Source organism: Brachycentrus maculatus, unplaced genomic scaffold (assembly GCF_059751285.1).
Source record: "Brachycentrus maculatus isolate JH-2025_06_01 unplaced genomic scaffold, ASM5975128v1 h1tg000711l, whole genome shotgun sequence".
Lineage (NCBI taxonomy): Eukaryota > Metazoa > Arthropoda > Insecta > Trichoptera > Brachycentridae > Brachycentrus > Brachycentrus maculatus.
In genome coordinates this window covers 577,730-699,616 of record NW_028281442.1, presented here as the reverse complement: position 1 = coordinate 699,616, position 121,887 = coordinate 577,730, and the positions used below count along the sequence as shown (strand labels likewise).

General features: G+C 33.0%; 1 protein-coding gene across 1 annotated transcript; it reads left to right on the top strand.

Moving 5' to 3' along the window:
• Window positions 1-37,165: 37,165 nt before the first annotated feature.
• On the top strand, window positions 37,166-117,052 carry LOC148300476 (palmitoleoyl-protein carboxylesterase NOTUM-like). Its single transcript, XM_088274730.1, has 10 exons — window positions 37,166-37,294; window positions 88,593-89,191; window positions 105,820-105,971; window positions 107,025-107,185; window positions 108,510-108,706; window positions 110,561-110,703; window positions 111,950-112,223; window positions 112,566-112,744; window positions 114,370-114,802; window positions 116,059-117,052. The coding sequence occupies exons 1-10, from the start codon at window positions 37,232-37,234 to the stop codon at window positions 116,294-116,296; spliced, it is 2,439 nt and encodes an 812-aa protein (XP_088130856.1). The 5' UTR covers window positions 37,166-37,231; the 3' UTR covers window positions 116,297-117,052.
• Window positions 117,053-121,887: the final 4,835 nt, after the last annotated feature.

Below are 121,887 nucleotides of genomic sequence, written 5' to 3'. Positions count from 1 at the left end.
TCGATGAAATTCCCTTAAGGTTAAACTTAAGAGTTTAATATTTTTACCTGTGACTGGTAAAAACACGTTTTTTTTATAAATCATGTCACCTTCAACGCGTTCATAGATGGCGGTAGAAATTTTTACTTGTTTAATTGCATAAGTTGGTATATTTAACGTGTCTTTCAATATTACAATGAAAATATAAAAAGTGGCAAAATATTATAAGTTGAAGTATATTAATAACTGCTTGTAATTTCGCCCACCCCGTAGCAATGTGATTTGGTTAGAATCCCGAAGGTTTCTGGTTCAATTCCTGAGAGAATTTAACTAAATATGCGTGATTTTTCTCTCTAACAATTATTAAATATTACCCAGGACCGGTACCTGAAGCGCAGGGCTGATCACTTTGCCTTCGTGTAATTAACAATCAATATAACACTGCGTCGATGCAATGCAGTACCCAATGCACCATTTTAGTGTGGATTATGATAAGAAGAAAATGATGATTTAATACGTTTTTGCCGTATGAGTTCGTACATACAGCCCTTAAAATTTCGCACCCCGTGTTTGAAAATCATAACACGATTTCATCCATTCAAACTTCAAGAAAACATCACAAAGTTAATAATAAACTGGGAATTTAATTAACAGTATAATAGAACGCGTTAACGTTTATTAGGGTCATGTTTTGTATCAATTTTTAGATTTACACATGTGTTACATATGTCTGACATTATCAGGGTGTGTTGAGAACAATGTAATCAACACGCGTTAGCATCTTAATTATTTCAACATAACATTTATGTATGTTTACTAATTAGAATCGTTTTTGTAAACTTTTTTTTATTTTTTTTTATTAATTTTTAAAGCATTAACTTTGTAGATCATTGTAATATATTTTGGAGATATAAAATGACATAGTTTTTTGATCCACTCACATTTTTATTAAAAACCAATTAGTTTCGGCAACAACCTATTGCCCTCTTCAGGGTTTGTTTTATGACTTAACATACATACATGATATATTAAAAAAAGTGAAGAAATTAATATTTTTAAATTTATTTAAAATAATAATATTATTTGATACAATTTAATACAATTTCTATACGTTTCTACTTAATACAATCTTGTAGTTTTAGTTGTGCTGAGCCTCTCCAAAAAAGAGGTTGAGCTCTTGTGCTTGGAGAGGGACATTTAAAAAAAATGTTTGTTTATTATATATTTGTTAATTGTTATTATAAAGTCACCTTTTTGATAATTTAAATACCTTTTCAGTAATTCTTGCAGTCATTTTGTGGTAATATTTATACCACATTTAATTTATTTTCACTTGATAAATACCACTTTTTCATAAAATCTAGTGTGACACATATTTCGACGCATTCTACATACATCAAACACCGTATTTACGAAATATGCGGAAAACGATGTATGATAGATGTTTGAATGGTGATATAAGAAAATAATGCAAGGATGAGAAAAGCATTATGGATAAAATTAAGAAAGGTGTATTAAGATGGTTTGGATGTGTAGAACGAATGAGGGAGAAAAGAAGACTTAAACAAATTTATGAAGATAATATAGTTTGAAAAAAGGAGCAGAGGAAGACCGTGGAGAACTTGGCATAATCAAGTATTAAAAATAATTGGCGGATATGTATGCGGAGATACATGAATGTGGAAGAGTAAAAGAGTCTTCATCTATGGCAATGTAACTGAATTTTTGTTGATTTTTTTTCAAATAATATTTTCTTCGTTTTTTTATGTTTCAATAATGAACAGGTTTATGTGTTTATAAATCATATTTAAACACTATCATTATTTTATATATTGAAATGAATGATAAATATTTCGTATTTAAAAGCACTGTTAGCTTCGTGGTATGGTAATATAACACTCTCCTTATCATTCATCGTTAACTTTGTGCAACGTTTATTATTATTTTTTTTGTTATGTCGTTTTTATTATTAAATTAGCTGTAAATTGTAAAGAACCCTAGAGGAGATTTCTCACGAAAACAGCTGTATGTAAATTGCCCGATAAATAAAGTCAGTGTGGTGTGGCATTCTACTATCTCTGACTACCCTTATGGGTAAGCAACGAAATGATTAGTTAGTTAGTTAGTATTTTCCAGAAGGTCAACACTATTTTAGTTTCTTGAATGATTTTTGCAAGTACTTTCTGGCATATTTTATAAGCATTATAAAATAAAACAACTTGGTTTTTAACCACGTTTTTATTGGTACATTTTTTCTCCAACCGGTTTCGACAAGAGCCTTTTCATCATCAGGTTTTAACATGTAATATTTTGGTAATTTTAGTACAGAGTATATGTGTTTGTACATATATGCTGGGTATTTCATAATCCGTTTGTTAATCTGAAAGGTTTTAAGGGGAACCTATTAAAATCTGTACATGATTCATACGAAATGTGGAGCTCAGACCCTTTTCCTTTTTAAGGGTCGATACGAATTATATGTAATTCTCGTACATAATATATTTATGATCCCTAGCCTTAATTTAAAATCTGGTACGGAACAAAATTTCGATGAATATTTTTGAAGCGAAAATTCTTAGGCGGTGATTTGATAATAATCGATAAATGTATAAATAAATGAACGAGAATTCAGGTAAAAAATCGAACATTCTTCGGTTATTCCATATTCATATATCTCTTACAACGATTAAAGAAAACACTTGTTTTTTACCACTTGAGTTCACATATATCTCTTCATATATACCCGCCGATTACTCCTACTCCCGATCTGACTACATTTAAGCTTTTGAAATACTTGATAATGCCAAGTTTAACTCTGTCTTTCTCTGCTTCTATTGCCAAATACATTCATTTCATAATTTTGTTTCGCTGTTCTTTCGTCACTCATTCGATTCACATGCCCAAACCATCGCAAAACACCTTTCTTAATTGTATCGATAATGCTTATCTCGGCCTTGTATTTTTCCTTATATCACCACTCGAACATCAATTATACATCGTTTTGCTGCACATCCTTCTGAGACATCACATTTCGAACATATTCAGTCTACTTTCATACTAATTTTGCCAACTCCATGCTTGACTTTTATCCATAAAAAATATAATAATTTCATTAATTGATTCGGCAGTCCATTTTTAATTTGATTATTACTTGGTATAATCAATTAAAATGCAACATTTTTTTCACAAAACAAACCAACTACGTTTATTTATATTAATCGATTCGACAGTCACTTTATTTACCCTATACGGTATTTATAAATGGTGCAAAATGCATCGAAACACGCGTCACAATATATTTTAAGAAATAGTGGTATTTACCTAGTAAAATGTACTTAAAAAGATAAATAAATCTTATTTTTCTTATTTATCTATGTTTACTTCCTAGGTGGAGCATATGGCCAACACGAGACGTCCCCAAGTCACTCTGTCACAGCGCCATCTCCTTGACTTCTTCCCAGGTCAGTCCGGCATCTCGAAAATCCGCTGAGTATAGTCGGTGAATGGTCGTCAGCGGCCTTCCGGGGCGCCGGAATCCTCGGGGTTGGAAGAAGAGACATGAGGGGTTGATGCTCTCGGGTGGCATTCTAAGGACATCTTAGATCAGTGTTCCGCACACTGGTGTATCGTGGTAATTAGTTTGTGTGCCGCAGAAAAAAGTCACTTACTGATAAACGAGCAAGAAGAATTCATCGCTAAAAACTGATATTAAAACTGAAATTTTCGGAAACACAGCTAGCACATTTTTGGCTGCATATAAAAAATGAATATCCACTGCTTTCAAAGCGTGCTATTGCAATTCTTTTACTATTTGCCACGACTTACTTGTGCGAATTGGGATTTTCGACTCTAACTGCTATTTAAACAAAAAAAAAAGAGAACGCCAGTGGACGATCAACGAAGAGATGAGAGCAGCCTTATAAACAATTGCTCCAAAATTTTATCGCCTGTGCTCTGTTAAGCAGGCTCAGATTTTGTGTAATTTATGTTTCCGCATTTTATTAATTTTAATAAGAAATCAATATTCAATAAACTTTGTTTTTACCTTTAGAGTACCTTTATAATTTCTCTAGTGAAGTTCTAGTGATTCAAGAACAATATTTCAAAATTGGTTCATATATAAAGAGCTTCCAAGAATTTGAGTAGTGTGGTTGTCAATAATGAGTAGACTTGATGAATGTTGCACGTGTGTTAAGTGATCACTTAAACCAGCCTATGACGGTCGTCAGCCCCGTAAATGCCTAGACTTCCATATTCTTCTTCATCTTTGATGAAATGTCAAAAAATAATATGAAAATAAATAATCTTTCATTATTGAGAGGAGAAAACAGAATGGGTAATACGGTTTGCTTAAAATTTGGAAATTAATAGAATACTACTAAACTAATGAATTTGGTAGAAAGAAATTGTTTGTACATCCCTTGTGTGCCTATAAGAGCGCGTCAGCCCTTAGCTATTCCCAGTTGCAGTTAAATCTGATCGCTGACAGAGGAAAGCCTTTAACTTTCAGTTATAATTACTGCCATGTGCAGTCTTGTCCTCGAATTAATATCAGCCCGGGAAAGTCTGCACAAGTGTCAAGTGTGGGGAGCAAAGCATTGCAAGAGTGGTTGGAACTCACCAAGTTTATCTCTAGCTTTCAACCACCGTGGTGGCCAAAATTGTAGACACTTTAAAAAATTGTCAAAAAAAACAATTTTGATACTTTTTTGTACCTTTACTTGATATATTTTTTTATTTATTTCAAAACATATTACATACATAAGTCATATATACATACAATATTCCTGATGAGTAATTTCTATTCCTCATTTTGGGACATGGGATTAAGGTTGACAAGACTGGAACACAAATAATAAAGTTACAAATAAGATTTTTTTAAATAACCAAAACTAATACTTATACATGGCAAAATATAAAAACAATAAACAGGTTTCATAAATAGGCATATGAAGCATATTTGAAAGAAATAAATGAGATAAACATAAGGTAAAAACAAAATAATAAAATATGACTAATCACTACATATATATCTTTCCATAAAGTACCTTCATCATTTATTTTGGATCCCCGAATGGGTTTTATTTAATATATGTCAGGCAGCTGGTTAATTTGGGTATCGGCAATATATTTTAAGGACCTTACTCCAAATTTAGTAGTATTTATTTATTATAATTATGATATTTATCAGGAGTCAAAATAATCGTCGGGTATGTATGAGGAGATACATGCGGAAGAGGTGAAGAATGATTGTAAAGACAGGGTTGTATGGTATTCTACTCTCTCTGACTACCCCTGCGGGGTAGCGGCGTGATGGTTAATTAGTTAGTTAGTTAAGAACGGTAATCTGCTTAGTTGTAAAGTGCTCAAAATGCCGCTTAGTTATTTTTCGTTTTCCACCGTAAAACATGTGAATCATAGAGTAGAACAATGCCAGTACCTACCCTTGAGCTTATTTGTCTTTAAACCACAATGGTAATTGTTATTTTTGAAGTTGCCGATAGGTTGTTAAACGTCAACAGTATTTCAAAAGCTCCAAGGTTAAAAAGCTTTCAGACCAATTGAAGAAACCTTGAGACTTCACACAATCCCTCCTGAAGAAACCAATTATTTATTTACAACATTTTGAGTGTGTCCAAATACTTGTTCACAAATCTGGATTATCTCCACTTAAGAGTTAAATTTTACATTTTGGACAACTCAACATAGATTATTAAGAATGTGGAAATCTGAGTATTTGCAGGCCTTATGATCTGTCATAGGCTGATTAGGTGATCACTTTACAGACGTGCATAAAAGGGGTGGCAGAAATAAGAATAATTACATAGTGAGATAAATAATAGCTGTGCATTATTTATATAACGACATTTTCGCAAAATATTGCCTTAGGGGCGTTTAATATAATAATTATGTAAGTTAACGAATTGACATTTTTTCTCAAAAAAAAACAAAGAAACAACTTGCGCATCGCGCCATTATCAGTATTAAGGGATGAAGGGAAAATATGGAGTGGGTTTCAGAAATTCTCATTTTTAGCGAAAACCCCATAAAGCTCCACCCTCGTGAACTTGTGATGACCTAAATCTTTACGCTAAACCAGATCTATGGCAAAACTTTCTTATAAAATCAATAAAGGCTCGTTCGACACATGCGGGAAATTTCTGATTTACTGTGTCATCAAATCCGTCTTCTCCGGGAAACGCGAGAGAAAATGGCGGACTCAAATCGAAACCTGACGAATAAATCCGATGTTATAGGTGTTTAAATTAAAGATGAAACATCTTTTCACAATATTTTGAGTGCGTCCAAATACTTGTTTACAAATCTGGGTTTCTCCGCTTAGGACTTATTTTTACATTTTGACATTGTTAGATGGATAAATAAGAATATGGAAGTCTGGGTATTTGCAGGGCCTATCATCATGACTTATTGTAGGCTAACCCAGACTTCCATATTCTTCTTCATCAATGTTGAGATTTACTTTACATTACGTTACTTTTTGTATTTTTTATTTATGCAATGGTCTTGTATTTCATTCACATGTAGGTAGTTAATCAATAGATTTTTTAATTAAGACTTGTGGCGCCAACAGTTTAGAAATATGTGAAATATCGATTGCACTGCATTATATTACTTATGAAAAATGAATATATATTTATATGTATATATATATATATATATATATATATATATATATATATATATATATATATATATATATATATATATATATATATATATATATTTATATATATATGTATATATATATATATATATATATATATATATATATATATATATATATAAATATATATATATTTATATATATATATATATATATATATATATATATATATATATATATATATATATATATATATATATATATATATATATATATATGTATATATATATATATAAATATATATATAAATATATATATATATCATACAAACAAAATGGTGCATAGAGCACTGCATCATATAATTGCAGTATTATCTTGACCATCAACACATGAAGGACTTATTGTAGGCTAACCCAGACTTCCATATTCTTCTTCATCAATGTTGAGATTTACTTTACATTACGTTACTTTTTGTATTTTTTATTTATGCAATGGTCTTGTATTTCATTCACATGTAGGTAGTTAATCAATAGATTTTTTAATTAAGACTTGTGGCGCCAACAGTTTAGAAATATGTGAAATATCGATTGCACTGCATTATATTACTTATGAAAAATGAATATATATTTATATGTATATATATATATATATATATATATATATATATATATATATATATATATATATATATATATATATATATATATATATATATATATATATATATATATATATATATATATATATATATATATATATATATATATATATATATATATATATATATATATATATAAATATATATATATTTATATATATATATATATATATATATATATATATATATATATATATATATATATATATGTATATATATATATATATAAATATATATATAAATATATATATATCATACAAACAAAATGGTGCATAGAGCACTGCATCATATAATTGCAGTATTATCTTGACCATCAACACATGAAGGAAAGTACCAGTCCAGAGTAATATTGAAGAAATAAGAGTGAAAAAATCACTTATATTTATTTAGCCCTCATGGAATCGAACCTGGGACATCCAGCACGGTTAGCCGAGCATGCTGATCATTACACTATGGATACGGATAATATATGTATATGCATATTATTGGCTATCCTGGGTCCTTCTAACGTACGATCAAGTGGTTTAACTGAGCTTAACAATTTACTGTATTAACCATCAAATTAATAAATTCTGTCAAAATAATTAGAACTTCGAATATTCTCATATGAATTCTATAAAATTTTGCGGGAATATTGAATATTTTTTAGGTATTTTCCGAAACGACATGCCCATTATGAAAATAATTATATTAAATTTTCCGCATAACGAAAAATTGGAAATTATATATTCGGGACGTATTCGCAGAAAAAATATCAATCTAACGAGTATTAAAATTCTTCAACCCTGTGATAATGGAAAATATGTTCGCATTGACATAAAGGGCGAACATCAGGGGCGGGGTGGAGATTATCGGTGAAATAGTTTCTTTTTTTTATAAAATATTTTAATTTTCATTCAAAATAAAACCAACAAACTGACTACCATCACGCTGCTTCCCCGCAGGGGTGGACGATGATAAAATAAACGCCATACCACTCTGTCTTTGGAAACATTCTTCACTTCATACAAATCTCTTCATACAAACCTCCCGATTATTTTGACTCCTGACTCCTTATTTAGTATAAAATTTTATAAATTGTTCATAAATTTGTAGGCTCATCTTTTCCCTGCTCGAGACTCGACGGTCTGAGACCGATTGACGACGTTTTAATCCATTTATTTTTTATATCATTATCACCATCATCCTATAATTAATATTATTATTTTCCATGTCTTTATTCCCTTGTCTCTTGAGGTAGTATTTTAAGAAAATGGCCCTATAAAAATTATCCAAATTATTATTATTATTAATAGTGTAGCAGTTATCGCATTTAGCAACCACGCTAGATGTCCCGGGTTCAAATACTTGTAGAGTCTAATTAAATATGTATTTTTTCACTCTAATCTTCAAAAATATTTTTTTCGTTTTCACCCTTCTGTCCTCCACTGCTGGATATTAGTCTCTTCAATGTGCTTCGTTTTTTATATATTTTTTTAGTAATTTGTCAGAAACCCAGTGAGAGGATATTTTTTCCAGTGTCAAATCACATTTTTATTTACAAACAAAACAATAGTAACAATTTATGAAATTTTCAAATTTAAATGCGTTTAGCTTTATTTTTTTAGAAATTTTGACCGCAATACTAGAATTAGGTTCAGAAAGAAGGGTGGATACTTGGGTGGGCAGTTGGATTCCTGCCCGTGTTAAGCTATTTAGAAAGTTATCCTTCTTTGAGTGAACACTGAAAAAATGTATGGTTTGCATCCCCTATACCTTGTCCACATTTGAAATATGATGATGTAACGCACTTATCTTGCAATGAGCAAATGCTGAGAAGTTCTTGTTTGGCCCACACTAAATTATCCCTCCTGTTCCCAACACAGATTCAAATAAAAACATATTTAATTAGCTAGAAGAAACAAAAATTCACTAAATGATCTTCAAACCTTGAACATAATAAGCAAAGTAAATAATAAATGTAATTCCCATCTAAAAAAAAAGAAACGCACTTCATCTTATAGAGATGTACAGGCATTGCTTTTGGTTGGTTGGTGCTCGCAGAAAATATTCACCTCCCACAGCGGCTATGTAGTCAGACCATCTTTCTTTAGGTCTTCCGACGCCTCTTTTATTCTCCCAATGTCTTCATCTTAAAATTTCAGGGGTCCACCAAAAATATATACTGTGGAATACATTGCAAAGATTGATTATTCGTGATTAAACAACGTCACGCAAAGCACAGTGTCATCAGTTTGCTTGCGAGGCACGCCCCTGGTGACAAGACACGTGGTATCGGGCGTGTGTCACGTGCCACTATTTCAATAAACCGCCTTCAACACGCGTGGAAATATTTCAGGCAGCTTCAGAAAGCTGGATAAGGGCAGCAGGTGGTAAGAATGTTTTCCGATTGCAACTCTGTATTATGGACCCGTATTTTCCCCAAATTGACCCCATTTTTCGCACGTTTATATGAATGAGGAGAATACTTACGATATATCACTGCCACATACGTCGCAAAGGAATGACTCCCGTTACACGTACGTTTTTCAGATTTTTTATCTCCGCTTACATACTGGCATTATCGTTTTTGACTTGACTTCGTGAGGAATGAGGAAATACGGCGTTTGACGCAGTGACCCACGGTCACAACTGTCGTTGAAAATAAGCGATTCAGTTGGCTAGGTCATGAATTGAGCATGGTTGGCGAGAACCACTATCAAGCTTATTCATTTTACAAGATCCACTGCTGGCGATTTGTTGGCAGTTCACAGTAACTGTTTCACACTAAAAAGTTCAAAAGCGGCTTGATATTTATTTTTAATACATTTTATTATATTTTTAAACTTTAAAAACGATCTCCTGAAAAATCAAGTTTTTTTTATATATGACCTTGTTGAAAGGAGTGAGTGATATGTTTTGCATACTTTGCTGTGTAATAAGAGAAAAAGGGTATTTTTATTATGTTTTTTAATAATATAAATGTAGATAAATTGTAAACATTTATTCATTACTTCGATTTTTCACTTCAATATCACAATCGTTTTGGTATTTTTTGCAATTTATTATTCTGATCAATCACACGGAGTGGATTTTCCGCTCTTGTCCCGAAATTTCAGGAAAGAATATCAATGAAACGTTTTCCAAATAAATTTCCCGTTAATGAGTCAATCACTCAAGAAAACATATTGAAAAAGTTCCGATAATTCTTTCCTGATAAATGAACCAAAAAACTTCAGAATGGGAAATTGGAAAGAAATTTATATTGGAGCTGATTGATTAATTTTTATGAAAAAATTTGTTTGGTTATTGAAATTTTTTAAACCACGAAAACCATAGTAGACAAAATGACTTGCCAGATTTCTGCTACACCAAAATATTTCTGTATTTTTATTAATTAGTTCATTACGGTAGTTTCAAATCGTATAAATATTTTAGAATATTAAAGTATTTAAAAGGCTTACGTCCTGTAAAGGGCTAGTTTAAGTGATCACTTTATGCACTTGTAACTTTCACAATTCTACCCATGATTGACAACCACAGTACTCAAATTTCACACTAATCAAATATTGGGTTGATGCAAAAGTAATGACCGTTTTTTATGATCCCAGGTAAAAAAAAATTTTTTCATAAATTATGAATAGTATCTTCTTTTTTTATGATTCCATTGTATAAAGGATGCTTTCCCTCTACTTTCTATTCAGTTTTGGCCTGGCCAGAGTACAGTAATAACCCCTTGTATTTTTTCAAAATGTCGTTCGATAAAGTGCATTTACGTATTGTTTACTTTATGAATTCCGTAAAGACAATACCGCGAGTGTGGCAACCAAAAACATTTGTGAAGTGTATGGAGCAGATGTCATCAAAGTTCGACAGGTACGAAGATGGTTTGCAAAATTTCGATCTGGAGATTTTTCACTCATTGATAAACCACGTACCGGGCGGCCATTGAAGTCTGATGACGACTAATTAAAAGTCATAATTGACACCAATCCACGTGTAACCATCAGGGACATTGTGTCAATGATGGGAGTCAACCAAACAATCGCATTAAGACATTTGAAGCGTATGGAAATGGTTTCGCGGTACGACGTTTGGATACTTCATCAATTGTCGGCTGCCAATTTATTGGATCGTGTTTCAACGCGCGTTGCTTTGAGTGCGAGACAAAAACATGAACCTTTTTTGCATCGTTTGGTGACGAGAGATGAGAAATGGGTCGTGTACAACAACGTGACAAGAAAAAGACATTGGACTATACCTGGACAAGCCCCATTAACAACTTCGAAGGCCGAAATCCAAAAAAAAAATTATACTTTGTGTTTGGTGGAATAATAAGGGTATTGTGTATTTTGAACTCTTGGAACACGATAAGACAAGTACAGCAGAACGATATTGTCAGCAATTATCCAAATTGAACATGGTCCTTCAAAAGGATAGACCAGAATTGGTAAACAAAAAAGGGGCAGTGTTTCATCACGACAACGCGCGACCACATGTGGCTATGATGACCCAACACAAGCTAAATGAGTTAAATTGGGATGTTATCAAGCATCCACTGTATTTTCCAGATCTTGTTCTTTCTGATTTTTATTTATTCCGATCACTGCAAAAAAAATTTAATGATGAAAAAAATTATTCAATAGAGCAGGTAAAAACATCCCTTACTTCATTTTTCGCATTAAAATCCGCGGAATTTTATACTACTGGTATTAATAAGTTGATAGAAAGATGGAAGAAGGTTTTAAGAACTGATGGAAATTATATAATTTATTAAATAAATAATACACAAGAAAAAAATAAAAAATCAAAATATATGTAAAAAACGGTCAAAACTTTTGCATCAACCCAATACAAATACCTAAATTTGACAAGTGTGGTTAGAATGACGAATGCTACCCGTGTTTAAAGTAATCGCTTAAACCAGCTTTTGACCAGTCGTAAGCCTAGTAAATATTCATATTTAGTAAGTACTTGTATTTTTATTTCTGACAAAAATTGCCTTTGAACCTTTGAAAAGTATTGAACCAAGTAGAATAAGTATTTTTTCCAGTTAGAATAAAATTTATTAAACATCTTCTTGGTATAAGATCTACTACTGCGATGTTCATTCCTAGCTGTTAATCCATCTTTTTGGTGGTCTACCCGGGAGTCGTCTACCTTGGGGTTGGCTGTGCACTGCAATGTAAGGAAGTCTGGATGGATTCCATTATTTTCACGGACCATATCTTTATACCATTATCTTCTTTGTTGCATTCCCCACCTAACGACATCTTCGATCTTTTTTTTGTGACTACGGTGTCCACTCTGTATTCGATCCCATATATCATGATTGGTTGTACACAAGGTTCATGTATGTATTTCCTGCCGATCTTCATGTCAGGGTTTTTCCATATAGAAAAAATAAATTACTATATTAAGTTTTTTTTTTTACAATACTTCTTTATTGTTTCGGCATTCACTTTTTGGTAAGACACGATGAAATTGTGAATGAAAAACACTTGCTTTTTACCACTTGAGATCAGTTTGTATTTAGACCTGAAGATGGAAGCATAGTTTTCGAAACTAGTCATTATAATCAAATAAACTCAAGTATTAATAAATAAGTAAAATGTACGTTTAACCTCGGCTCGTAACGCATGTCTGTATTGAAAACTATAGTGCATGTTGGTCTTCGGGTCGACCAAAAATCGCATGTGTTAGACATTTTGTGTAGTTTTGAGTGTGTAAATGGTGCTATGGTGGTGAAGGGTAGTATTGTTTGCATGCTGTGTTAGTGATTGTCCTGACGAAGAGACGGGTACGTCTCGAAACCGGTAGACGTAAAAATCTCGGTGAGTGGTTATATACTAGTTTTATTAACATTTTTGTAAAAAAATAAATAAGTAATAAATAAGTGTTTTTCTTCAACATTCTGAAATTTATTTTGTTTTCTGAAAACTTTTTATACTATGAAAACTTTCACATCAATTAATTCTTCGATAAAGTCGAGTAAAATATAATTAAATTTCTCTCTACGATAACCGTGATTTATAGTGTCGAAATAGAGAATTCCGGAAAGAGTACAAGAACAGTAGAAGCATTGGTAAAACCGTAACTGCCAGGCCACAAGAAAAGGATTTATTGCAGTAGGTGCTTTGAGATTTCCCCCATAGCGGTAGCGGTACGATCGAGACTCGTGTAACATGCGCTTTCTGAAAGAATACAAGAAGAAATGAAACGCGTTTAAGGAATATAAACCGCCCAAGCGAGAAATGTCAAGAAAAATGTGTTACCATATCGCTCACTCCTTTCAATAACGTCAAAAATTAAAAATCGACAATTTTCAGTTCTGCATGTTTTCGGAATGCCCAAAAAATGTACTATATCCTAGCAAAAGAGGCATATTTTTAATTTAACATTTACCCGCTACAGGGCAGAAAGTGTTATTTTTGCATTTTTAAGAAAAGGTATTGTATAATTATTTTTTTAAATTTACTTTATATTTTTCAAATGGAGAAAAACCTTCAGATTTTACCTAAAAAGATCTGTTACACAGTAAAAAGTTCAAAAAGTGGCTTGATATTTATTTTTAATAAATTGTATTATATTTTTAAACATTAAAAACGTTTTCCTGAAAAATCAAGTATTTTTATTTATGACGTTCTTGAAAGGAGTGAGCGATATCTGAGACAATTTCTGTAAAATTGTTAAAGAAAAAACCTTTTCACCACTTCAGTTTATTTTATTAAAACGACTAGTTTCGGAAGATATGCTACCATCTTCAGGTATAAATATTATTTATTGATTCGGCATTAACTTTGATTAACATTAAACTAGCCGTATATAATAAAAAGAAAACTCAGTAAGTGGTTTATTACAAGTGCTTAATTTTTTAAAAATAATTCAGGTCTAAATATAAACATATTTTATTTATTGTTTCGGCATTCACATTGTGGTAGGATATGATGAAATCGTAAAAGAAAAACGCTTGTTTTTTACCACTTGAGTTTATTTTATTATTTGTAGAACAGATACTAATTATTATCCCTCAGACAAATGTGGGGAAAAATGATGTTTGGTGAAATAAGGAAAGAATGTAACGCTGAGATAAGCATTATCGATAAAATTGAGAAAGATGTGTTGAGATGGTTTGGACATGTGGAACGTATGAGTGAGGAAAGAACGGTTAAACAAATATATGACGCGAATGTATTTGAAAAAAGAAGCAGAGGAAAACTTGTCACAATCAGGTATGTCAAATACTTGAAAGCGGCCGGGTCAGGAGTCGTAATGTACGAGGAGATGCATGAATGTAGGAGAAGCGAAGAATGTTTGCAAAGACAGAGTTGTGTGGCGTTCGATTATCTCTGCCTACCCCTGCGGGGAAGCGGCGTGATGGTTAGTTGGTCAGTTAGTTATAATTATTTGTGTTTTAGTTTATATTTAGACCTGAAGATGGAAGCATCGCTTCTGAAACTAGTCGTTATAATAAAATAAACTCAAGTGGTAAAAAATCAAGTGTTTTTTCTTTTACAATTTCTTTTGCAATTGATATTTTCCATTTTGATGTTTGATGCATTTGATCGTGTGTTAGATAAATCCAATGTTGAGGGGACGCAAAAAGTGGTAGTTTGGTCGGTGCATTCTTCTTCTATCTTCTCTCCTCTCTCACTGTTTTACCCTCAAATTACCTTCATCCATTTCCACATTATCCCCCTTCACCTAACTATTAGTAGTCAGGGAGCTGAAACTTTTAATGGGAAAATAATATCACCACTTCCGCGAGAATATTAATTAAATACTTTCCGCTATCCAATTTAAAAAGGGTATCAATTTTAATATAATAGTTCTCCAGAGTCCTCCTCGTAGTGAGGTTAGATCTAAAATCTTTCTATTGGGTTGACGCAAAAGTTTTGACCGTTTTTTACATAAATTTTGTTTTTTTAATTTTATTATGTATATTATTTAATTAATAAATTACATAATTTCCATCAGTTCTTATAACCTTCTCCCATCTTTCTATCAACTCATTAATACCAGTAGTATAAAATTCCGTGGATTTTGATGCGAAAAATGAAGTAAGGGATGTTTTTCTACATCTGACATCTGCTCCATACACTCTACATTTTTTTTGGTTGCCACACTCGCGGTATTGTCTTTACGGAATTCATAAAGTAAACGAGCACCCTCTTAACTCTTAAAGAGACTTTAAGACACCAAACCTCTAAAAGAGTTAATTAAAAAACTTTTTTTTTTTTTTTTTTCTTTTCTTTTTTTTTTGGTACGACTTTTTTTTATTCATTGTCAAGCCTTTTAAGTATGTTAAAAAATAAATCACAACTAAGTCTGTTAAATTTATATGTAAATATTTTGGGTAGGCACCCAGGTATGCATATATTTTTTTATTCGGTGCAACGTCTATAAAGTATGTTAAAAAATCAACCTGAACTAAGCATGTTTATCGAAAATATCCCTTAAATTATTAAAATCGTGGCTTATGCATTACCACTTAGTATTTGTTAAAATAAAAATCAGTAATATTTCTAATTGAATTATAAGTAATTTTACGTAAGTACCTAAGAATATAAAAAAAATCATTGTCAAGTCTGTTAATTATGTTGAAAATAAATCAGAATTAAGTTTGTTCAAAAGTAAGTACCCAGGTATGTATGATATATATATATTTTTTATTAGGTTTAACGTCTACTAAGTATGTTAAAAAAATCAGAAGTCAGCATGTTTTCCGAAAATCGCTCGATAATTATTCAAATCGCGGCTTGTGTATCTCCACATAGTACTTTAAAAAACATAGAACAAAATTTCAATTCCCCTATATTTACTAAAATAATATATCATTGTCCGCCGATAGGCACTGATATAAAATAAAAATCAAAATCGATTCGCTATCTAAATCTATATAAGTTCAATTAAATATGCAAATCGGTACTTGTACTGCCATCTATCGGAAATGTTCTGAACTTGCATTTTTAAAAATCGTTTATGTGTATGTATATTTATCAATCACTAAAATGTATTGGTTCTCATAAGTTCATCCATTGGGTTGTCTACCGTTTAAATAATATTGGAATTAGTTTTACTCTTATCCGAGAAGGTACCTTCTGCAGGTACTCTGTGTTGAACAGAATATCGAAAACGCGAAGAAAATCTATTACATATTTAATTTTGATTAACTATTGAATAAAATGTGTATTGAGATGGTTTAATACGTGCAATGCATGGGTGAGGAAAGAACGGTAAAACGAATTTATGAGGCTAATGTTGTTGGAAAAAGAACCAGAGGAAGACGGAAGAAAACTTGGCACGATTGGGTATTCTATTGTATTCTCTCTGCCCACCCCTGTGGAGCAGCGTCATGATGTAAAGTCAGCTAAACATCCAAAATAACCTAGTTTAATGAATGATTTCGGTAAAAATCTACCAGGAGTTCATGAAGGCCGAGGAGGTATTTAATTTTTCTAATTTATATATAATGCAGTAGTACGTCTAAATTCGCACACGTAAAATATAACGCAAATGAAAATTGAATTAAATTTGCAAATCGGTACGCCTGCTGATATCTATCGAAAAAAAATGGAATTAATAATTATATTCTCATCTGAGTAGGTACTCGGGAATTGTTCCAGTTTAATATTATAATAGAATATCGAAATTGCGAAGATAATCTATTGAGTATGACATCTGGTAGAATGCGGAAACAACGGTAAAACAAATTTATTAGGCGAAGAGGCAGAAAAAGACCGGGGAGAACTTGGTAGGATCAGGTATCTCAAATACTTAAAAGCGGCCGGGTTAGAATTCGAAATAATCGGCCGGTTTGTATAGATATTTATGAATGTGGAAGAGGCGGATAATGTTTGCAAAAATATAGCAGTGTGGCGTTCTATTCTCTCTGTTCACCCCTGCGGAGAAGTGTCATGACGATAAGCTAGCTACAACATCCAAATCAACCTAGTTCATTGAATGGTATCGATATAATTCTACCAGGATTGTAGAAAAATACAGAAGGTAATTTGGATCCAAAAAATGAATAAATACTCTAAATCTATCCGAGCCTAGATTTTCATTGATTTCTTAATTTTTTTAATTTTAAATAAGTACCCACCTTTGTATAAAAATAATTAATTCAATATCTGAAAAATGAATCAGAACTGAACCTATATATATGTATTAAATTTAGGTACTCGGGTACTTGGAAATAATAAGTTCCTTTTATCAGGCTGGCAGCACATTATTTTTTTAGTCTGTCATCACTATTGAATTTGGATTCTATGACTAATCAATAATAACGGTTTCTCTGGAATGTCAAAATTTCATTTTTGGTTATTATCTGGAAATCCGAACATTATACACAATTGTTAATTATTTTGTACAACGATAAACGTGATTATATTAGAAGATTATATTAGACGATTGTATTTACTATCGTTCGTGATGAGAAGACGATATATTCGCACATATAAAACTGGACATTCTAACCTTATTGTAATACTTGTCAAAGCATGTTATATGTGTTGATACGTTAGTAATTAAATGTATTTTGTGGTTGTAAAATAAAAATATATTGCTGTAATATATCTATTGTTTCATTTTATTACTTAATTCATGAGTTCATGTTAAACGTTTTCAAATAATTTCATGCATTTATACACTTTGAAAACGAATTCAACACGCTCTATGCTGAATAAGGGTTCTATTGACCAGCTGCCTGACACAAAATAATACTAAAAAGATACTTGTGCAAGCAATTGGTTTCTTTTTTTCATTTAAATGTGCTTCTTACGCCTTTTCATTTTATCCGTTTATTGATTTATATTTTGACTCGTGTTGGTTTTGTTTGATATTTTTTTATGAAATTACCTACTGGACTTTTAACATAAGTGAATGAATTTAAAATTATATTTGATTAATCAAAACCATTGAAATGAATATTAGTTTTGTTTCAATAATAATAGGTACACTCGGGAGTACTTGAAAATATTAAAGGTTTTATTAGACTGGCCACACATTATTTTTTTAGTCTGTAATCACTGATCAATTAGCCTCGGATTAGCCATCTCCCTCTCGCTCACTGGTGATATGGAAGGCCGATCGGATTTACTCCTCTGACGTCGCAAAATTTTCACCGCCAAGGAAAAATGTATGGAGAAATGAAAATTGCAAATTTGTGCACTAAAACTGCTCAAAACTGAATAATTTTACATGAATCGACGGCGGCCATGAATTTGAACATATTAAAAATAAAATCTCGTGGCGGGCAGAGAAAAAAACCGGTCAATTTTGTCTATCAAAAACGGACAATTTTTAGTATGGAGATTTTTCATCTCGCAAATACTAAACCAAAAAACTATTTTCGACCTAAAATTTCACCGCCTAAAGTTGAGCATCCTCGTAAAGATGAAGTTTATGTAAAAACATGTAGGCGAAAGGCGTTTTTAGCTTGGAAATGTTAAAAAATGATTACTATGAAAAACCGTATTCGGCGACTTTGAACGCGCGCTGTAAATTGAAAACTGAATGAAACCTTGTCAAAATTGAATAGAATATGCAAAAATCAATTTAGAATCGTTTGTACACCTCACTTTTTCGATTTTCGTCGCGATATTTTAGCATTTAGCTAATGTTCGAGTCGCTGGCGAAAAATTGAAACTAAAGTCAATTTGACATTTAAAATGGCCGCCCCGATCACGTGGTCGTGTACAACCACGCATGTATGGAGATGAAATTAAAAATGAAAAAGATGAATGAAAAAGTAAATTAAACGGAAAAATAAGTATAGAATGTGAAAGAGGAGAGGATTCCGCTCGATACAGACCTCTCGCTGCGCTCGAGGCACCGACCATGTTGGAGAATTTTCATATTGAAATTTTTTTTGGCGCGAATTTTTTTTTTCGCGCAAAAAACGTTAGCTAAATAATAAGGATGGATAGACAATGACGTAAATGCACTTTATCGAACGACATTTTGAAAAAATACAAGGGGTCATTACTGTACTCTGGCCAGGCCAAAACTGAATAGAAAGTAGAGGGAAAGCATCCTTTATACAATGGAATCATAAAAAAGAAGATACTATTCATAATTTATGAAAAAAAAATATTTACCTGGGATCCTAAAAAACGGTCATAACTTTTGCATCAACCTAGTATATAAATACCTAGATTTACATGTTCTTCTTCGTCTATTTTTATGTGACAATATACAATAAAAATAATAAAATGAAGCCAATTGGAGAAACCAAATCGTGAACAAGAATTAGGATACACTCATAATTGACTGAATAAAATAACCTCTTTTTATTTACAAAATTTTGAGTCTGGTTATTTACAGGGCTTATGCCCTGTCATTCTGGTTTCAGTGATCGCTTTATACATTTATAAAAAAAATTGGAAGTCATCATATCTCATAAATCTCACATCATTTCGTGTTCATGGCAGAATCTACGGTTGGTTTGAGAAAGCTTTTATTTTTTAATATTGTTTGCGTCCAGCAAAAATTATTTTTTAACTTTGTTTTTAAAGTTTTTAAAAATCATTGACTTCCATATTCTTCTTTATCCTTGTTCAGTTGTCGAAATGTAAAAATAACTCCTAAGTGGAGAAACCAAGATTTGTGAACAAGGATTTGGACACACTCAATCAAATAACTGGTCAAATTAAAAGCTTCATAAAATTAAAAAAAACATGGTTTCAGGCGTATTCTAGTATGTGAAATAATGCGGGTAGAATACTGGATATATTTAAAATAAGGGTTTCTGCTAAATTAAAAGCTTACTCGGCTCAATCATAGATGCTGCCCAAAACTCACATATGAAGGAAAGTGTCAATTATACGATTCATGTACCTATATGAGTTCCAAAATTTGAGTTGTGTGGTTGCCAGTCATGGGTAGAATGGTGAACGTTATACTTGTGTAAAGTGTTCACTGAAACGGGCCGTAAACTATCATATCGCTTCACCGTAGAGGTAGATAGAGAGAATAGAACGCGACACTATTCTGTATTTGCACACAATCTTCACCTCTTCCACATTTTTCCAACTCCTGACCTGACTTTCACTTCAAGTCTTTGAAATATTTGACCATGCCAAGATTTCCTAGGTCTTTCTCCTTGCATGTTCTTCTTCATCTATGTTGAGATGACGATATAAATAATACTTAAAATGAAAGGAAGAACGTTAAAACTTCTTTATTGTAACTGCAGACAGTTGGTAGAATTCCATATTGAATTGTTGGGTAATATATGCAAAATTAAACAAGGTTTATTGATTATTTTTTTTTGACATCTCATCAAAGATGAAGAAGAATATGGAAGTCTGGGCATTTATGGGGCTGACGACCGTCATCGGCTGGTTTAAGTGATCACTTTACACACGTGTAACATTCACCAATTCTACCCATTATTGACAACCACACTACTCAAATTCTTGGAAGTTCTATATATATCAATCAATTTAGAAACCTTGTTCTTGAATCACTAGAACTTCACTAGAGACATCTATTGGTGAGATGTAAAGAAAAAAGATGCTTAGTAAAAAGCTTCTTTACATCTCACCAATAGATGTCTCTAGTGAAGTTCTAGTGATTCAAGAACAAGGTTTCTAAATTGATTGATATATATAGAACTTCCAAGAATTTGAGTAGTGTGGTTGTCAATAATGGGTAGAATTGGTGAATGTTACACGTGTGTAAAGTGATCACTTAAACCCGCTGATGACGGTCGTCAGCCCCGTAAATGCCCAGACTTCCATATTCTTCTTCATCTTTGATGAGATGTCAAAAAATAATATGAAAATAACTCCTGTAATTGGAGATAATCCAGATTTTGTGAACAAGTATTTGGACACACTCAAAATGTTGTAAGGTTTATTGAATTGACATATATATAAATGAATGTAGAATTCAATCCAATAAACCTTGTTTAATTTTGGATATATTACCCAACAGTTAAAACTTCTACTGCCTATAACGCTAACCGAAGCCATTTTTGCGATGATTCTTCGAAATACAGTTTTTATGTTTGTTTTTTTTTTCATTACTCCTTTTTCGGGCATTTCCGGATCTGACACATATCCTGTAGAACTAATGAATGTGTCTGTTTCAACGAAATGTGTGGGTCAAAGGCTTTGTTTCATTAACGGAGAATCAAAGGACACATAAAAAATAATATCAACGCTGGATTGCGATAACGAATCCTTACACGCACTGGGAAATTGCTGAATATGTAAACCAATGTTTACTTTGAACTTTGGGCCAATAATTTCATTAAGTTCGGTGTAACAAATCATGTCCTTGAACTGATATTATTTTAAAATACTGAATTTTCAGCATTCAAAATTTCAGCTTAATGTCTTTCCTTTTTTATATCACACACTAGATTGTTTACCCAATTTATGAATATTGTAGACGATTCAACCAGATGCTAAGCATTTATCGTTTTTATTCGAAAGAAGATGAAAATCTGTGCATCTCAGGGATTACGACCTGGCATTCGGCACGTCGCTCACTCCTTTCAAGAACGTCATAAATCAAAAATCGTCAATTTTCAGTTGTGCATGTTTTCGGAATGCCCAGAGAATGAAATATATCCCAGCAAAAAAGGCATATTTTCAATATAATATTTACCCGCTACAGGGCAGAAAGTGTTGTTTTTGCATTTTGAAGAAAAGGTATTGTTTAATTATTTTTTTAAACCGACTAAATATTTTTCAAATGGAGAAAAAACCTCCAGGTTTTGTACCTAAAAAGATATTTTGCAAACTAAATAGTTCAATAAGTGGCTTAATATTTATTTTTAAAACATTTTTTATATTTTTAAACTTTAAAAACGTTCTCCTGTAAAATCTTTTTTTTTTAAGTTTCATTTTATTTATGACGTTCTTGAAAGGAGTGAGCGATGTGGCACAAATCTATATACATACTTTTCAAATTTAAATTGAAAAACGCACAATCGCACTATTGAAAATCGCACTATTGAAAATCGCACTACAAAAATTGTCATGAACATTTAGCTAGAAAAAAGGATAAAATTTTGAGTGTGTCCAAATACTTGTTCACAAAATCTAGATTACCTCCAATTATAGGAGTTATTTTCATAAAATTTTTTGACATCTCATCAAAGATGATAATGACCTCACATACTAATATAAGAGTTTCTGCTTAGTAAAAAGGTTCTTTACATCTCACCAATAGATGTCTCTAGTGAAGTTCTAGTGATTCGAGAACAAGGTTTCTAAATTGGTTCATAATAATGGGTAGAATTGGTGAATGTTACACGTGTGTAAAGTGATCACTTAAACCAGCCTATGACAATCGTCAGCCCCGTAAATGCCCAGACTTCCATATTCTTCTTCATCTTTGATGAGATGTCAAAAAAAAAAAAAAGTTTATATACAATATATATAAAATAGTTTATATTATGTAATACAATATAAGCTAACTTAAGAAATAATAAAAATAAAAAATAAAAATAAAACTTTTAATCCGAAAAATGTTATTTATCAATATACGACGAGAACACACACAACGGGAACCAAACACGAACATAACCTGAAACACGAAAATGAAAAAGAAAACAAAATACGCAAATTCGGAAATGTGCAGTACGGAGGATATAGTAAAACAGGGAAGACAGCGAAGATGATTCTGGAATGATCATGTCAATAGAATGCAAGAAAATAGACTGGCCCGGATTGCTCTTCAAGAAAACCCAGACGAAGAAAACCATCTGGAAGACCTCCAAAGCGATGGCGTGACAGCTGGCAGTCCACAAGAGTCACAAGAGACGGATAACGAAATAGACAGATCCGAGGATATATTAGAAGGTAAAAGAAGAAAAGAGTTTTGATTCAACAGAAATAATTTGTTTTGGTGTCTCGAAAATAAACAAACAACTTTGTTTTGTCTACTTTGAAGTTTGGTGGAAAATGATACTTGAATCTGCAGCCAACTTAGAAACAAAGCAATAACCGTTTCCGCCGGCAGCAGGAAAACACCTTTATGTGTGCAAAACAGGAAACTAAATATATTTTAAATGCGCATTGTTATACTTTGATAAATTAAATTTGACCAAATTCTCTTCAGCTATTTCCCAAAGCTTTAAAGTCACAAATTAGCGAAAAAATTTACAAAATTTATATTTGAAGCACTTACTTTATGATTATTACACTATCTTAACATCTTGTCCACCTCCGTAGGGTAATGGTCAGCATGCTCGCTTACCGTTCTGGAGGTCCCGGGTTCGATTCCCAGGGGAGTTTAATAAATATAAGTGTTTTTTTCACTCTAATATTTATTCAATATTACACTGGACTGGTACCGGAAGTGGAGGGCTGATCACCTTTCCTTCATGTGTAATCGATCGAGATAACACTGCGTTTATATGAAGCAGTGCCCTATGCACCATTGGGGTGCGGTAAGGGATTAAAATATATATATATATATATATATATATATATATATATATATATATATATATATATATATACATATATATATATACATATATTAAATCTGGCCCGACCGCTGAAAATGTTGGCCACTCATGGTCTACACACTTTACTTAAAGGTTTTTTTATATGGGTGATCCTGTCTCAATCGGCTTACCATGGCAGAACCATCCATCCAAATTGAATTTCAAACACAATTTTTGGTAAATATCCTACTTATTTTATTTAAAAAAATGTATTTTAAACCACTAGACTTTTTTTCAAGTAGGATTTAAGGTGCAAGGGATAATATAAATTTTAGGAAAAGGAAACCCTTCAAGTGTATTATAAGTTATAACCTTCTTTTTTATTTTACTCTTGTGGGTACTTTGAGTAATAACGAACCCCTTATAAATGTACGCTCGATTAAAATTTTCCCTTCTGTGATCTGAATAAAAAGAGAGATTTTTTTATATAGAGAAATATTTCTCATCGTATGTTTATACCCGAAATTAAAATACCCACTTTTTTAATTAATACTTTGATAAAAATTATGAAGGATCTGGAAGTTATTTTATTAAATAATTATTGGACAATTTACTATCCAAAATAACATACTTCTTAGATTTGTGATAATTTGACTAATTGAAAATTAGAAGACAACTTGCTGACTTAATGTATCTGTTTAATATAATCCATGGTAACATTGATTCCGCATTTTGTGTTGAGAAGATAACAATGAATGATCCCGTTCGGCGATTAAGGACGCGCTACATATTCTCTCTCCAAGTATATAACAATAATATGGCACATTTAAACTCCATTTCTAGAATGTTAAGATAGTATACTAATTTAGAAAATACTGATAATGTCATCATCGACATTTTTAATGATGGCATTAATAAATACAACAGGTCTATTACCAGATTGGTGAAACCAATTTGAAATAGTCTTGAATTTTGTACCCTATATAGCTTAGTTTAATTTAGAGTAAATCCACTCACGAGTAGGCATAGGCTTTAAAACATAAAAATTTGAAGCCTAAGTAGGATCATGATAAGCGGTGCTGCATAAGCCGTAGATTTCAGAGTCACTTGGACGTAAGGTAATTAAAAAATGAGCACTGAGAATGATGTTGATGTTAAAAATACGTATCTTCATATACTCTACATTTTAATAATACAGGAAGTAAATTAAGATCACACAGACACAAAGGCCCCTAAAAGGACCTCCGTCTACCTTACAAGAGTGGCCCCACTAATAATTATTAATAAAATAAATAAGTACTTGGATGACACCAGTATTTCAATTAGCATTGATTAGGAGGTTAATGCTAAAAATAGGTATCTTCACACTCATTTTAATAATACAGGAAGTAAATTAAGATCACTCAGACACAAAGGCCCCTTAAAGGACCTCCATCTACCTTACAAGAGTGGCCCCACTAATAATTATTAATTAAATAAATAAGTACTTGGATGACATCAGTATTTCAATTAGCATTGATTAGGAGGTTAATGCTAAAAATAGGTATCTTCAAACTCATTTTAATAATACAGGAAGTAAATTAAGATCACAAAGACACAAAGGCCCCTAAAAGGACCTCCGTCTACCTTACAAGAGTGGCCCCACTAATAATTATTATTTTAATAAATAAGTACTTGGATGACATCAGTATTTAAATTAGCATCGATTAGGAGATTAATGCCAAAAATAGGTATCTTCATACACATTTTAATAATACAGGAAGTAAATTAAGATCACAAAGACACAAAGGCCCCTAAAAGGACCTCCGTCTACCTTACAAGAGTGGCCCCACTAATAATTATTATTTTAATAAATAAGTACTTGGATGACATCAGTATTTAAATTAGCATCGATTAGGAGATTAATGCCAAAAATAGGTATCTTCATACACATTTTAATAATACAGGAAGTAAATTAAGATCACAAAGACACAAAGGCCCCTAAAAGGACCTCCGTCTACCTTACAAGAGTGGCCCGCCAATAATTATAATGCGCCCCCGATACTACGTTTTTCATTATTTCGCAATACTCATTATCTCGAATATAAATTAGGACCTCAAAGGAAGTGCCGCCTGCGCAGAAAGGGCGGCTTTCGTCAAAGGCCCGAGTAGACAAATGCCCGGTGAATGGATTGATTTTGATAATACGCGCAACGCACCACGTGTTGGCTCTCGATCAGATTTCCAGCCTCCCGACAATGGACCTTATACGGAATACGGACCCTCGCTAATTTAAGCATTCAGGGCACTTCAATAGGCTCAAGACGTGGATTCGTTATGCGTATTTAGAAACAGATTTACGATACGGAACCAACCCACAAAATGCCGAAACGTGGAATTATAATAAATTATGTTGAATGTACCCAAATCGGTGTTGTTCTTCATCTTTATTGAGAATTGAGATGTTCATCTAAATAACTTTTCTTCTAAGCTTATGCACCTAAGGTGCAAAAGGCACTGCATTGTATAGAAGCAGTGTTATCTTGATCGTAAAATACACGAAAGAAAGGTAATCAATCATCCTTGCGTTTCAGGTACTAGTCCAGAGTTATATTAAATTAATATAAGACTTAAAATCACAAATATTTATTTTTACTCTCTTAGAAATCGAACCCGGAATCTTCGGCATGGTAGCCTAGTGCTCTAACCACTACACTATAGAGGCGGACAACTTACTCAATAATAACTCTTACGATAAATTTGAAAAACAACTTTTAAGAGGAAAAACCTAAATCTGTTAACAAAGACATCCTCAAAATATTATATAAGTGAATGAAATAACTAGACTTATTAGTAACTAAATCTAGCAAACCATCACACTGCTTCTCCGAAAGAGTAGGCAGAGATAAAAGAATGCCACCTCAATCTGTTTTAGAAAAAAATCTTTGCTTCATTTCTTGAATGTTATATATATTGCGGCTTCATACTGTTTTTGAACGATTCTATTTGTAGCTCACAAGTTGTCGTCCGGAGTGAACGTATTCGCTGCGCAATGCTCAATTGAAAGCAAAATTAAGGAGTTTTTTTCCGTTTTTTTAAATCACATTTTCATATGGTCAACGGAGTGCGTGGATGTTTTTGGTGTCATAAAGGAAGGGTAATTAATTATAACCTAACTATGAGTATTTCAATGTTTTTGAATTAGTACATAACCCTGAGGATGACAAGGTTCTTGTCGAAACCGGTTGGAAAAAGTGTACCAGTAAAAAGTGATTAAAACAAAGTTGTTTTATTTTAAAAATCTTTACGTCTTTCATATTCATGCATCTCTTCATATATATATGTACATCCCGATTATTTTGACTCCTGACTCAGCCTCTTTCAAGTATTTGACATACCTGATCATGCCAAGTTTAACTCGGTATTTCTTTGCCTCTTTTCCTAACTACATTCACCTCATAAATTTGTTTCACCTTACTTTCCTCACTTATTCGTTCTACATGTCCAAACCATCACAACACACCTTTCATAATGTTATCGATAATGCTTATCTCAGCCTTACATTCTTTCTTTATTTCACAATTGATCAACAATCATTGATGTTACTTTAGTATTCCCAATTACTTTTCAATATTTGATATTTTTAATGTTTCATAAATTTTAAATATAAATGATTTTTTCACAATAATATTTATTAAATATTACCCTGGACCGGTACCTGAAGCGGATGGCTGATCACCTTCCCTTCGTGTGTTAACGATCAAGATACCACTGGGTTTATATGATGTGGTACCCTATGCACCATTGTGGTGCGGATAAGGGTTCGAATGTTTCATACCATATTTTCAATATTTAACTAATTTTTTTCATTATTTTACTTATTTTTCTACCGAATCTACTGTTTCATTTATATTTCTTTTACTGTTTTTATTAATTTACCATCCTATTTTCTACTCGTCGTTATTTATAAAATACAGTTTGGTTCACTCTTGTTTAACGCATTTCAGTCACTATTATATAAGCATTTTTACAAGAAGTTCTTTTATCTTGTGAAATAATTATTTAATTTAACTCAAGGTTGTCAAATATACGATTATAAAAATTACTTCATTTAAAAATCGTATTTCGTGTTTTAGGAAATTATGTATTAGGAAAAGTAAACAGAAGAGTTTCATTATAATTTTTATAACACTGTATTTTCAGAAGGTTTGGCAGAGAAGCTGGAATTTCTGGAAACTTTTCCACATCTCTATACAGGGTGGGGCAAAATTAATCAACATTTAGGAAAATGTTATAATATAACTAACTAACTAACTAATTAACCATCACGCCGCTTTCCCACAGGGGTAGGCAGAGAGAATCGAACGCCACACCACTCTGTTTGCCTTTGCAAACATTCTTTGCCTCTTCTACATTCATGCATCTCCTCATACATATCCGACGATTATAACGACTCCTGACCCGGCCGCTTTCAAGTATTTGACATACCTGATTGTGAAAAGTTTTCCTCGGTCGTCCTCTTCTTCCAATTACATTCGCCTCATAAATTTTATAATGTTATAATATAATAATATCATAATGTTATAATATATATATATATATATATATATATATATATATATATATATATATATATATATATATATATATATATATATATGTATATATACATATATATATATATATACACATATATATATGTATATATATATATATATATATATATATATATATATATATATATATATATATATATATATATATATATATAGCTGCAATAAACAAAGAAATTGATAAAATGGCCACAAATCATGTGTATCAACACTGGTGACAGTCATTTCATGAATATCATCTTTTCCAATTAACAAAAAAATTGTAAAGGTTGAAATAAAGATTTCAATAAAAAAAAATGTTTAGCAAAAAAGTTATTAAAAAAAAAATATCATAGATTTTGAGCCACTCAATTTTTTTATATATCGCTCACTCCTTTCAAGAACGTCATAAATCAAAAATCGTCAATTTTCAGTTGTGCATGTTTTCGAAATGCCCAGAAAATGTACTATATCCCAGCAAAAGAGGCATATTTTTAACTTAATATTTACCCGCTACAGGGCAGAAAATGTTGTTTTTGCATTTTGAAGAAAATGTATTGTTTAATTATTTTTATAAATAAATAAAATATTTTTCAAATGTAGAAAAAACCTTCAGGTTTTACCTAAAAAGATTTGTTGCACAGTAAAAAGTTCAATGAGTGGCTTGATATTTATTTTTAATACATAGTGTTATATTTTTAAACTTTAAAATCGTTCTCCTGAAAAATCAAGTATTTTGATTTATGACGTTCTTGAAAGGAGTGAGCGATGTATATAATGCGGCTGTCTTGTTAACAAATTTTTAATATGATTGATGTACGACGCCATTCGCAAAAATTTTGACTTCCATCAATTGGGTGATTAATTTTGCATCACCCTGTATTATGCAAAGAACAACTTGACATCACCAAAACCACACCCTTATTTTTGGTCATCTTAAGAGCGTACTTAAGCGCCCTTGAGGTAGTATTTTACGAAAAGGGCTCTATGTAAACTGTTCAAAATTACTATTTAATATTGTCTGGAAAGCACAGTGGATTCCTCTCTACCTACCCCTATGAAGAAACGTGATATGTGAACAAGTATTTGGACACACTCAAAACAATAAATAAATAATTTAAATTACTGGTCAAATTACAAGCTAAATACAAAAAATTATAACATTAAATAATAATAATAAATTAAGACTTGTAGAGATGGTTTGAGCATATGAATCGAAGGAGTGGAGAAAGAACGGTTAAGAACTAATTTACGACGCAAATCTGGATGGTAATAGAAGCAAAGGAAGAACGAGGAAAACTTGGTATGATCAAATATATATTTCAAATACACACTTAAAGGAAGTCAAGTCAAGAGTTGGAATAGTCGTAGGGATATACGAAGGAATGTTGAAGAGGAAATGAATGTTTGCAAAGACAGAGAAGTGGCGTGGCGTTCTATTCTCCCTGCCAACGCCAGCAAGAAGTGGCGTGATGGTTAGTTACTTAAAAATTATGTCCAATTTAAAAAATACATGTATTTAATTTTTTATATTTTTATATATTTAATATAGTTTAATACATTTTTAAGTACAATATAATACATTTTCTAAACATTTATACATATGGCAAACTTTTAGTTGTAGATTCGCTGTGCCTCTCCAAAAAAGAGACTGAGCTCTTGTGCTTGGAGAGGGACTTACACTCATGGTTTAATGTTTTATATAATTAATGGTATAATAGTATTTTTTTAATGTTTTATAAAATTAATGGTATAATAGTCTCGGCGGGTATGTATGAGGAGATGCATGAACTTGGAAGAGGCGAAAAATGTTTGCAAAGACAAAGTGCTGTGGCGTTCTATTCTCTCTGACTACCCCTGCGGTGAAGCGGCGTGATGGTTAGTTTTATATTTTTTTTAGTTTTTTTTTAGTTTTTTTTTATATAAAATTTACTAATCCGTTTTGCGCAATAATACAAAACACGTCAACTCAAATCAGAAAAAAAAAAACATAAAAAAAAAAACATTATACCTTTGTGCAGCCCGCCTCGGGCGTGAAGGTGTTAAGGTGGGCCGCCCTTTGTCGGCTCCTTTGAACGGCTATTTCGGGCAGAGCCTCAACGGGTATAGTAGCTGGAGACAATTTGGTATCGCCGACCCTCTCGCACCCGAAGACTTTTGGGGTGAGGAGGCGAGACGGAAATGCACCTGATTTAAAGCCGTTTAGCTGTGCGTGAAGATTTCAAACAAATTTCAAAGAAGGGACCAATAAATTTCTCGCAATTGGGATGCGTGAAATGAGCGTCAGGGACATTTTGAAAATGATTTAAATGTCACTAAATAATTTTTGACAGCTGTCTTGACTAGCCGGGGGTGTTTGAACGACCAAAATCTGAAACCAAGGCTGAGATAAGCATTATCGATAAAATTAAGAAAGGTGTGTTGAGACGGTTTGGACAAGTGGAACGTATGAGTGAGGAAAGAACGGTATATAAATTTATGAGGTGAATGTAGTTGGAAATAGAAGCAGAGGAAGACCGAGGAAAACTAGGCACAATCAAGTATGTCAAATGCTTGAAAGCGGCCTTGTCAGGAGTCGTAATAATCGTCGGGTATGTATGAGGAGATGCATGAATGTGGAAGAGGCGAAAAATGTTTGCAAAGACAGAGTGGTGTAACGTTTGATTCTCTCTGTCAACCCCTGCGGGGAAGCGGGGTGATGGTTAGATAGTTAGTTAGTTAAGAACGGTAGTAATCTGCTTAGTTGTAAAGTGCTCAAAATGCCGCTTAGTTCTCTTTCGTTTTACACCGTAAAACATGTGAATCATAGAGTAGAACAATGCCAGTACCTACCCTTGAGCTTATTTGTCTTTAAACCACAATGGTAATTGTTATTTTTGAAGTTGCCGATAGGTTGGTAAACGTCAACAGTATTTCAAAAGCTCTAAGGGTAAAAAGCTTTCAGACTAATTGAAGAAACCTTGAGACTTCGCACAATCCCTTCTGGAGAAACCAATTATGCTAATAATTACAAATCGTAAAACCTTTTCTTTAGCTGTTCTAAAAATTACCGACTATTCTATAATAGCCGTAATAATGTCACCTTCTGGCGGTGATTTAACACATTCATGCCTCGAACAATATTTCAGGAAAAAAATAATTAAAAAGGCAACTTTTTTAAAAGGAATAACCCGCAAAGCCTCTACTAAAGGCTTGTCTGCATGTAGTATTGTAAGGATAGGGAAGGTAAATGTGAAAAATACATCACAAACATCCAGACCAATTGAAAATAAATCTTTCTTGAATTTATTTTGCAATTGGCGGGAATCGAACTCGCGACGCCAGTTTCGCTGTCGAGCGTCTACCCACTACGCCACGGCATTAGATGAATGTATGGCAAAACGATGTACGATAGATGTTCAAATGGTGAAATAAGGAAGAATGCAAGGCTAAGATGAGCATTATCGATAAAATTAAAACATCAGCACGTTTAGCTATTGGAGGTCCCGCGTTCGATTTCCAGGGAGGGTCAAATAAATATAAAAGTGATTTTTCACTCTAATACTTATTAATAATACCCTGGACTGGTGCCTGAAGCGGAGGGCTGATCATCTTTCCTTCATGTATTAATGATCAAGACAACACTGCGTTTATAAGATGCAGTGCACTATGGCACCATCGAGTGCGGATGAGGGTTTGAACAAGTTTCGTGAACAACAGATATTCTCATAAAAAAATAAAAATAAATACTGAAAAATTCTCATGAACAGTTTAGATTTTCTATTATTTGTAATTCTTAAAACTAGTCGTGTTTACAAAACTAAACTAAAAAAAATTAAGAGTAAAAAAATGTTTACAACATTTTAAGTGTATCCAAGTACTTGTATGTGTTGAAAAGGATATTCTAGCGTTTTTTGAGTGCATGAATATAATCCAGGATTCGGACCTCACATATAAATAAAAGAGTTTCTACTCAATAAAAAGCTTATTTTATCTCACCATAGGTATCTCTAGTGAAATTATAGTGAATTCAATCACTATGTTTCGAACTTGAACAAAATATAAAGAAGTTCCAAGAATTTGAGTAGTGTGGTTGTCAATCATGGGTAAAATTAGTGAATTTTACACGTTTGTAAAGTGATCACTTAAACTAGCCTATGACCGGACTTCCATATTCTTCTCAAAATTGTAGGAGACAAGTGTTTTATTTTTATATTTGAGAAAATCGTTTTATTTATTTAAACACCCGCTCGAAGGGGTTGAAAACAAAACTTCCTTCAAAATCAGTCCCTTCCCTTAATTGTGTAAGGAATTATGACATCTGAGTTCTGTTTACTTTGGAGCTCAAATTCCTTCACACGTTTTGTTCGGAAAGGACCCTTTCGGGTGCCTTCAAGGAGTCCATACTCGGAATCAGGCGAAACCGGCGTCGGGTGACCACACACTTGGACTATTCAACCAACTTAATAATGGTTTTATTACTTTATGACACTTGCGGGGATCGAGGAGCACCCTATTATGCAGGTTTACCTTATATTAAAGCAGAGTCTCGACATAGCGGTTTAGGAAGTATACATAAGTAGTTACCACTTTATTGCTTGGCTATTTGCTTCACAAAGGGCCCAACAGATGGCAGCTATAACTGAGATACAGCTGCGATTGTCGTAATACTGCATATATAGAACTTGAGGGATTTTTGATGCTCAATAATGAGCAAATTGGTGAATGTTGAATTACATAAGCTAAGCTGTGAATACCAAAACATCATCTCTGTTGAGACACCATTCACTCAGTCGAATGACATTGATGTGACAGAGCAGTGGTTTCAACAAGATGGCGCTACATGCCACACGGCGAGTGCCACCATAATTTATTTGCGGGAAATTTGAATTTATGTACCCCTATAAAAAACAAAACCTATTTATGTTGTGTCGTGTACAAAGCGTAATTAATGCGTAGAAATAATGACATGTTCCTTTTTACTTAGGGTTGTTATCTGGTTGTTATCTTAGCGGAATAGGGTCCGTAGAAGTCGTATGGTGAATTGGCACCAGAATAATGGCATTGTCTACCTTAGTGCGCTCTCTCACTCATCACAGAAACCGACAAATCAGCAGCGCTTCCTGATCAGGGAGTGTCAACTCTCAACATGCAATACTATAAAAGTTTTTAAAAATATATAATTTTTGTAGCGCCACTTTCGTCAAATTCTACCTCAAAGGCGCTTCGCAGTGATCAAAAACTAATTAACCAACCATCATGCCGCTTCTCCGCAGGGGTTGGCAGAGAGAATAGAACGCCACACCATTCTGTCTTTGCAAACATTCTTCGCTTCTTCCACGTTCATGCATCTCCTCATACATACCCCCCGATTGTTTCGACTCCTAACCTGACCGCTTTCAAGTATTTGTCATACTTGATCGTGCCAAGTTTTTCTCGGTCTTCCTCTGCTCCTTTATTCAATTACATTTGCCTCATAAATTTGTTTTAGGATACTTTCCTCGCTCATTCGTACATGTCCAAACCATCTCAACAAACCTTTCTTAATTTTATGGATAATGCATTTTATCGATGCATGCGATAATTTTATCGATCGCAGTGATTACATTGGAAAAAATAGAGCAGTCTCTCTGTATCAACAATATCCAGGGCTTTTTTACACAAAAATGATCCCGGAACTTACTTTGAGTCAAACTTTTTTTTTTAAAAAACATATATTCAAATATCATTTAAATATTCATTACATACCATATTTTATTATTTTGACGAACTACCTAAATAAGGATTGTAATTACACAAGCGCAAACGTTGTTTCGTCTTTTTGATTTTTTAAATTTAAAAAAATTATGTAACTCACTCCTTTCAACAACGTCATATATCAAAAATCGTCAATATTTAGTTTTGCATGTTATCGTAATGCCCAGAAAATGTACTATATCCCAGCAAAAGCGGCATATTTTAAACTTAATATTTACCTGCTACAGGGCAGAAAGTGTTGTTTTTGCATGCCTATAAAATTTTCGGAATGCCTAGAAAAGGTACTATATCCCAGCAAAAGCGTCATATTTTTAACTTAATATTCACTCGCTACAGGACAGAAAATGTTTTTGCATTTTGAAGAAAAGGTATTGTTTAATTTTTTTTTTTAAATATACTAAATATTTTTCAAATGGAGAAAAAACCTACAGGTTTTATATAAAAAGATCACTTGCATAGAAAAAAGTTCAATAAGTGGCTTGATATTTTTTTTGATACATTTGATTATATTTTTAAACTTTAAAAACGATCTCCTGAAAATTTTTTTTTTTTATTTATGACGTTGTTGAAAGGAGTAAGCGATATATGAAACTTATTCCACCATTCGTACATCTATCATACATCGTTTTGCCACAGATTCTTGAGAGATCGCATTTCGGTTGCATTCAGTCAACTCTCAGCCTTCTTTTGCAATTCCATGCCTCACATCCATACTTAAGTATTAGTACCAGGACTCCGTTGCGTACTGCTAGTTTTACTTTCGCCTCCGCTTTAAAAAATGTATTTTCTTCTGCTTCATGTTTAATTCACTGCTTAGACCTTGATTAATATATTATTCAAGTATTTATGAAAAATTTATATTTTTTTTACGAAAACTTGACCACCCCTGCGTGAACATAACACCAAGCCTCCCTTGACACCAGTGTGAAAATCCTTTTAATATTTAGAACTTAATCTTTAGAATTTTGTCACACTTTGCCGCGCTCATAAAATGTACTATTAGAACTTTGTTGTTATGCTTAATGCGCAATATATGCGGCATCTTAGCCCTCAAATGAGCGCTAAGAAATATATTTAGTCCAGATTTGGTTTTCACTAACGGCACTTCATATTAAAAATATATTTTTACATAAATCAGAACTAGGGAAGCTTTTCACAAAATAGAAACAACGACACCAACCTCCAAAATTTATAATATTTTTTTAAATATGCAATTACTTTATTGAAAAAATAAATATATCCATCGTAGGCATCTCAACTTTAAACGAAGTATGCTATCATCGTTTTTATACAAACGAAGGAAGCTTGAGCATCCCAGGGCTTACGACCTGGCCTTTGCCTACCTTAAGTGATCACTTTATACATTTGAGTAACGTTCACCAATCTCCGATTACTCAATATACATATTGCATTAATATTGATGTAATTAATAATTATAAATATGTAAAAAAAATAAAATACATTACAAATACTTTTTTATCTTTATATTCCCAGGCAAATCAAATTTTTACAATGTTTATATAATTACTCATGAGGGTAGAATAGCGTAGAATGTTACGCCTGTAAAGTGGTCACTTAGCCAGCCAATGACAGGCCATAAGCCCTTCCACGTTCTTCTTCTGTTTTGAGAGAAATGTAAAATTATCATTTCCTAGTCAAAATTTCATAATGTTCTTATATGTAATTACCATCATAAATTCTTTTCAATTTGTGTATGTCGACGTTTGTCGGCTGCCCTGTGAGGCTCTCTTAGCGTCCCAAAAAGGCGACAGTAACGCTGTTTGCTCTGCTTATCCCTTCGGAGATGCGTGCGCCGATTCGGGGTCCTTTGAAGACCCGGGCGACCGCTATCGCAGCCCAATCGCAGCCAGTAAATACGCTTTATACATTTTGGATGTGGCGGCTTTCGGCCCTCAACCCTGCGCTGGCACGCGGCGGAAATTACAAAACGATAAAGAGGGGGGTCCGAAAAATTCGGCACTTAATCATGCCCGTTTTGATATTTTTACGCGCATCAATCTTTTTTGAGGATATTGAATGGAAGCGAAGAAGGGCTAAGAGGCACTTAAAGCAAAAAAAAAAATATATTAAAAAATATTGATCGTAGATCCGAGAAATTTCCCATATCACGTGTGGTTTTCAGTATGTAACTAACTAACTAACTAACTAACCATCACGCCGCTTCCCCGCAGGGGTAGGCAGAGAGAATAGAACGCCACACCACCCTGTCTTTACAAACATTCTTCGCCTCTTCCACGTTCATGCATATCCTCATACATGTTACTCCTAACCTGACCACATTCAAGTATTTGGCATACCTGATCGTGCCATGTTTTTCTCGGTCTTCATCTGCTCCTTTTTTCAGTTACATTCGCTTCATAAATTTGTTTTTCCGTTCTTTCCGCACTCATTCGTTCTACATGTCCAAACCATCTCAACACACGTTTCTTAATTTTATCTATAATGCTTATCTCCCTCCTTATTTCACTATTCGCACATCTATCATATTTGCTTTGCTATCATGAATGCTTTGCATTCCTTCCTTATTTCACTATTCGCACATCTATCATACATCGTTTTGGCACACATTCTTCTGAGTGAATCTAATTCTAAATTTTAGAGTTGGGTCTTTGGGACATTGAAGGTTGAAGAGAGGGTAGGAGCTGTTTCTTATTTTTATTTATTCATTATTTTTGGGTATTTATTAAGTAAATCTTATATTTGAATTGGATACATTTTACCACAAAGTAACTTAATTGATTGTCGTTATAAAAATGGACATAGCCTCCTTGTATTTTCAGGCGTTATTCTTATATACTGCAGTGAGAATAGCCCAAATGATTTAATAATTCGACACTTACTTTGAAACACCATCTACCGGCGATTATCGGAACTAAGAGCCTTCCGATTCGGCCGCCAGGGCACCGCCACACTCTGTATACTGTATGCCCCATCGCCCAAAGGTTTCACAGCTTGCTGTTGAATGCCGACTGCCTTCCACTAAGTCTTTTACTGCATTTAGTGCTGTTTGGCATGCTTCGAGGGAGAGACGGACCACGGCGGCTCCTGCTCCAACGGAATCGAATGTCATACTTCGAGATCCAAAACAAAAAGTCGACCGATAATCGATTTTCGAATCCGCACGGCTGTCAAAAACGGGCGGGAAAGTTTCGCGCGTTTTTGAAGTATTTTTCAACGAACCTACCGACTCATGTTCTGTGCTTTAGTTTATTTTTAAGCTGTTTTTTATATGTTTTTCATTTAAAGTTATCAAAATGTTCTGTGATAACTCAAAGTTATATTTTGCTCCTGGCAAGGATTGTATAAGAATTCTCGACGTAAGTACCTACCTATTTATTACTCTAAATATTTTCTCTCTACTATAACACTGTTCTAACTCAAAAAAGACAACTTATTGTTTTTTTAATATTACACTTATTTTTCGTCGTATTTCTACCTTTTAAATAAATGGCAAAAACAATACAATTTGAAGTTGTAACAATCCAAAAGTAAATGTGGAAAAATAAGATATTTCTTTAATAAAAAATTAGATAAAAAAAAATTTATTTTCAACAAAATTTACTTCAATGCAAGGTGCATCTGTTTTTAAGGCTGGTTCATATTGGTGCATAGGACACTGCTTGTATTTGATGCAATTTCAATCATGTACTAGATGCAGAACGTGTTATCAATCTTAGGTTCTTTATATGCATACTCGTAACCAATCTAGGAAAATATAGTTACTACCGCGTACTTTTATTTCGCCTCAGCTGAAAATCGAATCCTAGACTTTGTATATGATAGACAAGCATGCTTACAACAACAGTTATAATAATACAATTTCATAAAACAAGACAAAACAAAGTTATAGTTATTTCATATAACCTTTATTTTAACACTCTCTTTATCATTCATCTTCCACTTTGTGTAATACCACTTAATAACTTTACTTCACAACCGCTGGTTTCGGAAAAATCGTTCCCTCATCAGGTCACCTATAGACAGATGTTTATGACAATATGACCTGATGATGGAATGGTGATTTCGAAACCGATAGTCGTGAAGTTTTTAAGTGGTATTACACAAGTGGAAGAATGATTAGGAGAGTATTAAATTATCATACCACAAAGTTAATAATGCTTTTACAAACCAAAATATAGCCTCTGTTTTGCTTAATTATGAGATTTTTTACGGTCTAAGGACATAGTTGACCTCATATTTTATCACAAAAATGTATTAATGGATTCAGTAATATGTATTATCCATATTTAAAGTTAAATTACTAATTGCGATCGAATAAAAAATAACGACGTCTTTTAAATAATTTTTTACTGAATTCGGTTTATGGATTCGATTATTTACAGCTAATCACACTATTTAGTGCACAAATTTGATTGCAAATTACGTCAATCTAGCGCATGATATATCGCTCACTCCTCTCAACAACGTCATATATAAAAAATCGTCAAATTTCAGTTGTGCATGTTTTCTGAATGCCCAGAAAATGTACTATATCCCAGCAAAAGCGGCATATTTTTAACTTAATATTTTCCCGCTACAGGGCAGAAAGTGTTGTTTTGCATTTTGAAGGAAAGGTTTTTTATTTTTTTTAAATAAACTAAATATTTTTCGTATGGAGAAAAAACATTCAGGTTTTTCCTAAAAGGATCTGTTGCACAGTAAAAGGTGCAATAAATGGCTTGATATTTATTTTTTAATACATCTTATAGTATTTTCAAACTTTAAAAACGATCTCCTAAAAAATCAAGTTTTTTTATTTATGACGTTGTTGAAAGGATTGAGCGATATTTGACTTCCATAACATAAGCTTGAAACAAAAATAAATCGAGAATAAATAACGAATCTTATTTTAATATAATAACCTAATAATTACCAGTTAGTAATGAGGCACAAATTTACAAATACTGGATTTTACTACTCTTCAAGCCATTATATCAAAAACAACAAGTTGTAGAAATCTCAACAAAGATGAAGAAGTTTGTTGAGATGCTTATATGCAAGCCTAGACAGGCCTTATGACCTGTTATTGGCTGGTTTAAGGGATTACCTTACACACTTTGAAGCATTCATCATTCTACCGATGATTGACAAATATGCTACTTTTATTTTGTACTCGTATGTTTCAAGTGACAGAAACATATAGATTTTTTTTTATATTGTGAATTATATATAACATATGTGTATTTTGATTAATTAAAAGGTTTAACTTATATTGAGCTAAATTATTTTACAATATAGTCATAATACAAAATAGATGCTAACAAATGTCAGCATCTATGTTTTAAAAATGTTACCTTAAGCACTGACCTTCACATATGCATGTGAGGTTATTTTTTAAACCATCCAGTGACAGGCCATAATCCCAGTAAATGGTTAGATTTCTAAACATCTTCTTTTATGTTGAGATAACAATTAAAACATAGGTAGAATGGTGAATGTTGCACGTGTATAACGTGATCACTTAACCAACCTATGACAGGTCATAAACCCTGTAAATATCCAGGGATCTATATTTTTTTTATCTTTGTAGAGATGCCAATAAAATGATGAATATAGGTTTAATATGAATTTAATTAAGTTGATTTGCTAAAATCGCTAAAAATAATAAAATTTAGAATTTTTTTAAAGTGACTCTGAAATTTAGCTACGGCTTATGCAACACCGCTTACCATGGCCCTACTCCGGCTTCACCTTTATTAGTTTTATAGCCTATGCCTACTCGTACGAAGAATAATTGAAAAGATTAGGTAGAGTTCTTAACGGTGGTAAGGACAAGTGGAGCGAATGGATAACGAGAGAATGACTGAGAAAATATATGTGGCGAATGTGAGGGAAAACAGAACGAGGATGACTGAAAAAGACTTGGCACGATCAGATCACTCAGAACCTTAAATCTGGCGCTGTCAAAAGTCTGCGTAATCGGAGGGCATGTATGACTAGATGTATGTATGTGAAGGAGGCGAGGAGTGTATGTCAGGACAGAAGATTGTGGCGTTCCATCCTCTCTGCCTACCCCTGCGGGGAAACGGCGTCTTGGTAGTAGTAGTAGTAATAGTAGTATATATGGCTCTGTCGGCAAAACAGTAGCATCAAAAGACATAATAATTATTACGTTCAATCAACCTGGTTTTGATGTCCGTCAACGTGCGCAGATGCGTCAATCCAAAGATTAGTTAAAACGGAGAAATCTGCCTTGAATAATTATCGGAGGCGGTATTTAAATCTGAGGAATAAAAATTATAGGTCTATTCAAATAAAATAATTATTCAATCGGGTGGATTTAAATATTTGAATTTTAATTCTTACAAGCGCCATCCGTATGAAAATTTCTTAATTGTTACTCTTGTATAATTTGGGATTCGGCGGCGTTCTGAATCACATCAAAGGAGGTTAAAAATAAACAAGAAAATGTTTCAGATTTTTGTTAATTAAAGTGGCATTTTTGCACGAATACAGGAAAATATTTCAAATGCCTTAGATTTATAACGAACTATTGATACTTATGTTACAATCGATGTCAGTGGTATCTAAATTATATTAGAAGTTACAAATAAACAAGAAAATGTTTCAGATTTTTGTTAATTTTTGTGGCATTTTGCACGAAAACAGGAAATAATTAAAATGCCATATTTTCAAAACAAACTATTTATACTCACATAACAGTCGATGTCAGTGGTATCTAAATTATATCAGAAGTTACAAATAAACAAGAAAATGTTTCAGATTTTTGTTAATTTTTGTGGCATTTTGCACGAAAACAGGAAATAATTAAAATGCCATATTTTCAAAACAAACTATTTATACTCACATAACAGTCGATGTCAGTGGTATCTAAATTATATTAGAAGTTACAAATAAACAAGAAAATGTTTCAGATTTTTGTTAATTCATGTGGCATTTTGCACGAAAACAGGAAATAATTAAAATGCCATATTTTCAAAACAAACTATTTATACTCACATAACAATCGATGTCAGTGGTATCTAAATTATATCAGAAGTTACAAATAAACAAGAAAATGTTTCAGATTTTTGTTAATTAAAGTGGCATTTTTGCACGAATACAGGAAAATATTTCAAATGCCTTAGATTTATAACGAACTATTGATACTTACGTTACAATCGATGTCAGTGGTACCTAAATTATATCAGAAATTACAAATAAACAAGAAAATGTTTCAGATTTTTGTTAATTAATGTGGCATTTTGCACGAAAACAGTAAAATAATTAAAATGCCATAGATTTTTTAACAAACTATTGATACTTATATTACAATCGATATCAGTGGTATCTAAATTATATCAGAAGTTACAAATAAACAAGAAAATGTTTCAGATTTTTGTTAATTAATGTGGCATTTTGCACGAAAACAGTAAAATAATTAAAATGCCGTAGATTTTTTAACAAACTATTGATACATATATTATAATCGATGTCAGTGGTATCTAAATTATAACAGAAGTTACAAATAAACATGAAAATGTTTCAGATTTTTATATAATTTTTTGACATCTCATCAAAGATGAAGAAGAATATGGATGTCTGGGCATTTACGGGGCTGACGACCGTCATAGGCTGGTTTAATTTAATCACTTTACACACGTGTAACATTCACCAATTCTACCTATTATTGACAACCACTCTACTCAAATTCTTGGAAGTTCTATATATATTAACCAATGTTATAGAAACCTTGTTCTTGAATCTATTGGTGAGATGTAAAGAAGCTTTTTATTAAGCAGAAACTCTTGTATGTGAGGTCCGAATTCTGGATTACAATCACACACATGAGAAACGCCAGAAAATACCATTTTAATTTTTATTATTTAAACTTATAATTATACCAGATAATTTGAAGTAAAAGACACGTGATAGAAGTAAAAGAACTTCTTAAAAAAATACACAACGCATGGTACCTCAATGTTTATGTATAGCATCCAACGCGTACATCTACGACGCGCGCATATGCGACAATTTGTAATTCTATCGCTTTGTATCGGTAAACATCGTGATTTTGTCCACCTTTATATGTAGTGGTCAGCGCGTTTGGCCACCATGCTGGAGGTCCCGGGTTCGATTCCTGGGGGGGTCAAAATAGATACGGGTGAATTTCACTCTCATATTTATTTCATATCACCCTGGACTGGTACAAGAAGCGTAGGGTTGGTCACCTTGATTCATGAAATTAACGATCAAGTTAACAAACACTGCGTCACTACGATACAGTGCCCTATGCACCATTGGGTGCGGATAAGGGTTAAAAAAACATCTTGATGGTTAGTAAGTTTTTTTCATGATAATCGCAATACTATTTTTTGTATGCAAAGAAAAACATATGGGATTTAATTCAAGGTCTAAAAGGGGTAATTACACCCTGACAAAGTATATTTTGTATTTTAAAAGCATTGTTAACTTTGTGGTTAAGTAATATAACACTCTCCTTATCATTCGTCGTTAAAAAAGTGGTATTAAACAAAGTGAACGATGAATGATAAGGAGAGTCTTAATATAGTACTCTGTTATTGGTTTTCGGCCGGTAGTGTATACGTATCTTACGATACTCAAATACTACGTACTATCAACACACTCCACGGTATAATTTTATATACTCGTAGAGTGTATAAGCAAAGAATCATTTGAGAATGTTAATCTTACTACTAAATAATGTTTACTTGCTGCCAAATACCGTAAGGCGCCAGAAAAGAGACCTGCGAACAAGAAATTTGCGCACACGAACAAAAAGGATGATTCATCCACTAGGGTTGTTATACTACAAGATTGATGCAATTTGGCAATTTTACTTGTTGCCATCGCTTTCTCTGGATTCAGGGATTGTCTGGTCGGGTCTGTAAAAGTGAATAAGTGCGCAGGCGCAGAACGGCATGATCAAAGGGCGCGAAAATGAAACAAAAAGGAAGTTAGACCAGAATTACGAAATAACACTCTTCTCCGTAGGGATAGTTTTATAATGTGTCTCAATCTGTATGGCACAGTTTTTCAAAGCGACACATTTGTACCCTTTTTTAACCCGTAAGCTGCGGATCGCATGCATAGTCGTTTTTCAACTTTACGTACTTATATCAACACCTATGGATAATTTTTTGCACTTAAATTTGGTTCGAGGCATGGATAAATTAGTTCTCTTTGATTTATTGTCATAAAATATCAAAATTATTTTAATTTAGTGTCAACTTTATCGTGAATACTTCCGGTGGGGTCGTGCTCCGCAGATACGACAGCCGCGTCTTCTATACAGTCGCCATACTTTAGGCCGCGAGTCCGTAAATGTTAATTTTTTTGTGTAAATACATCATAAAAACATAAAAAGTAAAGTGCATTGTGTACTGTGAACATCTATGATGGATATCCGAAAGTTTCACTACAAAAAATAGGCAAAAATATGCTTTTTTGTCAAAAATATTGTAATGTAAAATAATCCAGCACGGGACGGAAATTTTGACACTCGAAATCGAGCAGATTAGAGGTTAAGATGGGAATTGCATTCATTAATAATAATAATAAATTTGGATAACTTATATAGCGCCATTTTCGTAAAATAATACCTCAAGGGCGCTTCACTGTGAATGAATTGGGGAAAACATTACAAATGTGTTTTTAGTATTTTTCTAAAGATCATCTCACACTCACTATTTCTAACCATTGGTGGAAGAGCATTCCACGCCGTCGGTCCTGCAACAGCAAAGGCATGCTCGCCAAATTTAGTGCGTTGGTTGCGAGCTGGTAAGATCACTTTGCCCATTGCAGATGTTGTAGCCGATCGTGCGTGAGACGTCTATCAACCAATTCATCTGGAATACACAGCTCCTTAAGATACTTTGGAGCCATATTACTTACCTTGGTTATTATGTACAAGGTTTATAGATCATTAAGTGGATTTTTGTTTCTTCTAGCTAAATAAAGATGTTTTATTTCAATCTGTGTTAGGAACAGGAGGGATAATCTCTAGTTTGGGGTTCTCAGCATTTGCTCATTGCTGGGAGGAAACCACGTAACCTATCAGCGGAAGCTAAACTGGCAGTACACACAAACAGAGTCCTGGTTCCAACTCTAATGTATGGAAGTGAAACATTGAGTTAGCAAAAGAAGGATGAAAGTAGACTGAATGCAGTCGAAATGCGATCTCTCAGAAGAATGTGCGACAAAACGATGTATGATAGATGTTCGAATAGTGAAATAAGGAAGGAATGCAAAGCTGAGACAAGCATTATCGATAAAATTAAGAAAGGTGTGTTGAGATGGTTTGGACATGTAGAACGAATGAGTGAGGAAAGAACGGTAAAACAAATTTATGAGGCGAATGTTATTGGAAAAAGGAGCAGAGGACGACCTAGGAAAACATGGCACAATCAGGTATGTCAAATACTTGAAAGCGGCCGGGTCAGGAGTCGTTATAATCGTCGGGTATGTATGAAGAGATGCGTGAATGTAGAAGAGGCAAAGAATATTTGCAAAGACAGAGTGACGTGGCGTTCTATTCTCTCTGCCTACCCCTGCGGAGAAGCGCCATAATGGTTAGGTTAATAAGTTAGAAACCACATTAAACTCCTTATGAAATGGCGGACTGTTGACTGTCATCAGCAGACCTTCCGTTCCACTAGAAGTGGGTTCAGCATTTTGTGTCCTAGCTTGGTTTGTGGTACCAATGTCCCTCACTATTTTTATCATGTGTGATACTAACATTTGTCCCCTTATATAACATCCACTCTTAATTCTTTTTTATAACCCGTAATCTCTATTTTAGAGGATTGTCTCCGAGTAAGATGGTAGGGAAAGGAAAGGTACATGTAGAAAATAAATTAAAAACACCCAGACCAATTGAAAATGAATACATATTTCTTTTCTTTTTTTATTAAGTATATGTAATTTTTTGGTACTGTTTTGTATTGCATTTGGGGATTTTAAAATTATTTTCAATCTATCATATTACTTACAGCATCTAAAATATCACACATAGAAATTATGAAGATGAGTTTTTTTTATTTGATTTATATCAATGTTAATACAAGCGCCAAGCGCCTTTGAGGCAGTATTTTACGAAAATAGCGATATATAAATTATCGTAAGTTATTATTATTTCATTAATTGATTCGGCAGTCACTTTGTGGTCAAATTTATCCATTTTTTATTTAAGTTTTACTTAGTAAATACCACCATGTTTAATAAGTAAAACTTAAATGATCGTTTACACATGTAGGAAAGGTTATCAGCCCTCCGCTTCAGGTACCAGTCCAGGGTTATATTGAATAAATATTTGAGTGAAAAAATCAAGATATAAAAGAAGATAACACTGCGTTTACATGATGCAGTGCCCTATGCACCATTAGGGTGCGGGTAAGGGTTTAAAAAAAATATATTTTATTTTGATTGAAATAAAAATAAAGCTAAGGATTGTCCACCCCTGGGCGCAATGTGTCGGGCAGGTGGGGCGGCGTCGGTAGCTTTGATCTCCGGCCCGGGTCACGTGGTTGCTGCGTGCCGCGCGCTACACGCTTCCTCAAACTGTACCACAGCATCTCGCGAACCGCTGGTCGACAACCGTCGGCGTCGGCACCTCGACCGGAAATAAAATATAGCTGCATATTTAACTAACTAACCATCACGCCGCTTCCCCGCAGGGGTAGGCAGAGATAATCGAACGCCACACCACTCTGTCTTTGCAAACATTCTTTGCCTCTTCTACATTCATGCATCTCCTCATACATACCCGACGATTATTACGACTCCTGACCCGGCCGCTTTCAAGTATTCGACATACCTGATTGTGCCAAGTTTTCCTAGGTCGTCCTCTGCTTCTTTTTCCAACTACATTCGCCTCATAAATTTGTTTAACCGTTTTTTTTTCACTCATACGTTCCACATGTCCAAACCATCTCAACACACCTTTCTTAATTTTATCGATAATGCTTATCTCAGCCTTACATTCTTTCCTTATTTCATCATTCGAACATCTATCAAACATCAATATATTATACAATATTTTATCCATGTACATAATACGCAAGGAAAATTTTCTCAGGCAACTAATAAATTTAAAAATAAAAATAATATATAAGTATATCTTCATGTTTATTTTGATTTTAAGTACGCGGGATACTCGGCTGTCCAAACTTAAAACACAGTAAGGGACATTTTTTGTAGTAGGTTTTTTTTGCATTTTTGGACGTAGAATCTACTTAGTCCGGAAATGTAAAAAAAACGTACTACAAAAAAAATGTCCCTTACTGTGTTTTGAGTTTGGACAGCCGTACTGTACGTTCATAAATCATGGTGAACAAAAAAATATTGTTTTAATTGGACTAGTATAGAAAATAATAAGAGAGTAATCTGTCAAATTATCACTTTTTCTTGTGGAATTTTTGTTGTAAGATCAAATGCAAACTAGATTTATGAATTTTTTGGGTTATCCTTTAAAAATAAAGGTTGATAATAGTAACAGTAATAATAATAATTAACTAAAATCGTTATAATAACCCTGTACTCATAAACAATATTCTATTTTCTTTTGTTTGTTAAAAAAATATTTGTAAATTATCTGAATAATCTCGTCACTAAAGCGCAGGACTGATAACCTTGACTTAATGTAATAACGGTCAACTTAATATTGCTCTATCGATTAATTGCAGTGCCTTGTGCATCATTTGTTGCGGAAAAGGCTAAGAAGACGTGGTGTAAGTAACACCAAAAATATAAGACCACTTTTGAGCCAATTTTTTGTTTGCATTTACAACTATTGGTGAGAACATGTGTAGTTCTCAAAACCAGTCGTGTTCACATTAATAAACTCAAAACTGGTCCAATACAATTGTTTTACAGGGATTAATTATGTGTCATAAATTCATATTTTTACGTTTTTTTTCAAATCTAAATTAAATTATATAAGTTTTTGCACTCCTTAACAATTTATAAGTAATTAAATTTGAATAAACGTTAAAAAATATATTTAAAAATTTGAGTTTTCAGTCTGCCTGGAACGCATTATCGTATTTTACATTAATTTGTATGGGAAAAAAATGTTTCGCTTAACGAGTAAGATGCTGGAACGAATTAAAATCGTTATGAGAGGTTTCACTGTATTTCTATATTTAAACTTGGTGAGGCGTATTCTTTTCACCGTGATCCGGGCTTGAACGTGTAACCTTTGAAGTGAGCCGACTGAAAAGTTTAAACCAATTTCTCTGTCGATGCAAATGACACTGTACACTGTACACTATTCACCGTATAACTGTAGGCAATTACACGTAGCTTCACGTTGGCTTATAACACCTTGAAGAACGAAATACAATTTAAAATGTATTTTTTTAACTAACTAACTAACCATCACGCCGCTTCCCCGTAGGGGTAGGCAGAGAGAATAGAACGCCACACCACTCTATCTTTGCAAACATTTTTAGCCTCTTCCACGTTCATGCATCTCTTCATACATACCTGCCGATTGTAACGACTCCTAACCTGACCACTTCAAGTATTTGGCATACCTGATCGTGCCATGTTTTTCTCGGTCTTCTTCTTCGCTTAATTTTATGTATTTTTATTTAATATATTATATTTTTATTTATTATATATATTGTATTATGTATTTTAATTATCATGTTTTTTTTTGCTTTTAAATTTCTTTTAATTGCTTTTTCTATTACAACTTTTTTTTCAAAGGACTTTTAAATTTTTATACAAAGGATATATGGAAGTCTGGATATTCACTGGACATATAACCTGTCATTGGCTGTGATTCTGATTCAATGTTGATATTGGTAGTCGAATTTTTACTTTGATATTCGAATTTTAACATTATGTATTTGAATTTTTATTTCGATATTCGAATTATAGCATTAATTATTTGAATTTTCGCCTTTATATTCGAATTTCAAATTTTAGTATTCGAATTTTTAATTTGATATTCGAATTTCAAGATTGATATTCGATTGTTTTTTATTTTAGTACCACTGCGTCACGCCCAATAAAACGGCCCATTGATAAAATGTGTAACGTTAAATTTGTGGTGCGCGTTGTATTGGAGTATGTTATCAAATATATCAGTTTAATTTATTTCACCAACTACGAGTTAGATCAAAGAATAGTTCCGCTATTGAGATGAATTCCATCTCCCAGGTGACTCATGGACTTGTTATGTGTTTACGGTAAGGTGAAGTTACCCATTACCGCAACCTCCAATACGTTTTGACTCCCATTATCGACCCATTTTATTTTGATACTTATTTTCGACATTTCCAATCCCATATTATATGATAGCAGTCAACTTATTTTGACTGTTATGTTTCAAAGTATTTTCATTTTTTCAAATTATTGTGTAATTGTATCGAATATCTAATAACGATTCGAAATTCAAATTATAATTTTTGGTTAGTGTCGCAGACTCTTGAGTCAGAATTTCTGGGTTCGAACCCACTCTATGACAAAATGATACATTTTTTTCTTCATACTACTCAAATTCCGTAATATGTTTCGATTGATACCTTCTTTCACATGCTAGTCCTCAGTACCTACCATATATTGTTGAACTGAGCATTTTTTTAATTAGCAAATAATTTTATGAAATGTAGGTATATAAGACTCTTCCAGAATTATTGTATGTACCAGACAACGCTTAGAAACACCATTTCCATTTTTAAAACTTATATTTTCATGAAATCGTATAACAGGTCGTAAGCCCTGTAAATACCCAGACTTCCATAGTCATTTTAAATAACTCCTAACAGAACAAACCCGCATACGTAAACAATTTTTTGGACACACTTGAAATATTGCATTAATATACAATTAAAAACTAAAATTAAAAAAATAATATTACATAATGCCTTTGTATAAAATATTGTCAAATAACGAATCGACTAAAAATATTATCAAATTCTACTCGTTTTTTTATTATTTAAAATAAAGGAGCATGGCATTACTTAAATTTAAAAAAATCTTATTTATTTAAACCTTTACCCTCACGCAATGGTACATAGGGAACTGCATCAAAATAACGCAAATTGATCGTTTATTATATGAAGGTAGGATGATCAGGTACCGGTCCAGGATGAAAAAAACTCATATTTATTGGAAACCTCCCCCCCTGGGGATCGAACCCGGTACCTCTAGTATGGGTACCAAAAGTGCTAACCAATACTCTACGAAGGTGGTCGAACGTCTACTTTAGATACAGAATACTAAATGTTCTCATAAAAAATTAAAAACCATAAAAAAATCCAGTAGTGATTGTGTCTTTTAGATCAGTGTCCGTCGATGGTTGCTTCTCGTTAGTAGGGACAAGGTAGAAAGTGAATTAATTAGAGTCCGGTGTAATTATTTTATTGTAAAACCTTTATACTGAAAATCGTTATTGTATCTATTGTATGTAATGTATAAAATCTAATAATATAAAAAAATAAACAAATAATAATAAAAATTAAAATTGTATTAACATGTAAGTATTTCGGCTCAACACAGGCCATGCCTAAAGAACCGTAATACATAAAGTTAAAAAATAAATGTATGTATCTATGAAATAAATAAATGAATAATGCTTCGATAATAGGACTGGTTACCTTACTCCAATTCGTATAGGATTATTGTTTCTGCTGGGTTCCGCTGGCGCTGACGTAGCGCTGTAAACAGCTTCTACGGACCTATTCCAGACACAGAATCTACTTCCATACTCTAACACAATAACACCTTCAAGCCTCGACTCTTCATGTTAACCGGGAAACTGGATTTTCACTTTAAATCGGACCCCTTACACATCAAATATGACGTTTTATTGTATTTTATAAAATAATAAAAATATATATATATATATATATACATATTAAAATTACATATTACGACATATTATTATCCGCCTCCGTAGTGTAATGGTTAGCGTGTTTAGCTACCGTGCTGTATGTCCCGGGTTCGATTCCCAGAGGGAGGTGAAAATAAGTATTAATGATTTTACATTTTTTGTCCGCCTCCGTAGTGTAATGGTCAGCATGCTCGCCTACCGTTCTGGAGGTCCCGGGTTTGATTCCCAGGGGGGTTTTATAAATATAAGTGATTTTTTCACTCTAATATTTATTCAATATTACACTGGACTGGTACCTGAAGTGGAGGGCTGATCACCTTTCCTTCATGTGTAATCGATCGAGATAACACTGCGTTTATATGAAGCAGTGCCCTATGCACCATTGGGGTGCGGTAAGGGATTTATTATTTATTATATGATTTTACATTATTATATTTAATTAATATTTCCCTGAAGCGCAGGAGTAATCACCTTACCTTCATTCAAGTAACGATCAAGATAACACTGCTTAAATACGATGCAATGCCTTATGCACCATTGGGTGGGAGTATAGATAACAAAAAGTACTACATGTACCGTAAATGTGAATACTTGCCCACATCTTTTATTCTTAAGACTAGCAAGTGCGTAAGTCGTCAAGTTGGCAAGCCTGCGCGGCGCGCTGTCATAGTTTGTGCGCGCGATGTGTAGTTAAGTTTTCAGACAATTATTTTACATCGTGTAAACACATCAAAGGGATTAAATAATGTATATTGAAAAATTAAAGGTATAATAAAACAAACAAAAAATGTGTGACTTTGGTATTACTGTTATTTATTTACTAATGAAATTAAAATAAATATTTTTTATTGACTATTTTAAACACTTATTAGATTTATTGTAGAAAGATAAATTTTAAATAATAAAGATACATTAAAACAGATAAAACTATGTAAGACTTTTATATTCTTATTCAGGTATTTATTTTTGTACATTTACTCATATAAATTATAAAAAATCATAATTTTATTAATAATTTTATTCGAAATCCAGGGGACTAATTAATTCTGTCGGGTTGTGGTCCCGTGGTTAGTGTCGCGGACTCTTAAGTCAGAGTTTCTCGGTTCGAATCCACTCTACCACAAGTTGATACCTATGTCTAATAATGAGCCGCTTAGGCTCACAGAAATAGTATTAAATTGAAATATTTGTGTAAATAATAAAAACACAAATATTTCTGTTTTAATAAAAAAATTAAATAAATAAAAAGATACAGTAAAACAAGGCAAAATATGCGATTAATGCGTTTTATTATATTATATATTTTCTTCATCAATTTTCTAAAGCCAAGGAATCAAATAATACATCAAAAAATAAAAGGAACAATAAAAACAATAAAATTAAAAAGTGATTTTTTTAAATTCTTGTCAAGTCTTGAATTCACTAGAGACATCTATGGTGAGATGAAAGAAGTTTTTTATAAAGCAGAAACTCTTACATTTGTATGTGAGGTCCGGATCCTGGATTAAATTCATATACTCGAGAAACGCTAAAAAATATCCATTTCATTTTTTATTAATCTTTGATTTTTAAGAAGCTATTTTTACACTTTGACATCTCAACATAGACGAAGAATATGAAAGTCTGAGAAACAACTATTTATTATTTTTTTTTCTTCTAAGATTGAAAGATTAAATAGTGTATTCTGTTGCATGCAAAAAACGGTCATACGAAGGTTTTAAAAAATAAAATATAAAAAACATTCCACTTTATTTTTTTAATCTCTTTTTAAACATCCAAATGCCTCACGTACTCCGTAATGCTTTGATATTTGAAAAGAAATCACGTATTTTTTATCGCATGACGTTAAGGTATAAGCGTGGTATCTACATCTACCAGCATACCTAATCAAATTGTTCTTCAAACCACAAAGAAGCCACGTACCTAGTTAGTAACTGCAGAGCCGGCCTCGGAATTTCCGAATTCGGCAGCATTTACAGGACTCCTGTAAAATAGAAATGCTTGAAATTCTTTTACAGACTACTTGTGTATTATTACATTTTTACCTTACTTATGTATGAACATGTAGGATACAGTTTGTATGTATGTATGTCTGAACTGGTAAATATACTAGGATAATACGACAAAAAAAAAGACATAGAAAGGAGAGTGAATGCTGGGAACAGAGTGAATGGTGCACTAAAATCAGTTTTAGCAAATAAAAATCTATCAGCGGAAGCTAAACTGGCAGTACACAATGGAGTTCTGGTTCCAACCCTTATGTATGGAAGCGAAGCATGGAGTTGGCAAAAGAAGGATGAAAGCAGACTGAATGCAGTCGAAATGCGATCCCTCAGACGAATGTGTGGCAAAACGATGTTTGATAGATGTTCGAATGATGAAATAAGGAAAAAATGTAAGGCTGAGATAAGCATTATCGATAAAATTAAGAAAGGTGTGTTGAGATGGTTTGGACATGTGGAGCGTATGAGTGAAGAAAGAACGGTTAAACAAATTTATGGAGCGAATGTAGTTGGAAAAAGAAGCAGAGGACGACCGAGGAGAACTTGGCACAATCAGGTATGTCAAATACTTGAAAGAGGCCGGGTCAGGAGTCGTAATAATCGTCGGGTATGTATGAGGAGATGCATGAATGTAGAAGAGGCAAAGAATGTTTGTAAAGACAGAGTGGTGTGGCGTTCGATTCTCTCTGCCTACCCCTGCGGGGAAGCGGCGTGATGGTTAGTTAGTTAGTTAGTTAGAAAATAAGAAAATTTAAAAAATGAGAGAATATAAAAAAAAACATAAGGTAAAATATATACTACATATATATCTTTCCATAAAGTATTTTTTCACATCATTTATTTTGGATCCACGAATGGGTTCTTTGTTATATATATCAGGCAGCTGGTTAATTTGGGTATATGCAATATATTTTAAGGACCTTACTCCAAATTTAGTAGTGTTTATCGGCTCCACGTGTATTTTGTTATGTCCTCGTATATTATAATTATGAATTTCTTTGTGAAAAATCGGTATGGTATTGCTGTGGTATTGGTATACAACATTAGTAAAAATGTAAACGATCGCTTGTTCAAAATCTTAACTAACTAACTAACCATCACGCCGCTTCCCCGCAGGGGTAGGCAGAGAGAATCGAACGCCACACCACTCTGTCTTTGCAAACATTCTTTGCCTCTTCTACATTCATGCATCTCCTCATACATACCCGACGATTATTACGACTCCTGACCCGGCCGCTTTCAAGTATTTGACATACCTGATTGTGCCAAGTTTTCCTCGGTCGTCCTCTGCTTCTTTTTCCAACTACATTTGCTCCATAAATTTGTTTAACCGTTCTTTCTTCACTCATACGCTCCACATGTCCAAACCATCTCAACACACCTTTCTTAATTTTATCGATAATGCTTATCTCAGCCTTACATTTTTTCCTTATTTCATCATTCGAACATCTATCAAACATCGTTTTGCCACACATTCGTCTGAGGGATCGCATTTCGACTGCATTCAGTCTGCTTTCATCCTTCTTTTGCCAACTCCATGCTTCGCTTCCATACATAAGGGTTGGAACCAGAACTCCATTGTGTACTGCCAGTTTAGCTTCCGCTGATAGATTTTTATTTGCTAAAACTGATTTTAGTGCACCATTCACTCTGTTCCCAGCATTCACTCTCCTTTCTATGTCATTATCAATCTTTCCATCCCTAGAAAATTCTAGAAAGTTCAAAATCTTAAATCTCCTAAATGTGTATGTGGCTGTAAATGAGTAATTAATTGGATATGTGGCCTGTTCGGATTTGGAAAAGTTCGGATTAGCCGAGAAATTTGTAATACAGTACATACGTCGTACTTTATACTACAGTAGTTATGTTTTACATATACTTACATGCCTTTTAAATTTCACTGTTTACATTACAATACTTGAGTAGCAATACAGGTAGAGAGAGTACTGTATACTTTATTAGGTTTTCAATCATTTTCAAGCAAAATTAGGGTATATACCAAATAATAATTTTATATAATAATAAACTTGTTATTATAAACGTCTTTGTGTGTTATTTAAATGTATTCCTATAATAAGTATATATTTTTGAAAAGCTTCTTCGTATTTCTTGGAATTTCGGAGAGTTCCACGGGTAGAATGGTGAACGTAATACGTATATGTACGTTATCACTCAAACAAGCTTATGATAACGAGTGTTTTTGCCTAGAATTTTCAATCATGAATTACATGAAATAATAGTAACTTTAAACATAAAGAGTAAATCCACTCACGAGTAGGCATAGGCTTTGAAACTTAAAAAGTTGAAGCCTGAGTATATATATATATAGCCCCCTTATGAATACAGCCCTGCCATCTCGGTACTCCTTTGATGTGCTCCAGTTAGGTTTGGGGTCCAATCCATTTGCTATCTGCAGCATAATCTGTTGTTATCTCGATGGTTTTACCACTTATATATAACGCCAAGTTATTTAATTACAGTAACCACTCTGCAGCCACCTACTGGTTGCGTCAAAGGAGGCCGCGGCCTTTCATCTCGCGCCGCCTTCTTCAAAGTGTTTTCAAATCAAAGTAGATAATGTATCGGAGAGCATTATGTTACGTTTGTTTGTCCTTGTTAATACTCCATTCTGAGGGCAATGTGCAGCATCTCGTAACGCCATACTCGACGCCCAGGTCAATGCTCAACAATTCTCGACACGTTACTATCTCCTCAGGTCAAACATGTTACATTCTGAGGGCAATGTGCAGCATCTCGTAACGCCATACTCGACGCCCAGGTCAATGCTCAACAATTCTCGACACGTTACTATCTTCTCAGGTCAAACATGTTACATTCTGAGGGCAATGTGCAGCATTTCGTAACGCCATACTCGACGCCCAGGTCAATGCTCAACAATTCTCGACACGTTACTATCTCCTCAGGTCAAACATGTTACATTCTGAGGGCAATGTGCAGCATCTCGTAACGCCATACTCGATGCCCAGGTCAATGCTCAACAATTCTCGACACGTTACTATCTCCTCAGGTCAAACATGTTACATTCTGAGGGCAATGTGCAGCATCTCGTAACGCCATACTCGACGCCCAGGTCAATGCTCAACAATTCCCGACACGTTACTATCTCCTCAGGTCAAACATGTTACATTCTGAGGCCAATGTGCAGCATCTCGTAACGCCATACTCGACGCCCGGGTCAATGCTCAACAATTCCCGACACGTTACTTTCTCCTCAGGTCAAACATGTTACATTCTGAGGGCAATGTGCAGCATCTCGTAACGCCATACTCGATGCCCAGGTCAATGCTCAACAATTCTCGACACGTTACTATCTTCTTAGGTCAAACATGTTACATTCTGAGGGCAATGTGCAGCATCTCGTAACGCCACACTCGATACCCAGGCCAATGCTCAACAATTCTCGACACGTTACTATCTTCTCAGGTCAAACATGTTACATTCTGAGGGCAATGTGCAGCATCTCGTAACGCCATACTCGATGCCCAGGTCAATGCTCAACAATTCTCGACACGTTACTATCTTCTTAGGTCAAACATGTTACATTCTGAGGGCAATGTGCAGCATCTCGTAACGCCACACTCGATACCCAGGCCAATGCTCAACAATTCTCGACACGTTACTATCTTCTCAGGTCAAACATGTTACATTCTGAGGGCAATGTGCAGCATCTCGTAACGCCATACTCAATACCCAGGTCAATGCTCAACATTTTTCGACACGATACTATCTTCTAAGGTCAAACATGTTACATGTCACTTTAAATCGTCTTGGAAAGTGATATGCATGTTTTAAAGTTATAAATTGCTGGTGGCAATGATCTAACTGCATGTGTGATTACTTCCTTGTATGTATTAATGCAATGTACAATTCATGTGCTATTACAAAAGATGTAATAACAGATATTCATTTGATGCAGGTTTTATGAATAAGAATTTCAGTTTAAATTTGCAGCAATTATTCCTTTGAATTCATTATTATTTATTGATCAAATAATTCGTATATCCATAAAATATATTAACCCTCTGTGGGCCGAAATAGGTTGTTATGGAAAAAGCGGTGTATGAAAAATAAAAATATTTTTTAAATAATCAACTAGTCAAAACCTTATAATCCCAATGGTTAATAATCCGTTTGGTGAATAATTCAATATGGAAAAACCCTGACATGAAGATTGGCAGCAAAATTAAAATATATAAAACCTATGTGCGATCCAGCATGACATATGGAATCGAATACAAAGCGGACACCGTAGTTACAAAAAACGTGCTAAGTGTGTCAGAAATGAAAACTCTAAGAAGCATATTTGGCAATAGTCTACGAGACAGAATAAGGAAGCTAGGATAAGAGAAATATGCGAGATCGAAGATGTCGTTAGGTGGGGAAGGCAACGTAGGAGACAATGGTATGCGCGTGTGAGGAGAATGGAACCATACAGACTCCCCCACATTATACTGCACGGGCAACCTCATTGTAGACGACTCTCGGGCAGATCACCAAAGAGATGGATTGGCAGCTGGTAGTCGACATAACAGGAGCCTAATCCCTCTTAAAACAAACTACATACAATGCCTATACCAAGATGAATGAACGTTTTAAGAAGAAACCTTTATGAAATATTTGTAACATTCTTCATAATTTCTTATACCCAAGAAACCAGTTGTTAAAAATGAGAAGCAAGTTGTCGTGAATTGGATTCGAACCCTGAAACTCTGACTCAGAGTCTATGATGCTAACCACGGGATCATAACCTGACGTTGTCACATAATTTATGTTTTTTTTTTTTTTGCATAGATTTTTATTTATTAAAGGAATAACCCGCAAAACCTCTGCATTTAGAGGGTTGTCTAGAGGTAGAATAGTAAGGATAGGGAAGGTAAATGTGAAAAATACATCACAAATATCCAGACCAATTGAAAAGATATCTTTCTTGAATTTATTTTGTACTTAGTGGGAATCAACCCGCGTCGCTAGTTTCGCATTCGAGCGTCTTCCCAACTACGCTGCGGCGCCTGTCTTTTTTATTAAAAAAGTCTTAATAAAATCAATGTCGTTTTAAGACCAGTCCGGCAATAGAGGGTTAACGAATGTGCACCAGCAAAAATAATTCATACCAATCCAATTACTGTAATTATTCATCTGAAGAATGCCAGAATAGTCGAATGCCAGATATAAAATGCATTTGCATAAGAGTTTAGAATCTCTTATGTAATAATAATAAAATTTAAAAAAAAACAAGCGTATCTATTTATTATGCTGGCATGCATACATTATATTTAATTTTTAAAACATTAAAACACGTCACTGAGCTGAATTTTACCAGAACATATGCAACACTAACTGTACCCCATTTCCCTGCCGGGTAAGCAGAGAGAATAGAACGCCACACCATATTTGCAAACACTATTCGCCTGTCATAGCCTGGATTAAGTACACGTGGATTAATTACACGTGTAACATTCACCAAATCTATTTTGAGATGTAAAAAAAATAATTACTCGTTGTTGGAGATAATCCTGATTAATGAAAAAGTATTTGGACAAACTACTACTACTACTACCATCACGCCGTTTCCCCCCAGAGGAAGAGCATTTCAACAGCGTTCACTCTGCTTTCGTCCTTCCTTTGCCAGTTCCATGTTTCGCTTCCATACATTAGTGTCGGTACCAGCACGCCGTTGTGAACCGCTAGCTTGGCTTCCATGGACATATTTTTATTTCAAAGCACCATTTATTATATTCCCTGCATTCACTATTCTCTAAATATCCTTATCCACTTTTCCATCCCTTGTGAACATGCTTCCTAGATATAAAAATTCTTGCACCTGTTCCAGGGATTCATTGTGTACGATAATTTTGCATTCTATCATATCTTTTTCTCTTTCAAACACCATGACCTTTAACTTACTTTCATTCATTGCCAGATCATTATCCATACATACATCATACATTCTTGACACTATTAGTTGCAAATCCTCCGCGCTGCTCGCTAGCAGTACGGCGTCATACGCATACAGCAAGCAACTAACAGACATATTCATCATTTTCGCTCCGATTCCCATACTTTCAATCTCTTTCATACAATATTTGGACATAAATGTTGTTTTTAGACTAATAAATAAAAAAAACCCTTATCCACACCCCAATGGTGCATAGGGCACTGTGTCATATAAACGCAGTGTTATCTTGATCGTTTACACATGAAGGAAAGGTGATCAGCCCTCCGCTTCAGGTACCAGTCCATGGTAATATTGAATAAATATTACAGTGAAAAAATCATTTATATTTATTTTACCCCCCTTGGGAATCGAACCCGGAACCTCCAGAACGGTAGCCGAGCGTGCTGACCATTACACTACGGAGGCGGACAATACTGCCTTTTAGACTAGTATGCGATAAGTAAATTGAAATCCTTCCCAGATGTTACTAATAGGTTTTTGAAATAAAAGTACAAATATATCCGGTAACAAACTGGTAAAAGACATAGTAAAAATTACTTAGTAAAGGTTGGGTCGACATTACGAAAATATAAAATAAAGTCAAATATCCGAAAGGTTCAAAATATCTTAGTAAACCGGTACCTAGCAATGTAACTAGCTATCATTAAAATATACCCTTAATACAAGACTACTTGGGCCAGTGATTCTCAACAGTAGGGTCTCAAAATATCTTCAAGCTTCCATGTCTTCCATGTCTAAAAATAAAACGTTCATTAAAATATAGGCAACCACAAAAATATTTTATAATATATCGTAGTCATACAGGAGAAAGTGACCAACTAACAATACGTTAAATGTTCTGGACGGCCATTTAAGTCACTTTTGCTTGGCAAGAAAATAAACACCAATGCAGTTAGTCATTTTTAACAAGTCAATATATTATACTTAAAAATCCAAGTTTAAAATCTTTGGGATTTTTTTCAGGACAATATTAAACTAGTGAGATATCAAATAGTTATTGATCACGTTTTTGTAAAAAATGCACTTGGTCACTTTCTCCTTTTTGACTACGATATGTATAAAATGCTTTTGTTGTTGCTTACATTATATTATATAATATATAAGCTTAATTTTTTTTTAACTAAACACATGTAATAAAACACTTGTTCAAGCTCTATCTACCCTCTGATTGCAAACAGCTATACATAGTATCAAACGTTTTGACCAATTCAGTAGTCTATTTTTGGTTGGTTGGAAGATATTGTTTTTTAGCAATAAGCCCGCCAATGTACATATTTCTTTTCTGTACATGAGGTTAAAATAAATAAATAAATTTCTCTGGCAAATATTTCCTCTGAAAGTTTGTCTACCCCATAGTTGATCTCTGTGACAGTTGATCTCTCTGACAGTTAATCTCTCTAACAGTTAATCTCTGATCTTATACATTGATCCCCTCATTAACATTTGCGGAACACTCTATACATTTTAGTCATTCTCTTGTTATCTATTCGCTCCTTTATCCATACTACCTGAAAGAACCCTAATTAATATTTTCAATTATCCCTAACTAAGCCTTACATTAAATTTTAAATTCTTCCATTCATGGCGATAAAATATTGTATTTATTATATCGTTCAATCCTTTCAAGAACGTCATAAATAAATAAAAAACTTGATTTTTCAGAACGTTTTTAAAGTTTAAAAATATAAAACAATGTATTAAAAATAAATATCAAGCCCCCAATTGAACTTTTTACTATGCAACAAATCTTTTCACGTAAAACCTAAAGGTTTTTCTTCCATTAAAAAAATATTTAGTATATTTCAAAAAATAATTAAACAATACATTTTCTTCAAAATGCAAAAACAACACTTTCTGCCCTGTAGCGGGTAAATATTATGTTAAAAATATGCTTCTTTTGCTGGGATATAGTACATTTTCTGGGCACAACTGAAAATTGACGATTTTTTTTTATTTATGACGTTCTTGAAAGGAGTGAGCGATATATCTATACACGGTACCTATGTACTTTTTATATAGTAACATACATCATACACAAATTTGTTATGTTAAATTTTATGTAATATTCAGAGGATCTAAATTACACAAAGGTTTAGCAGCGCCGCTTTAATGTTCCAAATCAACCCTGTCAATACCTACCCTAGCCCCCACACTAATCCCGAGTATTAACAAAAACCCTATTTACCCATAATAAACAAACTACACCCAATTTAGTGTGGTAAAATTATTTCAATTATGGATTCTTTGAATTTCTAAGTTTTTAGGATAAACACAAACCATAATCCTATTTTGGTGTGTCTCTTAGCGTTTAGGTAATATTTAGTTTAGAGGGTCGATGTGTATTTACATAGTACAAATAAAAATATCAATCTATTGTTGTCCACCTCCGTAGTGTAATCTCCAATTACAGGATTTATTTTCATATTATTTTTTGACATCTCATCAAAGATGAAGAAGAATATGGATGTCTCGGCATTTACGGGGCTTACGACCGTCATAGGCTGGTTTAAGTGATCACTTTACTCACGTGTAACATTCACTAATTCTACCCATTATTGACAACCACACTACTCAAATTCTTGGAAGTTCTATATATATGAACCAATTTAGAAACCTTGTTCATGAATCACTAGAACTTCACTAGAGACATCTATTGGTGAGATGTAAAGAAGCTTTTTATTAAGCAGAAACTCTTATATTAGTATGTGAGATCCGAATCCTGGATTATAATCACACACATGAGAAACGCCAGAAAATACCATTTTCATTTTTATTATAAAGCTTATAATTTGACCAGATAATTTATTTACAACATTTTGAGTGTGTCCAAATACTTGTTCACAAAATCTGGATTATCTCCAATTACAGGATTTATTTTCATATTATTTTTTGACATCTCATCAAAGATGAAGAAGAATATGGAAGTCTCGGCATTTACGGGGCTTACGACCGTCATAGGCTGGTTTAAGTGATCACTTTACACACGTGTAACATTCACCAATTCTACCCATTATTGACAACCACACTACTCAAATTCTTGGAAGTTCTATATATATGAACCAATTTAGAAACCTTGTTCATGAATCACTAGAACTTCACTAGAGACATCTATTGGTGAGATAATCCAGATTTTGTGAGAAGAGTATTTGGACACACTCAAAATGTTGTAAATAAATTATCTGGTCAAATTATAAGCTTTATAATAAAAATGAAAATGGTATTTTCTGGCGTTTCTCATGTGTGTGATTATAATCCAGGATTCGGATCTCACATACTAATATAAGAGTTTCTGCTTAATAAAAAGCTTCTTTACATCTCACCAATAGATGTCTCTAGTGACCGCATTTCGGCTGCATTCAGTCTACTTTCATCCTTCTTTTGCCAACTCCATGTTTCACTTCCATACATTAGAGTTGGAACCAGGACTCCGTTGTGCACTGCCAGTTTAGCTTCCGCTGATAGGTTTTTATTTGCCATAACTGATTTCAGTGCACCATTCACTTTGTTCCCAGCATTCACTCTCCTTTCTATGTTTTTATGCGATATTTGCAATTTTCTGAAATGTAGTTACCACGTTTTGAAGCCATCTTGTATCGATATTTTATCGTAAACAACATGACGTCATTCATAAAATGTTTACGTCGAAGCATCACGCTTCGTAAACAATATACGGTTCTGAGCAAAACGTAAAAAAGCGTGAATGGGAGATTTACGCATTCGTAAATAACGAAATTTTCGCAATGTACTACTGGTTTTAATAGACTACGTAATTAATTCGGCTTACAAATGAACTTAAACAAACAGAGATATGCTTCAAAAAATAATTTAAAAAATAACTCCTATAATTGGAGATAATCCAGATTTGCGAACAAGTATTTGGACACACTCAAAATGTTGTAAATAAATTATCTGGTCAAATTATAAGCTTAAATAATAAAAATGAAAATGATATTTTCTGGCGTTTCTCGTGTATGTGATTATAATCCAGGATTCGGACCTCACATACTAATATAAGAGTTTCTGCTCAATAAAAAGCTTCTTTCATCTCACCAATAGATGTCTCTAGTGAAGTTCTAGTGATTCAAGAACAAAGTTTCAAAATTGCTTCATATGTATAGAACTTCCAAGAATTCGAGTAGTGTGGTTGTCAAAAATGGGTTGAATTGGTGAATGTTACGCGTGTGTAAAGGGATCACTTAAACCAGCCTCTTCTTCATCTTTTTTGAGATGTCAAAAAATAATATTCTTATAAGTTCCCTAAATAGTAAAAAAGCCAACTAACCATTTTACTGCTACCACACAGGGGTAGACATAGAGAATACAACCCCACAACACAAGATATTTTTTTAAAAATATAGTGAAGAAAGATCAGTAAAACGAATTTATAAGGCGAATGTAGTCAGTAACAGAAGCAGAGGAAGGTCGAACACAACTTGGCATGATCAATTATTTCAAATACTTGAATGTGGTCAGGTGAAGAGTTGGAATAATCCGCGGGTATGTATGAAGACATGCATGAATGTCGAAAAGGTGAAAATTGTTTTCAAAGACAAATTGGTGCGGTATTCTAATCTCTGCCTACCCCTGCAGAGATGCAGCGTGATAGTTAGTTTGTCGGTTTAAATTAATAATTATTATAATATCATGCTTCACAGATGAAGATAACTGCAGTTCCGAAAAATAGAATGTAAACGTCCAATTAAAATCGCCGTTGAACAAAATGAAGGCAGAAATTGCCCAGTTTTTGAAGTTAATGGTATAATTATATTTCTCGGAAAAGGCACGATGAATGTTACAATGTTGCTAAATGCTAAATAGTTTCGTCCGCCGTGCTGAAAATTTTGCCCCGAGAATGACAGCCCGCGCATTTCCGCGCAGCGCGCAGGCGCGTGCGGCCGCCATTTTTTATTCGCATTTCACCCGACCAATCAGACGCGGCGGCGGCGCTCGCATGCCTGACGTCATCGAGCCTTTTCCCGCCAAAGCGGGCTAGAAAAAAATGAAACCTTCCTCGGCTACTGGCATTCTTCATATAATCTGTAGACAGGTGTGTTTCTTGCTTGATGTTTTATTTTCTACCAGATGAGGTCAATTTATGATACATTGTAAAGTGCAATATATAAAACATTGTTTTTTTCAATGTTTTTTTCCTTTCAAGCTTGGCGCTTGCATGAATATTTTAGCAGAAGAAAGAAAAGCAATTATTTAATAATAATAACCAATCACGAAACGTCAAGAGATGGATCATATATCGCTCACTCCTTTCAAGAACGTCATAAATCAAAAATCGTCAATTTTCATTTGTGCATATTTTTCGGAATGCCCAGAAAATGTACTATATCCCAGCAAAAGAGGCATATTTTTAACTTAATATTTACCCGCTACAGGGCAGAAAATGTTGTTTTTGCATTTTGAAGAAAATGTATTGTTTAATTATTTTTATAAATTAATAAAATATTTATCAAATGGACAAAAAACCTTTCCTAAAAAAAAAATCATAAAATATTTCCTATAAAGATCTGTGGCACAGTAAAAAGTTCAATAAGTGGCTTGATATTTATTTTTAAAACATTGTGTTATATTTTTAAACTTCAAAATCGTTCTCCTGAAAAATCAAGTATTTTGATTTATGACGTTCTTGAAAGGAGTGAGTGATATGTATAATATCTTCTTCATCCTGGCTCCATTTCAACTTCTTTGTAGACTGTTGGGGTTAACTCTCCTGGTCCTCATGTTGTAGGTCTTTCTATCATGGACAACGTCACCTACGCCATGCCTTCAAGTTATCTTTCTGAAGCATCGATGTATCATCCCCATGTATATATTTAGATTGACGGTGACAGGGATATTGAAAGCTTTTAAATGTAAATTCACATTAAAATCGGGATATAATTTTGTCTCACGTTTTTTATAAATTTCGCAACATAAAAATTAAAATAAATGAAGGAAGTTCTGTCAGGAAGCCTAGATGTATCATATCTGTATCAGATTCTGTATCAGATCTGGGAGTGCGGAAGGACAGCTTTAAATATGTATCATCCATGATTTTAGATCTAGTCTTCTTCTAGATGTCTTACGAGGAAGATCCATCGTAATTGCCTGGTTCATAATATGATCAGGTTCTCTACGTCTTATGTGCCCTTATCATCTCAATTGACTTTCCTCTACCTAACTATTGATGTCTGTTACACCCGAGCTTTCACGAATGCGTGAACTCTTTATTTTATCTTTAGTCTTTAAGGAACACTCAAAGGTCTACGTAATTGGATGATATGTATGACTATACGTAAGGATGTGGAGGAAGCTGCGAGTGTATGTCAGGATAGAAGAGTGTGTAGCGTTCCATCCTCTCAGCCTACCCCTGTAGGGAAACGGCGTGATGATGGTAGTCGTAGTAGTAGAAGAAGTAGGTTCTAAATATAGATTTTCTTGAATTTTTTTTAGCAGTTACTTTGTGGCACATTTTATAAACTTTATAAAATTAAACAACTTTGTTTTAACCACTTTTTTGGAGTTGCTACGCAATGCATAGTAAAAATAACATTTCGGATTTTTTTTAATCATATGCTACGCAATGCATAGTAAAAATAACATTTCGGATTTTTTTAAATCATATTTTTGAATAATATTTTTTAAATTTTTTATGGTGTACGGAGTGTGTAGAAGTTTTTGGTAAGGGAATGTAATTAACTATGAATATTTTAATGTTTTTAATGTTTTAGAATTAAACAAACCCTGATAATGACAAGGTTCTTGTCGAAACCGGTAGGTTAAAGTGTACTTATAATAAAGAGGTGGTTAATTAATTTTAAAAAGTTTACTAAATATAGAATTTCTTCTCCTTTTTTGTATGTTAATTTTTAATGTGTTATTTAATCCTTGCATATTTTTTGCCGTGTAATTTCATCCCGACACCGTGTATCCTAATGGATACGTGGGAAGATCCTGTCGGAAGCTTTAGTCTAAATTTGCATTTTAGCTTAATGCCCTTCCCGTAACTTTCTAAGTACGTTAGATTTTTCTTTTCAAAAGCGCATTAAATTTTATGAAACTGTTGAATCATGCTTTATTGTGAAATCGCTTCCATTCGCCTTACAAAGTGCAAGTTAAGCTAAGCTTTAGAGATTCGTTATAAAATTTCACACCAATTAACTGCGATTCAAAAATATGACAGCTTTTCAACTTGTATTTGAGATATTTCGAGGCAAATAATCAAGATTGCATTTTGAACGTAAATTTGTCAAAACGAAAGGTGTCCTTTAAATATTTACTGTAAATATATATATATATATATATATATATATATATATATATATATATATATATATATATATATATATATATATATATATATATATATATATATATATATATATATATATATATATATATATATATATATATATATATATATATATATATATATATATATATATATATATATATATATATATATATATATATATATATATATATATATATATATATATATATATCGAATGGTAAAATAATGAAATTACTAAGGTTGAGACAAGCCTTCAGGTAAAATACATAGAAGTGAAACATGTCAAACGAAGGATAAAAGTAGACTGAATGCATCCGATTCGATCTCTAAGACGAATGTAAGGTAAAACGATGTATGATATATGTCCAAATGATGAAAAAATGAATTAGAAATGTATATTGAGGTAATTAAGACACTAGCGAATGAGTGAAGTATGAACAGTAAAACATGATTTTATTAAATTTATTTTAAATTTATAATTGGTAATAGAAGCAAAGACCGAGGAAAACTTGGCATGACCAAGTGTTTCAAATACTTGTAAGTGGTCAGGTCAAAAGCCATCGGAATAATCGGCTGGTACGTATTAGGGGATGCATGGATGTGGAAAAAGCGAAGTTTGTTTACATAACAGATTGGTGTGGCGTTCTATTCGCTATGCCTACCTGATGGTTAGTCAGTTAGCCAATCAATTTAAGGGATTATTACAAATCAAACACTTGTTTTAGACCAGTAATTGACTTTTATTTCACGCGACTAGTTTCGAAAACAACAGTATATACAGAAAAACTAGTCGTGTGAAATAAAACTTAATTAGTGGTCTAATACAAGTGTCTATTTATAGTAATCATGTCATTTTACAAAGTTAATTAATTAATTTTACAAAGTTAATTAATTAAGGGCCTTTTTTTACCTAAATATTATATTTTTTCAGTAAATTAAAAGAAATTTATTTCTTTGTAACGTGTTATTTATTCAAATCGTTAATTACAAGTGCCCTGATGGCAGTCCAATTCTTTTGCCTACCTTATTTCCATGGTATTTTCTCAGCAAAACGTTGGAGTGGGATTAATTTTAATTGATGAAATTCTTCCTTTTACATAATTAAATCGACAAAGCAATTAATTTAATTTATCGCCGTACATAAAGACGGAGAAGGGAAGAAAAAATAGGCGAAGAAATGTCGATTAACAAAGACGAAATTGAAATACTCTCCAATTTGCATATTTCGGAGGAAAAAAATATATCTTTCTGCTACTGATTAATCGTTTGATTTGTTTGTCTTTCTACGCTGAACTTTCCGTTTACACGACAGATACGTTCAGATGATACCGTGTAAAAAAAGAACTCTAAAACTTCTTCTTCTTCAGCTTAGTGTAGTCCTTGTGACCTGTTTTTAAGAGGGATCAACCTCAAATGTGAAGAATGCTATAAATATTTCATACAGGTCTCTTCTACTTTTTCCTCTTGGTGTAGGTTTTGAAGTTTTTTCGAGGGATTAGCCTCCTACTCGTACTATGTCGACTCCCAGCTGTCAATCCATCTCTTTGGTGACCTGCCCGAGATTCGTCTACAATGAGGTTGGCCGTGCAGTACAATGTGGGGGAGTCTGTATGGTTCCATTAAACTCACATGCGCATACCATTGTCTCCTACGTTGCCTTCCCCACCTAACGACATCTTCCATCTCGCATATTTCTCTTATCCTGGTGTTCCTTATTCTATGTCGTAGACTCTTGCAAGATATGCTTCTTAGAATCTTCATTTCTGACACTCTTAGCGCGTTTTTTTATGACAACGATGTCCGCTCTGCTTTCGATCCCATATGTCGTGATGGGTCACACACAAGTTTTGTATATTTTAATTTTGCTCACTAAAATAATAATAAAAAAGGCTTTCAGACATAAATTTTAATTTTAAGTTTTACTTGGTAAATACCACTTTTACTTTTAATCTATTCGGCTGTCCAAACTCAAAACACAGTAAGGGACATTTTTTTGTAGTATGTTTTTTTTGCATTTTTGTACTAAATAGATGCTACTTAGTCCAAAAATGGAAAAAAAAACGTACTACAAAAAAATGTCCCTTACTGTGTTTTAAGTTTGGACAGCCGTATTGTGTCACGCGTTACGATGCATTCCACGTGATTTCAATAAATATTGGTATTTACCAAGTAAAACTTAAATAAAAAATAAATAAATATTCCCACAATGTGACTGCCGAATACTACCGAATCAATTAATGAAAAACTAAATTTTGTATTTGGATCGACAAAAAAAAAACACAAATAGATAAGTAATTACAGTTTAATTAATATAGTTAATAATAAGAACAACGACAAAAAACCTACCAGCGATACTAAACCAATTATCGATTATACAATCACCGCCTAAGGAGTTTCACTTCAAAAATATGGTGGATAGGTTTCACTGTATAAAAATCAATTCGTGATATCAAATAAAATGCTTAATTTGTCGTATTTTTATTTATTTTTTAAATACTTTTAAAATAATCAATGGCAAGCAAAATTATTCACCAAGCCTGATCCTAGTTTTTGTTCATGCCAAGTTTACCTCGGTCTTCCTCTGCTTCCGTTTACAAAATATTCGCCTGATAAATTCATTTTATAGCTCTTTCATCACTCATTCGTTCCACACGTCCAAACCATCTCAATACATCTGTCTTAATTTCATTGATAATGCTTATCTCAGTCATGCATTATTTTTTATGTCTGACATAAAAATGCAATGACATAAAACTCTTTGAGTAATTATATACTAATATTACTAAAAAAATGTAAAAAAATATAAAAGTTAAAATGACTAACCACAAAGTAAATGCTTTAAATTTTAATAATAAGTATGGAAAATATGCATTATTTCCATATTTCATAACTCGAACGCCCATCATACATCGGCATAACGATGTATGATAGGTGTATGATGATTAATCGGCGAGTATGTATGTATTTGTCCGCCTCCGTAGTGTAATGGTCAGCACGCTCGGCTAACGTTTTGGAGGTCCCGGGTTCGATTCCCAGGGGGGGGGGTCAAATAAACAAGTGATTTTTTCACTGTAATATTTATTCAATATTACTCTGGACTGGGTACCTGAAGCGGAGGGCTGATCATCTTTCCTTCATGTGTAAACGATCAAGATAACACTGCGTTATATGACGCAGTGCCCTATGCACCATTTGGCTGCGGATAAGGGTTTGAATGAACGAATGAATGTTAAAATCAAACACTGTTTTTTTTAGTCTACTAAATTGTATTCTAACATTTTTAACATTTAATACATAAAATACATGAACACTGCACTTAAATACCGAGTAAATTTCTACACCATTGCACCATTCGGGTGCGGATATGGGTTTAAAAAAATAGATATGAGGAGATACATGAATGTGGAAGAGGCGAAGAATGTTTTTAAGGAAATATTCTCTCTGCCTACCCCTGCGGAAATCGGTGTGATCATTAGTCAGTTAGCTAGACCTCTGGACTTGATATTCTTGGCAGCGTTCACTTTTGTTTGCGGCTAAATAATTTATGAATGCACTCAGAGAGGTAAGATGCTGTTCCCTTTTCGCGAAGTTCCTAATTTAGTTATTGTTTACATCCTCACTTCGGTGCGCCGAGCCTTCACAAATTACGAATCATGATCGTCCGTCTCGAGGGAATGGCATCAGTCGGGATGCACTTTGCCGAAAGGCGGAAGTGACTGTTCCGAGTGGAGTGAGTGACGCAGCTCTGGGTCGTTTGCTTTTGACGGATTGCCCGCGATTTTGAAAGGATTTTGAGATACGGGCATGGACCCAACGAATTATTATAACCAATATAAAAAGGAATGAATAACCGGTTGCTTGCGCCACTGTGTACCGATTTACGCCGCAAAAGGTGGAGTGGGGACAGCACACAGGGTTGCCAATTTTTTTTTTTTTAAATTATATTATTTTTCATTTTATTTTTTGACATCTTATCAAAGATGAAGAAGAATATGAAAGTCTGGGTATTTACGGGGCTGACGACCGTCATAGGCTGGATTAAGTGATCACTTTACATACGTGTAACATTCACCAATTCTATCCATTATTGACAGCCACACTACTCAAATTCTTGGAAGTTCTATATATATGAACCAATTTTGAAACATTGTTCTTGAATCACTTGAACTTCACTAGAGTCATCTATATCTATTGGTGAGATGAAAAGAAGCTTTTTATTAAGCAGAAACTGTTTTATTAGTATGTAAGGTCTTAATCCTGGATTATAAATACACGCATGAGAAACGCCAGAGAATATCAGTTTCATTTTTATAATTTTAGCTTATAAGTTCCAAATACTTGTTCACAAATCAAGATTATCTCCAATTATAGGAGTATTTTTTTTTTTTTTTTTGATATGTCATCAAAGATGAAGAAGAATATGGAAGTCTGGGTATTTACGGGGCTATGACGGTCGTCAATTATTTGCGAATCTCCAACATCTCTTCTTCATCATACTTACTTATTTACTTCAGCCTTCTTCTTGTATCTAATATTGAACATAGGCCTCTTTCTTGGACTTCATAATATGAATACGATTGAAATATTGAAGGACAATAGCACCATACACCAAGCTAGGACACAAAATACCAAACCCTCTTCTAGTGGAATAGAAGGCCTTTTGACGACAGTCAACAGTCCGACTTCTCCTGAGGAGTTAACGTGATTTTCCCTTAATGATTTGACTCCCAGCCATGAGCGACTGCTGACAAGTTCCTGATTGACTCACACTCGTTTATCCTTCCTGTTCCCAAAACATATTAAAATGAAACATGTGTTTAGCTAGAAGAAACTAAAATCCACTTAATGATCTATGACCCTTGAGGTACTATTTTACGAAAATGGCACTTTTTATTAAAAATATAATAATAAATATAATAAGCAGTAAATAAATATAATTATTAATATAATAAGCAAAGTAAATATAAATGCAACTTCTTTGTTCTTCTGTTTTATTATAGTTTAATTACAGTTTTATTATAATAAATAGTGAAAAAAGAATAATAAATACGAAATGAGTTTGAAAGTAATAAAAACGACTCCTACCTCCACTTCATCTTTCAACGTCGCAAGGACACAACTCTAAAATTTGGTCTTCGGTTCACATACGATACTTAAAAATGGTGAAATGCATCAGAACGCGTGTCACAAAAGATTATAAAAAAGAATGTAAGTTATCTATAACTATACTTAATTACGTATTGACAGGGCAATTTTCTTCCTGGTAATCAAATTTTCATACTTAATTAATATTCCTTTGCGGAAAATGAACAATGACGAATGCAGTAACGAGTTCCACACTCCAAGGGTGTGACTATCAGGTGTTACTTTTTCGATTGAAGTCGTTACTTTTTCTCGGTTTATATTTATTACCATATTTTCGATGTCGAATTGCCAAATGCGTTTTGTGGCAACCCTGTTTGCGTTTTATACCAGTGAGAAGTGCGGCAATGGGGGGGGGTTGGAACGAATAAGGGGAGGGGGGAGGCGGTTAAGATTTTTGATGTCGGCGAGATGAAAGCCGGCGGCATGCACCAAAGGAGACCGCTCCAAGGAAATAATAACTGACTGCTCGGGTCACAATCGGAAGGCTCCATAGCCAATCGATAGATAAATAAGACTTTTTTAGTATTATTTTTTTGTAACAATAAATCAACAGTTTTTAAAGTTCACCCTGCTCCAATTCACAATGGTAAATAAAAACTCCTTTATCATTGTATTTTTTAAAATTTTAAAATATTTTTTAAAGCTTTATGAATTCCTATTTACAACAAATTGAAGGTGGTGTTTATTTCATTGTTATCCTATTTAATGAAAATAATGATGAGTATATATATATATATATATATATATATATATATATATATATATATATATATATATATATATATATATATATATATATATATGTATATATGTATATATATATATATATAATACCAAATAACCCTCACTTCGCTTTGGAGGGGTTGGCATAGGGAATAGAACGCCACATCAATTTGTCTTTGCGAGCAATCTTCGCCTCTTCCACATTAATGCATCTCCCTCATACATATCCGCTGATTGTTCCGACTCCTGACCTGAATTATTTTAACTTCAACTTTAATAAGTAAAAAAACAACAATTTGATGTATTTTTTAATGACAATCAATCAAATCACTCGTAAAAGTGGAGGTTAAATTGAGAAATAAAAATAATAATCGACTGTTTCTACAGCTGTCCGCCATGAGCAATGTTTAGTATTGCGCTTGTTGATGTTACGTTAAATAGATGGCGCTGTCATTGCACTCAAATGAGCTTTTTATAAAAAATAAAAATAAAACATTTTTTACCTGTCACGGGTATAAAAAAAAACACTGACGTATGTAAATGAATCGTTGTGTCAGAATTTCAAAGCAATCGGTGAATCACTTGATAATTTAAGATTTTGAACAAACGAACTTATAAAATGATTAGCTTCCATCACATCCATGGATCTAATCATACATGCCCTCCGATTACGTCCTTAGACTTTTAACACCATCAGATTCTGGGTTCTGATTGATCCGGTCATGCCAAGTCTTGTTTGGCCGTTCTGTTCTCCCGTTCACATTTCGGCTGTCCAAACTCAAAACACAGTAAGGGACATTTTTGTGTGGTAGGTTTTTTTTTTGCATTTTTGGACCAAGTAGATTCTACTTCTATTCCAAAAATGCAAAAAAAACGTACTACAAAAAAATGTCCTTTACTGTGTTTTAAGTTTAAGTTGCGGACAGCCGATTTGCCAAATATACCTTAGTCATTCTCTCGCTATTCTTTCTCTCCACATGTCCATACCACCTCAAAGAACTTATCTTAATATTTTCAACTATCCTAGTTCAGCCTTACATTCCTTTCTAATATTTCTCTAAAATACATAAAATTAAGCCGAATAAAAGCCATTCATTATGTATAGTAAATTAATAGCGCAAGAAAACTGTCATACAAATTACTTTTCGGACATTAAAAATGAAAAATGATATTATCAGTGATATTTTTGCCTTCTGCTTTTTTTAGTAACTTTTAAATGGTCATTTTTCTAACCTAAACACTATTTCCCTTCATGAAATTCGCTAAAAAAATAATAAATATGTGGTTATTTCCGTATAAAACATAAGGGGGGGTTTCAAATGTATAAAAACACAATTTTGTAGATAATTAAGTTTTCGCGTATGGACATTTATTTTTTTAAATGATATATTATTCATATATTTTTTTTCGTAAAGCAGTATCGTACATATAGTATTATTTATTTATTTGACATTCACTTAGTGGAATAACATGACTATTTCATATAAAAATAAAACACTTGCTAAGACCACTATTTGGAGTTTATTAATGTAAATACGACTAGTTTCGAGAACTTCTGATGTATTTTACATCAGTTTGGATTTTAACCCGTAACATTAATGAATTGTAAAATGTGGCCTTGTGGAACTGTGTAAAAAAATTAATATTTTAATATTTTATTTTATTTATAATATTTTAAGTTTAAAATAAAGTATAGTGCTTTTATCAAAAATCGTATCAGTGTGGTATTATTAGCTCCCAATTTCAAATCATTATTTGTCTTAGTTGTGGAGCATTTTTATTATTCTATTATTTTCATTTCCAAGTATCTACTTGACTATTCGAAAAAAAAATGTTTTTGGCATTAAATTTTCGGTTTTAAATTATCATAGTCTATCAATAATGGTGGTTTGATTTATTTGGAATCTTTTAATAAATATCGTTTATTTTTTTTTTTATTGGTAAACCAACAGAATATTTCGACAAAAATAACATAATATGATGAAATACAAAAAAATAACAATTCCAATTAAAGGTTTCCACCTAAGTAATCTAAAAATAAATAAAAAAATTATAAACTGTCATAAAAGTATAACCATATAGAAAATTTCTTTATCAACTGGTCAAATAGACATCAACAATATTTACGTACCAATTAAAACAAATTCAAAGATTTAATAAAAAAAATACTAAAAAAAAATTCGCCTACATTTCATATATATATATATATATATATATATATATATATATATATATATATATATATATATATATATATATATATATATATATATATATATTTCAAATATATATCATTATGTATTGAAAATATAAACGCAGATGAATGATACATTTCAATTTTGTATGGATAGAAAATTAACACACTTCTGATTAAAATGTCTGGCAAACACCCCTCAAAAATTAATATAATACTTCAGTAAGTAATTGTTTCATATGTAATTTATGTCCCTATTAAATTGAAGTTCTACCTCGTTATATTAAGTTGTAATGTTCTCACACTGAATCTACCCCCATTTGAGAAATCTCAAGGGAAGGGTAGTTTGAATCATAAGCTACAGTCACACCTAATTTCAGCCTTTCAGCATCGCTGAAAATATTGATAGGAATAATATTTAATACAGCATACTATTCCCAAAGATCGTCTTGGGATAAAAACATAATTTTTAAATGGGAATTGCATTTATTATTTACAATGCTTATTATGTACGAGGTTCATAGATGATTAAGTGGATTTTTGTTTATTTTAACTAAATAAATATGTTTTTATTTCAATCTGCTTTGGGAACAGGAGGGATAATCTATTGTGGGCCAATCAGGAACTTCTCAGCAATTGCTCATTGCTGGGAGAAAACCACGTAAAACTCCTTAGGAGAAGGCGGTCTGTTGACTGCTATCAACAGACCTTCGTTCCACAAGAAGAGGTCTCGGCATTTTGTGTCCTAGCTTGGTTTATGTTACCAATGTCATTCACTATTTTTATCATATATCATATCGCTGACTCCTTTTAACAACGTCATATATCAAAAATCGTCAATTTTCAGTTGCGCATGTTTCCGGAATGCCCAGAAAATGAACTATATCCCAGCAAAAGCTGCATATTTTTGACTTAATATTTACTGTCACTCTTCACAACTGTTAATTGAAATTAATTCTAATCTATTGTTATTGTATTAATTTTTTTAATTTAAAATAACATTTATTAAACAGATATTGTGAAAAAATTTTAAAAATTCAAATAACAGATATTTAAAAAAAATCTAATTTAATGTTACACAAATCTAATGTTATTTTACGATTTCCGTTACGTCACTCGGTTCGGTGGGGCCTTTTTGGGCCCGTCTCGGGCGGGCCCTTCATCAACCGTAAAATTGGGGCCCTAAACCGCGACACAATAAAACCTTATTGACTCCAGATGTGTTTTTATTCCACACACTGCTCACTGACAGTGTGTATAAGGCGTAATGCGGGTTTTTTTGGCCACCGGTTCAAGTAACAACCGCATCAAAGATTCCGCCCAAAGTCGAGGGATGAAATTGAATGTGTATGAACAACCCTTCAGAATAGGAAATTAAATAATGTTTTTCGTATTCGAAAAAAAATTAATTGCAACGAATCGCTGTATGAACAAACAGCCAGCCCCGTAAATGCCCAGACTTCCATATTCTTCTTCATCTTGGATGAGATGTCAAAAAATAATATGAAAATAACTCCTGTAATTGGAGATAATCCAGATTTTGTAAACAAGTATTTGAACACACTCAAAATGTTGTATACAACACTATATATTAATGGAACTGTAAATTTATGAAAACAAGTTTTTATTAACTGTGAAAAACAAAATAATGTATCACACATACATTTTGATACTTAAAAAAATTAAACACGTGATAGAAATGAAACTTCTTAAAAAATAAAGTAGAGATTTAGTGTGATAGACAAAGAGAAATAGAGTATCTCAAAAAAATAATACAAAATTCATATTTATATATTTTTGGGAAATTAATTAGTAGTTTCACGAATCCAATCAATTTTTCTATACAATATCTATTTTTACGTATATGTCCATTTATGATAACTGAAAATAACTGTTAAAATAACTAAAGATCATTTATATTACCAGGAAAAGAGATAAAAATATATTTTTATATAATTTTTAATGAATTTTATTTTGTTTTGAATATTGAAAGCATTACCTTTGTGGATCAAATTGATATATTATTTCGAGAAATAAAAATACTTTGTGTTTTGATCCATCAAAACACGAAGAATTTTATTTATTTTTCCACGAATTCACTCAAGTTTTTGTACAGAATATCTAGTTTTCTTTGTCTTTTCTTTCTTAGTGCCTTTTTATAAAATAAAATTTTAAAAAAATTGCCAAAATAAGTGAAGATCGTTCATATCACCAGGAAAATATAAATAAATACCTTTTTACGTTTTTTATTGGAATTTTATTTTCCACGATTTCACTCAAATTTCCACTGAAATCTATTTTTATGTTGTTTTGTCGAAACCGGAAAAAAACGGCCAAAATAACTAAAGATCATTTTTATCACCAGGAAACGACCAAAAATATTTCCTCATTATGTTATTTTAATGTCCTGTGGCTTAGGTTTCAATTTCTCGGTATCAATAATAAAAATAATTATTAAATACGGAAGAAAACAAAATGTTTTCACGGATTATTTCACACGGCTTAAAATTGTTGTTTTCTAAGAAGCTCTATGGGAAAAAATTGGTTCATAGAAATTATCATTATCTTGTCACCAACAGTGGAGTTTTTAAACTAAATATGTCGTCCACACAAGACGAACATTGCGAACGTGCTTATTTTTCGATACATATTTTGATTTATTTCCGTGAAAAGATTTTTGGACTAATTCTAGCATTGAATTTGTCGATTATACCAAACATATTGAAAGCAAAAAAATAATAATAATATTGAAATAGTCGCAAACGCATCTTGGTTCGATCATTTGATACGCTGTTAAGCTGTCATTTTCCATGTGACCACATGATAAAAATGATGTTTTTTTTTTTTAATTTTGTCCGCCTCCGTAGTGTAATGGTCAGCATGCTCGCCTACCGTTCTGGAGGTCCTGGGTTCGATTCCCAAGGGGGTTTAATAAATATAAGTGATTTTTTCACTGTAATATTTATTCTATATTACACTGGACTGGTACCTGGAGTGAAGGGCTGATCACCTTTCTTTCATGTGTAATCGATCGAGATAACACTGCGTTTATATGAAGCAGTGCCCTATGCACCATTGGGGTGCGGTAAGGGATTTATTATATATCTTCTGTGAAAAGCTTAAATGCCAAGTTTATATGCAATGATACGCGCATATTTGAATGCAACGTTGCGTCAAAATTTTAGAAAACATATTACAGATTTTGAACGAACCAGTATTTAAAATTTTATTTTTATTGATTAATGATTTTTATAGTTTATTTTAAAAGGTACAGTTACTAAATTCGACATTTTAAACATTTGAGAACACACTGTTTGACAGAATTATTCCAGTGGAAAGCTCGATGTCATTCGCTTAGCGTGAACAAACTTTGGGCATGGATTCTGCGGTTAAATATTTCACGGAGGATTCACACGGTAATACGTAAATTTCGTCGCCACAGCTACACGATATCTATGAAAATCCCATTAAATGGGTACCGTAGAAATTTGACGAATTCCTCTGGATGTAAGGTTTTAAATATAAAAATACAGTACTTATAAAACGCACTCCTATGATGAGAGCATTCTAACTTCAATATAAATTTATTTATTGTTTCGGCATTAACTTTGTGGTAAGACATGTTACAATGATTAAAGAAAACACTTGTTTTATACCACATGTTTCAGAAGTTAAACTTCCATCATTCAGGTCTGTATAATGTTATTATACAGACCTGAATGATGGAAGTTTAACTTCTGAAAGATGTAGTCTTTAACAAAACTCAAATGGTATAAAACAAGTGTTTTCTTTAATCATTGTCAATATAAATTGGTTGGAAAATAGGCCTTATTTATTTATTTTCAAAACATATTACATATTATTCTAACCCTTATCCGCACCCCAATGGTGCATAGGGCACTGCATCGTATAGAAGCAGTGTTATCTTGATCGTTAAATACACGAAGGAAAGGTGATCAGCCTTCCGCTTCAGGTACCAGTCCAGAGTCATATTAAATAAACATTAGACTGAAAAATCACTAATATTTATTTTGACCCTCTTGGGAATCGAAACCTCCAGCATGGCAGCCTAACGCGCTAACCACTACACTATGAAGGCGGACGTTACATTACGTTACATTACAAACATAAGTCATATACATAATGTTCCCGACGAGTAATTTCTATTTCTCATTTTGGGACATGTTCCTAATCCCATGGGATTATGGTTAACAAGACTGGAACACAAATAATAAAGTTACCAAAAAGATTTTTTTTAAATATCCAAAACTAATACATGGCAAAATATAAAAACAATTAAATAGGCATAAGAAGCATAGTTAAAAGAAAGAAATGAGAAAAACATAAGGTAAGAAGCTTATTTAAAATAAACAAATGAGAAAATATAACAAATAAGAAAAACATATGGTAAAAACAAAATAAGAAAATATGACTAAACACTACATATAAATCATTTTTTGACATCTCATCAAAGATGAAGAAGAATATGGAAGTCTGGGCATTTACGGGGCTGACGACCGTCATGTGTGTGATTATAATCCAGGATTCGGACCTCACATACTAATATAAGAGTTTCTGCTTAATAAAAAAGCTTCTTTACATCTCACCAATAGATGTCTCTAGTGAAGTTCTAGTGATTCAAGAACAAGGTTTCTAAATTGGTTCATATATATAGAACTTCCAAGAATTTGAGTAGTATGGTTGTCAATAATGGGTAGAATTGGTGAATGTTACACGTGTGTAAAGTGGCCACTTAAACCAGCCGATGACGGTCGTCAGCCCCGTAAATGCCCAGACTTCCATATTCTTCTTCATCTTTGATGAGATGTCAAAAAATAATATGAAAATAACTCCTGTAATTGGAGATAATCCAGATTTTGGACACACTCAAAATGTTGTACATATACTTATATCTTTCCATAAAATATTATTTCAGACTTAATATTTTATTTATTGCAAAATAACAAGACGACTTGAAAATAATACAAAATAAAATACTTGTATAAGACCACTTTTTTGTATTTATTATTGTAAACACGATTAATTTCGAAAATCACAGATGTTTGCGTCAAAAAGAGAAAAATAAACTGCTTTTACTTTTATTGAACAGCTTGTATTTTCGCAATAACTCAAAAAAGTGGTCTTATACAAGCTTTTTTTTATATTGTGTATTATATTCAAATTATCTTCTTATTTCACAAAGTTGATGCGAAATCAACAAATAATATATGAAGACCTATTTTAGAAATAATTTATATCGAAGTGTATGCATTTAGTTATAGTAGTACATTTTTTTTTAAATATAAACTAACCTCACTTTAAAATAGATTTTTTTAAAACAAAAAAGATAAATTCAATCCATATTTGAACGACTACTACTGACCTTCAACCGCACCTAATGGTGCATAGGGTACTGCGCCAGATTGATGCACTGTTAAGTTTATTTTCACTTTTATGACAGCAAGGTAATCAGTCTTGCACACAGGTATCAGTCCAAGGTGAAATTATAATAAATAAACGTTTGAATACAAAATCGCTGGTACTTATTCTTACGCTCTGGAAATTGAACCTGACACCTCCAGCACAGTAGCCAAATGTGCTAACTACTATACTACGGAGACGAACAATTTTTTTTTTTTTAATAAGTTAACATTTAGTTATTCGCGACCCACAGGTTGAGTACCGCGTGCATTGGTCGCTTGATTGGTCAAGTGATTGATGCAATACGGAAGGGCACTTCCATCGAGACGTATTTTTCCCAAAGGCCAGATCACAGATTCTAAAACGGTAAAACAACATATCCATGCGAAATTATGCTTATAGGAACCTATTTATTATTATTATCCTGAATTTGATTTAGTTAATATATTTATATTTATTTCAACCGGATTTTGGTCCCGTGGTTTATGTCCCTCAGTTTCATGGTTCGACCCTCACTCCATCGCACAGTTCGATTGCTTGGACTTACCTTAATATAGTATTGAATTGATATATTTTGTCAATACTGTAGCCGTCCGGCCACGCCATTTGGTGTTGTCAGGTTGACAACACTGAATTATACTGCTACTGTCAGGTTGGCAACACTGAGCGGATTCAACAAAAGCAGCCAACCGGAGCGCGGGGGTGAGAATCGCCTGCCATCGCTTGATTGTTAAAGAACGTATATTTTAGCTTCATATTTAATTTAAAGTTCAATAATCCATTAGACAAATTATAATAAGTTAATATCAAATCGTTATCAAATCGTGTAAGAAATTTATATCAATAAACAAACTGTAAGTACGCATTTCTTTTAAATATCCTGCTCTGGCATCCCGTCAATATCCGACACTCACACTTGCTCACCATAATACCATAAAAACATTTTGTAAAAATATCGTAACGTCAAAATTTCATTTATATGTATAAATAATTATATGGTAACATAATTATATGGTATTATTATATTACCAATAAGAAATGAAGATGAATTTACCGAAACTTGGCTTATCTACTTAGATAACACCTCTGTTATTCCAACCCTTACTTATATTTCTTGGTGTAATTGAAAAAAAACTAGCTATCATCACGCCACTTCCCTGCGTGAAAAGAACGCCACACCAATCTATCCTTGAAAGTTATCTTCGATTCTTCTACATTTACGCATCTACCTCCTAATGACCGCTTTCATGTATTTGAAATACTTGATCACTCAAAGTTTTTCTCGGTCTTCCCCTGTTCCTATTTTAAACTACAGTCATAGGGCTTATCCTGAGGAAACGCAAAGATGAGGATTACAAAAGAATGTAAAATGTTGGTGGAACTTCATTTTATATAATAAAAAAACAAGTAAATAGATTTTTCAGCATTTAGTTTATTTCTTTCTAGTCAAATGATGTCGGTAGCGACAAAACTCAGTCGCTGGTCGAATAAAAAAACAGTCGACGTATCCGTTTAATTTTTACATGTAAAAAATATTAATTGAAATTTTGCTTTTCTAACAGAAAGCCGAAAAAAATTGTTAAAGAAAAATTAACACGAGCCACATTTGTAGGATCATTGTCTAATGTACTATATATTCTATCTGTGGGACATTTCAGATTTAAAAATCGGATTTATATCGTACTGGAAGCCATTTTGAGATAAAATAAATTCGGTGTACATTTTGCCTTATACACGAAACAACATTATACTATGAGACGTAGAACACAAAAGACCTATGTATGTTGAGCATACGGTATAAATCCGTTATTCGTCCGCCTCTTTATTCGTACGACTTCATATTTGGCGAATAGCAAAGAAATCAACTCTTTGCCAACAAATTTTTAACCCAAATTGATCTAAATTTACATTGATAATATAATCGTTTACATTGATAAGTTGATATCATCATTTTATATGTTGATATGTTGATATATCGTTCAACACATATATTTAACATGCTTTAAATTTTTTTCCTCATACACATAATTACGACAGAAAAACAAAATTACGAGACGAATTCGGTTGGTAATAAGAAGACCGAGTAAAACTTGTCATGATCAAATATTTCAAATACTTAACAGTAAAAACAAAACTTCACCTCCAACCCTATAGGGTTGGAGGTGAAGTTTTATATACATATATAAGTTTTATATACTTCCATACTATAGTATGGAAGCGACGCATGAAAATGGCAAAAAAACGAAAGTAGACTGAATGCAGTCGAAAGGCGATCCTGTAGATTAATGTGCGGAAAAAGGATGTGTGATAGATGTTCGAATGGTCAAAAAAAAAAGTCATTATCTGTAAAAATATGAAAGGTGTGTTGAGATGGTTTGGACATATGGAATGAATGAATGAGGAAAGGATGGTAAAACAAATTTATGAGACAAATGATGTTGGAAAAAGAAGCATAGGAAAACTTAGTATGATCAAGTATTTTATATACTTAAAAGTTGTCATGTCAGGAGTATTAATAATCGGCGGGTATGTATGAGGAGTTGCATGAATATGGAAGAGCCGAACAATGTTTCGGTATTCGAAGTCTGAAATTAATTTCATACTTCTTCTTCTTCTTCTTGGTACTGGTCTTGTGGCCTATTTTTAAGAGGGATTAGCCTCCTGCGATATCGATTCGCAGTTATCGATCCATCTCTTTGGTGGTCTGCCCGGGAGTCGTCTACCATGGGGGATTCTGGATGTTTCCATTCTTCTCGCATGCGCATACCATTGTCTTCTTCGTTGCCTTTCCTACCTAACGACATCTCCGATCTCGCATATTTCCCTGATCCTGGCGTTTCTTATTGTCTCGAAGACTCTTGCCTGATGTGCTTCTTAGAGTCTTCATTTCTGACACTTAATACGGATAAAGAAAATCAACCCTTCTCGTTTCGTAATAGATAAGTATCCTAAAAAACAAACCCAAATTGATTTTCAATGTTGAATTAGACTGATTGGAGCCTAGTGGAACTGTTTTTTTCATTACCGTTGAGATGGAACTAGACGACTTCAAAGAAGGTCAATTGGATTTATCAATATTCTCAGTATTATTTATTCACAAGTGGAAAAAAGCTACAAAAAGTCGATAGGATGTTTACTAACGACTAATATCCGTTATATTATACCTCCTCGAAGTATTTTTTATTTATTACAATCAATATTTTCGCATTTCATAACTAACTCACCATCAAGCCGCTTCCCCGCAGGGGTAGGCAGAGAGAATAGAACGCAGTCTGTCTTTATATTAAACCCGTGAATTGTCGGGTTGTGGTCCCGTGGTTAGTGTCGCGGACTCTTAAGTCAGAGTTTCTCGGTTCGAACCCCTCTACCGCAATTTGATACTTATTTCTAATAATGAGCCGCTTGGGCTCACAGAAATAGTATGAAATTGAAATATTTGTGAAAATAATAAAAACACTAATATTTCCCTTTCTTTAATCTGAATCGTTGGTTAAAAAAAAACAGATTTTTCCAAGTTAAAATTATATTGATAAATATTTTAAATATTCATTCTGTACCTAAATAAAAATGTAAAATGAAGAAGGTTTTCATTAATCGATGTTTCTTTTTTTCTCTCATTTTTATCAAAACACTCGAATCCGAACGAGGCCGTAATCCGAACGACCCATTGCACGATTTACGTTCGGATTAGCGAGCTTCTGTTGTATGATTATGGTTAATAGGAATTTGAAGTGGCTTTGTTGTAATATGTGTAGAAAAAGCAATAAATAAAATATTTTTGTATATTTTTTTACATCTCAACAAAGATGAAGAAGAATATGGAAGTCTGAGCATTTATGGAGATTGTGACCATCTTAGGCTGGTTTAAGTGATCACTTTAAACACATGTAACGTTCACCAATTTTACCTATAATTGACAACCACACTACTCAAATTCTTGGAACTTCTTATTTATCTTCATTTGTTTGTATTATAATATAATATTTTTTTTTTTTTTTAATAAAAGATTTTGTAAGTAATGAAAAATATCAGAATATTATTTGGGATGCCTCTTACGTCTTAGGCTTTTATTTCATCTCGCTTAATGAATTAAAGAGAATAAAATATTCACCAAGACGTCACCTGTTCGAAGCCCTACAAAAATCTAGCATCTGGTCATATAGGGCAGTGTTTCGCAAACTTTTTCTGTTCAAGGTACACCTGCCAAACCAAGAAATTTTAGAGGTACACCAAAGATTAAAACAAAGTTTATTTAACATTGACTAATTATTAAAATTAATATAATGAAACCGGTAGACATAAAAATCTCGATAAGTGGTTATATACCAATATTATTAACATTTTTGTAAAAAATAAATAAGTAAAAATGACTAACCACAAAGTAAATGCTTTAAATATTAATAATATTGAGAATACAAAAATATATATTACATACTATGTATAATGCAAAATCTAAGCCTGCTTATCTGAGCACTTCTAACCCTTATCCGCACCCAATGGTGCATAGGGCACTGCACCGTATTGATACAGTGTTATCTTGATTGTTACTTATATGAAGGCAAGGTGATCACTCATGCGCTTCAGGGACCAGTCCAGGGTAATGTGAAATAAATATTAGAGTGTAAAATTAGTGTATTAGAATTGTTTTAATTTACTTTGTTTTTAAAAAAAATGTATAACGAACTCCCTCTCTAAACACAAGTATATTCTTTATTAGAGAGATAGAAACGTTATTTTTTAAATGTTTTGTGTATTTACCAACTATTTTGTATTATTTAAATATGTATTTTGAAAAAAAAATAACTAATATTTATTTTCTCCCTCCCTGGGAATCGAGCTCGGGACCTCCACCACGGTAGTTAGACACGCTAACTATTACAATACAGAGGCGGACACAGGACACCTTAACTGAGCACAGGCGATCAAAATTTTGAGCAATTGTTGATAAGGCTGCTCTCATCTCTTTTTTGATCGTCCACAGGCGTTCTCTTTTTTTTAAGCAGTCGAAAATCCCACTTCGCACAAGTGATTCGTGGCAAATGGTAAAAGAATATCAATAGCACGCTTTGAAAGCAGTGGATGTTCATTTTTTATATGCAGCCAAAAATGTGCTGGATCTGTTTCGGAAAATTTCAGTTTAAATGTCAGATCACTTTTTAGGTCCATTTTTCCTTGCTCGTTTATCGATAAGTGTCAGAAATGAAGACTCTGAGAAGCATAACAGGCAAGAGTCTTCGAGATAGAATCAGAAATGCCAGGATCAGGGAAATATGCGAGATCGAAGATGTCGTTAGGTGGGGAAGGCAACGAAGGAGACAATGGTATGCGCATGTGAGGAGAATGGAACCATCCAGACTCCCCCCACATCGCATTGTACGGCCAACCCAGGCAGACCACCAAAGAGATGGGTCGATAGCTGGGAATCGACGTCGCAGGAGGCTAATCCCTCTTAAAAACAGGCCACAAGACCTATAATAATAAGAAGAAGAAGAAGATTTTTTCCTCGGCATACCAACTAATCACCACGTTACACCAGTATGTCGTTACACCACACACTTTACGGAACACTGATATAGGGCATTAGCGCACAAAAAATAGCAAATGTTTCCAGCCGAACTGGTCCCGAAGGTACGGCGCACAGAAGCTAGAGGATGGAAGGGTGGATAATGAAAACAAGAATGAATGAAAGGAAGTGAATAGAGAGAAAGGTGAGGCGGATAGACCAGAGGGAGATGGGTAGAATAGGATAGTCGGCGAGATCAAAGCTTAAGCTTAGAAATAACGTAATAATTATTATTATTACCGGAGATCAAAAGGCACCGACAAAGGAGAGATGCCGCCGTTAGAAATAGGTATCCAAATCATTCTTTATTTTATTTCTCACTAAGCTCTGATTATTACTCACTGCGCCAGGGATGGCAAACCTATTTATACAATTATAATAAAAACCGCTAGAAAATATATTTAACAATTTTAATTTTATCGATAATGCTTACCTCAGCCTTGCATTGTTTCTTTATTTCATCTTTCGAACTTTTAACAAACATCGTTTTGCCGCACATTCGTCTGAGGGATCGCATTTCGACTGCATTTAGTCTGCTTTCATCCTTTTTTTCTGAGGTTTTATATTCTTATAATTAGATTTTTTAGTTTGTTTTGAAATTATTAGTTACTTTTCTTATTATGTAAAAGGTTTATAGTTCATTGAGTATGTTTTTTGTTTTTTCTAGCTATTTACTTTTTTTTTAAATGTGTTGAGATCAGGAAAGATTTCCCAGTGTGGGTCAATTAGGAACATGTCAACATCTGCTCATTGCTCGAAGAAAACCATGTAAAACTTCTCAGGAAAAGCCGGACTGTTGACTGTCGTCAACAGGCCTTCCGTACCACTAGAAGAGGATTCGGCATTTTATGTCCTAGATTGATTTGTGATACCAATGTCCTTCACTTTTTTCATCATGGATGACACTACCTCTCCTGAGAGTTCCTTATGAACCATCTCTGATCCGATGACAGACAGGTCCTTACCCAGGCTCTGGCAGCGCTTGGCTTAAGTCATAATTTTTATTTACAACATTTTGAGTGTGTCCAAATACTTGTTCACAAAATCTGGTATATCTCCAATTACACCAATAGACGGGCGGGGAAACTGACCACTATACTACCGAGTCCGCCTCCGTAGTGTAATGGTCAGCACGCTCGGCTACCGTACTGGAGGTCCCGGGTTCGATTCCCAGGGGAGGTCAAATAAATATAAGTGATTTTTTCACTTTTATATTTACTCAATATTACCTTGGACTGGTACCCGAGACGGAGGGCTGATCACCTTTCCTTCACGTGTTAACGATCAAGATAACACTGCGTTTATATGATGCAGTGCCCTTTGCACCATTGGGGTGCGGATAAGGGTTTGAATGAAACACCAATAGATGTCTCTAGTGAAGTTCTAGTGATTCAAGAATAATGTTTCAAAGTTGGTTCATACATATATAAAGAACTTCCAAAAATTTGAGTCGTGTGGTTTTCAATAATGGGTAGAATTGTTGAACGTTACACGTATGTAAAGTGATCACTTAAACTAGCCTATGACGGTCGTCAGCCCCGTAAATGCCCAGACTTCCATTTCTTCTTCATCTTTGATGACATGTCAAAAAATCATAAGATAATTTTAATTTTTAACGATCCTTCACACATTGAAAGAAAGGGTAGTTTTCTTGTCACCAAAAAAGGGTACACATATTATCGATTGACCATCCCTGGATATTCGATTCACAGCTAACCAGCAGTCGAACTTTGGAAATTCTATATGATTGCCTTTTAGTTTAATTGTCCTAAATTCTAAATAAAAAAGAATTTAAATGGGTTTATGTATGTTAAACGGAGATATTTAAAAAAAACTTGTATGGATAGACTATAGTGTAGAAAAACTAACCTTTCTCAATCATTATTTTAACATTCAATGAATAAAAAATGTTGATTGTGTGTGTGTGTGTGTGTGTGTGTGTGTGTGTGTGTGTGTGTGTGTGTGTGTGTGTGTGTGTGTGTGTGTGTGTGTGAGTGAGTGTGTGTGTGTGTGTATGTATGTATACATACATGTTTATGATGTACGGATAAAATGTTTTAAATTACATATTTATACAGTGCCTTTTACTATAACCTAAAATACGAGTGTAATGTATACCCACACACAGGCCATGCCTTTGTGGGATATTTTTTTTATTATTTTATTTTGTACTTGTAAATATATTTTATTGTGAAATACAAAATCATTTAAAATAAAGAGAAAAATTTTAAAAAGTGATCACTCAAACCTGCCAATAATATGTCATAAGCCTTATAAATGGCCAGATTTCCATATTCTTTTTTATGTATATAATAAAACAACTTCAATTTAAATACATAGTATTATTCACTTCAATTTTATTTACCCAGTCAACGGGTTTCATCGTTACGGACATTATCAGACTGGAATTTACTTGTTGGTTATTATAAAAAATGCAGTTCATCCAAGAAATGACTGTGCAAAACTTTAAAAAATGTTCATTTATCTTAACAGATATTAATAATAATAAATATATATTATTAGATTAAAACCAATATTTTTAGCTTTTCCACTTTATTTTTATTTGACCAGCGACCGGGTTTTGTCGTTACCGACATCATCAGACTGGTGATGTCGGTAACGACGAAACCCGGTCGCTGGTCAAATAAAAATAAAGCGGAAAAGCTAAAAAGACATAGATATAGAAAGCTAAAAAGAGATAGAATAGATTGATAAAGACATAGAAAGGAGAGTGAATGCTGGGAACAGAGTGAATGGTGCACTAAAATCAGTTTTGGCAAATAAAAATCTATCAGCGGAAGCTAAACTGGCAGCACACAATGGAGTTCTGGTTCCAACCCTTATGTATGGAAGCGAAGCATGGAGTTGGCAAAAGAAGGATGAAAGCAGACTGAATGCAGTCGAAATGCGATCCCTCAGACGAATATGTGGCAAAACGATGTTTGATAGATGTTCGAATGATGAAATAAGGAAAGAATGTAAGGCTGATATAAGCATTATCGATAAAATTAAGAAAGGTGTGTTGAGATGGTTTGGACATGTGGAGCGTATGAGTGAAGAAAGAACGGTTAAACAAATTTATGGAGCGAATGTAGTTGGAAAAAGAAGCAGAGGACGACCGAGGAAAACTTGGCACAATCAGGTATGTCAAATACTTGAAAGCGGCCGGGTCAGGAGTCGTAATAATCGTCGGGTATGTATGAGGAGATGCACGAATGTAGAAGAGGCAAAGAATGTTTGCAAAGACAGAGTGGTGTGGCGTTCGATTCTCTCTGCCTACCCCTGCGGGGAAGCGGCGTGATGGTTAGTTAGTTAGTTAGTTATATATTAAAAATGTAATTCCGTCACGAAGTGTCAGTGGATAATATAAATCTATTAATAATAATAAAAATATAAATAAACTTCTTAGTGGAGCAAATACAGAATTTATGAACAAAGATTTGGACACGGTCAAAATATTGTGAGAGTAAATTTACATACATTAACAGAATTAGTTAATTTTGAAACGTTAATAACGTTTTTTGCATGTTTTGGTTAGATTTAGTTAGAAGACGTTGGTATTCAATTCAATTTAAATTTTTCAATTTATTCAATAAAAAAATAATATATACATAACAAACAATATTCAAGGCGTATATATATTTTTTTTTTTTTTTAGATGGGAATTGCATTTATTATTTACCTTGCTTATTATGTACAAGGTTTATAGATCATTTAGTGGATTTTTGTTTCTTCTAGCTAATTAAATATGCTTTTATTTGAATCTGTGTTGGGAACAGGAGGGATCATCTAGTGTGGGTCAAATAGGAACTTCTCTGCATTTGCTCATTGCTGGGAGGAAACCACGTAAAACTCCTCAGGAGAAGGCGGACTGTTGACTGTCATCAGCAGACCTTCCGTTCCACTGGAAGAGGGTTCGGCATTTTGTGTCCTACTTTGGTTTATGTTACCAATGTCCTTCACTATTTTTATCATGTATGATACTACCTCTCGTGACAGTTCCTTATGAACTATCACGGATTCGATGTTGGATAGATCCTCGCCCAGGCTCCTGCAACGCGCCTCCAGCTGTTGTCTTTGAAAGCAAGGCGTATATATTAAAAGTAAAAGTAAGCAAGAAGACCTAAAGGTGTAGAAGAATCCCGCTTCGGAAAACTCCTTTGGACACATGGAACAGATCAATATCTAATGTGATATTGTTCAACATAGCGGTAGCTCTTCCTACAGGCATAACCATCGGCAGGTTATAAATTATTATGATGAGTAGAGGACCTAAAACTCTACCCTGAGGTATATCAAGATCACTTGTACCAAACAAGCATTTATTCTCATGATCTGTCATAGGCTGGTTTGCGTTATCTGTGTTAAGACATCAATAAAAAAATCTTGATATTTGATAAATAGCTGATGGAGTAATATCTAGAATTTGTGAACAAAATTTTGAACCCATTCAAAATATTGTGACAAGAGAGATGTATTAATTTTGCATTTTCTGTTTCCAGATGTACCTCCTATGGTTCCTACTATGCAGTACAACGGCAAAGCACTTGCATATCCCAGAATCCTCAGAAAACCAAAGATCAACATCCTCACAATCATCGCCATCAAAGACACTATCGTATTTATCAGAATCGAACACGATTCCACTATCAAATTTAGAAAATAACTTCAATTTAGAAACGACATTCGTTCCGCCCTCTTCTGGGAGAGGGAGAGAAGGCTGGAATGACAGGAACGCAGAACGGGAAGACATCAACAGTGATATTTCCGACAAGCAAAATGATATATTTAGAAGACCTAGTGATTTAAGTGCTGGTGTAGAAATGACGTTGAGTGAAAGTGAGTTTGCCCAAAGACCAAGTGATATTTCGAGCAATGAAACGAGCAGTACTGATGACTCGCTGGAGAGAAACGCTTCTTCCTCGGATGACATGAGATCCAGTGACGTGATTCCTTCATCTACAGTTGCCAGTGTGGACTCTAATTCTATCCAGAAGACTCTCCCTGCAGCTGATGCTGATAAAGTGGACGATTCTAGATCTTTGAAAAGAGTCTTTCTTAGCAATAGATCTATTGTGTGCAACGATGGATCTCAAGCTGGGTATGTCTATATTTTATTTTAATCAATTTTCTTCTTCTTCTTCTTTGTCAGCCGCCTCCCCACTACTGGATGTAGGCCTCTTCTAATATTTCCAGACTTCTCTCGTTTAGCCTTCTTCAATCCACTTACTACCCTTGGAGGGGACACTGTCATCGGTCCATCTTTTCCGACCTAAATTAAGACCGATTTTTTCTAAATTCAGAACTGCTCAAAATGTTTGCATGGTTTATGTTTTATTATGTATCCCGCCACGCGTTGCTGTAGCATAGTCTGGTTAATTTGTAAAAAAGGAGAATAAAAAGCAAATATTTATAATGTTTAATTTCAGAAAAAAAAAATTACAAATATTTTGTTTTTTTTTTTATTATTTACAATAATACTTCAACTTTATTTTTATTTTGTATTTTTTTTACCAAAAGATGTATCCAGTGAGATTCTAGTGATTCAAGAACAATGTTTCAAAATTGGTTCATATATATAGAACTTCCAAGAATTTGAGTAGTGTGGTTGTCAATAATGGGTAGAATTGGTGAATGTTACACGTGTGCAAAATGATCACTTAAACCAGCCTTTGACGGTCGTCAGCCCCGTAAATGCCCAGACTTCCATATTCTTCTTCATCTTTGATGAGATGTCAAAAAATAGTAAAGTAATCACTTAAACCAGCCTATGGCGGTCGTCAGCCGCACTCAAAATGTTGTAAATACTTCAACTTCATACTATTTCTGTGAGCCTAAGCGCCTCATTATTAAAAATAGGTATCAAATTGTTGTAGGCTAGGTTGTGGGCTAGAAACCAGAAACTCTGACTCAGGAGTCCGCGACACTAACCACGGGACCACAACCCAAACAAAACAAATTGTAAACCCACAAAGCTTGTGGGTTTACAATATGTTAGCAGATGTCAAGAAGCATTCTGTCTGCCATGAGCAATATTTAGTATTGTGTGAATTGCTGTGATGTTCTACAGATGGCGCTCTACATACATTTTTTTCTTTTAACCCTTATCCGCACCCCAATGGTGCATAGGGCACTGCGTTATATAAACGCAGTGTTATCTTGATCTTTTACACATGAAGGAAAGGTGATCAGCCCTCCGCTTCAGGTACCAGTCCAGGGTAATATTGAATAAATAAAAAATTCACTGTAATACATACATATAAATATACTAAATATACATAGATATAGTATCCATCACTTAAAATTAGATGCAATCTAAATTCTTTTAATCGACATTTTATTATATTTTTCTCATAAACAATGATGTGATATAAGGATGCACTCGAGTAATAAACGAGACTTTCAATATTCTTCAGTAACTTTTAACTACGTACTAACTTTAACTGCTAAGTTTATTAGTTCAATGCCTTTATGTGCATACGATCCTTTGTAAGTTATATTGAGTAGATTGAACCATTTTCATGGCAACTTATTCAGAGATTTCTTTCCGAAGTCTTTTCATCAGTAAATTACACTTCAGAACTGCACTAAATCTAGAATACTTATAGAAACAGCATCAAATCATATTATTTTTTGACATCTCATCAAAGATGAAGAAGAATATGGAAGTCTGGGCATTTACGGGGCTGACGACCGTTATAGGCTGGTTTAAGTGATCACTTTACACACGTGTAACATTCACCACCTCTACCCATTATTGACAACCACACTATTCAAATACTTGGAAGTTCTATATATATGAACCGATTTCGAAACATTATTCTTGAATCACTAGAACTTTACTAGAGACATCATTGTTGAGATGAAAAATCCTGTAATTGGAGAAAATCCAGATTTTGTGAAAAAAATAGGTATTTGGACACACTCAAAATGTTGTAAATATTAATGTGATGACATATTATAACCATATACATGTCATACCATAAATAAAAGTCATCAACCAATATCAAAACCCTCATCCGCACCCGATGGTGCATAGGGCACTGCGTCATATAAACGCAGTGTTATCTTGATCATTGACACATGAAGGAAAGGTGATCAGCCCTCCGCTACAGGTACCAGTCCAGGGTTTTATTGAATAAAAACATTAGAGTTAAAAAATCACTTATCTTTTTTTGACCCCCCCTGAGAATCGAACCAGGGACCTCCAGTACGGTAGCCGAGCGTGCTGACCTTTATGCCACGGAGGCGGACTAAATAAAGTGATATAAAATGAATACAATAATTAATCAGGGGGGTGATTATACTGTCGCAAAAAAACAAACATCCGCATTTGCTTCCACGCCGGAATATATACATGTATTTAGGTATACGACGTACTAATCATTGTGCTACCTTAAAGCGCCCTTAAGGGGGAATTTTCGGTTGTTTGCGAGTACATCTAATTCAGATAGCTGCCGGCTGTGCAAGAAGCCGCACGTGTGGGCTGTGAGCTATTTCCCTCTCTCCACGCCCCCTTTTTTTTTAGAATATATAATAATTAAGGAAAACACTTGTTTTTTACCACTTGAGATTTATTATAGACTACATGTTTCAGAAGTTAAACTTCCATCATTCAGGTCTGTATAAATAAAAAATAAAATATATTGGCCAAACTGCGAGAAATTTAAAGATTAGAATTAAAGAACATCATAGCGGTCTTGTTAGTAATTATTTTTCGGAATTTGCAAATCACATAATAGATACTAATCACTCATTTCACTCTGATAAATTAAAATTATTACACCTGGTTCCATATAAAGGCTAAATTATGAATTATCTTGAAAATTTAGAAATCCAAAAAAGACTAAATTCTAATAATAATTTATTGAATAATATATTGTTTCAAAACTCTTCACCTTTGCTTTCCATTTTTCCTTTGTTTTCAAACTCCGTCCTTTGACTAACCCCTTCCCCTTACTTTCCCCTCTCCTTATTTATAGAACAATTTTATATTTTATATTTTAGTTACTATACAGACCTGAATGATGGAAGTTTAACTTCTGAAACATGTAGTCTATAATAAAACTCAAGTGGTAAAAAACAAGTGTTTTCTTTTATCATTGTAACATGTCTTACCACAAAGTTAATGCCGAAACAATAAATAAAATAGAATATATAATATATTGAATTTTTTTTTTTAATTTTTAACTTCTTATCTTTCAATAAATCTTTTCTTTCAAAACCATGTATTAATTCCGAAGAAAAACTTATCTTTTCAATACAAAAACGGTGTTTTAAGATATAAAAAAAAGCACTTATGTCATATGTTACTTGTGTTTAAAGAAAACCAAATTGTAATTTTTTGTATGTTGGACCATAAGTATTTATTCCAATTTAATTATAATAAATTTATTAAATAAAATAAAATCTATATGAATAAGTTTGTATTCCATAGCTTTATTAGTAGCTTTAAGGAATTACTTTTTTTTATATATCTCTTTTTAAAAATTACACACTTTTATAATAGTAAAAAAAACATGTCTAGTCTATAAATAATCACTCATTTCAAATTAACAGCGCGTTCTCAGGAAATCTGATAATCTATTAATAGCACCTAGAAGCTAAAAGCACCGTGCTAGAGTAAAAAGCTTTCAACAAGAGAGATAGGCTCTGAGCTTTTACACAAAGCTGCAACCTACTACCCCATAAACCTTCCCGAGAGGCAGCATGGAAACACAGCCTCCTCCTCGCGAGGACTTAGGTATTCAAAGGCCTCAACATCTTGTTAACTTGAGAACGTCTCAGGGACGTTAGACCGGTGATTCAGATTGTAAAATAGATACGAGAAGCTTCGGGAATTGAATTCACGAGAAGTTCACAAAGTCTTTTGTCATTTAAGAATAAGCGATGCCAAAAATAAAATGTAGGTGGGTAACATGTCACATCTTTTTGAGACATTTATTCATTAAATTCTTAATTTTTCAATTGTTATTTCTTTTATATGTATATGAGTATACATACACACACACGTATATTTATATATAAATATATATATATATATATATATATATATATATATATATATATATATATATATATATATACATATATATATATATATATATATATATATATATATATATATATATATATATAATTATAACGCTCGACTACCGTTCTGGAGGTCCCGGGTTCGATTCCCAGGAAGGGGTCAAATAAATATAAGTGATTTTTTCACTCGATTAAAGATTAAAATATGCCGTTTTTGCTGGGATAGAGTACATTTTCTGGGCATTCCGGAAACATGCACAACTGAAATTTGACGATTTTTGATATATGACGTTGTTGAAAGGAGTGAGCGATATGATTTTGAGTTTTCTTCATTTAAAAAAACGATTGAACCATTGCAACACGTGGTCGGGTATTTGTATTTATTATTTCAACTAAAATATTTTGCAACATTTTACAGGAACAACTTCATCTCATTTCGCGTATCTTCGCTTAAGACCCCATTCTCGCGTGGATATAAAGATTATAATTTATGGGAACAGTCGACTAGCTTTGCGTTACACCCATTATGATGTTACGTCTTCAGTTCTCAGCACAAAGGAGCACTCTTTGATAATATTCTCTTTAGCAAGTTTGTCAGGATTAAGAGCAACAACTTAACACAATATTCTTCTGCTATGTAAAGTAGGATTTAATTTAACTTGAGTTTATTTTTTACATTTTTTTTACATTATGTAAATATGATTTAAACTTTGATTTAAATCATAGAAATAGTATAACATAGAAAAGACTCACAGAAATATTATGAAATTGAAATATTTTTGTAAATAATAAAAACACTCATATATACAACATTTTGAGTGTGTCCAAATACTTGTTCACAAAATCTGGATTCTCTACAATTACAGGAGTTATTTTCATATTATTTTTTGACATCTCATCAAAGATGAAGAAGAATATGGAAGTCTGGGCATTTACGGGGCTGACGACCGTCATAGGCTGGTTTAAGTGATTATTTTACACACGTGTAACATTCACTAATTCTACCCATTATTGACATCCACACTACTCAAATTCTTGGAAGTTCTATATATATGAACCAATTAAGAAACCGTGTTCTTGAATCAATAGAACTTCACTAGAGACATCTATTGGTGAGATGTAATGTTTACGTGCGTAAAGTTATCACTTAAACCAGCCTGTGAAGGTCGTCAGCCCCGTAAATTCCCAGACTCCCATATTCTTCTTCATCTTTGATGAGATGTCAAAAAATAATATGAAAATTACTCCTGTAATTGAAGATAATCCAGATTTTGTAAACAACTATTTGGACACACTCAAAATGTTGTACATATGTATATATTTGTGTTTTTATTATTTACAAAAATATTTCAATTTCATACTATTTCTGTGAGCCTTTTCTTTTTTATACTATTTCTATGATTAAAATCATACTATTTCTATGATTTAAATCATAGTTTAAATCATATTAACTCAAGTATATTTCTATGATTAAAATCATACTATTTCTATGATTTAAATCATATTTTAAGTCATATTTACATATGGGGTACGAAGTGCGTGGAAGTTTTTGGTGAAAGAAGTGTAATTAACTATGAGTATTTCAATGTTTTAGAATTTAGTACATAAACCAAATTTAGTACATAAAAGCCACTACTTAACGTAACACAATTTTCTTCTGCTTTAATGCAAAATTTCATTTAACTTGAGTTTATTTTAATCATATTTATTTTCAACGATTGAGAAATATTAGTGTATTTATTATGTACAAAAATATTTTAATTTCATACTATTTCTGTGAGCCTTTTCTATTTTATAAAATTTCTATGATTAAAATCATACTATTTCTATGATTTAAATCATATTTTAAGTTATATTTACATATGGGGTACGGAGTGCGTGGAAGTTTTTGGTAAGAGAAGGGTGATTAACTATGAGTATTTCAATGTTTTAGAATTTAATACACAAACCCTGATGATGACAAGGTTCTTGTCGAAACCGGTTGGATAAAGTGTACTAATAAAAAGTGGTTAAAACAAAGTTGTTTTACTTTATACAATTTATAAATAATTTTATTTGAATAAAATTCATTCGACAATGAACGCATTACACATTGACGTATTTTACATTGATATCTAACTAACTAACCATCACGCCGCTTCACCGCAGGGGTAGGCAGAGAGAATAGAATGCCACACCACTCTGTCTTTGCAAACATTCTTCGCCTCTTCCACATTGATATCAATAGCTGCCTGATATATACATATAAAATAAAACCCATTCGGGGATCCAAAATAAATGAGGGGTAATCTGAGAGGGTAATTTATGGAAAAATATATATGTAATGATTAGTCATATTTTCTTATTTTGTTTTTACCTTATGTTTTTTATATTTTCTCATTTATTATACTTTCTCAGTTTTTATATTTTCTCATTTGTTTATTTTAAATATGCTTCTTACCTTGTGTTTTCTCATTTATTTCTTTTAAATATGCTTCTTGTGCCTATTTATTATACCTGTTAATTGTTTTTATATTTTGCCATGTATTAGTGTTAGTTTTGGTTATTTAAAAAAAAATCTTTTTTGCTACTTTATTATTTGTGTTCCAGTCTTGTTAAAGTCATCTTGTCATGTCCCAAAATGAGAAATAGAAATTACTCATCGGGAATATTATATGTATTAGTATATGATTTATGTATGTAATATGTTATCAATCAAACATTTCAATAAACCAAAGAAATAAAAAAATAGATGATACTTAAAGAAAAAGAAAAAAATTAAAGCTCTATACATTTAAACCTTGAAAAAATATACAAAAAAAAACTATTATATCTTTTATTATAAAACATTAAACCACGAGTGTAAGTCCCTCTCCAAGCCCAAGAGCACAGTCTCTTTTATGGAGAGGCACAGCGAATCGAAATATAAAATTCCTCCATTTGTATAAATGATTCAAATGTATTATGTTATAAATAAAATTGTAAATATATTTAAAAAATAATAATAAAAACTAAATAAATAAATAAATGGGAAAAAATGTTTCGCTTAACGAGTAGGAGTTCCGCTGTATATAAAATGGTATCTTAGCATATTGTCAGCGTCAGTTTCAGTTCCCTATAAAGTCAAAAGTTTGACAGGAAAATCAAAAGGTTTTCATCCCTCAAGTTCTACAAAGGGTAAGGGTTGCAGGGAGGGGATTCGATAAGACCCAGAGGGGCTGAACAGGATAGAATAAGCCCCATATCCAAGGGTATTCGAGATGCACCAAGTTAATTTACGAGGCTAACTTAGAGCATCGAACATTATGTGAGAAATTAAATAAAGACTTATGTTATATTAAATCAAATTATTCATGATTATTAAATTTAATTGTCTGCCTCCGTGGTGTAATGGTTAGGGTATTTAGCTACCGTGCTGGAGGTCCCAGGCTTGATTTTCAGGGGGGGGGGTTGAAAATAAATATTAGTGATTTTACACCCTAATATTTTTTATATTACCTGAAGCGTAGGGCTGATCACTGCCTTCATGGGTTTACGATCAATATAATACTGTTTTTATATGACGCAGTGCCCTACGCACCATTGGGTGCGGATACGGAGTTAAAAGAAGCGGAAGATGTGTATATATATATATATATATATATATATATATATATATATATATATATATATATATATATATATATATATATATATATATATATATATATATATGTGTGTGTGTGTGTGTGTGTTTATTTTGAAATATTTATGGAAAAAAACTATTATTAGTAGAAAAAACTTGAAAAAAATATATTATTCAGTACTAAACTTAAAATATTTCTTACACAACGCGTGATACATCACATGTTCATATATAGCGTCTGACGTGTACATGTCCAACACACATATGCGCGACACTATCTTTTTCCATCGCTTTATATCATTGTGTATACGATGTTCTCTTTTATTCCATTCCCATGGACGGTTTCTTGACCTTGTTGTGTAAAAACTATCTACCTTGTTGTTGCTTTATTATGTAAAATGCACAATTTAATAAATAATGTAAGTTATAGTACTATCAACGTAGCCCCCCTCCTCCCAGCTTCCGGTTCCCGACCGCTATCACGACCCTTCAGGATCACTAAAGTTGCATTGTTACAAAGCCTAAAGATCGCCGTATCTTGGGGGATTCGATTAAAAGCTTAAACTTTGAGCTTCAAAGTTATGACTTGCCCGAGCCAACTTGGACGATTGATTGTGATACGGAACTTTGCAATATGTAAATTTAGCAGATAGCCACTGGGCTTGGAATATCGAGAAAGGTATATACTATCCAAACTTAAGATGAAGTATGTGCATTCAAAGGAAATTTACAACATTTTGAGTAAGTCCAAATACTTGTTCACAAAATCTGGATTATCTCCAATTACAGGAGTTATTTTCATTTTATTATTTGTCAAAAAAATATATGAAAATAACTCCTGTAATTGGAGATAATCCATATTTTGTGAACAAGTATTTGGACATACTCAAAATGTTGTAAAAAAATTATCTGGTCAAATTATAATAAAAATGAAAATGATATTTTCTTAATATAGAATAAATATTACAGTGAAAAAATCACTTATATTTATTAAACCCCCTGGGAATCGAACCCGGGACCTCCAGAGCGGTAGGCGAGTATGCTGACCATTACACTACGGAGGCGGACAAAATTAAAAAAAAACTCTATTTAACCAGATAATTATCTGGTCAAATTATAAGCTTAAATAATAAAAATGAAAATGGTATTTTCTGGCGTTTCTCATGTGTGTGATTATAATCCAGGATTCGGACCTCACATACCAATAAAAGAGTTTCTGCTTAGTAAAAAGCTTCTTCTCATCTCACCAATAGATGTCTCTAGTGAAGTTCTAGTGATTCAAGAACAAGGTTTCTAAATTGGTTCACATATATTTCCAAGAATTTGAGTAGTATGGTTGTCAATAATGGGTAGAATTTGTGAATGTTACACGTGTGTAAATTGATCACTTAAACCAGCCTATAATGGTCGTCAGCCCCGTAAATGCTCAGACTTTCATATGCTTTTTCATCTTTGATGAGATGTCAAAAAGGCTCATTATTATGTAACTTTCCATGGGCTTATGTTATAAAAATACTTATATTATTTTTTGACATCTCTACGTGGATGAAGAAGAATATGGAAATCAGGGCATTTACGGGGCTTACGACCCTCATAGGCTGGTTTATGTCATCACTTTACACATGTGTAACATTCACCAATTCTACCCATGATTGACAACCACACTGCTCAAATTCTTGGAAGTTCTATATATATGATCCAATTTCGAAATATTGTACAAGAATCATTAGAATTTTTACTTGATAAATCAACTGGTGAGATGAAGAAACTTTTTTATTGAGCAGGAACTCTTATATTTGTATGTCAGGTCCGAATCCTGGATTTTAATCACACACTCCAGAGATGAGAATCGCCAGAAAAATATCATTTTCATTTTATTATTTTAACTTATACCAGTAATTTGACTAGAAAATTTATTTACAATATTTTTGGTATGTCAAAATATTTGTTCACAAATCTGGATTATCTCCAACTATGTGAGTTATTTTGATAAAGGGTAGTAGGATTGGTGAATATTACACGTTTGTAAAGTGATCACTTAAACCAGCCTATGACGGTCGTCAGCCCCGTAAATGCCCAGAATTTCATATTCTTCTTCGTATTTGATGAGATGCCAAAAAAAAAACAGAAAAATAATACGTATATTATAAAATTTGAATACCTACCTACTTTCCAAGTTTAATATTGTATTGTTTGATTCTCCATCGTTAAGGCGCTCACTTAAAAAACCACCAAGCTATCGGTTTATTTCTTTTTAGAAAATACATTGAAAAATATATAGTAAAGTGCAAACGATACTTCAAGAACCAAACAATAAAAAATAATATTTATGTCGAGATTATAGCGAGTTAAATGTCGCGGATGTGTGAAATTGTGTAGAAAGTCGTTATTTTATTGTGAAGAAAATGATAATTTTAGCCAGGGAATTTGTAACCAATGGAAAGGTATTATAACCTGAGGATAACGTTATTATAAGTATAGAGAAGACTTATCTGGCAGAACACAATGGAGTCCTGGTACCAACCAGTCCTGGAGTTGGCAAAAGAAGGATAAAACTAGACTGCATGCAGTCGAAATACAATATCTCATTCGAATGTGCGGGAAAACAGTGTGTAATAGATGTTGAGTATGTTTAATAGTTATGTGTAATAGAAGCTGAGACAAGTATTATTGATAAAATTATGAAAGGTGTGTTGTGATGGTTTGGACATCGAATGAGTGAGGAAAGAACGGTAAAACAAATTTATGAGGCGAATGTAATCGGAAAAAGGAGCAGAGGAAGACCAAGAAAACTTGGCACCTTCAGGTATGCCAAATACTTGAAAGCGGTCAGATTAGGAGTCGAAACAATCGGCGGGAACATTCCCGTACATTCTCATACATATGAGGAGATGCATGAACGTGGAAGAGGCGAAGAATGTTTGTAAAGGCAGAGTGGTGTGGCGTTCTATTCTCTCTGCCTACTCCTGCGGGGATGTGGCGTCATGGTTTGTTAGTTGGTTAGTTAGTTAGTTATAGATGGTCAAATGGTGAAATAAAGAAAAAATGCAAGGCTGAAATAAGCATTATCGATGAAATTAGGAAAGGTGAGATGGTTTGGACACGTGGAACGAATAAATGAAGAAAGAACGATCAAAAAAATTTACGAGGCGAATATAGTTTAAACTTTTTCCAACTATGTTTCTTTCTACTCATTTTCCTCGATTTTCCTCCAAGTTTTCTTTGGTCTTCTTCTGCTCATAAGAGCAGAAGAAGACCAAAGAAAACTTGGCATGATTAATTAGGTGAAATACCTGAAAGTGGTCAGGTCAAAAGTTAATAATCGGCGGGTTTGTATAAGGAGATTCACGAATATGGTAGATGCGAGGAATATTTACTTGTTTGTAAAGACAGAGTGGTTTGGCGTTCTATTATCTCTGCCTACCTCGGAAAGTGGTGTGACGGTAAGTTTGTTAGTTATATCATAGTTACTATCAACGATTGCATTAAAAATTAAATTAAAAAACGACTTCTTTAAAATAAATCGAAACATAATTCCGATTTTGAATTCGAACATTTAAAGCTTTCCTTATCATTCATCGTTTACTTTGTGTAATTTTCATGGGTGCTTCTCTTATTTCCATTTTTTTTAAACTATAAAAATTATCCTAATTTTTATTATTATTATAAAGTTAGAAAGAAATATTACATATCGCTCACTCCTTTCAAGATCGTCATAAATCAGAAAACTTGATTTTTCAGGAGAACGTTTTTAAAGTTTAAAAATATATTACAATGTATTAAAAATAAATATCAAGCCACTTATTTAACTTTTTACTGTGCAACAGATCTTTTTAGGTAAAACCTGAAGGTTTTTTCTCCATTTGAAAAATATTTATCATATTAAAAAAAATAATGAAACAATACCTTTTCTTCAAAATGTAAAAACAACACTTTATCCCCTGTAGCGGGTAAATATTAAGTTAAAAGTATGCCGCTTTTGCTGGGATATAGTACATTTTCTGGGCAATCCGAAAACATGCACAACTGAAAATTGACGATTTTTGATTTATGACGTTCTTGAAAGGAGTGAGCGATATCATAAACCGAGAAATAGTGACGATAAAAACTGGATGTTATAGAAAACTTCGAGTTCATCGCATTGTAATCTACTTTTAAAAACAAGGTAAACTTCCAAGTGCAGTGGAAGTTTCAAACGAAAAATCCAGAAAATTATATCTTCATTTAAATTTACAATTTAAATAGGAAGTATTTTTTGCTTTCTTCTCAAGTTCTTGGAACTATCGCACAAGAATTGCAGGTGCTTGGGGTGTGTAAGGTGTGTGGGGAAACAAAGGTAAAATAAACGAGTCAACCTCCTCAGTCCCAACGACTTTATTTTGGAGACATTCCCAGAACCTCCTAACATTGAGAAATAGGTTAGTATAATTTTTATCTATAATCAATAGATAAATCGTGTTTGTAAAAAGAAAATGAAAAAAACGTGTTTTCAAAAAACTAGTTGTAGGTCGAGTTTTATCCCACTTACGAGTATTTTTTTAATAGTATTTTTAACAAGATTTCATTAACATCTCAGTACAAATTATGAATATTAATAAATATCGATAAATAAAACCCTAATCCGCACCCAATGGTGCATAGGGCACTGCGTCATATAAACGCAGTGTTATCTTGATCGTTTTACACATGAAGGAAAGGTGATCAGCCCTCCGCTTCAGGTACCAGTCCAGGGTAATATTGAATAAATATTACAGTGAAAAAAATCACTCGTATTTATTTTACCCCCCATGGGAATAGAACCCGGGAACGAACCCGAGAACCTCCAGAACGGTAGCCGAGCGTGCTGACCATTACACTACGGAGGCGGACTATCGATAAAATATCGATAAAAAATAAAATTTAAGTGAATTCAGAATTTGTAAGAAGAAGAAAAGGTTTGGAAATATATAAAATGACAAGGAAGCTGTTCTATATAAGTGAAATAAAATTCTAAATTATTTTAAGGCGTTTTCTGGTGTTGAAATAATTCAGAAAAGAATCTCACATGCAATAATGAATTATTTTACTTTTTTAGTTTTTTTCTTTGTCACTTCTATGCCCTGTTCTGGCCCAAACTTCAAATTTTTATTTCAGTAAATTTCTTCATCTATATTACTCTAATTAATATTTGTAATTATCAAAATCGGAAATTAATCCCTTAATTTGCAGTTTTCACACATACTGAATATTGTGTGTGAATATTTTCTTATTGTTTATTTGAATTTTTTATTTATTTATTATCATCATATACATAATAACCAATTACAGATTACTGTAAAGTGCCCTCACTGAGTTTTACAATTAAATCATAAATATTTTTTTATAAAATAAACCCTGATATTGTATTAAAAATCATTTGAGTATTCTTGAAATACATGTCGAATAACACATTCATTTATTGGATAATTTATATAGCGCTGTTTTCGTGAAGATCACCTCAAGTTCGCATTACAATTTACAGTAATTGAAATACAAAGAAAGAACTGCGAAAGTATTCCCGGTCTGAGGAGGTTAAATACATTTCTATAAGAGATTTCATCCCTACAAGCTGGTACCATTTCGAACAATTTCTGTTGTGAATTTTCCTTTTCAGACTTAAACTTTTAGTCAGTAAACGTTGTAAGGAGTTAAAGTGTATGAAATATTAAAAACTCTACTAAGGAAGTGGAAAACTTTTACCCATAAGCTGCAAGTGTTTAAATGAGAGATAATAATATCTGAATCGTCTTAATCTGAATCTTACATTAAAGTCTGAATCTTACATTAAAAATTCTTTTCTTATGATTTTTTCAATTTAGTTTTACTTGTTAAATACTACATTTTCATTAAAATCTACACCTCTCACAATGGATTTTAGAAAAAATGGTATTTACCAAGTGAAATTCTCGTTCGTTCAAGAAAAGTCAGTTTGATGTTGACTTTTCTTGAATTGCTATTATATTGCTATACCATTTCCCAATTCCTGGCCAATATTAAAATGAAAATATCGTTTTACATTCTGAAAATATTAGTCACGCTATACCTGTACGGGAAATTGTAACAATTGAGAAAACCATATATTTTTCATTCTTTTCTATTATTGTTATTTAAATATAAAATATAAAAAATAAAAATAAATCATTTAAAAAATATTTACGCCCTCTGTGGTTAGCAACAGTAAAAACTTTTGTAGTGTTGCGTGTTAAATTATTAAACTTTTGAGCATGAGTGTGTATCTTATACTGATCAACTAGTACGGCTTAAAAATATGGATTACTGCCATCTGTGATGTAATCGCCAAAGTAAGAAATTAATTTAATTGAAAATCGATGAACTAACGTTTATTACGAAATCAATAACATTCATAAATAATTTATTATAAAATATTACGTTTATCTGTTACGTTTGGTCTGTTCACTAAAAGTCCATCCAAAAAAACATCGGATATTATATGCATTTAAAAAAAATTAAATTACTGTCACTTTAAATTAAATATGTTAAAGGGGTACTCGCAAATATAGAATTCAGTACGTGGACCGGCTGCGCGAGGGGCCACACGTGTCTCAGGGCACATTTTATTAAAATATATGTATATTGGAATACAGTTATTTTTGTGTCTTTTTTTTAAATCCTTACCTTTGATTAGCTTTTTAAAAAAATTTAATTCCATACGTAGAAAAACTTATGTTTTCAATACAAAAACGGTGTTTTAAGCAAAAAGTTGAATGTTTCCTGAGTGTAAAGAAAAAAAGAAAATATAGTTTCGGGCTATATCGATTATCCTGCCTTAAAAACCCGAAGTAGGGGCGTCCTTTCAATTTGGTGATATTTTTGTCCAACGAAATTTTCAAAGACAATTTGTATTAGTACCTACCAGAATATAAACAGAAGGGAAAAGTCAATGGTGTTTTGTATATCTTATTCCGTAGTGTTGTGGTTATCACGTTTGGCTAGCATACTAATGATCCGGGCCTCGATTCCGAGGGTGTTGAAAATAAATATGACTAAAACACTCTTCTTATCATCCATTGTTTACTTTGTGTAATACCACTTTTTTTAAAGAGATATATTTGTGTTTTTTTTTATAAATACTTATTTGTGAAACCGGTAGTATAAAAGTAATTTTACACAAAGTAAACAATGGATAATAAGCAGAGTGTTTTTTTACCATACCACAAAGTTATCAATGCTTTTAATACACAAATTATAATAAACATATATATATGTATATATATATATATATATATATATATATATATATATATATATATATATATATATATATATATATATATATATATATATATATATATATATATATATATATATATATATATATATATATATATATATATATATATATATATATATATATATATATATATATATATATATATATATATATATACAACATTTTGAGTGTGTCCAAATACTTGTTCACAAATCTCATGTGTGTGATTATAATCCAGGATTCGGATCTCACATACTAATATAAGATTTTCTGCTTAATAAAAAGCTTCTTTACATCTCACCAATAGATGTCTCTAGTGAAGTTCTAGTGATTCATGAACAAGGTTTCTAAATTGGTTCATATATATGGAACTTCCAAGAATTTGAGTAGTGTGGTTGTCAATAATGGGTAGAATTGGTGAATGTTACACGTGTGTAAAGTGATCACTTAAACCAGCCTATGACGGTCGTCAGCCCCGTAAATGCCCAGACTTCCATATTTTTCTTCATCTTTGATGAGATGTCAAAAAAATAGTACCCGAAGTGTTTTACTGATCACCCGGCCTTCATGTAATAAACGACCATTGTAACATTGCCAAGAAGTGATGCATTGCCCTATACACCATTTAGCGTAGAAAAGCATTAAAAGAAGAAGAAAATCTTCTGATCCGGGTCGTATTTTAGTTTAAGACGTTTTTTAAATAAAACAATTAAAATTTATTGCTCTTCGTAAAGTGCCTCGTTGAGAATTTCATAATTTTTAATCAAGTTATTAAAACAAGTTTCACCACAAATAAAAAATACGAAGAAAATTGTAAAAATTCGTGGAAATGAAAGTGCAATTATATGTTTAGGAATTTCCCCTTAGGGATGAAACTCGCGAATTCTTTCCTAAGGGATGATTTTGTTCGAGAATGATAATATTATCATTTAATTAAGAGCAAAGAAGGAGGAAGAATGTGGAGTAATTTAAGGGAAACGAAAATGTAAACAATATTAATTAATTAATTATTTCTGCGTAATATATTTATTTTGGCTTGATTCATATTCATTTTGGTTTATTTTAATTATGTTCTTAGTGAAAAGCCTATTTTAAATAATACAGTATTGTCAGTATTCACAGTTTTCAGAAATCTCGGTAAAATTTCTTAAATATTCTTCTATTTTAAATGTACATGAATACAAAAAAAAATACATTGGCAGGCTAATTGCTAAAAAGCAATATCTTCCAACCAATCAAAAACAGACAAAAGATATTGGTCAAACCGTTTGATACCTTATATAGCTGTTTGCAAACAGAGGGTAGATAGTGCTTGAACGTAAAGTGTAAATAAGAAGGAAAAAAATCCTAAATTACAAATCACTGCTGTGTTAATGAGCAAATAATTATAAAAATTACAAATTTAAAAATTATGGCAAGAGGTTTGTGGGCAGTTAGGATTCTAATGGTAGATAGTAATGCCTCAGACGTTCCTTAAAAGAATCATCCTACTGGTATAAAATTTCGGAAAATCTATTTTTAACTTTCTTCTCCGTCTTATTCCTCATTGCTGAGGGTTGTGACCCTTGCAGAAGCAATGACTCTTCTCCGGTTATCCCTTGACTGCGCTGCACGTAGCGCTCCTTAATTTGATCAGTCCATCATGTGGGATCTTCCTCTCCCTCTCTTTCCCTCCAGGCTACCGATCACAACTAGTCGTTCCAGGCTATCCTCGTTGCCACGCGCAACGTGTCCAAAGAACTGGATAATCCGTCGGGTACAGATATTGACATTATATTTTTTTTTAAAAGTAGTATTTACTAAATAAAACATGTGCTGAAGTTGTGTTCATTAATGTTGGCAGATTCTATCTCAGGAGATCGACCACGGCCAGCCCAGTGTGGGTGGTATTCCTGGAGGGAGGCTGGTACTGCCACGACCGGGACTCCTGCAGGATGAGGTGGCTCCGACTCCGCCACCTGATGACCAGCTCCCACTGGCCAGAGACGAGAGATGGTAACTCTTCATTTTCTTCTTCTTGAAATATCCCTGCCATCTCAATAATTAACAATAAATATGGGAGTCGAACACTGCAATATATCGTTCCGAACATTTTTAATTTGTTGCCGACGGATGTTAGAGGTCAAAACAAAATATGGAACAAAGGCAAAATAAAAGAATGGGTAAATGATCAAGAGTTAATTTTATGAAAATTGTAAAATGTTTATATTCTTATTTTTTTCTCTTTTTTGTGTGTATACTAGGTTAAAATCGTTAAAAACACTAAAAATGTATTTAAAAAAAACTCCACCGACAAGACACACAAGATGGCTTGGTGGGTCTCTGCAAAAAAAAGTTCTAAATATGTATAAATTGTGATTTAAATAAATGTATACAAATAAAAAAAATTATAATTTTTTTTTTTTTTAATTGGTCTTCACACTCTTATCAATAGTAGTAACTAGAGGGAGGGGGTTTTATGGGAACATAGACCAGTGTTCCGCAAACTTTTTCTGTTTAAGGTACACATGCCAAATCAAGAAATTTTACAGGTACACAAAAAAAAAACAAGCTTAGTTCTAAATAAAATTTAACTTTGTTTCATCACTAAAAATATTTAATTATTTCTTAATTATAATGTCTACCGGTTCCGAAGCTAACCGCTTCTTTATCAAGACTGATTAATTCTAAAATCATTTTACTAATCAAAATGTCATTCCAGAATGTAAATATAATTATTGTTTCATAATTTATATTTGAAGCACTTATATTCGAAACTCTGTGCTTTTACATTATATAATTAAAATGTAACTTTGTCTTAATATAACTTAATTATAATGTCTACCGGTTTCGAAGCTAACCTCTTCTTTATCAAGACTGATTAATACTTAGTCTTGCTAAAAAAAAGGGGTCTAAGTTATAATAAAATATTTAAGTATGGTGATTTTAAAAGAAAGTTACATTTTAATTATATTTTTATTTTGTTATATTTTCGCACTATCATTATATATATATTTATCTTCCTAACCTCACCCTTAAATCATTATTTACGTGTATGATTTTTTTTAGTGAATGGGATTCTATCCGTGAATCCGTTGGAAAACCCCTACTGGCACGAAGCTAACCATGTGACAGTCCCATACTGCAGTAGCGATTCGTGGTCGGGAACTGCTCCGCTGAGTTCTGCGAGAGACTCCTTCCGCTTCATGGGCAAACTAATCGTCAATCAGGTGTGTAAACACTTCTGCGTAAAGTTTTTTTGCAAAATTTTGAGTATGTCCAAATACTTTCTCGCAAAATCTGGATTATCTCCAATTTTAGGAGTTATTTTCATAATATTTTTGGCATCTCATCAAAGATAAAGAATATGAAAGTTTGGGCACTTACGGGGCTGACAACCTTCATAGTGCATCACAGTAGCTGGTTTAAGTGATCACTTTACACACGTGTAACATTCACCAATTCTACCCATTATTGACAACCACACTCCTCAAATTCTATGAATTTCAATATATATGAACCAATTTCGATATGTTGTTCTTGAATCATTAGAACTTCACTAGAGACATCTATTGGTGAGATGTTCCAGTTTATATTCCAACTGTACAAAAGAAACGAGTGAAAAACCTCTTAAAATACTCTTAAAATCATACCCTAAAATATTACAGAAGTAATAAGAGTTTTGCCATACTGAAGTATCGTTTGACATAACATCACACACACACACACATACACATACACATCCACATAAAACATATAGAAGGTAAGAACAGTAGAAAGCGGCAAGAACAATAAACAAAATATGAAAAAGCCGTCACAATGTCATATGTAATAAAAAATAATAACGATTTTCAATACCTTTTTTGCTGAAGTGCTTTTTTAGAACACCCCAAATAACCGTAAGTGGTAATGAGGGCCTTAATGCCTCTGCATTAAGAGTGTAATTGGCTCATCTTATCTAATTCGGATGTTATCCAGCGGTGCTCCAAATCTAGATGGGTCTAAGTGCCACTTTGGACTATTGAATCGTAACAGGAAATAGCCCATTCAGGACCATTGGAGCCCATATCCATTGGCAAGCTCAGGCCAAATATTGTGCTTTTTATAACAACACACAAATTGTACCGTATTTCAAAATAAAACCTTTATTTTTTTATCTAACACTTTCCTTAGTTTGTTTATTTATTTTTTTTATTTTTTTTAGTTTAAATTCTTTTGCATTTCATAATACATATATTATAATTAATATAATAATAATGGAGAAAACCACGTGAAACTCCTCAGGAAAAGTTGGACTGTTGACAGGCCTTTCGTTCACTAGAAGAGGGTTCGGCATTTTGTGTCCTAGCTTGGTTTTTGGTACCAATATCCTTTACTTTTATTATCAAGTATGATACCACCTCTCTTGAGAGTTCCTTTTTTTCCTTTCCTTATTCACTTAACGAGAGTTCCTAATTCATTTAACCAGCCTATGACTATAAATGCCCAGATTCCTTATTCGTCTTTATCTGTGTTGAGATGTCAAAATGTAATTCGAGATGTTTCGTATTGAAGGTTATCCGAGACCTGGTGCCACTAGGCCTGCAGAACTCCTCCTGGCTGATCCTGGCAGGAAGCAGCGCCGGAGGTACAGGAGTCATGCTGAACTTGGATCCCGTCCAGCGCCTGTTGAGGGAAGAACTCGGCCTGAGGAAGGTGGCTGTGAGAGGCATCTCAGACTCTGGGTGGTTCTTGGACAGAACTCCCTATAGGTGAATTAACATTTCTGGTCCTACTCCTCATTACTGGTGACTTTTGACTAGACCAGATTTTAGATTCTGTTTCATTTGGTCGTTCAAGTATTTTTTTTTCATTGTTCTTTTGGTGTCCCGGTGTGTTTTGGTGGGATGCCAGAATAGGATATTTAAAAGAAATGCTTACTTACAGTTTGTTTATTGATATAAATTTTTACACGATTTGATAACGATTTGATATTAACTTATTGTAATTTATCTAATTGATTATTGAACTTTGAATTAAATATGAAGCTAAAATATACGTCCTCTAGCCACCAAGCGATAGCAGGCGATTCTCGCTGGCGCGCTCCGGTTGGCCGCTTTTGTTTAATCCGTTCTGGTTGCCAACTAGGTAGTAGCAGTAGTTCAGTGTTGCCAACTTGGTAGTAGTAGTAGCTACCCGCCTACATTTTCTTACTCACGTTTGCCAAATATATTTTCTTAGTCATTCTTTTAAGGGGAGTTTTGGCTTTTTGGCTATTACCCTCTCTTGAGAGTGTGTCAGGAGGGCTAGATGTTTCTGTATCAGATTCTGGAATGGGACAACTTTCAATATATGGTGATGATGATCTCTTGCGTCGTCACTATGCACCTCTATTGTTTGAAAATAATATTTGACCAGAGACATGATTCACCATTTTTATACAAATCATCATAACTTTGGTATCCTATGGTTCGAAATAACATCAGAGTTCATGTTTGATTCTATGGAAAAAAAATATTTTAGGGATTGGTTACTCAACAAAATTTTCATCTGCCGATGGACATAAATTTAAAAATAAATTTGGACTAAGAACGTTAAATTATGTCAACTGAGAATGAGAAAAAACGAATTAATGAAATTAAAAATTAAGGTAATAGAAAGGAATGCGAGGGTGACATGATTGAAAAGATTAATTGAGGTGGTTTTAATATAAAGAACAAATGGATGATGAAAGAATGACAAAAATAATATACAGTGAAACCTCTATCTATCGTTTTTAAAGGGACCTATTAAAATAAACTATGAATGCGGGATTAAGAAGTCAATACGCAAGTAGATACGACCGAGTAAAGATACCGTCTTCCCAATCTGCATAACCATTCGTAGGCTAGAATTCTAAGAAGAACACAGGTTTCAGATGTAAATGTATTTATTTAAAAAAAAAATACAAACCTGAATAGAATTTTTTTCAAAACTAAAGTTTGTTGATCAAAATTTGTTTAACTGTTTTATTTTCGTAAGTCAATAGTATATTTTCGGCTTTCAAATACAGTAGTATTTTTTTTCAGCATCGGTTATTGAATGTGCGTTGTAGGCAGTTTTCTTTCAAAGAGTGTGCATGCTTCTGGAAATGCAGGTACCTCTCCTGCTATTGGTTACACAAGCTTTCGATAGTTTCTATCCCATACTTTGCCGTTGAATATAAGGAAATTGTAAAGAATGTAAAAAAAACACACAAAATGCATTAAATATGCAGCTTAATTCGAACGATAAATGCGGTAAATGGTGATAGATAAACGATCGATGCGGTTTAGTTTAGTATGAAATGAATTCGGGATAGAAGAAATAAATGACACATCCGGGAAAACGATTATTCAAGGAACGATAGATTGAGGTTTCACTGTATTTGGAAAATGTGAATGGGAGAACAGAACAAAGATGGCCAAGAAAGACTTGGCATGACCAAATCACACACCACATAAAATTTGGTTGAGTCAAAAGAATGACTAGATCCATGAATGCAGAGAAAGATAGAACTGTATATCCGAATAGACGAGTGTGGCGTTCCATCCTCTCTGCCTGCTCTTGCTGTGAAGTTGTAATAAGTTCGCTTTTCTCTGTTACAGCCCGATGACTCTGCCGGCAGTAGACGCTATCAAGAAAGGATTCGCATTATGGCAAGGATCTTTGCCCAAGAGGTGTGTTGATCTGTATCCACAAGAACCTTGGAGATGTTACTTTGGATACAGATTATACCCTACAATAAGAGGTAAATGTTTAATAATTAAATGTACAAGGTCTCTACTTATCTGCCTCCGTATTCTAATGGTCAGTACGATCGGCTACTGTTCTAGAGGCCCGGGTTTGATTCCCATGGGGGGGTCAAATAAATATGATTTTTTCAACGTAATATTTATTCAATATTACTTTTTTGTAGTGGTATTACACAAAGTGAACGATGAATGATAAGGAGTGTTATTTTAATTTTATTTCATTACATTAAACACTGAAATTTAACGTTTTAGGCCGATAAATCAACACATACCATTTACGCCCAGACTTCCATATTCTTCTTTATCTATGTTGAGATACAAAAATAAAATTAAAGTTACACAATAAAGTTGAACAAAAAAGTTGTCGAGAATATAGCTGTTGAGGTCACCATTTATGGCTGTTTGACTTTGTAGCTATTGGTTTCGGGAACAGCTATTTTGGGGGGCGGCGTGTTGCCGTGTTTTGTGATCACGTGTTGGTAATCGTGATTGTTAATGCAAAGGAGTGGTGCACAGAATGAAAACTAAATGATTTACTTACAGTTGATTCCTTTATTGAATTAAATGCGATTCTATACAAACACTGGAATCAAATCACGAAGGTTTGATAGTCCCAAGAATTAATAATAAATATGGGAGTCGAACACTGCAATATATCGTTCCGAACATTTTTAATTTGTTGCCGACGGATGTTAGAGGTCAAAATAAAATATGGAACAAAGGCAAAATAAAAGAATGGGTAAATGATCAAGAGTTAATTTTATGAAAATTGTAAAGTGTTTATATTCTTAATTTTTTTTCTTTTTTGTGTCTATATTAGGTTAAAATTGTTAAAAACAATAAAAAATGTATTAAAAAATAACTCCACCGACAAGACAGACAAGGTGGCTTGGTGGGTCTCTGCGAAAAAAAATGTTCTAAATATGTATAAATTGTGATTTAAATAAATGTATATAAATAAAAGAATAAATAAATAAAATAAAATTAATAATAATAATAATTCAAAATAATTTACAATATATGGAGTTAAAGAAGTGAAATGAAAATCAAAATAAAACAACTGTTCACGTCAACATTTTTGAGTTCTCTCGCTTCAGAGTCGTGTCCGCTCGGAAATCTTGGGTTTAGTTGGTCTCGAAACGCTTCCGTCCTGCTCACGCCAGCGCTGCAACTCGACGGTGTGGCTACATAGCCCACAAGAATAAGGAGAAAATTAATTAATCAACCATTTTCATCTTTCAGCGCCACTTTTCGTGTTCCAATGGCTGTTCGACGAGGCCCAGATGACGGCGGACAACGTGGGCGCTCCGGTGACGCCGCAGCAGTGGGACTACATCCACAGCATGGGGCGCGCCCTCAGGGCCTCCTTCGCCAACGTGTCGGCCCTGTTCGCCCCCTCGTGCGTCTCCCACTCCATCCTGACCAAGAAGGACTGGCTCCAGGTGAAGATCGACGATGTCTCGGTCGCGAAAGCGCTGCGATGCTGGGAACTCTCTACTATGAGAAAACCGTCAAGGTAAAACAAGCTTAATACAGAAATCATAAAGAAAAAAAAAACTAACTAACTAACTAACTAACACATCACGTTTTTTTACCACTTGAGTTTATTTTATGACGACTAGTTTCGAAAGCTAAGCTTCCATCTTTGTGTGTGTGTGCGTATGTGTGCGTATGTGTGCGTGCGTGTGTGTGTGGGAGAGGAGAGGAATTAATGAGAGAGTGCAATTTGACCAGATAGCTGCAGCAACTATAGTTAGCATACTATAAATAATAGCTATTATACTATAAACATGGCCGAGTATAGCTAGTATACTATAAATTTTAAAAAAACGTACTAATAAATTATATTTCATCTTAGAAATCATACAATCAAACCAGCCAGGAAGTTGATCCGGTCAGGAATCATTGGAGGAGGAGATGAAAAAAAAGAAACCGAGGGACAAGGACAGAGGATACGCAACAGAAGACGCAAGAGAAAGAAAAATCCGCAGGATCGATCCAACGGAGGGAACAACAGAAGAAGGCACAATGCAGATGGTATGTGAAGAGATTATTATGATTTCTTGAATGTTTTCCGCAAATACTTTGTGGCACATTTAATAAACTTCATAAAATTAAACAAATTTGTTTTAACCACTTTTTTTCTTATTAGTACACTTTAACCTACCGGTTTCGACGAGAACCTTGTCATCATCAGGGTTCATTAAATTCTAAAACATTAAAATGCTCATAATTGATTACATTCCCTTACCAAAAACTTCCACACGCTCTGTAAAAAATTCTAAATGTTATTTTTTATAATTTATTTTAGGATTTTTTACGGAGCGTGTGGAAGTTTTTGGTAAGGGAATGTAATTAATTATGAGTATTTTAATGTTTTAGAATTTAATAAACACTGATGATGACAAGGTTCTTGTCGAAACCAGTAGATTAAAGTGTACTTATAATAAAAAAAGTGGTTAAAACAAAGTTGTTTAATTTTATAAGGAAAATTATGAAGTTGAAGTGATCCAAATTTAGGAATTTCTGATCCAAAATTATTGTTGAGAGACATTCATGCACACATTGAAAGCTCTCCCAACCGCATTCCTGGATCTGATACAGAAGCATCTAGGCTTCGGGTACCACGACTCACGAGTACGGATATGCAACTCAGAGTTCATAAACTCAACTTCTTCCTGAATTATGTTACATACTAGGAGACGTTTTGCAAACATAATTGAATTTTTATCAATCTTATATTTTGACCGCCTCCGTAGTGTACTGGTTAGTACATCTGGCTACCTCGCTGGTGGTCCCGGGTTCAATACCCAGAAAGGTCAAAATAAATGTTGATGGTCTTTACTTTTATATTTATTGAATATCACCCTGGACTGTTATCTGAAGCGTTGTGCTAATCACCTCGTGCACGTGCAATTAACGATCAAGATAATACTGCGTCGATATGATGCAGTGCCCTATGCACCATTGATTGCGTATAAGGGATAGAAAAAAGAAATAGTCTGACCAGTTATTTTATTCACAATATTATATAATGATATTGTACAAACCTTTAAAAAATGTACGACTCCTAAGTAGACAAAACCCAGATATGTAAACATAAGTTTGAACACGCTCAAAATATTCTAAATTAATAAAACCATTAATTTTATTATCCATTTTTAATTAATGTTTCACTTAGTAAATACCACTATTTCTTAAAATCTACTGTGACACGTGTTTCGCTGCATTCCGCATCATTTTCAAACACCGTATACGTTATTTTATTTATTGTTTCGGCATTAACTTTGTGGTAAGACATGTTACAATGATTAAAGAAAACACTTCGTTTTTTACCACTTGAGTTTTATTATAGACTACATGTTTCAGAAGTTAAACTTCCATCATTCAGGTCTGTATAATAATTATAGAGACCTGAATGATGGAAGTTTAACTTCTGAAACATGTAGTCTATAATAAAACTCAAGTGGTAAAAAACGAAGTGTTTTCTTTAATCACCGTATACATTGTTTGAAAATGATGCGGAATGCATCGAAACACGTGTCGCAGTAGATTTTAAGAAATAATGGTATTTACTTAGTAAAACATTAATTAAAAATGGATAGATTTTACCACAAAGTGACTGCCGAATCTTTTAATCAAATTTTATTATCGCTTTATAGATGACGACACCCAGCTCATTCCATACGAAATGAACTCGAGAAGAATAAGCCAGTTTCCGCATCTGAACGGCAGTCGGAAGTCCCAAGAAAGGCGCCAACGACCCCAAAACAGGAGGCGGAGTAACAACCTCAGCAGCCACAGAAGAAACTCCAACAGACCAAGAAACCAGAAGCAAAACCCTCACTTCAGCGCTGCATCCCTACCCAACTGCTCCAGGGGTCACCAGAGAATGCATCCTAATAATAGAGGACCCATGCACAAATGCGATCCTTACAGGAACGAAAGGAGACATAGCAAGACCAGAAGTAGTCTAAATGGAAGACGGGCCAGAAATCAATTCAATGGGACCACACACAAAAGGGAGAGAAGCTCATCTCAGTCGGATGATGAACTCTTTGATAGGCAGCTTCGTCCGCAGAGATCCCTCATAAAGTAAGAATATTTGGATATTATTATAGCTTCAGGAAGTGGAAGATAAACAGTAAAAGATTGATAGTATTTTAACTTTGGTTTATTCTACAATATATTTGGTAAGTTACTAGGAGCTCTAAGGCAGTGATCGCTTTTAAGGAGAGACTATTCTAGAATGATGCTTGCCAGAGTGTGTGGGTTCTCACATGGTTCGAGTTGTTTTTTTCACCTTTATGTCCACAACGGACCTACATTAATTACAGACATACGTTTATATAAAAAAAAATTAAAAACTAACTGAACCTTTTGTTTCAGCTAGTTTTTCTTATGTTTTGAATATTGAAAGCATTAACTTTGTGGATCATATTGATGTATTATTTTGAGAAATAAAAAGACTTTGTGTTTTGATCCACTCACATTTTTATTTAACCAACTAGTTTCGGCAACAACCTGTTGCCCTCTTCAGGGTTTAATTTATGACTAGTCATAAATTAAATTAGTTATAAATTAAAATATATTAGTTATTAAATTATACACATTAAAATATTAGTCTTAAATTAAACCCCGAAGAGTGCAACAGGTTGTTGCTGAAACTAGTTGGTTAAATAAAAATGTGAGTGGATCAAAACACAAAGTCTTTTTATTTCTCAAAATAATATAGTTTTTCTTAGTTCGCTTTTCTTAGTTAGCGCTTTATTTAATAAATTATCAATGTTACACTCCAACGATGCAATGCAGTACCCTATCCTCTATTTGGAGCAGAAAAGCGCAGATTTTTCTAAACCATATTTTTTTGTATTTATGTCTAAGACGTTTTTATTTAATTAACTAACTTACCATCACACCGCTTCTCCGCAGAGGAGGCAGAGCGAATAGAACGCCACACATGATGTTGACACCAATGTGTTACCAACACACCCATATTCCTTACAGTTTTACATTATTTTTTGACATATCAACATAGACGAAGAAGAATATGAAAGTCTGGGCATTAACAGGGCCTACGACCGTCGTAGGATCGATTCAGTGATCACTTTACACACGTGTAACATTCACCCATTCTACCCATGATTGACAACCACACCACTAAAAAATTAGAAACTTCTATATATATTGATCACACTCGTAACACAGTAGCCATACATGGTGGGATGATGAAAGGTTTTGTTAAGTAGAGACTCTTTGGATTCCCTTACAGTTATTACAGTTTTTTTATTACAAGGTCAAATATTATCAAAATTTCTGAATACGACTGTAAAGGTGTTTTCTCATTGCAGAAGTCCTAGTGGCTGTGAGCATCGCCACATCGAGAGATGCAGCTGGCCCCAGTGCAGTCACTCCTGTCCCAGGCTGCTGGACCCATACACCGGGGAGGAAGTGCACTTCATCGATATGCTGAAGAGCTTCGGGCTTCGGATGGACAGCGTCGCGCAGGCCCTTGGCGTGGACCTCCACACCCTCAACAACATGGAGCACGCGGAACTGTTGGACCTACTGACGCAGCAGATAAACTGAAACGCAGCGCCGAGTTGAAAGAGGCTTTGGAAGTACTGAAAATTTGTACAAAATACATCCAAATATGTACATACGTTTAATATTATTTATATCTAAGTCTTACAAATTGATTGATGATTTATGTATTTATATTTCTGTGTTTCGCTACCGCGCTGGAGGTCCCGGGTTCGATTCCCAGCGGGGGGTCCAATAAAATCAAGTGATTTTTTCACTATAATATATATTCAATATTACCCTGGACTTGTACCTGATGCGCAGGAAATCACCTTGCCTTCACGTGCTAACGATCAAGTTAATACTGCGATTATATGATGCAGTGCCCTATGCACCATCGGGTGCAGATGAGGGTTTGAAGACGATGAAATATTTATATTCCATGAACAAATTAGAGCTTAAATAGAATCTGTCTGATTCCTAAGTATTGTACTTGTACAAGTATGTACTTGTTTTCGTTTTTAATTTAAGTTTTAATTGGTAAATACCACCTCAAGTATTTCTAAAAATCTTCTATGACAAGTGTTTCAATGTATTTTAAATGATTTACCAAGTAAAATTGAAATTAAAATTGGATGTTTATTATGACAAATTGATTACCGAATAGATTGATGGAAAAATGCTGATCTAAAATAGAATATTATGATTCCTCTGTGCTTGTTTTCATTTTCAATTTGTGTTTTACTTGGTACTCATTTTTGTTCGCCTCCGTAGTGTAATGGTCAGCACGTTTGGCTACCGTTCTGTAGGTCCCGGGTTCGATTCCCAGGGGGGGGTCAAATAAATATAAGTGATTTTTACACTGTAATATTTATTCAATATTACCCTGGACTGGTACCTGAAGCGGAGGGCTGATCACCTTTCCTTCATGTGTAAACGATTGAGATAACACTGCGTTTATATGAAGCAGTGCCCTATGCACCATTGGGGTGCGGATAAGGGTTTTATTATTATTTATTTACTTGGTAAATACCACTATTTCTTAAAATCTACACGTGTTTCGATGCATTCCGCATCATTTTCCACTTTTTTTTTCAAGTTTTACTGGGTGGTATTTGCCAAGTAACATTGATATTAAAAAAAAAATACATAGATAGATATTACCATAAAATGACTGCAGAATCAATTAATGAAAATGTGTATTTTAAAAACAGGCATATGATAATTTATAAGACAGAGTGAAAAAAATTTATAAAAAGCTATTGTACTCTAAACTATCACTCCACTGTAAGTTTTCTATAATTGGATTTGTTGATACCTGTAAAGAAAATCAATAAATTCATATTCAAGGATCAAAAAAAACTTTAAGGTGTCATTTTCTATTATATTGCATAAAAAAAAACTTTTGAAAACGTTAAAAGCAAGCTCAAATTCATTAATTTAAAAAAAAAGTATATTTAGCAACTTTCACCAATTTTTAATCAAAGTTTTACTTGGTAAATATCACTTTCTGTTTATTATTTATAAAATAGTATGTAATTACCGAGTAAAAATTTAATTAAAAAATAAAAGAACCACAAAATTAATTGATTAAAGAAACCAATGATAGATATGGTCATTTTCTACGTAAATATAAAAACATGTAAACACTTACATATATCGCTCACTCCTTTCAAAGACGTCATATATCAAAAATCGTTAATTTTCAGTTGTGCATGTTTTCGGAATGCCCAGAAAATGTACTATATCCCAGCAAAAGGGCATATTTTTAACTTAATATTTACCCGCTACAGGGCAGAAAGTGCTGTTTTTGCATTTTGAAGAAAAGGTATTGTTTAATTATTTTTTTAAATATACTTAATATTTTTCAAATGGAGAAAAAACCTTCAGGTTTTACCTTAAAAGATCTGTTGCACAGTAAAAAGCTCTATAAGTGGCTTGATATTTATTTTTAATACAATTACATTATATTTTTACACTCTGAAAACGATCTCCTGAAAAATCAAGTTTTTTGATATATGACGTTGTTGAAAGGAGTGAGCGATATGTATAAACCTACACTTTATCATCCAAAATAAAAACAAATTGTGATGATGCCAGTAAATGATATCAATGGTGTCATATTTTTATGGGATTTCAAAGGCAACATTAGAGTATTGCTTTTGACTTTTTTGATATATTTTTTCTACAATTTAAATACCATCAATCCATTTTACATCACATACCTAAATCAATGGATTTTTCTTGCATAGTAAAAATGATGAAATGTAATAAAATAATGATGAAAACAAATGTACAAGAAAATTACACAATCTACGGAATTCATCGCATGCTGAACAAAAAATCGAGCAACACAGCTTTACTTTGTTTAAAAATATAATCTTTTATTTAATTATTATATAATTTAAGATATTAAGCGAATTTAAAAAGGAATCTGCTATCCTTCAACGAGACTTTAAGTTAATTATACTTAGTTTTAAATAATTTATTTTACTTTATAATATTACAGCTTTAACAATAATGTTAAGTTAGGCGTTTAGAATACAAAAAAATATTAAAAAGATATTTTTATATTTGGTTTAAAAAACATGGTTTGGTTTTGAAAAATATTATTTAATACCATTTTCATTTTTTAATGCGATTTTTCTTAGATTAAAAGCAATTTACAATTGATAACCGTAGAAACAGTGAAAGTTACGAACTCACAACATATTTTCTTATATTTTTCTAAACAGTATAATAATATGGGGGCTAGTTCCATACTTTTAACGTTTCAAAGACAAAACCATTCGTAAAATATTATCCGAAGCAAATAACAGAGATTTTTATTTACTGATTTGGCGTTAAATTTGTAGAACTCCATTTTAATTTATGTATTAATTGTTAAAACACAGATTTTTTTGTGTCTAACAAGTTGTGTTTTATTGTTAAAAAACACATAAAAATTAGTATTGTGACAATTGTTTCTCCTAGTTATGGCATTTTCAAAGGAATGTGAACATTGAATAGACTGGCGGTCCTTATATGGCTATACTTTAATCTTCATATTCGTTTGAAAATGTCATAACTAGGCGAAACAATTGTCACAATATTAATTTTAATGTGTTTTTTAACAATAAAATACAACTTGGTAACTAACTAACTAACTAACTAACTTACCATCACGCCGCTTCCCCGCCTTCTGCCTAAAAAGTTCAATAAGTGGCTTGATATTTATTTTACATTTTATTATATTCAAACTTAAAAAACGATATCCTGAAAAAAGTTTTTTGTTATATATGACGTTGTTGAAAGGAATGAGCGAATGTAGAAGAATATAACTGTGTTTATAAAATATGCTTAATATAACTAACTAACTAACCATCACGCTCTTCTCCGCAGGGGTAGGCAGAGAGAATAGAGCGCCACACCACTCTGTCCTTGCAAACATTCTTCGCCTCTTCCACGTTCATGCATCTCCTCATACATACCAGCCGATTGTTACGACTCCTAACCTGACCACTTTCAAGTATTTGGGATACCTGATCGTGCCATGTTTTTCTCGGTCTTCCTCTGCTTCTTTTCCCACTAACATTCGCCTCATAAATTTGTTTTACTGTTCTTTCCTCACTCATTCGTTCTACATGTCCAAACCATCTCAACACACCTTTCTTAATTTTATCGATAATGCTTATGTCAGCTTTGCATTCCTTCCTTATTTCACTATTCGCACATCTATCATACATCGTTTTGTCGCACATTCTTTTGAGAGATCGCATTTCGACTGCATTCAGTCTACTTTCATCCTTCTCTTGCCAACTCCATGTTTCACTTCCATACATTAGAGTTGGAACCAGGACTCCGTTGTGCACTGCCAGTTTAGCTTCCGCTGATAGGTTTTTATTTGCTATAACTGATTTCAGTGCACCATTCACTTTGTTCCCAGCATACAACTTGGTAGACGCAAAAAATCTGTGTTTACATTAAAAATTAATACATAAATACTGATTTTACTTTAAAATAATTGTTTTGTCAACTTTTGGTCATTTTTAAATAAAATTTCTTTTTTAAATAGTAAAACCTTTCTGGTAAAGTATTTATTGTAAGTGCTGATTAAAGGAAAATCGTTTTGAAAGGAATTAACGGAGCGTATTGAACCAAACCGTATTATTTAAATTAAATAATCAAAATATACGATTAATGATAAAATTATTTTACATATTTATTTAAATTAAATCTAGGGTTTAGAAAATATTGTAAGGTTCATTAAAACCAAAACACTAATCGAATACAATGTATATTTATTATGCTTAGATTAAATAATAAAAAAACGACAAACAAATCTACCTCACATTAATTTTAATGTAATTTAAGTCACTAAGATAAAAATTATTTTTTTATAACTTTTAAAAAATCATATTGTCACCCCATTCGTTCTAAAAGTATCAACTCGTATGACTTGCTTTTTCAACATTTTGAGTGTGTCCAAATCCTTGTTCATAAATCTCCACACAGGATTATGTTAGGTTAGATATTTATATTGACATCTCAACATTTTGAATGTGTCCAAATACTTGTTCACAAAATCTGGAGTTATCTTACAGGAGTTATTTTCATATTATTTTTTGACATCTCATCAAAGATGGAGAAGAATATGGAAGTCTGGGCATTTACGGGGCTGACGACCGTCATAGGCTGGTTTAAGTGATCACTTTACACACGTGTAACATTCACCAATTCTACCCATTATTGACAACCACACTACTCAAATTCTTGGAAGTTCTATATATATGAAGCAATTTAGAAACCTTGTTCTTGAATCACTAGAACTTCACTAGAGGCATCTATTGGTGAGATGTAAAGAAGCTTTTTTACTAAGCAGAAACTCTTATATTAGTATGTGAGATCCGAATCCTGGATTATATTCACACACATGAGAAACGCCAGAAAATACCATTTTCATTTTTATTATTAAGCCTATAATTTGACCAGATAATTTATTTACAACATTTTGAGTGTGACAAATTAACAACATTTTGGACACACTCAAAATGTTAATTTAAGTTATCTAAGATCAAAATTATTTTTATATAACTTTTAAAAATCATATTGTCACCCCATTCGTTCAAAAAGTATCAACTCGTATGACTTGCTTTTTCAACATTTTGAGTGTGTCTAAATCCTTGTTCATAAATCTCCACACAGGATTATGTTAGGTTAGATATTTATATTGACATCTCAACATGGATGAAGAAGAATATGGAAGTCTGGGTATTTTGACAGCTTACGACCTGTCATATGCTAGTTTAAACAAACACTTTTTTGCACGTGTAATATTCATAATTCTACCCATAATTGACAAACACACCACTCAAATTTGGGAAGTTTATATTTATACATATGTATTATATATATATATATATATATATATATATATATATATATATATATATATATATATATATATATATATATATATATATATATAAAACATCCTTGAATTGACGCCTTGTTATGAGTTCTCAACACCAAATGGTCGAGCAGAGTTAAGTTTTTATTAAAAATTATTTTTAAGAAGAGATTTGTGAACAAAGAATTGGACACACTCAAAATATTGTGGAAAAACATAACTGTTCAAATTATAAATGTAATATAAGCTGAAAATTATATTTTTAGGC

Excerpts from the sequence above, each read along its gene's own strand:
- LOC148300476 (XM_088274730.1), top strand. The coding sequence starts at position 37,232 with ATGTTCTGTGATAACTCAAAGTTATATTTTGCTCCTGGCAAGGATTGT. Across the intron at positions 112,745-114,369 it reads AAGAAGGCACAATGCAGATG|ATGACGACACCCAGCTCATT; the intron begins GTATGTGAAGAG and ends ATCGCTTTATAG. Across the intron at positions 114,803-116,058 it reads CCGCAGAGATCCCTCATAAA|AAGTCCTAGTGGCTGTGAGC; the intron begins GTAAGAATATTT and ends TTCTCATTGCAG.